Source organism: Centrocercus urophasianus, unplaced genomic scaffold (assembly GCF_019232065.1).
Source record: "Centrocercus urophasianus isolate 14NV4802_14NV808 unplaced genomic scaffold, USGS_Curo_1.0 seq_16, whole genome shotgun sequence".
Lineage (NCBI taxonomy): Eukaryota > Metazoa > Chordata > Aves > Galliformes > Phasianidae > Centrocercus > Centrocercus urophasianus.
The window spans coordinates 43,413,077-43,536,676 of NW_024884711.1; the positions used below are offsets into that span (position 1 = coordinate 43,413,077).

The window sequence follows — 123,600 nt, forward strand, 5'->3', positions numbered from 1 at the left end:
GGGCTGCAAAGCAGTCAGCACTAGTAGCAGTGGCTACTTCCAAAGAGGTTGAACAGCAGCTATGCAAGATGCCAAGGGGAGATTCTCGGACAGAGAGTCAAAAAAGGAAGGTTGGAAGACCAGAAAGAAGTTGAAAAAGCACCAGTGTGGGACAGGGGCTGGAGAGATTAAGGAAAAGGAAAGTGGCAGCTTTTATGCAGGAAGCAAGAAATTGATCTGTCATCTCCACTGCAATACAAATGGGCTCTGGGGTGATAAATTCAACAGATTAAGTCTCTACAATCTCTGAGGTCCTAGGAAGTGTTGAGAATGCAGGAAACAAAGGAACAACAAATGTGAGAAAGAAGGGTTTGATGACTGTGAGGAGCATATCCTGATTCAGGCACTTCTGATTATAGTTGTTTTGGGAAAAAGGGGTAGACAAGCACACACACAGCTGTTTTGCAAGGCTGCCATAGCCACCCCTCATAAATCCTTCTCTTTTTCCATCAAATTTCAACCAGAGTTGGTGAATCTGCATCGTGTGTAAGAAAAAAAATAAATAATCCAAAGGTGAAGAAGTCATAAAATTAGAGAGCAGCCTCATACAGCCTTCCATCTCCTGAGATAACCAAAAGAAAACTCCTCTTTCAGTGCAGAACTGACACAAGCTGTCCAGGAAAACAAAATGTCCAAGCACTGTTTATACCATTTTTGCCACAGTAAAAGCAAACAATTCCCTGAATGGTCAGTGATGTAAAGAGTACAAGCAAGCATAGTTTGGGTTTTATTACTAGAGAAAGCACTCATCCTAAAGTCCAGATATCCTCACTTCCTTTTGATGTCAGTGGTGTGGGAAGAGTGCTGAGCAGCCTCAGAATGAGGTCTTACTCCATTACATACATTAGCAGTAGCCCAAATCCCTGACATAGAGGAAATACTCCATGGCTCTTTCAATCATGCTGAAATTAACAGAAGTTTTTAAAAAAAAAAACCTCATATACATTTATTTTCTAAAAAATCTTGTGCACTTCGTAGAATCATAGATTGGTTTGGGTTGGAAGGAACCTTTAAGATCATGCAGTTCCAACACCCTGCTGTAGACAGGGCCATCTCCCTCTAGACCAGGTTGCTCACAGCCCCATCCAGACTGTCCTTAATAACTGCAGAACCAGCTGCATAATGAACTGCAGAAATCAAAACTTCGTATCTGGAATGAACAGCACAGCTGCTAAGCCTGAGGAAGTAATAGCTGAAGAAAGAGCATGGCAAGCTGCAGCAGTTACTTACCTCTTCATTCCTTTCAGCTAGACAAACCTGGCTTTCTTGCATTCTCCACCGTGCTGGCAGCTGGCACAGATTTTGAATCTCAAAGGTTCCTACCACACTCTCACCTGGCTTAATCAAACCTAAGCGGAGTGAGGGAACACCAATATGAAGAAGAGGACCCTAGAACACCAGAAAACAGATGGCAAAATGGACTTTTCTGCCAAAACTCCTTAATTAAAAAGCATACACTAGGCTAAGATTAATGTTCTACTTCACAGAGAAAAGCAGAAAGCAAATGCTTTCTGTGTAATAGAGAAACATCTTACTGTTGTGGGAATATCAGCATTTACACAATTGTTACTAGACAGCAAAAAATGCTTTGTATTTGTAACTGCCCTAGATCTGTCAGGCATTCAAGAAGCAAAAAGCTTTAGAGAGCCAACAGCCTGGCCCTGCAACACCAGGCTGGCTCTTACCTTAAAAGCAGCCTCAATGTGCAGCACAACTGGCTCTGCAGAATGTTCAATTTGACACTGCAGGTTATGGCTGACACACCCAGGTCTGATTCCAGTAATCATCAGTTCAAATTCACAGCATTTATTCATATCTAGAAAAGAAAAAAATATAGAATCAAAGTCTCGCTTTCTTGAACAGAAATAAGCTGCTGTAAGGCTGGAACTGAAGCTCTTGGAACCAAATGAAGCCTCCTGCTGGGTCCAGCAGGCTGGGGATCAGCCCTATCTGACACCTTGCAATATAAAGTTCTACAGCTTTTCTCATTCACTTGTACCAATTTAAATATTTCTTTCATTAACTGATACTCGTAAGTCACAGAAACTTTACCTATGACACCAGTAAGAGGTTCAACTTCCATAATGGCACAGACTGTGATATTCTCCCATGTATACCTGATCAATGACTTGCTGTTATTCCACATCTGAAACAATTAAAATTAAAGTTAATTAACCATACCAGAAGCTTGCACAGCAACAAGTCCATATGCTGAGAGCAGTGATGCACTGCAAACTAGGTATTGCAAGTCACACATCACATACGTATATTGCAAACTTTAATGATGTCCTGATCCCCAATAAATCATAGAATCATAGAATTGCAGGATCATAGAATGGCCTGGGTTGCAAAGGACCACGATGCTCATCCAGTTCCAACCCCCTGCTGTGTGCAGGTCACCAGCCAGCAGACCAGGCTGCCCAGAGCCACATCCAGCCTGGCCTTGAATGCCTGCAGGGATGGGGCATCCACAGCCTCCTTGGGCAGCCTGTTCCAGTGCCACCCTCTATGTGAAAAACTTCCTCCTAATATCCAACCTAAACCTCCCCTCTCTCAATTTAAAACCATTCCCCCTCATCCTATCACTATCCACCCTCATAAACAGCCGTTCCCCCTCCTGTTTATATGCTCTCTTCAAGTATTGGAAGGCCACAATGAGGTCTCCCTGCAGCCTGCTCTTCTCTAAATGCTAGTGCCTACTAAAATAGTTTGAATCTAGCTCTAGCATACTGTATCTTCTCCTGAATCTTGACACAAACTGAACAAACACAAAGTGGAAAGGCATAGAACCCCTAACCTCTGACTGGAACACTACCAATCCAGTGCTGTGCTCTATTTTCACCACATCCTGTCACCTTCCCTCTGTCATGTAAAACCAAGTCAAGAAGTAGGATTCGGCTGACTGGATTTCAGATGTCTTCAAAGTGGCTGGGAGCTCCCTGTCTGATCTCATCTTCTAGGGCTCTCTTTGTAGCCAATATTGCCAATTAGACAGTGCTAGCAGCAATATCTCCACATTATTTTAGCCTGGGAGATGTTAGGAGACACCCCTTGGATGGCCAAGCACTATAAGGAAAGTTACAGCAGGTAGCTTGGAGGTGCAGATCTATGCCCAAAGCACCATATTTAACCAGATGAATTCAGTGGCTACCTTTGCACTGGGATTTGGTATTTTCGGAAATCTGAACCCAGGTTTCCTTTCCTTCCCCAGAACATCACTGCATTTGAACCTCTCTAAGAAAACATTAACTAGGATCATTAACTAGGAAGTTTCTTCTTGCCTGGCTATTGCTAATAGACCTATTTTTCCCAGCTATAACTAGAATCAAAATGATCCTAGCCTATAGTGAAATGAATGCTGAGTGAGTGGATTGCAGCAGAATCTTATCCCATAATATTCAAGCAGAAATCAACAGAATCTGCAGCCACAGAAATAGGTCTAAGAAACTTCAGCAGAAGAGATTTCTGTAGCTTTCCTGCTGTAATCCTTTAAACAAACAGTGTCTCTGTTACAAAGTAATTTAATCATCCATGGGTTAATTCCTCCCAGCTGGAGAAATCTTGCACTGCAGCGCTGGCAGATGGATCAGCACTGCTTTGTGACCCAGAAAAGCATTTACAAGCGTAATACTCTGCAATATCAAACCTCAGAGATGAAAACAGAGCAAAGCCTTCTGCTTGAGCACAGGGCTGAGGAGGCCTGCGAGGGCATTTCAGCATGGCCTCCTTTAGAAATATTTAAGAGAAATTAAAATCACACAGATCATCTGATGCCTTCTAACAGCACCTCTGACAGCCAGAGTCACAAAGCAACTGATATAAATGAAGTAAAGAGCAAACAAACCTTAAATGTCCTTCTGACATTTACACCAAGAAAGCTTTCTCCGGGGATGATAATGGCGTACGGTTCCAGAAGAAGCTGAAATGGCTCCGTGGATCCTTTCACTTCTATATCCAGTGCTATTACATCCTCTGCTAGGTATTCTGGGATGTTTTGGAGCATTCTCTCCTTTACAAAACTTCAGAAGGAAATGTGGCAGAATTATTAACTGTTCAACTTGGCTCCATCTTTTAATTGCCAGATCAGAAGTGCAAATTAGCAAAAGCTTCTCCACTACACACTGCTGGAGTGCAGTAAACCCAGGTTGGAGCAATAAACAACAGGAAGACTTCCAGTAGTCTTTTAACATACTCTGTCCCAGAACATTCATGGATTAAATATGTAAGTCATAGACTGCTGTGACAAACAGCAATAACAAAAGGTGATGGAAAGCTCAGCACAAAGCATAGGAAACAAACAGACAAATGACAGTATCTTTCCAAGAGAGGGGCAGCCTCAGCTAGGGCTAAGGCACGTGTTCAGACACGAGGACAGGCTGAGATAAGCTATTTGTGCCACTGTTGGCTGTGCATACAAAATCCTTTATAACTGCCAGTCCACCGTAAGTAGAAAAATGGAGAACCCCAGTGATGTAATGCAATAGCATAGCTAAAATGTGGCTGGAAAGCACTGACTCTCAGCTTACCCAGGTGATTCTGGGATGTCCCTCAGAACCAGCTGTATCACACTGTGGTAAATCTTCAGCTGTACAGATAAGGAGGGGATGTTACTCTCAAGTCATCGGCTACGTTGAGAATTCAAAAAACTGAGATGAAAACTGAGTTTATATTTAAATAATGAACAATCATCGCTGAGATCCTAAACTCTGATAAACCATATTCAAAATCTAGAAGTACTAAAAGAAAACACGTTTGACTGCAAAACATTAAGCCAAGATTCTGATCTCATAGTGTATGGTTCCAAGAAAAACATTCATTTTTGACATGCTAGTTATTATCTCCCTGGTATATTGCATACTACACACAAACATCTGCAAATGAAGATTAGTATTGCTGTGCTAACAGAATTTGCTTTAGCCACTTTAGGACATTTAACTTACTTGGCCGTCAATTTAATTTTGAACTAAAAAAACTGTTTTTGCCATGATGGGATAAAGAAGAAACCTCCTGTATTCAAACAGAAACACAACCACAGAGGCAGGCCTTAAATCTGAAGGGTTTTGCAGGGGATTTGTTTGTTTACCAAGAAATGTTTATCTAAGTGTAGATGTAAACATCAAATATTTGTGTTAATAAACTAAAATCTTGAAAATATCATTAATATATTTTCATATTGACTCACTCAAGTGTTTTCTTACAAGCTAATTTCTCTTCCACACTTACTTGAGGCATTCCTATGTCTGTCCATCATCACAACATGGGATATTTGTACTCATGGGTTTAGTTTGGCTTGTGTTTCTTTAAATGCAGTGAGCTCATACTCCTCATTTACGAGGATGAGAGAACAGACGTGAAGACAGACATCCATCAGTTCAGCTGCACTCGAACATCACTGCACCCTCTACCACAGCTGCATATCATCACTCCTCTGACAAAGGCTACTGCTAGAACTTCACCACAGAGCTGTTCTCTGGACCCTTCTCAGCCCAAATTCCTGTGGCTGGAATGAGTTGAGATCACCAGTTTGCTACCCAAGTCAGTTTGGGCTGCAGTAGGTTGAGGGCAGAACCCCAAAGCAGACCCAAAGTATCAGGTCAGGGGATGGTAGTGCTACCAATGGCAGCTTTACCAGCCAGCACAGCTGCAGCTAAGAGGATGTGTCCACAGTCTCATCTAAAGTTAATGCTGCCCAATCAGTACCAAAAATCACATGAGATCAGAAGCTGCCTCATACTTCGCAGTCAAAATATGTTTTCTTTTAGTTCTGAATACTGTTTATTAGAGCACAGTACCAGCTAATTGCATTTAATTCACAAAGCTGCACAGCAAGGGTTTTATGACTTGCATAAAAACACACAGCTGTAGATAGGAAGGAATCACAAACCATACCTCCTGTGGAGTGTAAGTGAGGGTAAAGTCATGATCAGCGTGGGGAAGCAGAACTCCCTGCTCAGGACTCAGGGAGAAAGCCAACTCCGTCTCTCGGTTGTACTCAAGTGTCACGGAGTGTGCAGTTTCTCCTGGCAATACTGGGTGCAGATTGGGCTTTATTATCTGCCAGTAAAAAGGAAGTTCTACGTGGCTACAAAGAGATGGACAAACAAGAGAATAAAGCTATCATTAAAGAAAAAATTAGATGCTGAGAGAATTGTGGCAGAAAACTTTTAGTTACTTTTTCGTTTGTTTGTTTTCATGTAGATAATTCCTCTCTTTAGAATTGCAGGGGATTACAGTTACCAGTCCTTGTGAGCTACCAAGATGACAAGACAGCACTGGAAGAGTACCTAAATTCCACAGGAGAACATGCTAATATATTGAAGGAAGTTATGCACGTATATTTATGCAAGAGATTTTTATGCTTTCTTATTTCAAGCTGAAGGAAGGAAGGTTTAGATTAGATGTCAGGGGGAAGTTCTTCACAGAGAGAGTGCCTGGAGAGGCTGTGGATGCCTCATCCCTGGAGGTGTTCAACGTCAGGTTGGATGGGGCCCTGGGCAGCCTGGTATTAAATGTGGAGGTTGGTGGCCCTGCGTGTGGCAGGGGGTGGACATTCATGACCTTGAGGTCCCTTCCAACCCTGGCCATTCTGTGATTCTGTGATTCATGCAATTCATCATGTAATGCAACTTTTAAGGAACACTAAAACTCTTTTTTCAAGAATTTGAAATCAACAGGACCATTCCTTCTGATATCAGTATGTTTGCATTGGATCACTGCTAATGATCTACATAACACTCTGAATTTAATCCAAACACAAGGTCTGGTTTTTAACATGTCAACAAAATGGGGCTCCAGCAAAGATTACAGCAGTAATCCAGAAAGTGTTGCTTAACTGGGTTGTTTCAGCAGAAGTATATCTCATGGGATGAGTTCATAGTTTTAAAACCTTGTTCATTTTGACCTCAAGAACTTAGCCTTAGAAAGTGGAGAAAGGACAGCGGAGTTTCAAAATGAAAATAATGACAAAAAACTGAACAACTCTTTGTATCACTTTCTATAGCATCATTAAGTTTTCTCTTTACTGAGTTCAGTCTAAGACTGCCCAGCTTTGTTTAACACAAATCTAACACCATGGCAAATGCTGTCATGCTGTCATGATCCTTAAGCAGAGAAAATTCTTTAGGAGAAGGAAGTTGACAGAGTCACATCCTTCTTTAGATACAGCATCTAGTTCACCAAGTCATACCTATGCCCAAACAACACTGTTCTGGCATTATGCACGTTTGGCTTCCAGGCCAGGTAAAATCCCAGAAATGTACGGCAGCAAGTAGTGATTTACATGAGTGTATCTAGAAATAGCACTGAACTTCTCACTGCTCTGTTGGCTAGCAGCTTCTTGTTATCAGAATCATGCAAATTAGAGGATTATTATTGTTAGAGTGATCAGTATTCTACCATGCTCAGTACAATGTAATTACAGAGGGACATATTCTTTGACTTCAAATAGAGCTTATATTTAAATCTATTAGGGGACAACAGTTGGGATCATGAACATTTTAACCTGAGCTAATCACACTGGGTTCCTTTTTTAAACAGGAGATCTGGTGCAGTCCAGGATGCACCGTCTCATTCTATGGGAGGTGCCTACATTCAGTCCAGATTTGCATCCTGTTCCCCTGCTCTATGGAAGGACAGGTGTACAGCTGCTTAGCTAGACAGGCATGTATCACAGAATGGCCAGGGTGGGAAGGGACTTCAAGGATCATGAAGCTCCAACCCCCTGCCACAGGCAGGGCCACCAACCTCCCCATTGAATACCAGACCAGGCTGCCCAGGGTTCCATCCAACCTGGCTTTGAACACCTCTAGGGACAGAGTGCTTCATTCCACTGTACAAATACACATTGTAGACACGCAAAGTTAGATGAGGTAAAACCTAGACAACCTTCTTAAATACTTCTGCAATCATCCTTGTCTTAGAACCATATCCTTGAACTTCAATTACTATACAACAAAGCAAAAAGCTTCCACATGAAGTTCAACGACCACATGAAGACTTCTGCAGTCTGAGAGAGTATGGCATCACAAATGAGATCCCTACCAGTACGTTCCAACTGCAGAACGTTATGCTATTAGTAGTGGTTACATACGTAGAGTTTCTTATAACCAAGTTCTTCTGTGTGGTGGTGTGTGGGTTCTGGGGGTCAAATCGTATGAGGTGCTGAGCTGTTACATCAGTGACTTCACCAGGTTCAGGGCTGCTTTCTCCGCCTGTAACATGCAGAAGCTCCAGAGCTATCAGCTGTCCAACCCCTTGAAGAAATAAATAGGTATTATTGTTTACCATCCAGGTACTAACTTTGCTATGTTACTCATGAACACCAAATGTCAGCAGTGGCCATTACTGATTATATCCTGACTGTGTATGGTGTTTCCTCAACTTTCAGAGCTCAGTACAGTGTTTTCCTGGTGTTGTTTTGATTATTGCCATCTACCAGTTGAGATCCTCACTTTATGATCTTAACAGATTGGGATTTCACAGCTACAGCTCATTTACATCAGCATTGTTTCATTGAAGACAGCAGAGCATTTGTAATGGTTGATCATGTGGCTCCCAGTATAATCAGAATAAGCAGCAAAAGCATTATTAAAGTTTACTGAATGAAATACCTGTGGTGATTGTATGGATCTGAAGTTAAGCCTAACGTCACAGTACTCACAAGTACATCAGAGGACAAGCACTCACCATTTGCTATAATTTAAACTGGTTTCATTTGTCAACCAAAGACTGCCCATCTCTCCTTAACCCAAGATATGCCCCAAATTTGCTTCACATCCAAATGTCCATTGATCACCACTCACATTATGAGGATCTGCAGTGTTAGAAGGACATTAGGAACAAACCTGTGACTGTAATATCATTGACCTGGCAGTTGTCACAAACAATGGTGTATGTTCGTTGTGAGACTTCTGGCAAAGAAGGGAAAAACATTACCTGAAAGAGAAAAGGGCAATAGTGATGTCCATACCTGGCTTTTCTCCGGGAAGTCATAAACTTAAATTTATAAGTGCTCAGTAACAGACAGTCCTCGTGATTAATGACTTCATAATCCTACATTTACAATAATAATAAATAATCCTGCGTTTACAAGAAACAGACAGAGCCAAGTTCCCTTAACACAGGCCCAAAAGAAATAGTTGCCTTCTGGGCAACTACACCTACATATGTGTATCTGGTCGGTCACCACAGGCTGCCTTTGTAGTCCCTGTAGTTGGAGGCAGTTTATTACATTAGTCATACAAACTGCACCCTCACAATCAGTTCTTCCTCCTTGAGCAAAGCCAATGCTGCCTGTAAAGCTCCAGCAGTGTGAGCAGGGCCAGCTGCTGTGTGCTCTTCCTGAGATTCACTTAAGAAAAAAGATTCAGGTCCCAAACTACACAACCTTTGGCTCTGGTACCGCGTGCCATGTCTTCTTCTGTTATCCATTACTGCCGAAAAGTCTGTCGTGTTAAATCCACCTCCTCTTCCACATGTGTGGCCCTCCTGAAGCAATGCAGCTGGGAAGTGAGAAGAGGAAATAGCTCATCTCCTTTACCCACACCTGCATGACACGATGCTTTTAGCAGCAGCCAGGACTGGAGAAAGGCAGGGCTGGAGGCTGGTTGTGCTCCCTGTACCATTCATCCTCTCCCCACAGTGATGCAATGATGAAACGTGGCTGTTGGTGAAAGCAGATGTGGCAGCCTGCACAAGTGCTGCAGGATCTTTTTCAGTAAACAGCAGAGCAGAAATGAAAGATTTGTACCTGCTGCTATGCTGAAATAATTTGTTTTCCAATATATCTTTCCAAGAAAACTCTCAAAAGGAAAAGTTTCTTCAACTTAATGTTCCAGCTGGAGTAAAATAAGGACTCCTGTGTTCTTTGATACCTGTTTTCTCTAACAGGATTCTTTGGATGGGGAAAATCTGGCTGATCTCTGCGTAGGTAAGACTTAGAAGCTATCATGAAAGACCCTTCCATAGGGCTCACAGCTGCAATTCTTCCAGAAGAATTCCACAAAAGGTCTTAAACATTTTTTGTTCATACAAACTCAAATTTGCAGGGTCCAGACCTCATAAAATTATGCTGTTTTCCTAACATATTATAAAGTACAAATACTTTCCATAGCAGTATATACTAACCTTCACTATTGTACTCTGACCTGGAGCTAGCTCAAAAACAGCAGGATAGATCGCAAATGGATCCTGTATCACAGAACCAAGAGTGGCAACAGCCTAAGAGTTTCAGGGGGAAAAAAAAACAAATAAGAAAAAAAGATAAAATTAAATCAGCTTATTGTTTTCACAATAAAGGGTTACCTAAAATAGGAGGTATACATCACTGTTCTATCCCTTCCCATTTCACACATCTCTAAAGTATGTGACTTAAGTATAGGACTTAGCTAGAATAAACACTCCATGTTTTCTAATTACCTTGATGAAAGCAAAAGGAAGAAAGGTGCTGTCTCCAGAGACAAATGTTCACGTCAGGAGCTCTAACACACTTCATCACAGAAGAAACCTATAGCTTTGGAGAGTGGAGCTTGATGATCTTTAAGATCCCTTCCACCCTAAGCCATTCTATGGAACAGTTATGCCTGAGCACAGGAGCTGTATCTGTTTCTATGTGCATATGACGGTGAGCTGGATGTGCAGTATTTCAGGAGGGATAACCTGGCACATCAGGTATTCCAACAGCATTTACTTCCAACGCATGAAAGGCCAATTCACCGGTCACATTTTATCTTTGTCCACACCATTAGACGCTGCTTTGTGATGGCAAGCTAAACAAAAAGCAGCACTGGAGAGGACTGCTAGGGCCTGGAGGTGCAGCCAGGTCAGTAAGTGATATTTTTGATGGGCAGGGAAACAGCTCAAGCAATGCTAGAACTGATTGCATTTCTGTTCCCTTTATGAGTAACAAACTGACTACTCCTCCCAGACGTGAGTCAGAGCGCAAGCAGGAGGACAGACAGGGAGACCAGGCTGGAGAATAAATGTGAATCCCTGAAGGAATGCAACAGTACAGATGTATCCAACAAGGCCTCAAGTCTTTGGTGCTAGTATACCATCATTATCTCAAAAGCCTTCACAGCAGGGCACCGATGCCATACCATGTCCATGGACAACGGCTTCAAGTTGCACCACGGGAGGTTTAGGTTGGATATCAGGAAAAAACTTCTTTACAGAAAGGGTTGTTGAGGAATAGGCTCCCCAGGGAGGTGGTTGAGTCACCATCCGTGGATGTGTTGAAAAACTGTTTGGATATGGTGCTCAGGGACATGATTTAGCAGAGGGTTGTTAGAGTTACAGTAGTATGCTTAGGTTGTGGTTAGACTTGATGATCTTTAAGGTCTTTTCCAACCTGAGCAATTCTATGATTCTTTGATTTTCCTTCTCATCACTCACCCTGAAATTAGGAGGTGGCCAGGCCTCTTGTGGCATTATGCAGAACTTCCCAGTGCTAAATCCCTCATTTCTGCATGCAAACACTATTGCTTTTATTCCTCCAACAAGGCAGAAACCACAGTCTATAATACGAGGCACTGCAATGAGGAACACAGAAAATCATTTATACAGATAGTGAAAGGTAGCAGATGGCAAAGCCAGTTAGTTCTTAAACAACTTTTTAAAGACAATGCTGCCACATATGAGCATGTCATCCTAAAAAGTCTTACGCTCTTTCCATTTGAAAGTTAAATGGTATGAGTTGTGTATTTCTGCATTCATCTTACATTTGAATGGTGCTTCGTACTAAAAAACTCCATTGCATGATGGCAGTAAGGTGATCTTTCAAGAAGATCAGTGTAACAGGATGGCTGTATTTAAACAAAAGCAGTGTTGTGGAACAGTTGCCTTGGTTGTTGCAGCTGAGGTTAAATATTTGGGAGATGAATTCAACAGGTCTGCCATATCAATATATGGTGAATGCAACACAGAGTGAATATTAATGAATAACAGTAAATATTTATAACTAAAAAGTAATTCCTTAATGTTTACAGTTAGAAGTTTAGGATTGGCACGATATGATCATAGAAGAGTTCCTTTCTCTAGTACAGTGAAAGAAATGAGCTCCACGTGGCACGTACAAATAATTGATGAAAAAAATGACAGGATTGCATTTTAATAGCGAAGAAATCTATTCGGAGTGAAAATGAGATGGATGGCAAAACGTAGAAAAAGCATTGCCACATTTATCCACATTTGTTTTGCAACATAAAATGGAAACAGTCAAATAAAAAAAAAATCCATTTAAAATAAGAGAAACTTAAAAATTGGACATTACTGACGTGTTAGCACTGGAGGTGGTCTTTTAGCTTGAACTGGGATCAGAAGAGGTTCCGCTACTTGAGTCTCCACTAATATATGATCTTCATAGTCTGCTAGACTGTCAGGAACAAATTGGACTGTATACTGGCAGGTCATCCCAGGAGCAATCATTCCTCCCTTTCCTGGAAATTTTCCTTGGAAAAAAAAAAATGCAAAGAAGTAAAAAATCACAACCTCCCAAAGTTGGCGTAGGTTTTCCTGATCACGAGTCTCTCTGGAAAGGTGCCTGTAACCTCTCCCCATGTATTGCCTAGGTCAAGCTGATGAAAACCACAAAGGGCCTGCCAGTGCATTCTGTGCATATGTCAATCTTCCACTGAACTCAGAAGAATTTTTTTTGGTCTGAAATATGCTTCTCATAAGTACAGAAATAAAATGGGGAGAAGCACAGACATGTTATTACCCAGTTTCCCTCTGCCACAAAACAAAATTTACAGGTGTGCATTTAACTTTCAAACATTCCTACAATGCTTTGACCACAATAGCACAATCCCCTTAGATAGTCTAATCTCATGCCTCTCACGTAGGAAGGAGATTTTAATTGCTCTTCCTCAACCGAATCTTTCTTGCTGCAATTTATGCTGTTTCTTGACCTTTCTTCACACTAATTTCAATGGACTCTAAATCTGTTCCTAGATGAGTTTTGGCTAAGCTTCAGTCTAGATATTCCATCAGATGCATCTGATTTCAAAGATTTTAATGTTAATCTTCTCAAATAATTCATTAGGACTTTTGAATCTGCTTTTGAGTTGCATGTGAATGGTCCCAGAAATGCAAAACAACATTAAGTTTCTAAAGAGCTGAGCAGACCACTGTACTATCCAGAGCAGTACAAAGCACAGAGTCTCTGAAAACCCTTTGTTGAAGCAGATACATTAGATCTTCTAAGTAAGTGTTATGATCTTAAGGGCAGTAAAAAGAACACTCACCTGGCCCAATGGCAAACACTGAAGTAGAGGGAGGAATGACTCTTACATGGTGACATGTTGAAGTGATGTTCTGTAGCTCTACAGTCACCTTCATTTAAAAAGAAAATACAATACTACATTGTGTTTATTGTCACTCATTATAAGGGTTGCAAATCCCTATTGCTTTGCAAGTAGTACCTCATTTATCATCAGGACAGGCCTTAAAATCAGGAATACTGCAAAAGCTGAAACGGATCATTTTTCTCAATTTATTCAATGAAGTCTCTATCAAATACTACCAAAACCAAGTAGAGATTGGAAAAGATTCTCTTTAGTTAGTTTTAGTTGCATGTGTGAAAGGATATCTTGAAAAAGATAAAGGCTCATTAAATCAGTATAAAGAAGAAGCTCAGATTTCTGTTGAACTGAGGGATGCCAAAAGATTGGGTGAAATACGTAGATCGTGGTGGGACAAAATGCTTCCCAGTGACCAAACAAATTCTCTACAAAGAAGTTCTTACCTCATAAACCTGGCCAACTTTATAATCAGAGAACAACACAGTGGGTGGATTGGCAAGAAACACAGGAACAAATGAGGTATCACTGAAAAAGGAAAAAAAGAAAGAAAGAAAGAAAATGACATTATTTTACTGCTAGTTCTTTGAACATTGACAAAATGAACATTTTCAAAGTGTATACTTTAGGAAAAAAAATGTAAGAGGCCAGATATTTTAGCTTAAAAAACACATGTGTAAATCCAAAGTAATTCTACATGGAACTCCGTGAGTTCCTGCTCAGAAGCAATAAAATGTAGACACTGCTTACCCTGTGTTACATTCTGCTTCTCTGCTGCTTATGATCTGTTCCACCTGTCCTTGAGACATGACAAGAGATTTGCCTCCATGAAGAGCATTTGGTGGGAAAAAGCGGGGATTCTTCAGAAAATTCTGTCTTTTCTCAAGCTTGGCAAGGTAAGCACGCTCTTCTTCTTTCTCTGCTTTGCACTGACTGCCTTTCCAGTCTGCCTTCTGCCAGGCACTAGATTTCTTCAAAAAACAAAGAGATCGTGATGCAATATTTAACTCTGAAACTCTGAGGATAATGGAAAAGATAACTGTACATGGCTTATGAAAGCATCAAAACTTGAAAGAAAAATATATTTCTCTTTTCATAGAGTTATGGAATGGCCTGGGTTGAAAAGGACCACAATGCTCATCCAGTTCCAAACCCCTGCTATGTGCAGGGTCACCAACCAGCAGACCAGGCTGCCCAGAGCCACATCCAGCCTGGCCTTGGATGCCTGCAGGGATGGGGCATCCACAGCGTCCTTGGGCAACCTGTGCCAGTGCCTCACCACCCTCTGTGTGAAAAACTTCCTCCTAATATCTAACCAAACCTCCCCTGTTTCAGTTTAAAACCATTTCCCCTTGTCCTATCACTATCCACCCTCATAAACAGCCCTCCTGTTTATATGCTCCCTTTGAGTATTGGAAGGCCACAATGAGGTCTCCCCAGAGCCTTCTCTTCTCCAAGCTAAATAAGCTCAGTTCCCTCAACCTTTCTTCGTAGGAGAGGTGCTCCAGACCAGTTCTTAGCAGACCAAAGAGAAAAAATTCTGGAGCCAAATCAGTAATGCAAGACATTCACTTTTTGTCCCAGGATTAGCAATAGTCCCTACAATTCTGACAGACTAAAAGCAATAAATCCATTAAATGTACCTTACTGGTCTTTTTGGTCTGGTGGTAAGAGTCTGGAGTTGAAGGTAGAGTTAATGTGGATAAAGAAACACTTGGTAGATGACCAGTTATTTTCTGGAGGTGCGCAGACATCCGTTCACATGAATGTGAGGAAATGCGCTGCTTAAAACTGAATGTCTCCTTGACATAGCCAGGTTCTGGTTTTCCTGTAATTCACAGGAAAATGTAGTTTTGAAAGAGAAGAACATGAATGATAAGCATTTATTCTAAGCCCAGGCATAGGAGTTTATTTTGGTCTTGTCAATGGTAAAATGATACCCTGCGAATCCTCTCAAATTTCATTTGTTTTTATTGCTTATTTTGCACAAATGAAATGAAGTAATTTAATAACAAAACTTTTATAAGCATCAGATAAACAAGCTATGTAGAAAGAAAGCTATATTACTGTCAGAAAGCTGTTTTAATCTTACAAGTGGGACTTAAAGGAGCGTCCTCTTGGGCTTACAGTAAGTTCTATATGATGATTGAATGATAGTCAGAAGATTGACATAAACAAGATGGATCGTTTCAATCCATGCTCTTATTCTTCAACAGTGAAATTGAGGATACCTGTTTAGATTACTGACTTTGTTTTGAATTACAGTAGGTAAACAACCCAAATCTCGGAATTTCTGATTCAACAGCTTAGTCTGAAAGGTCTATGAAGAAATCTTGACAGTGTTCCAAAGATTTCCATAATAGTCTTATGTATGGGAACTGCTGAGTCACGGCCTGAACCTCTGATTGATCACCTGAGGCGAGCCATGAGCCAGCCAGAGGAGCACAGCTGAAGGCAATTCACCTGTGCTGCTGGAAGGGGTGGAGCCTGGTTGCACCCCTCCTATACCTATTTAAGAGCTGGCTACCAGTGGGGAAGGATCTTGTCTGGAGATCCCTCCTTCTGGTGTTTTGTGGTGAGCCCAGCCGAATGGTAAGCCTTCCATTTTATTCTCTTTTGTTATCATTGTCCACTTTGCCTAACTCTCTTGATTATATTGTGATTGTAACATCTTGATTTCCATTGATTATAAAGTCTTAATTTGAAAATTAAACTGAAATACTGACTAATCAGAAAATTTTAATCTCAACCTACAGAACACAGTTTTATCTTGTTGAAAATGTTTTTTGCCTTGATATAACCACTTCTCTACTTCGTATTCAACATGTAGTTACATCAATATGCAAATGAAATTGAATAGAGGCAGAGAAGTTACAATTAATACGGAACTGCAAACAAATGTGTGACCACCATTAAATTTAAACTCATGAACCCATTAATTCCAGAGGACAATAATTTTAATTTACCAATTCTGTTTTGACACTGTCCCTTTAATACCTTAGGTATTAAAAGTACTTAGGCTGTTTTACACTCTTTTAAAGCAGAAGGAATTTTTATCTTGGAATATATTGCTCTATAAAAATATACTCAGATCTGTGTCCTCCAATGCTTCAGTTCTTGCAGGTTGTGCTAAAAAGTCCCAGTTATTCTCTTCTGTAAAAGTTACCTTTGGGTGCTCTAGTAACAGGTAATCTATCAGTGATGTAATCATCAGGACAGGTTAAATGGTTTTTTCTGAGAAGTTCATTATCCACAATCCACCTAAAAGAAGATGCCACTGCAACAGCAAAAGATGAAAACAAAGATAAGCACTGAAGCTTAGCCCCTGAAAGTCAACCCAAAATTCTGCTCTCTTTTTAACTCACTATCAGGCAATATCTTTGGATAGATAAACAATCTATTATTTTAATCCCAGGATGTGGACATGTGTCTCCACAATTTTAAATTCAGTTCAAACTCAGCTGTTCAGCCAACAGGGAAACATACAATTTTTGTTACTTGTTGATATATAGCAAGGTGTGTATGTTTGTTGTGAGTTAAGTGGGTAAGCCATTGACAGCAAGTTTAATACCCTGAAAACAACCTGGTCATTTAATTTCTAACAGTGTTAAGCAGATGTTACCTTCCTCGAATATCTGCACAAAATCAAAGTTGTTCTGTCAATGTAAAGCTAAACTAGAAGCACATGAGCCTCGTGACAGCCCCATCATTGATTTCAGACCAATGTTGTGTTCATCTCCTGGTACTACGGGCACATATAATGGGGAGAGACAGCATTTCCAGAGTCCTCACCTGGTGGTAATCCCATTTTGTGGAAGTCTTTCCCAGCATCTCCCTTAAGCACATTTAGGGCCCTTTCTTCTTCAGCTTTTGCTTGAGCCTGTGCCTGAATGATGTTCTCTTCTACTATATCAGCTTCTGTCAGTCGGCGGTTATACTCTGCTACAAGCTGTCATAGGCAAGGGTCAGCACGGAGAAATAACTGTAATTTAACCCGTCACAAATAAATATTCAATATCTCCTTACAGAGAAATGTTTTCTATTTGTCTGAGTGGTAGACAGAGCTTGGTAAAATATCATTAATTCACAAGAACAAATTGTCATGCTAAAATACCTTCACTACTTTCATTTAGCTCGAGCTGCTTTAAGCAGCAGTATCCAACTGCCCGTGTATCAACAAGAATATGTGAAAGATGAGGAGAAATGTGTATCATTTACCTCAGTTGGTGTCAGAGCACTTGTAGCCTATTTATGGGTTTTCTATTGAGCTTTTATGTCAGAAGATTTAACCATTTGACTGATTTACTTATTTTTAATAGAGCAGGATCCGTTCAGCTAAAATTGCATGCTTCTTCCTGTCCTGCTTACTGTGAGTTCCCTCCACTGTCAATGAATCCAATGGATCAGACAGACTGTGCCCCATAAAGGCCCTATTTTTTTTATTTTCTGACAATATAAGTGAGCCTTGGGTGACAGGTTCAGTTCTCACACAGAAGTGGGAGACATGTACTGTCAGCTGAAATAAATCTTGGTCAGGCACACAGCATCAGAAATCAGTATTCACATCTATTACTGAAAACATGCTGTGAGTGCTCATGTATTCATTTATTGATGCATTCAGACTTGCCCTCTCTTATTTTATAGAGGACCTTAAAATTAATAACAGAGTCTCAGAATCATTAAGGTTAAGGAAAAGCCATCTACGATCACCAAGTCCAACCATCACCCCAGCCCCACCATGCCCACTGACCACATCCCTCAGTGCCACATCTCCATGTTCCTTGGATACCTCCAGGGACTGTGACCCACCACCTCCCTGGGCAGCCTGTGCCAAAGTGTTACCAGTCCTTCTGAGAAATTCTTCCTCGTATCCAACCTGAACCTTCCCTGGCACAGCTTAAGGACATCCTGGCCACCTGAGCACACTGCTGGCTCATGTCCAGCTGGCTGTTAGCTAACACCCTCAGGTCCTTTGCCTCCATGCAGCCTTCCAGCCACACTGCTGCAAGCCTGTAGCCATGCATGGGCTTGTTCTGTAGTGCAGGACCTGGCACTTGGTCTTGTTGGACCTCATCCAACTGCCCTCAGCCCATCAATCCATCCTGAATTTGCGTGTCATCATTGTACTGTATTGCCCCTATTTTAATATAGGTGAGACTGAAGCCTGCACAAAGTAACAAAAAGTAACCCGAACAGAGCTCCAAACTCTGCCTTGATGTTGCCTTGTACCTTCTGCAGCTCCTCTGTAAAGGCCTCGTGATAAGCATCATCTCCTCCTCGGGACTTGAGCCAGTTTGCCTCTATGTCCGCCCCTATAACATCTCCAGTGTACAGGTCCTTGAAGGTGCTGCTCAGCAAGTGGGAGATGTCCTGAGGAGAGAACGTGAGGAGATGAATGTTTAAAGCCCATATGTGTATGGAAGAAGAGCTCCGTGTGCCTGCCAGACGTTACCTGTGAGCGGGTGGAGGGGCTGCGCTGCTCCATGGCGGCCTCCGCTGCCCAGAGACCACTGCTGCCCGTTGCTGAGCGACCGCACGGGCGGCGAGAGCTGGCCCAGAATGAGATACAAGGGGTGAACCTCCCAGCTGTTCCTCACTGCTCACCCAACGCCCTTCTCACCACTGCAGCAGCTCCGTTGTTATCAACTGTCACTTTAAGCAGAGCGGTTGATCTAGCATCATAGCCTCCAGGAGACGCTCATACAGCCTTTCTGCCCTCTGGGTTGTTTCTGCCTCCTTCATTATCAACCTGAAATATCATCACTCTTCCCCTCAGCCCGTGCTAACGTCATGGCTGTGTACGCTGGTTGCTAACAACAGCTGCTTGAGTGGGTGATATTTCCTTAGAAACCGGCCTTGCAGCGGCGCTTTGTGTTTGCCCTGCCTCCTCTCTCTGTTGTTGTTTTTCCTTCCCCTGCGTCGTGCTGGAAGTGAAAGAGGCCAATATTGCTTCTTCCTTGGTGCCCTCCTCCAAGGGCTTCTTCCTTGCTGTCAGAGCAGCTGGGAGTTGGATGCGCTGGATTGCTGGGCTGGGGGCAGTGTGAGGTTCAGCACAGATAAATGCCAGCTCCTGCATTTTGGTCACAACAACCCCGTGCATCGCTGCAGGCTTGGGGCAGAGAGGCAGAAAGCTGCGTGGAGGTGGAAGACCTGTGGGTGTTAGCTGAGCCAGCAGTGTGCCCAGGTGGCTGAGAAAGTCAGCGGCATCCTGGTTGTGTCAGCAGGAGCTGTGAGGGGTCTGGAGCACAAGTGTGATGGGAGCGGCTGAGGGAGCCGGGGTTGTTCAGTGTGGAGAAGAGGCTCAGGGAGACCTCAGTGCTGTTTACAACTGAGAGGAGACTGTGCTGGGGTGGGGGTCGGCCTCTGCCTCCAGGTAACAGTGATAGGACGAGAACTGATGGCCTGAAGTTGCACCAGGGGAGGTTCAGGTTGGATATTAGGAACATTTTCTTGTCTGAAAGACCAGTAATGCATTGGCACAGGCTGCCCAAGGAGGTGGTGGTCACCGTTTCCAGAGGTATTCAAGAATCATGCAGATGTGGCACTGAGGGACATGGTCAGTGGGCACGATGGGGTGGGTTGACAGTTGGACTTGGTGGTCTCAGTGGTCTTCTTCAACCTTAATGATTCTAGGACTCTGATTCCTGCAAAGGGAATTTGCAGAGTTTTAATGGTGGCACTGTGATGGGCAGTGTGCTGGTGTGCTATTGCCCTCTGATGGCCTTAACCTGCAAGTGGCCATCACGAAAACAATTTGCTAGCATTTGTTCATCCAAGAACAGATCTGCATGAGGCCTCGGGTGCAAGCCCCAGAATGGTGTTTGCAGGCATGTCACACGTGGCTTTGTGCCTGCACCTTATCACAAACCTTAGTTCCTCAGTGCAACAAAAGCTGTGTTTCACCATTCAAATACAACACCAGATTTGACTCTGAGGAATGCTGTGTTTTCAGTTCCCTGTGAAAACTGAAACTTTCCCAAGGGAAAGCTCAGCAAGTCTGCAATGTCCTGTTCCAAAGGTTACAGCAAGTCAGAGCAATTGCTGTCATCTGACAATGATAGGGCCATGTTCATGTGTTTTCAAATGGGAAAGCTTCACTGTTTATTTCTGGCTCGTAGGTATAACCTTGACTTCCTAAGTAGGTTGGAACATCCCTATTTTGACTTGTTTCCATATCAGAATTCCAACTTTTCTCATCACGTGCTGTTACAATTAATTGCAACATCTGTTTGCTAGCTGTTAATAAAATCCAGCATTTTTTAAAGAACTAATTCCCAGCTTTTCAGAAAGCCACAGAGCAGTGGCAGATGTTTTTGGTTAAAATAGTATATAGATGGACATGAAATCTGACTACGGCAAAAGCTTTCTGTACTTTCACCTTCACTGCCTTTCAGTAAAACTGCCAAGCAAATCATCTCAGTTTTGAAGCTGGATGCCTTTTTTTCCAATTGCAATCCAGAAACCCATCATTGAATCTGGAAATGGAGATGAGGTCCTTCTGTCAAATGCTTGGGAGATCCTCAAGATCTGTTAAGGACTGTACAGTCATTTCCCATATGACACTGGTTTACTTTTGGTTAGATCTCTGTTTTTATGCTGCCACCTCTTATTCATATAAAATTTAAAATTACATGCCACTGTTCCTTTGTAATGCTATTTAATTCACTTATATATTCACTTTCCCGTATCATAGAATCACAGAGTCATAGAATGGCTTTGGTTAGAAGGGACCTCAAGAATCATCAAGGTCCAAACCCCCTGCCACAGGCTGGGCTGCCAACCTCCATATCTGATACTAGACCATATGAATACTATAAAAATTAAGAACAATTTGCATATGCATCACCCACTTCACGACCATTACTTCAAAAGTCTGAAGAGGGTCTTGTGCGTGTAAGAAATGGTAAAACCCCAAAGAGAAACTTTGCATTTACACGTGTAATCTGTCCAAATAGAGACCTTTCTCTAACTGCAATGCATGACTTCTGCCCGACATTTCAATTGGAGGAACTGAAGTACTGCTGAAGTCTGGATTTTCCCACTCTTTCCATATCTTGCCACGTTCATATTGCCTTCCTATATTTGTTTTTTTTCAGACTCTCCTGGTGGGATATAAAGGTCCATCCCACCAGAACCTTTAGATGATCAGCTGTTGTCCATGCTATCTTCTGGTAGTAATGTGTTGTCAAAGGCTCCTTCCTGATGTGACCTAACAGAATCACCTCACAGACATGTGGTGATTTGGTCAGGTGTCCAGGTCCCAAATGACACTATGGACAAGACAAGCAACGCTGGTTCTTTCTGCTTGTAAGCTTTGCAAGACTGAGAGTAAGAAAGCATATCTGTCTATATAATAGCTGAATGTGACTTGAATGCAATCAAGCAGCTCAAGTACTTAATAAGTGATGATGTGTACATACCCATATTGCAGAGTGGAACTCTATCTCACACTTTTTTTAACAAGTTCCAACAGTTTTATTTGCCTTGCTTATACTTTATCAATATAACAGATGTTATGACCCAAGCCTGTATTTCAGCCAGTATATTTTTTGTCTGTTTTAAAGCAGTGAGCAGCAGTGCTTGACCAACTATAATCTTAACTCGTTGCTGACAGGTATTCATTAAATATCTAAATATTACTGGACTAATAACAGTGGAATTATATCTTCTGCACAGGAAGGACTGCCCTGTTTTGCATATTTATCACCCAGGTAGCAAAAAACTATTTCCAATTATTGCTACTTTGTCATTAAGGCCTCATTTTGGGGTTTGGGTCTTCACAAAAAAATTCCAACCACCTCTTTGATGAATGATTTCCTTTGACATTGCTGCCCTCCAGCGGTTTTGTTAAGGCTTCCACATATCCAGGAAAGCTTTTAAAAACGTTGTACTAAATCTTTGTCCTGATCAGAGCAAGGAGCAGGCAAAAATACTTCTGTCATCTCAGTCTGACATCTTCTCATACCTGTATATTGGGTAAGATGTATCTGTTCTCCACACTGGCAAAACTATGCTTTATCCCATAATTACTGCGGAACCAGATGCAATCAAAGAGGCATCACTGGAATGCAGGTCTCCATTGGATGCTACAGTGCACATCTGGAACTGAAACTAGAACCAACAGCCTGACTTGAACAGTCAAGTTGGAGACGTGGAAGGTGGGAAGCTAACCTCCCAGGTGAAAAATGCTGAACAGCTCACTTTCTTCCATTGCACTTCTTGTTCTGCCAAAGTTCTGGTTTTGCTTTTGGCTTTTCCTTTTGTGTTTTTTTTTCTTCTGATGTTCCAGTTAGTTTAAAGTTTCATTTCTTACTGATCTTGCCTTGCTTACCATTACTGAGGTCATCTCCAATTCTCTGCCAGGCAGTTAAAATTAACCTGTGACTGGCAGTTCCACCTGGATATGCTATCCACCATTTTCTCCCAGAACATCTTGTGTGCTGTTATTTTGTGGCTGTCTCCCGATGTGAGTCAGCCCTTTCACTCGTTTCCTGTTTACACCTTCCTTGACTTTAAGCCTCACTCTGTTTCCCACACTTCTCTCCTGTATCTACACATCTGTCCTTCACTAAAACATGTTGGTGAAGTACTGCTGTACTTCTGCTGCAATGCTTAAGCTGTAATTTCACTCAAGCCACATGGGATCCTACAAACAGACACACCCAACATGAAGGAGAAGCATGTGGAAAATGCATCCACAAAGGAGTCATTCCTTTCTGACAGTGTCTGGGCAGCCACGTCACCGTGTAATTAAGCTGGAGTGTGCAGGGCTGCTATGGCATTGGACCCAGAACAAGGGGCTCGTACTCCATGATCACCAACACATTCTCATGCTTCTGGGATCTGAGTGGATTATCGACTACAGGATTACTCCCTTTTGTCACAAGTTTTTACATTTAACCTCAAACACTTTACCCAGTTTCACAGTGCCAGTTTTGGTAAGTAAATCCATTTCTTGGCACAGCATCTACAAGTTGACGGACCAGAGTTTCTCCCTCTAGATCTTAAAGACTTTGCAGTAACAACAAGATGTAACTGATGCTTCATTGTGTTCTTCCACCCTTCAGGGGCATCACTCTGTCTGTATCCCACATTACACTGCAGATTCTGGGATTGCATTGGTTGTCAGAAAACCACGGCTTAGTCCTGTCTCTTGGTGTCCTAGGATCTTGGTACTTCACCCTGGTCGAGATGGAATGAGGTCTGAATCTTTTGGGGCAGAAGATGAAAAAGACCCACCTCCAGTATGTTAAGGTACAGTGAGGAACTGCTGCCTGATTTAGAAAGAGAAGAAGCCCAAACAGCCCTATTTTAAGAATTTTTCATCTGAATTTGTCCTCAGCTCTTGGTTCTGTAATAGTAGTGTAAGTGAACTTGTGTTTGAAGCAGATGCTAATCCAGACAGGCCCATTCAAACACGTATAGTGTAAACTGATGAATGCAGTTTTCCCTCTTAGTAGACACACTGGGGGCTAGAAACAGCTTATGGAGATGTCAGGCCAAGTGAGAAGGAAATTTCTAAGGTGAAACTTTTAAAATATCATCTTATTATGAGTTATTTTCATCTCCCAGAAGACTATTAATTTAGACCAAACCCCAAACAGTCTCTCCCGGCTGTGGTGTTTCAGGGTGGTGAATGAAGTGGGCTTAAATATATTTCTATCCATTTATCCTTTGGAACTCAGACATACACAAATGGCCCAGAAGGCCAGCTGAGTTTGGGCTGTGTGGCTGAGCAGGAACATCTCGCCGGAGTCCCAAAAGATCTTGTCAAGAAGACATTCACTTTGAGACAGTATGAGTACAGAAGCACTAAAGCTATCTCCAAGGGCTGGATGGGGTGCAAGTGAACTGAAGATGGGCAACACAATGGCTACTGCTTCAATGAGCTGGAGTGCAAGCAGAGGACATAGGCTAAGCTCTTCAAAGGAAGTCTGGCCACTGTCCTCTGGAGAAACAGCCTGAGGGCTCATGGCTGCTGCAGGCCAGCCCTGGCAGCAGAAATACAAGGGAAGTGGCTTGGATTTCTGGCCTCATTTTCTGTTCTTGCTTCCCAAGTTAGCTTCAGACTGTGCCTTGACTCCTGCAGACTGGGAGGAATCTCACTGGAAATAGAGTCTGTTAGAGTACAGTCAGGGGAACGCATGATCAAAGCCAGAAAATCTGTCTCAGTGGGACAGGAAAGTGTGAGAGGTGGTGGTGTCCCAAAGGCACGAAGAGCCCGTCATCAGAAGAATGTACAGCTGTGTTATCACCTTACTTTCTCAGCATATTATCTCATTTTTCCTTGTAGGGGAAGATAGGACCTGCCCAGCCAAACCAGCAGGCTTGCATATGCTTTTCCATATGTGAGCCCTGCAGTGGATCAAAGAAAATGAGGAGGCAGCTGGCTCCAGCAGCCAGAAGAACTGTTACCTGCCTACAAATTCAGTACCTTCTTTTCTGCCCAGGCTAGCAGGACTGGTTTAAGTGCCTCCCATGTAAGATGCCCAATGATACATGATCCATCTGCCAGGGACTGGCAGACATTGACACAGGATCCACTGGAACTGACAAACTGCTGGAGCAGAAGCAAAATGGAAATCCCACTGGACCTGAAATGACACTGAGTCTTCAGTTTTTAGGCAGCCAAATAGTGCTTTTAAAATTGTATGTTTCAAGAAGCACTGATTTTCCCCCCAGAAACACCGTTAGAATACCCAGCAAACTGTTACCAACCAAAATATGGGCTGGCTCTATGTCTTCGTGTGGAATTAAAGTGCTAATTTTGATCTGAAAGCACTCGATTTCCTAACGCTTGTATTTTGGAGACTTCACCTAAAAGCAAAGCCCAGAGTGAGCTTCAGGTTTTTCTTCTCCGGATTTAATGGGGACCATGAACTCTTAGCTTGGATCTCACTAGTGTGAGTATTGATAGCAATCTGATAGCTCCATGTTCTGACTTCCGTGTATTGTTGCCACAGGCATGTCTGCGTGCATTTGCACAAACCAGGTCTCCTGCAGTTGGAGGGAACACGTGTCTGCAAAAGGCTTTTCTGCTTTAGGTGCCCTACAGCAGGAGCAGGAAGGAAATGAATCAATCAGGCTCTTTGCTTTGGCTGCACCAGGTTTGCAGAACTGACGAGGAGGCACAAAAAACCCAATAAAATACTTCCTCAGAGGGCAGCTTTTCTTCGTGTGCCCTCTTGGTGTTTGCTACTCAAAAATCCAAATAACACCACCAGCCAGAGGAACGTGGCTGCATTTGATTCTGTCAGGGATGTAAATACATGATTTTGGAAACAGCAGTTGCACCTTTATGTATAAACTTGAGGTGGCACATAAAGCAAAGGTTCGTTATTCCTGTTGCAATAAAGACACAGCATGTGATCTTAGGCTTACAACACTGTGTCCCTGATGGGTATTTACCCCACCTGTTTTGAGATACTCCAGCATCTTAATTTGCTCCTCTTCATCCTTTTCAAAGGCTCTTCTCTCTCTTCCCTAACAGTTTATTGAACTGTGCTCCTCGCTTTCATCTTACTGAAACGAGAGATTAAAAGTAGCTAAATGAGAAGTTGTGAATGCTCTTTCTGAATTAACTCAGTAAGGTTTTACAAGTTCATCCTTTTGTTTGTTTGGGAGGTAAGTTAATATGAAAATTAATCTAGCAATAAATTGTCACTTAGGCTGATCTTCTCCCCCCATCCTCTCCCCCCAGAGATTCCAGAATGTGTCTTTCTCTTCATCTCATGTCTGGCTTTTGGAAAAAACAAAGCTGACTATAAATTAACAGCAGCAATAACAGGCTATTCATTAGGACCCCAAGAGACACCGGAATTCCTTTTATACCTTCTGTATAAACATCTGCTCTAGAGATATTAGCGATTCATATTCAAGAACGTTTTCAAACTCTGTATGAATGCTTCAGACGGAGGTGGGGGGAAATCTGATGTCACTGAGCCTGTATGAACTGCAGCTTTAACTCTTTGGGATGAGGATCAAAGTGCCTTACTCGTAACATCACCAGTTATCTGTGTTGCACACTTTGGAATCACAAGGTCCTCGTGTGAGATTTAAACCTGTGGGGAAATCTTTTACACAATGAGATTTTCTGAACTGTAGGTGTAACTCAGACTTTCCATATTTTCCATGCAGTTGAAATTCATATGACCTGGCTACACTGACAAGATCAGTAATTAGTTAATGATGCGAACAATTGCATCTAGTTATTGTGATTATCTCAGATACAGAGGATTAAGCTGATGGCTGAACTGCATTAAAAGGGATCATTATGACAGTAATCATCAACCCTCCTCTGTACCTTACTTGTATACCCTGATGCTATTGGTTGAGAAGAGGCAACAGTGCAAGGAAGAAAAGTCTTGCGTCAAGCATTCCTGGCAGCGGGTGACCTGGCCTAATGACTGTGGTATTTAAATGTAGAAATGTACTTTGTGACCTGGATGTTAGTGGCTCTGAAGCCCTGTTGTAATCTGGGATGTGTATGAAGGAGCCATTAATGGATGAAAGTGGCAGGACCCTGGGAACAGCACCCCCCTGTTCTTTTTCTAGCAGTGATCGTCATGCCAAGTAACATTTTCATACCAGTACAACCAGTACGTTACCAGGTTCTCCAGTTATGTTATTGTTCCTCACTCATGCAACGTTAGCTTCATGTGAATGGTCAGACTCACTAAATGATTCAGACAGGTACACTGTAACTCAAGCATTGTGTGGTCTGTGCTGTTTACTGATGCACTGAACTGAGAAGCTGATGAAATGTATACATGACCTTTTCTTTGAGCATCTCATTCATTGCTCATAAATGAGGTTTTAAAAAAGAAATCTCACTAAAAAAGGGTTAGGACTAAATGTGCTTCTCTGTACAGCTCTGCAATAAAGATGTTTTCATTGTAACTACAACTTCATTACATCCACAACTGCCTGAAAGGTGGCAAGGTGGAGATTGGCCTCTTCTTCCAGGTAACAGCAATAGGACAGGAGGTGATGGCCTTAAGTTGGGCCAAGGGAGGTTCAGGTTAGATACTAGGAACAATTTCTTCTCAGGAAGAGTGTTGATGCAGTGGCACAGGCTGTCTAGGGAATGGTAGGGTCACCATCTCCAAAGGTGTCCAAGAACCATAAAGATGTGGCACTCAGGGACACGGTCAGTGGGCATGGTGGGAGTGGGTTGGGGTTGGACTTGGGGATCTTAGTGGTCTTTCCAATCTTTATGATTCTGTGATTATAGAATAAAAATATTTGAAGTCTGAGAATTCAAGATTAGGGGGCTCACTTAAACCTAAATGTGTTAAAGCAAAGAAATGCACAGTAGTGACCCTCCAACATTCACAAATCTATTCTGGAGTAACCAGAGAGAAACCCAAGTTGTAATCCCCAAATTTCATATACATTTTTATTTAGTCCTCCATTTTCATATCATTTTCCAGTCTGAAATCAGTGTAAGACATTGTAACTCTCGGTAACTCTTAAAAGTCTTTAACTGTGACCAACAGATTAACAGACAAATAATTTCATTATTTCATTCATTGCTTTATTTGGTGGTTAGAGCTGGTTCTGATAACTTGTACAAAATGGGCAAAGGGTGTTGGAAACCTACCAAACACTTAAGATGTACAGTTTGATAGACATATTTCTGGCTTAGAAAGTAAAACTTCTGCTCAAGCAGAAGTACCTCATTAATTTTAATGGGACTTGTATGGAATTATGCCAGAGTAGATTCAACTTGACACATCCCAGCATCTGTAGCTTCATTTTCTTGTGGCCATTTACTATTCTGCTGCAATAAATGGTTCAAATGCATCAACCTCCTTCAGTCTGAAGCTGTTTTGGCACAGCTGCTTGTGGTGATAAACAAGGAACCTGGCTGCCCTACCCATTCTCTGAACTTCATGATACTGCATTGTGTTAATTACCTTTCAGTCTCACTTATAAATTGCAGTGGTTTACTTTGTCCAGTAAGTCCTTCACAAACCCAATAATCTCACTGTTCTTTCAGTGTCATAAATCCCATTTCTGATTTTTTTCCAGTCCATCTCCTACAGGAAGCTGATTTCCAAAGGGGCTGAGCTCTGCCAGCTCCTGTGGAGATGTGTGGCTGTTCTTCCCCACACTGCAGTGTGCTTCTCACGAGGTGAAAGACCAGCAGTTGCCAGTGATCTGGCAGTGTTGAGAAAAGGCCTAAGAGTAAATGTTTGGTGGAGCTGATGGAGCAGCAGGACCAGTCTTCTGAATCCCAGAATCCTGCACAGGCAGGGAATGCGACATATTATCAGCATGAAACACCAAAAGAAAAACAGTGTTGATAACAAAAGAAGAATGATACCATGACAAAATGTGAGTCATCAGAGTGACCGGGGTTGGCCACCCTAATTGACACATAGACTATGTAATAAGAGCCCTGAGCAGCTCTTGCAATATAAAAGGCATTTGAAAATTTTACATTTTTCTGTTCATCTGTTATTGTCTTGACATGTGACATGATGGTTGGATGTAGAGAGGTTGGTATGACACGCCATATAAGCTTCAGTGATGGCCTCAACCAGTAAGCAGATCGGGAAGAGATGGCAACAAACAGTTCAATGAACACCAGACTGTAATGGAAGTGTCTGAGAAATCCAGGTCCCACTTTGGCGTTTACATGACCTCTGTCTAATATGACATTTTCTTTTCTGCTGGTGTCAGTAATTCTGCTGACAGAAAAACCCCACCTTGCACCCGAAGCTCACTGCTGGACATACGACCCCAAGTGGCTCTTACAGTCCTGACTTCTTGTGGTGGCAGAAATCTGGAATCCTTCTTGCAAAGCAAACAAAGCTTTTATCTTTGGGAGAGGCAGTTGGGAACATTTCTGAGATGTGAAGGGTGTGTGTGAGATCTGCAAGGCAGAGGGAGCCAGGAGGTATCTTCTCTGTAGGAAATACTTGGTGACTGGGTGGTGAGCATTCCTCTGAGATTATGAACTACTCTTTCCACTGTGTACAGCAAACACTTGAGTCATGCCTTCAGAGCAGAGTCAGGTGAAGTTCTGCCTTGTTTTGGGTTTGCTGTAGTTTACGGTTCACTGTTGAATCAAACCTCGTGAACATTTTTGGCTTTGAACTCTGCAGATGCTCTTTGCTGCCTGGACTGGGCTGTGTGCACAAAGAAGAGTAAAAAGGGTGTAGGTGTGTGCGAGGAAAGGAGCTCTCTTTGGCCGTGCAGAGCCCCACTTCAGTTGGCCATTTTAGCACAGCTGTGTGTGAACGCATTGGAGGTGGGTTGGACATGGAGGCCCATTCCTCCAGCTCACATTCCTGCTGACATTGAACTCTTCCACACTCACAACAAGAGATCAATTGGTTACATAAAGGTGTGCCCTGGGTTTAGGACTTGGCCCTCATTAAAAATTTTATGGCCTCAACTTCGCTCTCCTTAAAAACTGGCGGTTCTACTTTGGGAAAGGCCTTGAAAAGCCCTGACTGCCTCTTGGTGAGTTCAGCAAATGATGGACAAGGAGAGCAGGGTGCTCACAGGAGGTTTTCCTATTCATTTGAGATGGAATTGCTTTTGTCTGTTGCTCTTCACTTTGGCGTTGAGTCTTTCTGGCTGGAAGAGGAATTGGTGTGAAGAAACGCCTGCCTTAAACATCCTCAGCTGAGAGCTGAGCGTGGCACAGTTTAGCTGTCTTTTCTGGACCTTCAGCCTGTCTGGGCTGTGGTAGAATCAAATTAGAGGTGCTGTGGAGGAAAATGGGCTTCATAAAGCCTTTGTGCCTCCTGCAATCAGGAGCTGTGGGATACCAGCATTGTCACTGGTGCAAGTCTTTGAAGTTCAGGGGTTAGAAGAAGCTCTTCTTGATAGTCTGGGGAGATGGTGCTTGTACTGAGATGGGTCCTCTACAGTCCTCCTCCTAGGAACCTCATCTCCAAAATCCCACTGAGGATCTTGCAGCAGCTCTGGTCTCTTCCTGCTCAGAGATTCCCTCTCAAGAAACACATTCTCTCTGCACCCCTCTCTGATGGATCTAAGAAATGGGCTTTGTACTCCTTTCAGTCCTGACAGCCCTCGCCTGTGGCCAAGGGGAGGAAGTTGCAGAAGCTGTGCTCTCCCTCTTGGCTGACAGTCTCAAGAGAGTGTTTCTGTTGGCAGGAAGAAATGGAGTAGGGAAAAAAAATAGCTGGTTTCTTATTTCCTGAGTCATTGCTGTGTCTAGGTTTCTTTCTGCACTGATGATAAAATTGTGCAATGTAGGCTTTGGGTCCTTTCTTATCCTCTCCCTCTCCCATGAGATTTCTAGATACTCCCTTTAATGCATTATTCTGCATATGGTTCCCATCCACAGCTCAAACCCATGTGAATAAGGAGAACATACTCTGTGCACTCAGGCTGAGGAGCTCCTCCTCTCCTTGATTTACTTACCCTTATCCTATCATTTTAATTTCTATTGGTATTCCACTTTTTTTTAAAATCTTTTAGGGAAGGGAATATGGCAGCCACAGGCAGCCAGGATCCCAGCTCTGAGGAGAGCCAGAAAGAAGGAGGACAGGAGAAGCCTGCAATGATGGGGATTCTTCACATTCCTCTCCAGCCTGGTAGGACGATTTAGGGATTAAAATCCATGACAACAACGACAGAGAAATAACGCAGCTTTCCAAGACTTGGAGAGCCATTAAATATAATAACTGCAGCATGCAGAAAGCTGGGAGACACCAAGCTGGGCTCAGCAGTGAAATCACTGCTCATGGGTGGTGCCCTTTGGGGTCCAGAGAGAATAAATCCAGCCCTCATAATCTATCATGTATTTGAGGAACTCGGAAAAACAGGCTTTTCTGTTAGGTTTTGTCTTCACTGCTGAAAAAGGTGCGTTCCTCCTGTGAAACAATCCGTGCGTGTTAACTCACCTGTTGTGAAACCCTGGAGGAAGCAGTTTTATGAAGAGATATAGAAATAGGGCAGAAGGAAAGTATGCAACCACAATAAATAAATACATTACGGTCTCATTGTTACTTTCACTGTAAAGGTTAATTTTTAAAGCAGACTGAGAAGACAAACTTGTTAGGTCCATGCCTAACAAGGGCACTGAAGCACCGCTTTACAGATGCCATGATGGATCTGATCAGAACAAATTGTGTTTATTCAACTCTGGCCCTTAGCAGCAGGATTGTGAGTGGAGACAACATACACAGAGAGGTGACGTTTAATTTTAGTTATACTGAACTCTGCCCTTCAAATCCTGGTTTGGTCTCAAAGTTCAAGAGCCATGGAACTGGTCGGTAGACACAGCTTAGGAGGTGTATTCAGAATAGGAAAGAAACATTCAGAAATTCAGACAGCTTTTAAAAAATAAACCAAAAGATATGACCATGCAGCTGTCGCCTATCTTATCTTTGCATTTTGTTACAAAGCAAATTGTTTTCTTAGGGCTTCCAGATGAACACTGACATTTTGCATTTTATCACCAATATTAAACTTGCCTCTCAGCCGTAATGTAGGTTTAACTGGGAAAAGGTCAATCCCCCTTAACACCCTGAGCCTCCTGGATCAGCCAAAACCCAAAACAGGAAGGCAAACAGTGAATGCTGTGATCTGAACAGGACATCAGGGACTTGAGTCTGATGGGAGTCTTATATTGCTCTTTTATTCTTAGAATATATTAGCAGGATTTCTGCAGCTTACACGACTCCAATAGCTCCTCATGCCACCTTGGTTTCATTGCTATTCTACATATATATTGGTTTCAGCAGTGCAAAGGAAAAGGAAATGAAGTGCACATGGCATGCATGCAGAAATGCACCAAAAGGAATGCTGCCTTGTGAAAGAAGGATCTGATGAGACCTGTGCTCTATGATCTCAGCCTCACTGTGTTTGCCGCAGGGTTTCACTGGCTCTGATGATGACTGCTGTACTTTCTGACGAATGCCAGGAATGCAAGGCTGTCTGCAAACACTTGAGCACAAGTAAAATATCTGCCAAGGAGTTAGGAGGGTGATGCCTTCGCTTAGGGTGGCAGAAAGGTGCTACAGTTCTGCACTGTTGTGAAGCAATGCTATCCAGGCTGTGGCGTGGGATACAAAGAAGGAAAAGGCTTTGGTGTAATTCTGTTTCCTGTCACCACCTTAAAATTGCCCTTTTCTACCTCTCCTCCCTTCTGACAGATATCATGCCACTGCTTTACTGGAGTTTCCAGTCTGTCTGACTCATCTACAGGCCTCCCCTACAGTCCCTTCTGTACCTCTCCTCCCCATCAGCTGAAAGGGTGATGGGTTTTGGTGGTGTCCTGTGGAAATCCCCCTACTTGTATGGCTTTTAAGGAAGGATTTATTTTTAAAGATTCCAAAGGGAATCTTTAGGAGGCCTCCAGCTGCCTTCCAGCCCAAAGATTGACCCTGCTCTAGCCAACATTTCCTTGTCCACGTGTTTGCAAAAGGGGGGTATTCCTTCCTGGGTCCTTCTGAAAGTGTCTAAAGGGATGGTGGCGGCTGTAGGGTCGAGGGGAGAACTTTTGAAGGGCACAAAGCAAAATGTCAGCTCTGTATGTTCTCCACTTATCTGCTCTTGCAATTTGTGCCAGCACAGAGGAGTTCTGCTCTATTAGAGCAGCCCGTGTGTTGTAAAACTGGACTCCTGATGCAGCAGCCTGACTCCTGGCAAGGAGAGACAACTAGTCCCAAAGGATTTATCACCATGTGCATCCCAGATCTGTCTCACTCAAAGAGGGGCTTTTTCCTTCTGTCAGTGGAGCTGCCAGGCTCACAGCTGCTGAGAAACAAGGGGTTAGAAGCTTCTGACAGCTGCATCAATTGCATAGAGATCACCTAAACAACCAGAAACAAAAATAAACAGTAACAAAACAACGATTGAAAACCTCCCTTTACCATTCAAGTAGAAGCTTTACTTTCCCTGCTGTGGATTCCATTTCTTTCTCCTTCCTGCTTTTCCCTGCATTATCCTTTCACCCTTTTATTACATCTAAACGAAGAGAGGGGGAAAGGGCAGAGGAAAACAGCTGTGTAAAAGCCTGAAGGCAGCGAGGAGATTTTTCTGCTTCTGCTCCCTGGTATCAAATGAGAAGGCTGCAAATTTTCTTCTGCTTTAAGCTCCCGCTCTGCGAGTGTTTGTGGTTACAGCTCTGTGCTGGTGATTTCTGACCTGCTGTTTGGCTGCTGTGTTTGTCGTGTCGTGAAACAAGTCCCCAGCAGTGCACACAAACCCTTTCAACCCCAGGCACTGCTTCCAGCTCTGGGCTCTTCCCTTGGACTTACAGACTGCGGGGTCTTTTTGGGCGCTCGGAGTCTTCTGGAAGGCATAAAGGAAAGGAGCAGAGCGTGTTGGAGACAGCAGCAGAACAGAGGCACCGCTTAGAGCTGCAGGAGCAGGAGGCTGGGCAGCGATGACGACCAGATTTAATGGGGAGGAGCCAGGGCGAGCACGGCGCTGGGGCTCAGCGTTTGGCTTCAGTCAATGCACTGGGTGCGTGGATGCGGCAGAGAAATAAATGAGGAGTCATAGCGAAGACATCTTCGCAACCAAGGGAAAGGGAACTGACGTTGGGGATCGCTGGAGTGGGGAGCAGAGGGAGCCTGCTGGGTCTGGCTTCCACCCGCAGCAAGCTAACATCTGGGCACAGCTGCTTCCCGGAGCCCTTTCTGCCGCTGCACGTCGCCTTCTTTGGCGGCCATGGAGTCGAATGGCAGCTTCCTCGGTTGCAACAGTAAGTCAGTAGACGTGTCCTTGCATTTCAGCCCTCCAAGAGCTTTCTTGTCTCCTCCTCTCTCCTCCTTCCTCGTTTTGCTTCTGCAACTCTGTCGTTTGCAAGTCACGCAGTGTTTAGTTGTGTTACAGGAGACAACAGATTTTTCTCTGTTAATACAGCTAGCTGTGCTGATAGGATAAGTCTTGGCTGGTAAGTGTGTGTGAGTCCAAAAAAGTTGTTCCAAATCTCCTCCTCCTTTTTTTGTGAAATAGAAAGTGGGATGGATGCTCTCTGGATCAAGTCTCTAGGCTCTGGGGTAGGCAGCAGAGCTGGGATAAATCTCCTTGCTCTGAGCCTGCCCCCAAGGCTCTCTAAATGCTCAGTGAAATATGTTTCTACAAAAAGAAGAAATCCTCTCTGCACTGACAGCAAGTGAGGTTTGAAAAGTCTCAGTGCCAAAACTAGGAAGCTTGTCTGACAGATAGAGTAATGAAACATCTCTTATTCCCTGGGCTGAATTTAGTACATTGATTTGTTACATCTTTCTTGTGCTTCACTCATTCCAATGAGCAGCGACAGCTCAGGACTGTGCTAGCTGCAGCTTGAAATGGGAAAAATCTACAGTACTTATTTTTAGTTCATGAGATGGATGCTTTCTTTCTGCTGACTGCAGCTATAAATGAAAATAGATTAATAGAGCAATCAGTGATTGACCACCATAAGGTAAAATAAGAGAAAACTCCTCAGAGAAACCTTCTCTCTGATTATCCCAGAGATCAGACAGGAAGGTGAAACAGAGGTTAATGTTGAACTTTTTGTAAGTATCTCATTCATTATAGAACAGCTGGGGAAAGAAAGTTAAGGAACACATCTGGAACTATTAAAAGCTTTCTTATTCTGGTGTGTGGGTCATTTTTCAGTGAATATGACTTGCTTTCTGGGGTTAGGGACCAAGAAGAATTCAGTGTCTGTTCATCTGTTTTCTTGTCCTGGGCAGAAAAGTACACAAGTGGTGAATAAGCCAAGCTTTCAGAAATGTATTTACTGAAATTCCTTGACACGTATGTGCACAAGTGCCAAAGTCACTCTGCATGCCAGACTGCTTAAACAAGAAAAGTTGCTCACAGGTTGGTGTGCTAGCAGGATCAGATCTGTGCTGTTCAGTGGTGCTAGAAATGTTTCAGATGCTGTGAGTTATGCATATGTTTATCTATGGCCCTCTGCTGAAACTCCACTTCTTTCTGTCCAGCAGAGATACAGTGATGACTGTTTGCTGTATCAGAATTAACCATGGACACATGGCTCTGTCTCAGTACAATATCTGGCAGTCAGAGCTGAGATTTTTTTCCATAGTGAAAGTGGACATTACTGTCAATGAGGGCTCTGAAAAGTTTGTGGAGTGCTGTTTGTGCTGTGTTTGGATGGAGATCTGAGTCCTGGAGCAGGAACTGAGCATGCTCCCCTTGTTTGTACTCCCAGCATAAAGCCACTGTGATTTTGTGGATTGTGCCTCTTATTTTGCCTCTTATTATGGGTTTAATTCAACTGTATGGGCTACTTGTTGCTTCTTTTCTAAAGGCTCATCTACATTTGTTACGCAGTGAGTCTCTGCTGGGCTCCATAGGCTATTAATAACTTTTGTTTTGCCTCATGAACCTGGCATGTTTCTGAACTGGGAGTCCTTGTGCTCACACAGAATCGTAGAATAGCTAATTTGTGCTATGTCTTATTCTTATACACTGACCTCTTCATACAAGACACTGTGCACATTGTGCCCAGAATGCCAGAGCCCCGTCGCAGGGATGCCTTCTGCCACAACCCAGGGTGGGAGTCAGCAGGGCAGGGTTTGTAAAATCCTACAAAACAGGCCATTTCCTTGTTTCTTCTGTCAGCTGGACTAACTGCTGGATGTAAATTGCCAAATGAATCATCTCCACCTGCCCTTCTTTAGCTGGGAGTGCTGAGCGGCCTCCTCCAGGGCTTCAGCCTCTGTGGGTGGAGGTGGTGCAGCCAGGGATCAGCTGGGATCTGCTCTGAAGCAGGTGGTGGCTTTGATCTGCTTTCCTACAAACAAAATGTGCCCAGCACACCTGGTTTGGTGTGAGTTACACCAGGTGCATTATTTGGGAGCTTGTTAAGCTGTAACTTTGCTAGCAGTGCAGGAGAGTTCATCATGCTGGTGCTACTCAGTGCATTGAACGTGCAACTTTTCTTTTTCCTGAATGAGTAAAAGTTGTCTTAAGAAGTTATCATTATTCTCACACGAAAGCTACTAAATTTCCAGTCTGAGTAATGTTTTTTGTTTTTTTTTGTTTTTTTGTTTTTTTTTTAGTAAAACTACTCCTTTGGGGATAGCCCTCTTCTCCCAGGTAGCAGTGATAGGATGAGAGGCCTTAAATTGTACCAGGAGATGTTCAAGTTGGATATTAGGAACAATTTTTTCTCAGAAAGAGAAGGGCACTGGCACAGGCTGCCCAGGGAGGTGGGACAGCGTGCCTGGAGGTGTTGCAGAACCGTGGAGATGTGGCACTGAGGGACATGGTCAGTGGGCATGGTGGGGGTGGACTGGGGTTGGATTTGGGGATCGTGGAGGTCTTTTCCAACCTTAATTATTCTGTGATAGCCCACAGTCAGTTCTGAGACCATTGTGTGCAGCCCCAACATCAGATCCAAAAGAGGATGAGTAGAGATTTTAAAGAGGAAGTGAAAAGAGGAGGAAGAAGGAAATGTGGTTATTTGGAACAATGCTGCAGGTAGTAGAGATGAAAGGAAGGGAAAAGCAAGAGAGAGGTGTGGGGAAGCGCTTGTGCAAGGTCAGGAAACTGGGCCAACTGGATAGGCAGCTCTGGGAGCCAAAGGTGTTGATGGTTTGGGAGCAAAATATAGTTTCCCTCACAAGGGAGATCAAAATATATAAACACGTATTTAAAGGGAAAGCTACAGATCAGTACTTGATGAACTGAGCATCCAGGGTGAGATTTAGCTTGCTAAATGCAGGTACCTGCAGGAAAATTCAGGCTTATAGGGTGTAGGCAGATGAGTCTCCTGTCCGCCAGCTCAGTGCGCCGTAAATACTTCAATGCAGTCAGACAGACCTCCAGGCCATGCACCCCCCAAGTCCTTACCATGGGTTGAGGGTCTCAGTTCTTAATTAAGCCTACCAGAATGGAAGGCTGCAGACCTTGGGTCAAGCATGAAGGTTTCTCTTTTTCCTTATGCAGGTAGAGAAAATGTTGGCACAGTCTCATCTAAACTGAGATAATTCCAGACCTTAGGGAGTCAATTTGGACAGTATGTCTGGAGAAATCTGCGCACCTTGGGCTGCCCCTCACTTGGGTGCCTTCTTAAGCCTCCTGCTGACAAAAACACAGAAAGTTTTGTTGCCTATTTCTGACTAAAGTTACAGAGTCCTGAAATTCCAGACAAACCACGTAGGGGGAAAAAAAAAGTTGTTTTTTTCCCCTTAGTTTTGCATAACTCGGTGCTGCAATGCAATTATTGCACAAATTTTGCCCTGCTGTGGAATGATCTGAGTGACCTGTATTTTGACTGGGGCGGGTATTTCAGCTTCTGAAGAAACTGTTGAGAAAAGCTGTTAAGTGTCCTTTAAAAATGAAGCTGGGATGCACCTACAATTGACTTTGGTTTTTATGAAGAGAACATCTTCATCAGAAACATGGCTTAGGAATTATGCAAGTAAGCTGTTGCTGCTGGTCCTATCGATCAAATTGTCATTCTTCTCTTAAATTACTTTCCTCCCAATGTCTTCACACCAGCTACTGGAAAAGCTGTAATTTACTTCAAGCCAGTGATGGTTTTAGTGCCTCTCTACAGCCAAATCTGCTTGTGTGTCATTGTGGAAGGACCAAACCAAACTCTGATCATAGGACCAAGCCTTTCATCACTGGACAAGAGGTAATGACTTTAAACTTCCCCAGGAGAGGTTCAGGTTGATGATCAGAGGGCTGGAGCACCTCTCTTATGATGAAAGGTTGAGGGAGTTGGGATTGTTTAGCTTGGAGAAGGGAAGGCAGGGAAGACATTGCAACCTTCCAGTATTTGAAAGGAGCTTACAAGCAGAAGGGAGACCAAATTATTACTTAGATAGTGAGAGGACAAGGGGGAATGGAGTTAAACTGAAAGAGGGAAGGTTTAGGTTAGATGTTAGGAAGAAATTCTTCACTTGGAGGATGGTGAGGTACTGGAATAGGTTGCTCAGAGAAGCTGTGGATGCCCCAATCTCTGGAGGTGTTCAAGGCCAGGCTTGATGGGCAATCTGATCTAGTGGCTGGCAACCTTGCCCCATGGGAGAGGGGTTGGAACTAGATGATCTTTGAGATCCCTCCCAATGCAAGCCATTCTATGATTTTATGATATTGAGAAAAACTTCTGAGAAAGAGTGGTGAGGCACAGAACAGGCTGCCTGGGGAGGTGGTGGGGTCACCATCCCTGGAGGTGTTCAAGAGCCGTGGAGATGTGGCACGGATTGTCATAGTAGTGGGCATGGTGGGTGGGTTGGCAGTTGGTCTAGATGATCTTAGAAGTCTTTTCCAACCTTAATGATTCTATGATTCTATGAAATTTTTAGTCTGGTTTTGAGTTCCTGAATGCAAAGAACTTTAGTAAGGAGTTTTATTTGGATTACATTGAAAGTACAAGAAGAAAGCAGCAGCTTTTGATGGGTCACAGACAGTACTGCGCATGGATCCAGGCTGTCTTTGAATGACCCAGACTGGCAGGAAGCTATGAAGAAGAGGTGGCTTGGCTGTGAGGACTGAGTGGAGGAGAGCTGGAAAAGGGGAAGTCGTCCTCTCAAAGGATACAGGGAGAAATGAGTCTGAGAAATATTGGGCAGGGTGTCAGCAGTGATCCCAGTGCACCAGAAACCTGCATGTCGTATGGATTCTTGATGCCAGTGGAAGAAGATTTTAGGCAGCAATATGAAGGACAGATGCAGTATGATGCTTAGGAACAATTCCTATATGAAGCTTTAGGATCACCTGGCTTCTGCATAGCAGGACCTCTCAAGGACCCTTGGAAGAGAAGCAAAGTGGGAAAGAAAAGCCAGTGTAAGGAAGAGAAAGTGGTTCAGTGATGCTGCTGCCAGCTTCCTGAAGAAGCCTATTCTCAGTGTGACCACAAGGTGGAACTTGGTACATACCACATGCACAGAAGATGTAGCCACTGTCACCGAGCAGCAGTTTGGCCATGCACCGATGCTTCTGGTCCCAGTAATCACTTCCTGACCCCCACTTCTCCTGAGGGAGTGAAAAGGGGACAGTTGGTGTAGAGGAGCAATTGGCTGGTGCAATCCTCAGCCTTTATCCACCAGGAACTTCAGCTTCTGAGGGCTCCATCAAGCTAACAAACAATGGCAGGTTGACGTGTAACTGCAGACCAACAAAAACATGACTTTTCCACACTCTCATTGATTCTGAGTCCACTTGGGATGGTCTCCCTCTTGGTGAGGGCTAGGAATGTGCAAGGAGAGGCAATGCAGTTCATTAGTAAACAGTGATACTTTGATTGCACTATTATTCTCTGAAATGTAATTCTGATGAATTGCATTCATTCTGTGGGTAAGCCTGGGAGGAAAGCTGAAATGACAGTTAGCATCATGTAAAATAGACCTCATTTCTTCTTGGTAACATATACAGAGCAAGACCCAACCTTTGACCTCATTAGTGGGAAAATTTGCTCATGAAATGAGATGTGAATGTGTGGCATTACTAGTCATAGCAGCATAACTTACATCATGTGCATGATGTAATGGGGAAGCGTGAGGTCATCACCAGCATGGATATGTTCATTCCAGTCCCAAATTATCACAAGTCTGGGCACATCAGCAACTGACTTCTGTCATGTCATTTGTGTCAGTGTGGTATAAAGAGACATCAGTGTTAGGGCTGTGCCACTTCTGATGTTGCCCAAGGATAGCAGTGATTGGTGATGAGCTCCATCCCCCAAACCACCTGTTTTTTCCTTGGTGAAGTGGAAATGGAGCTTCCTTAACAACTTTGTGTAGGGATGTGATGAAGATTAATTCATTTTGGAAAACTGCCTGAAGAGCAGCCTCAGAATTAACAGTTCTCACATGTAGCCTGTTTCCTACCAGACTGTCCAGCCTTTCTATCACAAGTGTCTTTTTCCTGAATATTGAAGCATTTTGCTGTCTTTGGGACCGTGTTTTGACATCCTCATTCACGTCAATTTCCATTTGCTCTGTGAGCAATACAGCTGGAATCGATAGGATGATTAGCAAAGCCTCAATCCTGGGTACAGGGACATGAATAACTTCACTCATGTGACAAATGCCATTGATTTCAGTGGGATTGGTCATACGGGTAAAATTGCAGGCTGAGTGTTCACAAGCTTCGTACTCAGTCAGGTGTTACCTGCAATGAATAAGGGTCAGAGAATTTATCCTGAAACCATTCTCAGGATCATTTCCTTCGGTGCTAGAATGTGACACAGCTCTGTGCAACATCCATAAGCAGTGCTCTTTATCCTACAGTGCCACTCATCCTTTGCAGCTTGCCTGTGAGATATGGCAATGTCTTTAGATGATCTCAGGACCACAGTACATCCAGGTCTGTTGTTTCCCAGTGGCACTTCTGGCCCAATGTTGTCAATTTTATTTTAAAGTCCTTGCACCAGCAGAACTCAGACATGCTGTTCTGTGGAAGGTGCTAAACTCAGCGAGTGCTGATCCTCTGCTTGCCCATGTGCACACTGCAGGGATGAATGTAATAAAATGTTCACAGTCTGGGAGGCTCTGAGTGATGCTGTTGCTGGCGTCATTTATTAAGAATTAATGAGAAGATGAAGTGGAGGGGCTCAGTGGGCTCCCAGATTGGCCCCTATGGGACACCGGCTGGTGCCGGACTGGAGAGCAGTCAGAAGCAAACAGTTTTGCCAAGGCAAGTACAGGAGATGACTCCATAATTAGATCAGTCTTCCCCAGTACAATGTGAAATATGGGAAGTGCTCAGGGACTGCTAGCTAATAAATATCTTCTAGCCATTACATCATGGTGCTCACCTCCCCGCCGAGGGCAAAGCCCCCAGCTCCCAGGGGAGAGCTGCTGATTGCAGCTTCAACATCCAGCCCCTGTGTGTGGAGAAGGCTCACAGGAGGCTGATGGTGTTTCCTCAGACACCTGCCAGCCTAGCTAATGTGTTCAGCATTGTCCCATCCATGAAACACCTTTATTCTCCTTTGCCTTCTCTGGCTGGTAGTTGCAATGTGTAAATAGGCTGTTACTGGTACTATTCCTCAAGGCCATGCAGTATCTCTGCCTTGTTCCCAATGAGTTTTACAGAACTCAGCAACTGAGTCTGTTGATGCCATTGTGTTGGTCACATCATCCATGCTGGTCTGAGTATTCATAGGGCTTGCCTCAAAATGCATGGAAAGGAGGGTGACTGGGGTGCCAGACACCTGAAATGAGAATCTGCTTCTAAAACCTAATACAAACTGCATTGAGGAACTTGGATCTCCAGCAGAGACAATGATGTGGTTTGCTGTTAAGTTTCTTGGGCAGATGCTGGTTCTGCAATAGGGAACAACCACTGCAGCTTGGCTCTGTTTCCCTGCGTTATCATCAGGGCAGCAGCACTGCAAAGGCAATGACAAAAAAAAAAAAAAAACCTGACAAGGTCTGTAAATGCATTCAGGATGGGAGAGCTTAGTAAGTACAGCTCTGCATTTCACTGCAGAAGGAGTCATGGTTAGGGAGGAGGTGGATTTTAGCCCCAGCCGTTGCTGGGCAATGGACAATGGTCATGAGAGCCAGTAAAGGAAGTTAAACTGGTCATAAGGAAAAAATTATTCACTATGAGAAGATCCAAGCTCTTGTGCAGGGGTTTAGTTTGGCTGTGGAGCTTCCATCCTAAGAGAAACCCAAAACTCACCTGGACAAGGTGTGAGCAGCCTGATCAGTATTTGGTGGTGACTCTGCTTTGAGTGGGTGGTTGAACTGGAGACCTGAAAGAGGTCCATTCCAGCCTGAATTATTCTCTGAATCTGTGTAATCAGTGACTTGTTAAAGCACTGCTGGGGGCTCATCCCTGTACCTGTAAATAGGAATTACAAGAATAAAACCACAGCTATGCTGAAAAGCAGGGTAAGTGACTCACTCAAGTCATGCAGGTAAACGGTGGCAGAGAGGAAATTCTCCAGAGCCTTAGGAAAATTCTCTTCTAAGTGGAAAAGGAAGAGCATTACAGCAGTCTCCAAGCAGCTTTTGGGCTACGTCTGCCTTGGCTAAAAGGTGTTTGCAGCTTCCTCTTCCCTATATGTCAGTGGGAACTGCACAGAGAGCTCTGCACAGAGAGAAAGGGTGGAGCCAGGCACTGGTGGGCATGCTGAGCCGAGGGGACTTTTGCACTGATTTGGAGCCCCAAGCAATATCTGGGACCCCTACAAACGATGCACAAAATCCCAGTGGTGGACGAATGCAGGAAAACTTGCTCCTTCTACTCAAGCAGCTGCCGGCAGACGCATGGGTGCAATTTTGCATCCAACACACGCGGCCGATGAGCAAGCGGGAGGAGACTTCCCACAGTCCCTCCTCCCAGCCGGACTCTGCCCTTCTCTGCCTCCCGCTGCCTCCTCTCCCTTCTTGGAGCCCTGTTTGACGACGCGCACGCCTGGGGCTCCTGGATGAGCAGGGATCCCTTCGGGGCCAACGGGGCCCCTCGTCCTTCCCAGCGCTCGGATCCTCTTTCCGAGCCGTACGCTGGACCATGCAGTGCATCCGGAGGCAGCCCAAGCGCAGCGTGTCCCAGGAGAACATCCTGCGGGAGCAGAGCCGTAGAGTGGCCGCGTTGAATGGCATCAGGCTGGGTAAGGGACACGTTGGCCAGACCCTCAGCACTTCCACATGCTGGCAGCCTCTTCGTTTCTGCCTCTTTTCCCTGCGCAGAAGCAGCGCTCCACCCTAAAGGCAATTCCAAGGTTATTTTTATACTCTTGAGGGTTTTTTTTTTTTCCCCTTTCTTTTGCCTGTAACCGCCTTCCAGATGTACAAACCGCTTTGTATGAGGCATCAAAGAAAGCGGGATCTCTCTGGCAAAGGGTGGGTTTGAACCTTTCTTGCTGGGCTTTGAGTTGTCGCTGGTGTGAGGATGGTGGTAGCCCCTTTCCTGCCTGATTTTAGGGCTTCTGGGTGGTGTGGAGCCACTCAGAGGTTTGCATTCACCAGATGAAAAGAGACAGGAAATCCAGGGAGTTTCATAACTCCTGTGGCTATGAACTCATGGCTGGTTCCTGCTTTCTGGAGGGGCAGCCCATGTTGATACAAGTTCTTGATTTACGTGGCTGCAGAGAGCAGGTGGAAATGGAAAACAGCCATTTTCCCACTGGAATTGTTGGAATCTAATCAAGCAGATGGGAGAGAGAAGCAGGAGGAGGAAACTTGCTTTATTGCAGTCGTAATTAATGTTATCGGATCAGCAGGTTTGAGAGTGAGCAACGCAGCACTACAGATTGTTGCTGTCACCTGTAAACAGCATCCTAACCATCTCCTTAGTGATGCTGGAGTCAGGCTGCTGCTGTGACAGCTGCTGTGTTGTTGTATTCTCCACTTGCTGTATACCTTAGATGCATTATGCCAACCTTAATGTTTTTGATCTCTTGGTGTCTACAGCTTCACAGTGCAGGACATAAGCTTCATGCTTGCTGCAGTGCTGAGCATGCCTAAGGCTTTCCTACCTTTGTCAGATGCAATTTTCCCTCTAAACTGTACCCTACACTGAGTATATTCTGTTTAGAAAATATGTGATTGATGTTGTTTGAGGACTGGGGCCTGACCCTTGAAACACATACTGCAATTTTCTGTGACAAGTGTGTATTTGGTATTTTGCAGGTTCTGAGCAAGATACAGCCCTGCCACATATTTCAGGCATGATTTGGACATTGATTTCAGTGTGGCAATTGTTTTTCTCCTGCCCTACATTGTTATATAATTGCAAACCAATATCCCTGTCCCGCTGCACAGTGTTTTTGGAAGCTTTAAATGACATGTGTATATGACAACTCTGGTTCCTTTCATACAGCAGTTTCCATTGCTGCGAGACAGAGTTCAGCAGAGCAAACCTCATCAGCTCCCTGGGGATATTTGGCAGAAATCCCCAGGGATTGTTTGGGCATAAAACCTGTTATGAAGGAAAGCTCTGCTGGGAAAATATGGGTTTTTTTTTAAATCTTTTCTGGAAAGCAATTCAAATGAACAACAGAGAGTAATGTCCCATTGACACTTCAGGGTGCATTTGTGGTCCTGTATCAGGAGATCAGAGGATGCTGTACTCCTCCTCTGACCTAGCAAAACATTGTTATCTGCCTTGTGGATAGAAATGAAGAAGCTCAGTGTCTTGACCAAGGCCATTTAAAGAATCTGTGACAGTGCTTAGGACCAGGTATAGGAGACGAGGCCCTCCCCTGGCCCACTTTCCAGGACAGTTTGGCTGTCTGAGATACTGTTTGACAAATACAGAGCCATCCTGAAGCAATGTGTTCTCACCCAGTTGACTTGGGTTGCTTGGCCCTCCTTCCCCTGGGCACACCACTGGGTGGTTCAATCCAACCTTTGGGTCAGCGTTGGCAGAGGTCAACCCAGGGTGACTGCTTTATATCTGAAGGGCCCTGGAAGACTTCCAGCCCCCGACATTAAAGGAACTGTTGTGCTCTTAGGCATTCATCTTACCCTCTTGTCCTTCCCTGGCCAACCCCAAGAACTTCCTTACTTTGAGGGTGACAGAGCTCTGGAACCACCTTCCCAGAAAGGTGATAGTCTCCTTCTCTGGAGATATTCAAGACCCACCTGGACACCTTCCCGTGTGTTGTACTGCAGGGAACTGCTTTAGCAAGGAGTTGGACAGGGGGTTTTCTAGAGGTACCTTCCAACCCCTACGACTTTGTGATTCTGTCACAGAGCCACCTTTTCTCCATCCCCTCCCTGGCTTCTCTTACTTCCTTCTCACTTGCACTCCATCTTGTACCTTACCTGTGTGAATCTAGCCTGAAGGAGACAAACCTGCCCTTGTTTTCTGCTAGTGGCCATGCAGATTTCCTTGTATGAGACCGATGAAGCTGTTTGCCAAGGTAGTATGACATGTGATACATACTGCATGCAGTTTCTGCGTAACAAAACATGTCACAGTTAAAATGGATTTCTCGTAACATGCTTATGCACTTAAGCACCCAAAGGAATTGGTGGTTTTCCTGCTTTCCTGTTCATGCTTACCCTAGGATGGCATGTCCTCCTCATGGTCCCACAAGGATGCCTTGCATGGTTGGGGTCTGAGGGAGGACAGAGTGAGTCTGGGAGCCAGAACAGAAATTTTGTAGGTGAATACATAGGAGGAACTTTGTTCCCTCTCCAGGAACCGTGAGGGCTACCATGACAATGTTAGCAAAGCCTATCCTAGAATCATTTGAGGTGGGACCTTTAAAGGACATCTAGTTCAACTCTCATGCGAGGAACGGAATCAGGTACAGCTCCATCAGATGCTCAAAGCCTGGTCCAGCCTGACCTTAAATGTCTCCAGGGATAGGAAATCCAACATCTCTCTGAGCAATCTGTTCGAATCTGTGACATCTCCTCCATCTCAGAGAGGAAGCCTGAACATTGCTGCTCAGGATACCAAGGCTTTGTGAGGCCTTTGTGGTGTCCTTCTTCTTGGCAGTCCGGCCTCTTGTAGACCCATGGGTATGTCTAAACCTCAGGAAACCCAAGAGGGGATTAATTAAGCAGGCACTTAATTACTGAGACAGCTAATTGAATGTAGAGGAGGCAAAGAGGCCACAGCAACCTTTCAAGGATCTCCAACTTCCACAATAGTGCTTTCAATTCTGGATGGCTCGGCTGGGCTCAGCCCCAGACCTGCTCCTTGGTGTTGGCAAACCCAATTGAAGTGGCCTGAGCTGCTCAAAGCTGTGCTGAGCACTGGACACCCTTATATTTATCGCTGTCAGAGTTGTCAGGCTCTTTCCCAGCCTGAAATACGCTCTTTAGGCCAAGCTGTTCTAACTAAAAACACACAACACTGCTTTTTGCTACAACCATTATGATCCACCTTGGTGCTCTGCAGCCCCAGGCACTTAGCTTTCGTGTATGAATTATCAGGAACTTGGGGTTAGGCAACTTGGGTCTCCTTCTAGGCTTGGTAGTTCAAGTAATGCTTGGTAGTTTATTTGTTTGCCTTGTTCAAATAGCAGCTATTCAGGGTAGTAATGTCTTCCAGAGAGGGGCAAAGACAGTGATATGGAAAAATGCCACACTGCAATGTAAACGTTATTGCATAAATCAGTTTACTTGGATTTCTATCCTGAGAGCATTGGGAAATTTCCTGTGATGGGAGTGTTGGGTGGCTGCAAGTGGCCAAATAGTTATTAATGAGAGTCTCATCTGCATTGTCATGATAAGGTTGGCAAAAGTCACGCTGAGTTGGGATGTGCTTGCTCAGTACTACAGAGTAAAAGCCTTTGATGCAATGACAGAGGTTTAATAGGCAAGGTGCCTATTACAGAAAGCCCAGGGTGTGTTCCTCATGCTTCATTCTCTTGCCCACCTCTGTCACTTCACCCACTCTTGATCTCTAATTAATGGCTTGTTTGAGGCACAGAATCTGCAAGGTATGTCGGTATGTGGAAGTCAGCTATTGCTGAGACCTTCAAAACCAGGCAGAATGGAAAATGTGTGTTTTCAAAGTCTCAGTAGATGACTGCTTCTCCTCTAGATATCAAATTGCCTTCCTGAATCTAGTCTAAGATCTAGCCATAGCCCAGAGTTAATCTCCAAAGTTACTGGGACCAGAAGGGGACTGCCTTTCAGAGAGGGAAGGGAGACATTGTGTGTATCCTGTTTCTGTGAAGGAAATTTGTTCAGAATAAAGCTGAAATCTCTTCAAAGGTCACAACAGTACTCCAGTTACAAGTTACACAACTTTCCTTCCTCTGCTTTTACTGCTGTATTGTTCTTTTTATTGCTTTTGCATGCTAATTGTATCTGCTGGGAAGAAGATATTTTATGCTTGTGAACCGCCTGAGAACAGGTTGCCCAAAGAGGCTGTGGATGCCCCATCCCTGCAGGCATTCAAGGCCAGGCTAGATGTGGCTCTGGGCAGCCTGGTCTGCTGGTTGGCAACCTGCACACAGAGGGGGTTGAAACTGGATGATCACTGTGGTCCTTTTCAACCCAGGCCATTCTATGATTCTATGATTCTGTGATTCTAGTTATACTTAAGTCTTCGGACTCAATCTGAGAAGTCTACAAGGCTACAGTCTCTTTTATGAACGTAGAATGTGACATGGCAGATTTCTGGGTCCCTCTACCCTGCTGTTCTCCCTAGAGCTGGCTGCACTGCAGGTGGTTTGTTTTTGTCTCTCACTATTGTTCCGTGGCAGTGAAAAGCCTATTTACATTATTATTGTATGTACAGAGGGTGGACCAGGCTCTGAGCACCCTGATCAAGCTGTAGGCGTCCCTGTTCATTGCACAGGAGTTGGACTAGCTGGCCTTTAAAGGTCCCTTCCCACTCAAATAATTCTGTCTCTATGACTGTTTCTTTTGCTTACTATTGTGGCATTACCACTACTGTTTCTCCCTAGGCTTGAAAGATGACAAGGACCTGAAGTTCCTCTTGAAAGGCAGCCAGCTGCTAAAAGTGAAGTCAAGCTCTTGGAGGAAGGAGCGGTTTTATAAGCTCCAGGAGGACTGCAAAACCATATGGCAGGAATCAAAGAAGATGCTGAGGTCTCCAGACTCACAGATCTGTAAGTAAAGTTCGTACCATCACAGGCATAGGGCACTGACTGCCTGGGGCCAACCAGGACCATTATGAACTAGAACCAGGGGTTCTTGGGGTAAACCAGAGCCAGGACCATTGCACAGTGAGCATAATGACATGGAACCGTGAGACCAGATCCTTCACACATCCTGTATCATACACTGAGTTACGCTCTGAACACACTAGACTCATACAGACTAGACTCATACACTGAGTCTGCTCTGAACACAGCTAGGAAGAATCAGGAATGTCAGGAATGGTCACATTTCCCAAGCTCATGAGCTACTGCTCAAAATTGTCATGGGCAGAACAACAGGAACCACAGGGGCTGTGCGACATGGCATGGTGTGACAATGGAAGTGCAGGGAAGGGCACACCAACAGCAGTTGGCACCCAGCTGTCCCACTGCTGTGTGGGATTATCACAATGGGACAGTTGGCTATACTGGGTTCAACAGCCCTGCCTGGCTTATTTCTTCCCCAAAGTACAAGTTCAGGTTACTCAGGTGTCTCTGTGGTTGTACTTGATTCTCTAATGCCCTAGTGCTCAGTGTGAGATATAGCTTGAGCATGCATGGCATGGTATGGTGCACTTTGGCAGTCAGTCTGGACAGCTCTTATCTTTGCACAGCCTTTGTGAATGCATTGTGCAGTGCAGGTCAGTAATTACGTCTCACGAGGAAACCACAGAGATGTGGAGATTCAAGAGCTGTCAAGAGATATCTTTGGGAAGGAAAACCTTTTCCCATCCTTATCTTGGGAAATCAAAATCTGCCCCCATTGCAGAAAGCCCGGATGTGACAGTCAGTAATTTATGGGCACAGGAAAGCCTATCTATACCAACATCACCCATCTTGGAGCCATAACTGGGACCAGGAGCTCCTGGTCATGATGTCAAAGTAGAATCCAGCAGGCTATCTATTTGTTTTGTTTTCCACCTCATTTGGTTTTTCTGACATATTGCTCTGTCCCTGATAATCACGGTCTGGTAAAGCCAAGAGGTAAATGAATAACATGTAACACATTTTATAGCATCTTGAAATGTGAAATACTCTCTGCACTATTTAAACAGTTGTTTTTGTAACAGTCACAACTAACTACGTGAAAAAAGAGTCTTCCAGATTGCACCCACAACCCACAGATGATAACGAGGAGTAAAGAAAGTAAAATATGTTTGGTTTACTACCAAACTCTTCTTAAGTGACCCTGGGCAGTTCATTCCCCACACATTTCCTTTTCATCTATCCGGCAATAAAAGGCTTTGGATTAGAAACCTAATCCTTACTGTGTGTCCTGAGCTCAGCTGAACTGCTTAGGTACCAATACATTAACCCATAATGACAACAATTAATGCAAAGGCCCTAGGGAACATTTGCTTGTAAGGAATGCCTGTGCTATTGAGCTCTGTCTCATATAAAAGCAAAGACCTTTCTCAGATTATGTCTTGCTACAAAACAAACAAGGGTGTGAATGGAGAAGAATGGAAACTTTGGAACTTTAATTTTTGTGCTCTGAGCCAGCAGTTTCCAAATTATAGAGTCTGAGAGCACCTTCAGCAGCTGTCCCAGTCCCATCCGATTCCCTAAAGTGAGTGGGTGGGATCCTTGTGCCATGGCTCCAGGGGCATTGAGGCTTGCTTGGAGAGGCTCTGGTTGATCCTATTCTTTCCATTGCTGATTATATATTGTGTTCCTCTTAGCTGTGTGTTGGGCACAGGCTGGGAGTGTGTCAATGTGGATGTGGATTTACACCAATCAAGATACACTTTGCTAACTGGGCACAGCTAGCATTGCCACACTTGGGGCAATCCCACATGCTTCTGAAGGGGCATGCACTTCCTGCTGGCAGTTGTGATGCAAGCTTATGGGAACACCGGAGGGCCACCTTGGAGTGCTTTCAAAAGCACTGTGGATATGCCTGAACCTGGCAGTGATCAGGAGAGATGAGCACTGGACTGATGCTCAGCCCCAGCCACAACCTCAAGACCATCTGTTTTCCCATTTCTTTCTCTGTTTGTCCTCTGAGACCTTCCATCCCCAAGTTATCAGTGTGACTGCTGTGTTTGAACTCGTTTCTTGGTCTTCTGATTTCACCTGATTTGTGTTTAGTTACAGAGGGGATTATCCCAGCTTCAAGCTGTGACCTCTGGCAGGTTCTATTGCTACAGCTGCCTTCACTTTTGGCTTGAGATTTGCAGGTGGTCAAAAGACAGAAGAAGAGTGCAGGATTGTTGATTTGATACTCAAAAGGCAGGGACTGCAAGGCGAGTCTCTCCAGAAGGTTACCCTTCCTTGTTAACAGACAGCAACCTTGCACTCCAGTGCAAAGCCTTTGTAAAACTGATGATAAGCTGCCTTTTTAGGAAGGAAAAAGAATGAGCAAAGTGGAAAATGGGAGATTTGAGCACCAGGTCTAATCTTATCTGCGGCAGAGCTCACAGCAGGAAGATGGAGGCACCTCAGAAGAGCAAAGTCTGGATAGGGTAAGGGTTATACTTTTGTGTTTGGTCAGTTTCCTGTTATTCCTGTTCCTATAATCAAGCAGAAAGGCTGTTTGTAAACCATTGTGTGGTGGTGCCTGTAGGAGATAAAACCAGGGATCTCTAGAGTTAGATTAAAAAAATCTCAGCTGAATGAATTTAAGAAAAACAGCAACATATCAGGGCAGGCACAGGCACAGATGTTGCCTGGATGAGATACGTGGTGTACAACCATTACCTTCCTCTGTTGTCTTTTATTTTAAACAACTGGAAATTCAGATTGGATGCTGTCTTGGTATCTCTGTTACCCACAGGGCCTTCCGGGGAATAGGCTGCCACTCCAGCATGGTTGCTACATAGATAGAACTGAATCCATTTATTCCGTATTATCTATAATTGGCTAATTTTCAGTATGTTCTATTTAGGCACAGGAGAGCCTCTAACAACAGAGTTCAAGTGGCAAAATTAGCAGTTTGGGGGCAATAGAAACGGCTTGCGCCTGGTGGCTTGTAGATGGCTGGTGCAATCAGTGCCAGATCCCTCCTGAACATCATTGCAGTGGGAGGGAAGGAAGCCATTGGGGGTAGAGGGGTTTGCATTCAAAGAGCAGCAACCCATCAGTAACGCTGTCTTGCTTAGCTTGGTCACATCATCAGGTCTCACCTCCATATGAGAAAGAACAAAATGCCATATGCTGCTTTCAGTGGAATCGATTGTTGGAACTCTTTTCCTAAACCAGCTGAAATCCCTACTGTGAGCTCCCTTGAGCCAGACTCGACTCCCTTTAAAAACTCTCTGAACTTGAGGATTTGTAGGGATGGTTGAAAACTTTCCAGTGAAACATCCTGATGAGCGCTTGGCGGAAAAACCAGAGAACTGAAAGGCACAGCAAAAAGGCTGAATGAGTGGGTATGATTCAGGGACGTTATAACAGGGCTCAGAAGGGGAAGGGGCTTTGCTGCCTCCTGCAACCGCTTTCTGTTTGTTGGAGGCTCAGAGAGGTGATGCTTCCCATGACAGCCATGAGCGACCGTCGCACGCTGCACAGGGGATGACTCACTGGGGGTGCTCTGTGAGTCACGAGCCGTGCAATCAAGAAACAAGTTTATGAGTTTTGGCTCAGATATTCCCATTTCTAGCCAGAATGCTATTTAGTGTTGTTGTTTTTTTGTGTTTTTTTTTTTTTGTGGTTGTTTTTTTTTTATTATTATTTCCCTCTGTTTTGGTTAAAGAAAAAATCAGGTTGGGAGCAAATTGCCTGGAGGTGTTTAAGGCCAGGTTGGATGGGGCAGTCTGATCTAGTGGCTGGCTGCCCTGCTTGTGGCAGGGGGTTGGAATCCAATGATCCTTCAGGTGCTTTCGAACCCAAGCCATTCTGTGATTCTATGACTCAATTTACAGAGGTGAGCTAAATTCAGTTGCACAGCTGTTTAAATGAAGATTGTAATATTGCATGAAGGCGTAAAATTGATATTTGGATCTGACAATTCACAGTATTAAAAATGCACTGAATTTGTTCCAGTCCTTCCCAGTTCCAGTTTTTATATGGCTTAAACACAGTACAATTTAAAAATATGTTTATAGCCTCCTACCAGTGTTTGTCAGAAAGCCTTTCCCTTCATTTTTGAGTTCCTGTGACATTTAGTAGCACCCTTAACGCACCACTTGACGAGCGTTCCATGCTGTTCTTGTGGATGGATGAACGATTCCCTCCATTTAATTAATTTCCTCACCTTGCCTTTAGGAGAACAGAAAGGATGTGATATTTCTGAGCTTACTCATGTCAAGAAGTGAAAAGTTTAAACTGTTCCCGTGGATCTGATAAGTGCCAAAAGCCAACAGAAACTCTCAGCAACCTGCATGCACGCAGCAGGCAGCTGGCTGCACCAGCAGCTTCCTCCTGGGGTTGGTTGGGTGCATTCTCTAGGTCTGATCATTGCTTCGTGCTCAGACACATATTTGTCCCTGGAAAAATATTTGCTGATGTGAATCTGTTATGCAAGGCAGCCATCAGCTGTGGAAACAAAACCGTCTGTCTGTGGGTCTCATTAGTTTTTATCAAAATCATTCAACCCATAAAACAAGTCGCTTTGATTGCAGAACTGCCTGTTGGTTTTTGTTTTTTTTTCCTAATTTAATTTAATTTTAAATCAGGCCACCACATGAGTTTCTGGGGCAGTTTTCAACATAGGCTGTCTTCTAGCAACTACTGACCTTATTCTCCACAGCATATGTTAAATGCAAAGGTGGAAGCGTTGAAAGCCTCCGATCCAAATTTAGTGGCACTGTAATGGCATGAGGAGTAGGAACTGGTTGCAAAAATAGTTTGCAGGGACCTGCTTGTGACGTCTGGAAGGAATGTAAATACAGATCACTCTATTTACATCAGCACCCCTAGCTGTGTTGGTTATACAGAAAGGCTGGGTTAAGACCTTTTATTAAAACATATTTCCAAACAACTTGTAACATCAGTTGTGCACTGTGTATTGTCAGTTGGTGACACAAACCAGCAATAAGAGCAGATCTCAAGTTAAACAATGTGCTCAGCAAGTCAGGGAGAGGGGAGAATGGATGAGGAGTCAGCAGTTGAGAGCTTGGGTAATTCAGGCATGGGGAGAAGAGTGGGCAATGTGGTCAGGGCTAAGAAGGCACAGAACAACAGGACCTGTGCTGAATCCTTATGTGAAAGCATCTATCAGTGGTAAGGGTACTGGATAACTTTGGTATTCCCAATCCAGGGAGCTAATTATAAAGGTCCTGATTCTACCACTAGCATCAGTCGCCAATGGTGAAGCTAAAAGCAACTACAGTGCTTTTTCTGGGGCAAAACTGGAGAGAGAAGCAGCATATCGTGCCAGTTTACCCCATGTGCTCACTGCAGCCACCCAGCAGTGCAGTCCTGGGGTCAGGACCTTTGTACGTTTTTGCAAGGTGCTGACCAGACGTGGCTGAGCTCTGGCTGGGCTTGGGCTGGAGGTCTGGTCTCTCTGCAGACAAGCAGTGTTGTGTGCAAATATGCAGAGAACTATGAACAGCTCAGTACATTTCTCATCTGACGGTAAACAGTAGTGACTTAGTGAGACAATTAAAGTGGGATACAGTAATTCAGTGTGACTGAATGCCACATTGCAGAGATCACTTGTTAATGAAAGGGAAGTAGGATACGGAAAGTGAAGGATATAAAGGGCCCCCAGAGTGACAAATATTGTCCCCCTCCTCTAACAAGTAACTCAAGGCCAGCTGTTTTGGCAGTTCCTCCAAGTGTCCATACACTGACCCTCATCTCTTTGTCAGCAAAAGTACAAGGAAAGAGAAGCAACTTGCTGTCCTTTTGCTTTGCATGCTTAGCTTGCAGGAGATGCGGCTTCAGTTCCTTACCCTTCTTTTCTGTAAAACTTTCGTCTTCTGTTCTTCCTTTTTCTGTATTGTTTGGGATTAACAACGTGTCTGTGCTCCCAGCACAGTCTTTCAGAGCAATGACTGGAGAAGAGATGGACATTGCCTCTGGAGCAGAAACCAGTGTTCAGGGTTCATCTCTCAGACTAATGCTGCAATCATACAGTGCCTTGTCATGCTTGTATGGCTCTTCAGCGTTTATATTTTTGGCTACCAAGTGGCCTGCTGTGCATACGTGTGGCCTTACGCATTCCCAAGACCTAGCATCTCTGGGTGCTGTTTGTAGGATGATGGCCCACAAATGGCCTAGCCTGCTGCATGGGTGCACGGGGCTGCAATCCTTGCTCTGAAATGGATTTGAGAGCACCTTATAGAAGATGGTGGGGCCAGCCCAGATCCTGGTGGGAGGGAGGAGAGGAGCCTTGCTTGCTCTGTAGGGGAGAAAATGGCTTTAGGGTCTGGGAGAGCATTTGGGTCAGGTGGAGACAGAGGTGAGGCTCCATGCTACTCATCTGTGTTGGACCTCACATCTCTGTGAGACAGAGAGGAGTGATTTCACCAGCTCCAGGGAATGTTGGTGTATGTTTGTGTGAAGAGGGAGCTGTGGCCATCAGCTGTTGTTTATCACATTGGCACCCGCAGCAGCCAGGAAGGCTGACCAGGATGTAACCTGTTGGACTCCGTGCTGGGAGGTCAGGAAGGACACCAGTTCCTTGTGTTGAGTCACAGGTTTTGGGCTTCACACAAACCACCTTTTCAGCAGACATAAACGCTCAGGAGAAGCAGATGCAAACTTTCCAAATTCTCTTCTTTTGGTGGTTACCTCCCCACTGTGGAGTGTTGGAAAGGATGGGGAGGTCACAGAAAGATGCATTTGATGGGTGTTTGCTGCAACTGCTCCTCTCCTGAAAAACACTTCTCTGTCCCTCAGTTATTTCTAATTTCTCCTTGGTTTGGGACTGCTTAAAATAGTGTGCTCACGGCCCAGGAGCAGCTGATAATGCATTCATGCAGGCTAAGATTTTCCAAAAAAGAGATAACATTTGCAGATGGCTTGGGGCTGACTCCTTTGGTTTTGGCTTTTATGTTGATAGACGAAAGCAGTACACAAGCCCAAACTGTGGAAAGCTTTAAAAAGTGTCCTCCCTGTTTGTTTGTTTGTTTTTAACAGTTCCTGCATTGGTAGCTTCTCTTGGCTCTTGTGTGAAGGCAGTAGGTACTGATCTTGTTCTTCAGGCTTCCTTGTACCTTTTCTGCATGAAAGAGCTTCATGCTCTGTATCATCCTCTCCCCAGTAATATACCCCATGGAGATTAAGGCAGCCCTTCCAGCTACAGGTTTTCAGTTTCTTTTCCCTCCCACACAGCTCTCTCTCTCTTTTTTTTTTTTTTTTTTTTTTTTTTTTTTTTTTCCAGTAGATTCACTTTGCCAGATAAAGGTTTCCAAAGAATACATTCTAAATTTCCAATATTTAACATCAGATTTTCTAGTCTTGGAAACACTAGATCATTGCCAGCCCAAAGTTTAGGGATTGATTGCACTAGCAGACTAGCTAGCCAGTCTGAAAGGACAATAACTTTTATGAGCCAAGCAGTGGTGAGCAGTTGGCAGGTGATGAGGAACAACAGGATGATTCCTCCACTTGCACTGCCTTAACCAAGAGAAACCAGAAGTGGAGGAGGATCACCTACTTATGGATTGTCTGCATGGCACACATCTGCATTTGAGATGCTCAGTCTGAGCTTCTTTTTTGGTCTAGGATCCACTGTAGCCACGAATTAAAGCTTTGATTCATCTCACCCTAAAAAGTTTGTTTCTTGATGGGACAAAACATTCGTGTTCCAAAAGTTTTTGTTTTTTTTCTTAGGGGAAAGGAGCCAAAGCTTTAGATATATTTTGACTGAATCCCATTGAACATGATAGCATCCCTTACAATAAAGGTGTAAGATGTACTGTGCTACCTGAGGTACACTTCCTGTCATTTTCCTGATGATTCCTGTCATTTGCCTGTTAATGAGCAAATTCACCAGCAAGGTTCTCCACTAGCAACCCAGCTGCAAGAGAATTGAAGCACTCTTCTCTGAAGATTATTTTAGCACTCAAAACCATAAGCTTTCACTCAACAGTAACTTGGCTAGATAATGTAATTCCACAGCAGCCCATCCCATCCCCTCCCATCTCATCCGAACACAGCCCAACTTAACTCTTTCCTCCTCTGCCCTCTGTCTGATCCACTGTTGGCCTTTACCAAGTGATAATAATAGACCACACAAAGATAATTGCTTATCATCAGGAAGGAACATTGCCAGTTCTAGGAGGGGTCTCAAGGCATGTTCTGGCATGGAAACCAAGTCAGCGAAGTGTTACGGAAGACGTTGGACCACCCCAACACATGGTTGGAATTTAAAGCAAATGTCAAGTGTTGGTTTTGGACTGTCACGAATTTTTGAATTGTTTGTAAGTCTATGGTATTTTTCTTACCTCGTCAGCTGAATATTGCTGTTTCTCCTTGAGGAGAAAAGGAGAATTTCAAATTCTAATGAGCATCTGATCAATTTTGTGTGGTCCCAGGGCAGACATGCTGTAACTGCACAGGGTGGACACTGAGCTGTTTATTTCTGCGGTGTTGACTTTGAGTGAACTGAGCACTGTGCCAGTGAAATGGCACCAATTTAAATGAAGGCTCAGGTAAAAGGGATTTGGGGTGTAAGCTTTTTTTTTTTTTTCAGCTGAGTAGTGACAATATTTTACATTCTCATACTGCTTTTCAACAAAGCTCAAAGACAAGCGCAAACAAGGTCAATCTCATACCTACATGACAAAGGAAATAGGTTTTACCCACAGTTAACGATTTGAGGTAGGAATAATTTTAAACCAACTTCTTTCAAATTCATTGAGAAGAGCAGTATAGGGTTGTCTCAGTTACTTCCTTTTGCTTCACACTGTGTCTTGAAGGTTTTGGGGGTGCACATGGTGAACCTGGTGTGACTTCAGGGCTCATCTGCATTATGTTATGGTCAGAGATGGGAATGGGGAGGAATGGGTTTGAAAGCCCATATTTTGCTTTCTTACAGCAAATAGGATCAAATTGACCTTTGGCAGAGGTGTGGATGTAGCACGGTTGACAGCAAACTGCCCTAAGTCTTTGATCTTTTTCTACCCAGTTTATACTAGTGTGGCTGAGAAGAGTATATAGGATTTTATGAGTTACCTTTTTATTTTTTGCAAATTGAAGAATGACCGTTTCAGTCCATGCCCTGCTTTTACTGAAGTCACTCCTCATTTTCCTGTGGACCTTTAGAATTCTTTGTTTCCAGTTCTGGAAGGAGAACAGCTGAAGGTTATTTGATAGATGGGGTGTGATCATGTTGGTCATGGTCCTAAGGTCTTTAGAGGCAAAGATAAGTCAGGGATGCTTCAAGGACTGGACCCAAAGTCTTGACAGTGACTGGTACCTCATCAACGTGATATTAGAGTATGGCACCCCTGCAAATTCTGCTTCTTTGTTAAATACATGTGAAAAGAACAAAGAGTTTTGATTTGTTTTTATGTTTCTCGCACATTTTGCTGCTTTTGATCTGAGGTTTCTTTAGCATTGAATTTGTGGAAGCTGGAAAAAAATCAAGAGAATCCTCCAGCTGTGGGAGGGAGAGGTTGCAGAAAAAGGAAAAAGAGTTATTTCTTAAAATCCATCACTAGGCAGAGATAAGGGTGAGCGAACCCCTGCCGACAGCAAGCTCTGTTTTCTTTCCACAGTCTCTATTGAAGATATTCGGGATGTGAGGTCAGGCCATAAAACAGAAGGTATGGAAAAATACGCCAAGGATGTACCAGAGTATCGCTGCTTTTCCATCATTTTCAAAGACCAGCGGAAAAACCTGGACCTCATTGCAAGTTCAGAGGATGATGCCAACCACTGGGTCTGCGGCCTTGGGAAAATCATAGCCCACAGCAACTCCATGAACCAGAAACAGAAACTCCAACAGTATCCTTTGCCTTGTAAAGCGATTAATTGCACACAAAGATGCACTTGTCTTTCTCTGTGGGTGGAGTCAGTCGTATAACCCAATTTTTTTTACTACTGGCCCTGGACACTGAGTTTTCTCTCATCATTTTACTGATTTTGTACCTAGGCAAACTCCTTGGTGTTGTTTTGTTGTTGTTTTTTTTTCCTGTTCACAGTGATAGATGCAAGAGTGGATTCAGGCTTCACAGAGCTCCTTAAGCAATGAATTGCTCCCTTCAGGGTGCTCCAGATAAAACAACCATTATTTTTTGTGTTCTTCAGGGGTCTGTTTCACTTGCACTGCAGTTAACTCCAGGACAGGCACTTTTTGGCAAGGCATGAAAGGCTCATACTGTTTATCATGTTTTGCAGTAATATAAGGCGAGGGAACTGATTCTTCTCTTCTGTCTGCCAAGTTTACTCCAGGGTAGCTCCACTGACTTGAGCGAAATTACCCCTTGTTTGCCTCAGCATGGGAGGAAGTTTTGCCTTGAAAGAGACTGCAGTTGCTTTAGGGACAGTTCAAGACAAGGAAGGGAAGGGGAAAGAAAGAAAGGGGAATGAAAAGAAAGGGAAGGGGGAAGAAAGGGAGGAAAAGAAAAGGAAAGGGAAAGAAAGGGAAGGGGTCAGTTGTATGAGGAGAATGAGTTAGTTAGAATGAGATCCTGTCTTTGCTCAATTCACAGGGAATTTTCCCCAGGGCTGAATTTCACTCAGTAAATTAATTGCATCCATATGAAAACAGTCTATCTGTAGGTGTAGTTTTTGCTCGGTTTTCTGCAGTTCCTGTGTGTCTGAGGCCCTGACTGTAACATATGAACCTGCTGGCTGATTTCACCCCGATTTGACAGAGCAGTGGTGGTTGTGAAATATTAAGCTGCCTTAAGCTACACAAAAACAGGCATCCAGCTATCAGAGAGGAAAACAGATAGCACTTGGCAGTGAGGGAAGGCTGTGTGAGCTTCATGCCTGGTTTGACATCAAAGAATCCGTGCAGACGAGGGGCGATGTGAAGTTGTCAGCAGGGGAAAATCACAACGCTGGAGACTGAGCAGGCACCAGGGGGCCTTTCCCTCAGCCAAGGCTTCCTTTGTGTGGGTTCCCTGCTAGGTAATAATGTAGTGATGATGAGGGAAATGGCACAGAAATGCTGAGCTTTCATCAGGCTTTACTCTTCTGCGGATTCTCTGAAGTATGAAGTTGTGGCACTGAGGGACATGGTTTGTAGGTATGCTAAGGATGGGTTGTTGGTTAGGCTTGATGACCTTTGTGGTCTTTTCCAACCTCAGTGATTCTGAGTTTAATAAGCGCCTGCACCACCAGAGTGCAGCTCGTTTGAAGGAGTCAGATTCCACTAATTCTGATATGAGCATGATGGTGTTCATGGTGGCAGGGTCACTTCCCTGGCAAGTTGAAATCTTGAAGCTTCGCTGTTGTTGGAAATGTTAGACTCTGTTGGTTTTCCTTCTGAATGTGAAAGATGCTTCCACTCCATGGTATATGGGGAAAATCTGGGCCACAGAAACCTGTCCCTGTTGCTGAAAAACTTCCCTGTAAGAAGAAATCAGATTGCTAAGGTGTGAGGGGGAAATAACAATAGCATTTGCAAGGGAAGAAAGCTGTAAATTTCCAGTGTGGAAAAGTACCTCTCTGACTCTGGAAAGCAGAATTGGAGCTAAATGGGGTTGGTAGGCAAGCCGTATTTCTGGAAGAGTAATTACTGTGTGGTCCTGGCTTCCAATCTGGGATTGTCTCAGGTCGTTTAACGTAACCTGGAATTACAGAACAGCATGATTTCTCATTTGAAATTTGATTATGTTTAATTAAAGCCTGAGATTTTAAATTTAGCCCATCTTCACTGGGTTTGCTTGGCAGCGTGGGTTTATTCATATCTTCCTTAAACCTCAGAAGTGTTCTCTGCATCTGTGAGCACAGAAGGGGAAGAGGCAGTGGAGAAGTGCTGCATCCCCTGCCTGTCCCCCATCCATCACTGCAGAACTGCTGTGCAGTGGATCTTTTCCACCCTTAGAAACCTTGCAAAGCGGATAAGGAATGAGTGAGATTTTGAAAACGAGTATTGAAAGCAAAGACTGTGATTGTTGCAGGTGGGGTTTGTTTGGCTTCCTTTAGAATGGAGGTGCCTGAATTTGTGTGTTATGTGTCCTTTCCAGTCCTATACACCTATAAGGTAAAACTTCTGCGTGCTTGAAGAGTATTTCTGATGTTCTTGTACATACAGTAGTGTTTTAGTAAGCCTCAGATTCAGCCCTCAACTAGTTGGCATAGGTTTTTTAGCAAATACTGCAGGTATGTGTGCACGGATGACTTTAGGCCAGAAAACACAGGGGGCTTTTCATTTGAGTGGTGTGGCACAGTCTGCTTCATTTCTGGGATTTGTATATGAGCTTTTCTTCTGGTTAGGAATAGCTTACCAGAAGTTCTGCAGCATTTCTTTTCAAGCACATTCTTGGGCTATCTGCCAGATCGTTTCAGTCATTCTTCTTTGGTTTCTCATAGAAAGCTGGTAGTCCTGAAGCTGGCAGATCCTTTAAAAACAAGAAGCAGCCTCTTTCTGGAGGCATACCAGAATGAGAACTCTTCTTCCTTGTCCCCCCATGCCCAAATAGACAATGGGAGGTGAAAGGAAGACCCACAACCAGGGCTGCAAAATTGTGTTTGTATCAGATAAGAAGAATTTCCTAGAGTTGTGCATCCCTTCTGTCTGTTATTTTAGGAAGTTTGTGAAGGGGAGCTGGAGTGCACGGGTTGGGTGGGAATGGCTGGGAATGGTGCTGTTGGCACCATGTTGTCATATGCTAAGCAGATGCTCTTTGAGCACAGCTGGTGGGGTGGATGGTGTTGTGCTCCCAGCAGAACATCCCAGGAAGAGCTCACATAGGAGCTTCATGATTCAAACTTGCTTTTCTGGGGAACTCTCCAAGCCAGAACCTGGTTCAGGGCCCTGGAATATCCTTGGGAGTCAGAGGAAATGTTACCTCTATTTTCATTTCCATGTGTACGAAAGAGGAATATTACCAGGCTAAGAGAGATGCAGTGTGAGGTCATTTAGCATATGCCAAGATTTTTAAAGACATAAAGCTCAACTTTCCAAGAGACCGACAGAACTACCAAATACTTTACACATATTTCCAAGTGTTTGGAAATATTTGAATGCAATGGTAGCTGTTAGTGAGTACCCTCTTTCAGAGCTATATCTACAGCCCCTATAGGCTGTCACTCATCACCTCATTTTGGAGATGATTTTGAAAGACCCGGATCAAATATTATGGCACTGTGTGCCCCAGCTGGTGTTTGCTACTTCTGAAGTTGATTTTGCTAAAATCCTTATTTATATCTTTTCTGGAATGAGTTTGGAGCAGTGCTTCCTATGAAAGCCATGGAAGGTTGGATTTATGGTGAACTAATTGTTATTTCAGTAATTTTTATGTAGAAAAATAGGATATTCTTCTGGATGGCCTTTGTTATTTGATTGTTAGAGCAAGTTAGAGAGATACAGTTGGCTTGATGGAAAAAGTTATTTTTTAATTTGTTTTTTTGTTTGTTAAAAACTCCAGGTTATCTCAACTACCTGACATTTTTCCAGGGGACTTAAAAAACCATGGCAGACCCAGTTCAAATTAACTGGTGTAACACTAAAAAAGCTGATTTTTTATGGTAACTGCTCCAGATTTGTAGATATACTGGAGTGTATATAAATGGAGCTCTTAGAAGCTATTGTCACAGCCACAGTACAATACAGACATAGACACTGTGTGTTTTACAAGGGAAAGCCAAGACTGTAAAGATTGGATTGGTTTCATTCACAACAAATTTCTTAAGACATCGAGGTAGAAATACCTGAAAAAATACAGAGGACTATTCATGTTTATTTCATAGAATCCCTGTGAAGTGTTCAGAGTGATACACTATCAAATTCTTAATGATCAGTTGCCCATACTTGGAGATCTTTTCATTCTCCTTTCTCCCATCTGGAGGATGCACTCTCTGCCACAAAAGAGAAATCGGGCTGTTTTGTGATGTGGTTGTGTCCAGAAACTCATGCAGGTTAAATAGAACTGATCTGGCCTTGGCCAGATGGTTGCAAGCTTTTCCCGGGTCATGATTGCTTGTTCTACAGAGCGCTTTGCTTCTGCCAAAGAATCGCTTTGCCCTTTCAGAGCAGAAGGTGAGATGATGCAAGCTGTTCATGGGAGCATGCTGATTTACAGCAGCAGGGAGAAGTGGTTCAGAATCTTTACAAGAGGTTTGTCTGCTGTGTAGAGGTGTGGTATTTAGACCTCGCTGACCTGGAGAGGTTTCCTTACATTATCCTGCAGTTGGATTCACACCTGCCTGCGGAAAGCTGATAAGAACAAAGACAACAAGATGAGCTTTAAAGAACTCAAGAACTTCCTGAAAGAAGTGAACATTGAAGTTGATGACTATCATGCCAAGGCAATTTTCCAGGTAACAAGAGCAAGCAGATTAGTAGTGGCTGTTGGCTGAGGTCAAGGTCTCCCACTGCTATCAGCATTGGGTGGAGACCTAAGCTAAAGTGAAGATACTCCTAGTATCTTTTCTTGTACCAAGAAAGTACTCTCAGCTTGCAGTGCTCAGCAGTTCCCACCAACAACTGGGTTAGGATAGCACAGTGCTTTTGATGAAGCTCTGTTAAGGTGTTCTTTCTTTACTATTGACACACAGTTTTACCTGGCCTCAGAAAAGGCAGAACACGGACATGGATAATGTGAGAAAAAGGAAAAGCCAAAGTGCAAGTGCACTGTAAGTCTCAGGAATTTGGGGAGTTAGGCATGCTGTAGCCATGTGTCAATGCCTAAGCCACCCAAATCAGTGTGGTGAAATTACGAACTCTGTACCATCTCAGAGCAGGTGGGTTTCCAGTGAGCTGTGTAAACAATGATAAAGTGTGAATTGGGGATGAAAAACAAAATGATGAAAGATATGTAACGTTACACCTTCACTTGGGCCAGCGTGGTTGCTCTGATAGGCCAAAGCACGTTCAATCCACTTGAATGTGCCCTTCTCATTTCTCTAGATCCAGCTATCTGGCTCAGCCTATCAGAAGATAGGGATGAAAATTTCTCTGCTGTTCTTAGTGTCTCTAAACAAGCCTTCCTCCTGAGATGAGAAAAAAACGCCTGGGTAAATTCCAAACTTCTGTCTCTTATCTGAAGCAGGATTTGAATTAATGGTGGGCAGTTTCAGAAATGTTTTTTCCTGATTAGTGGCAAACATGTGGGTGGTTGCAGGTACAGGCTGTATTCCTCCTGCTCCTTCCTGTAAGCAGATAAGGCCGGAGGTTGGCAAGGTCTCACTAGGACCTTTCCCCAAAGGAGGAACAAGTTTCCTAATCCTTGGTTTATGGAGCTGTCTGTCTCTTTGGTAACTCTGCAGGATCCCAGGTTGGATGGGGCCCTGGGCAGCCTGATCTAGTGGCTGGCAACTTTGCCCATGACAGGGAGTTGGAGCTTGCTGATCTTTAAGGTCTCTTCCAACCTAAGCCATCCTATGATATGGAGGAAGGTTCTCAGCAGATCTTGAAGAATTTCACCTTGCAAAATGGGCAAGATATAAAGCCCAGTGTGGCTGGCATATTCTGTGGTTTGTTCTCTACTTGGGAAGACCATGGAAGAATAGCAAAAAATCTGGAATTCCTCTGGTTGAGTTAGATATCTCCCACTGCAGGCACTTACGCTGGAAGTAGTCACCAGCACTTAACATTCCCTTTGCAATTGGCGTTCATCAAACCAATGTTGTAGACCAGGGTGTGATTCATCTCACTCTAAATGTGACACCTCATACACATCTTCTAACATGAAAGGTCTGAATCAGATGTGGCAGCAGTTAGAAGGGTGCAGGAGGATTGGAAACTTACCAAAGTTCAATTCTCTTTTTGCTTGAGGACTCCAAGCAGTAACTAAGCCTTCATTCATCCTATCTAAATGTAGGCAGCTAGTCAGAAGTACACTTATTAGACCTGTAATTGGTCTAAGCTTCCTGTATAGCCAGGGGAAAGAGAAGATGTTAATTAACCCTCTGAATTAACCTCCAAAAGGTTAATTCATATCTCTCGTGTGGTGAATTGCCTTTAAGAAGAGTCTGTCTCACTCTATTTGACCACTGAGTCCTTAAGCAATTGTGTTTTCATTTTACATTTCCCTTAAACTTAGATGGAACACGAGACGTTACAGCATATTAAAATGGTGATCTTTTCTGTCTTAGTGAGTTTTGCTCCATTTAGTCATGGGAAGGAAGGGCAACCAAGAGATTTAAGGGAGAGCTACAGGGCATGTTCTTACATTATTCTTGCTTTTTGCCACATAACTGTGTCGACATCTAGATTTTAGACACATCTAAGTGAGACATATGCTATGCAGCCAGAAACTCTGCAAAGCTCCTGTAATTGCTCACTTCATTCCAGTGCGTCTGAAAGCTTCTGTCTCTCTGTGGCAAACTGAAGTTCATTCAGGAATCATTGTTCATGATCCATACAAATAAGCTCAATCACAGCTTTTTGAATTGAAAATCTAATTTTGGAGCTCTTGTAGCCCAAGCAGAAGGAGCTCAGTTTTACACTGTGTATCTGATCCATCCTAGAATACAACTGTGATGCTCTTGTACTTTGTTCATTACAGCCTTTACTGGCAACAAATGAACAAACTTACTGAGATACATTAGCTATAATGACTTCCTAGGAGTCACATCATTATTTTCCACATGGTGTGTTAAAGAACATCTATCATTTACAGCATCCCTGCAGTCTCCATCAGTTTCCTTCCTTCTACTCCTTTTTTCAGCTGCTAAATATCACGCTCAGCTTAGCTTGAGATCTGCCAAAGCCACAGCACATGGAAGGCAGCAAGGAAAAGATGGTTCCAGAACAGCTCAAACTCATTTTCAAAGTGTCTGTAATATTGAACATTTCATAGATTGTTCTATCCCTGAGATGAGCCCATAGCTGTTAGCCAACAGATTCTGAAATCAGAACGAGTTGAACTTTTTGCCTCTTGATTCACTTTGTGAAACGCAACATGTCACGATCATTTTGCCTGGCTTTATATGCGTGCCTTAAACTGCCAGTGAAAGACTCTGGAGGAGGTACTGTGTGAGGACAAACAGTCTGTTATTATCATCTTGCTCGGACAACTGCCAAAGCCGCTATGGCCATCGCTGGGTTCATTGGAAGGGTTAGGCTGAGATTAGCATGGCGATTAGTTAAAATGAGATGCGCATTTTGCTCATAAAACCTGGGTCAATAGCTCTATCTCTGTGAGAGATCAAAGATCTATAGCAATTAAATTCCTCTGGTTTGACCAGTTGCTGTATTTCAGCTACATCCTAGTATCTGGTAGCAAGTTGTTCATTTCAAGGGTGAAATGAAATGCACAGCAACCTCTTCTGTGTGGTCTGGAGCACATGCTGCATGTCCAGTTGAGATCTGAAGGAGAGAAAATTTTAGGCCAAAAACCAAATAAGGCAACCACATCCTGCGAGCACTTCATATGCTGTTGGAGATTTGTCATCCATGGCAAAAGTTTGATTTTTCAGATGTGAGTGAAATGTAAGATGCGAGTGGGCTGTCTTACCAGTGCTGGGGGTCTGTTTGCTTGCTGTAGACACTGGGAGAAAGGGAATCATCATAATTACAAGGCATTAACTGGATGTGGTTTGACTGCTGCAATTTGCTGACAAGAACACTTTGAAGTAATATAACATTCCCTGCCATGATTCCCCTGAGATTAGCTCCTGCTTTCCATTCCAGCTTGTTTTGCTCAGCTATATTTACTGCAGAGGTTTACAAACCAGAGATAACAAAAATAATAGTTGCTCGCCTCTCTACGAGGATTTCTGCTAGGAACAGTCAACAAAATTCCTATCAGAATTTGCCACAGGAAAAAGAAAATTCTGATGAAAAATTGGACTTGGGAATATTTATTGCTGGAAAAGGTATTGTCCTGTGTGGAGATGCTAGCTTGCACATCTTGAACTGCTGGTCAGCCACGTTCTTGGCTATGGTGCCCTGTTAGAGCTGTGACTGAGTAGAGAAGTTAAAACCATTGGGAAGCATGGAGGCATGAGGAGTTTGTATTGCAGCTCCTTGAGAAGCTGATACCCAATTTGCAGTTTTGTGGGGGTTTTGCAACTTGGTTTTTTGGAGAAGAATGGGAAATTTCCACAGATAGAAGATCAATTATTTTTTTTCCATACCTAAACAAGCACATGTTTAGAGGGATTTTCTTTAAAGTCATTTTTGGTACCATCATCGCAAGCAGTCCTGCTAACTGGCCTCAATTGTCTCTTGAGGTTTGGACCCACTAGGATCAAGGGAAAGGTCTTTCCACTTTACCTACCAGACTTTACATCAGATGCATTAGTTGTTTTTGTATAGCGCTGCACCTCTTGAGATCAAGAGGGTTTGTTTCTCTTGACCCTTGATTTTTGCTTGGATTGTAAGGAGCCTTCCTTTTAATGCATGGTTTGCATAGCATGTAGTGCAGTGGAGCTCAGGGCCATTCCTGGTGCTCTTCAACATACTGATAATATGAATAAATAATGATAATAATTGTAACCATTATGTGACTAGTGGCCTTATTAATGAGAACCATTCACCATGCTTCTCATTCACTGGCCAGTAACTGTTTCCAATTATTTTGTGTTCTGCGTTGTGTAGCCCTGGTGCAGATTACGGCTGGCATATGCCAGAAGGAAAGAAGGTTTTCACTCCTTCTCCCCTCTACGTTTACAGCACTGTGACAAGTCCAAAACAGAGGCTCTGGAGGATGATGAGATAGAGGAATTTTACAAGATACTAACAGAGAGAAAGGAAATAGACAAAATCTTCCAGAAGTACTCAGATGCAGAAGGGCTCATGTCCTGCCAGAACCTGGTGAGGTTCCTCTATGAGACACAGCAAGAAGAAGATGCTGTTGTTGCTGCCCCTCCCTTGATTCAGAGATACGAGCCCAGTGAACGAGGTAAGTTGGGAACCCTGCCTGGTTTGGGTTAAAATCTTACTATCTTGATGAACTCTGAATTGCTTTGCTATTGCTTGCTTCTACAGCCCTGCTGTGTTGTTTTGTCTTTGAAACCATTTCTAAACCAGCAGTCTTCTAGGGGAACACCAGCATCTTGAGAAAAGAAGGGGAAATGAGAACCTGGGAAATATTTACGTTCATATTTGGCTTAGGTACTATGAGCAGCCAGAATAGGGGTTGTCCTAGAGTTGGTTAGAGAGCAGTGGCATTCCTGTAGGAAAAGCTCTGATGGCTTATTCAGGTATCAGTCATCACCTACCTTGCAATGTGGCAATGTTTCTGTTCTTTAAAACGGAGAAAGAGATAAATGTTTTTGTACGTGAGCACGTGAAAACCCACAGGGTGATGAGATCTCTGAGTAGGTAGGTAAGGAGGTGAGAACTGTTCAGGAAAGCAATCAAGTAACTGTCGTTCTGCTCAGAAATTTAGGAATCACTGACTTGGGCATTTTGGAGGACGTGTTCAAGAAATCAGTGCAAGGTCATAGGCTCTCTGCACTGTCCTGGTAGAGCTTCAGGAGAGGGATAATGCTTTGCAGATGTTAGATTTGAGGGCTGGATTGAAATCTAGCTCAGTCCCTCAACGTAGGGAGACGTCAGTTATCGTCTGACAATTTCTGTGTTGGTATCAAAGAGACTTGAAGTGCTCAAATGGAGATTTTTGTACCGTAGATCTCTAGAAGCAGGTGAGGTAAGTGTTGCGTTCAGCACTTTTTAGGTCTTATCAAGGACAGTAAATGCCAAAAAGTTCTGCTTGTGAAGAGGTTTTTAAAATACTTTCAGACAGATGAAGCTATCGCTGTCATCTGAACAGCATAACTAGCTAGTTATGCTAGCTGAGTGCCTAGGGAGCATGTTTTACTTTGAGACCATCAGGGATCAGCAGGCACCATGGTGAAGATGACACCACAGCTTGGCTGTGTCAAATTTTAAGCATGGGGTTTTTATCTATTCGTCTGGCAGCCAAGAAGCGTAACGCCATGACCAAAGATGGTTTCCTGATGTACTTGCTGTCTGACGATGGGAATATATTCAACGCCTCCCACCGTAAAGTTTACCAGGACATGAATCAACCTCTCAGTCACTACTTTGTATCATCCTCACACAATACCTACCTTATGGATGACCAGCTTACAGGCCCTAGCAGCACAGAAGCCTACATCAGGTAATGTGTGTGTGTGTGTGTTTATGTGGGAATGTGTTTAAGAACCTGTGAGATGTTGGTTTGTTTTCTTTATAGAAGACATGAGGTGCTGAAGTCATCTTACAAGACATCTATATTGCTAGATAGAAGAGAGCCAAGAGGCAACCTCTCATCCTCAGACTTGGAAACAGCTACTAAAATAAAATAGTGACTATCTCAATTCCCAAGCTTAAGGGAGCAGAGAATGAAATCTGGTACAGGTTACTGAAAGTAGCTATTTGAATTCCCCTTACAGTATTTTAAAATTATGGAATTACCTTTTGTCTTAAAAAAGAAAAATACTAAAAAAAAAATCCGTGATTCTTACTGCAGTGATTTAAAGGACTTGTGTTACCTGAAATGTATTGGGAGTTGCATAAAAGAGGCAAGATCACCTCCAAGGAAGTTAAGTCTTTCATAAAAAAAACTTTGGTTTGAAAGTAAATGAAAATAGTTGTATGGATATGTGGAAGGAGTTTCAAATGGGAATTCAGTCTGTAGACTCAATTTGGGAAACTGGCCCCCTGCAGTCTCCGCAGATGTAATTAATGACAGCTTGGAGGATTCATCCCTCAGATCTTACCAGATCTTATCAGATCTAGGTGAAGAACACACATCATCCAGGCTTCAAGATCTGGCTTCTGTAGCTGACTTTCTTTCTTCCAGTACATTTCTTCTCTTCACCATCTTTGGGAAAAGACTTGGGACACAAATATGAATGTCCTTTCTCACCTAACACTGTGTCTCCTTCTTCAGATAGCCCTTAGCTTGGGCTTTCAATGACCTCTTTTCTCAGATCCCACCTTGCCTTCATTGTTCAGCCTTCAGCTCTGTTGCCCCTGAGCTCTCCTGATTCCATCCTTTCTCCATCTGCTTTCCTGTTTTACCAAGCTCTCCTTTCTACCTTGATACTGAACTACCCATCAACCTTCCCAGGCAATACCTGTGACTGATTCACTTTCTGCCTTGAACCCTGAACTTCCTATCTGTCTTCCCAGGCAATACCTGTGCCTGATCCTGAGGAGCAGGTTTAAAACCCAACCAGGTCCCTTCTTTGTTTCCAGAGCCCTCACCAAAGGTTGCCGCTGTGTGGAGTTGGACTGCTGGGATGGCCCTAACTCGGAACCTATCATTTATCATGGCTACACTCTCACCTCCAAGATCCTCTTCTGTGATGTCATTAAGGCTATCAAGAACTATGCTTTCAAAGTAAGGATTGGGAATCCTGACACTCGCTAAGATTTCTCCTGCTATACTGATAGCAGATCTCTGCTCTCCCAGCAGAGAGCTTAAAATGGAATACTTCACCTTAACTTTTCCATGGGTAGAAGATATATGCTTCTGTCTAGACATCCAGTTTCTGCTTTCTGAACAGATCCATTCCTGGAAGTTTCTGGTCAGGCAGGGCACAGCCTTGGGATAAGTTTAAGTCTGTGCTAGCACAGCTAGATATTGGACCCCCCTGCAATTAAAATAATGCACAATTTTTTGAACATATGTGGTAGGAAATGCAAAAAAACCCTTGATTTACTTGGCTTTGATGCCTCAAGGTCTGTCCTTACATTGGAGGAACGGTATCTGTGTGTATTGGAGGGACTGATGCAAAGAACTTCCACTCTGCTTTAAAAGGAACAAGCAGGTCAGGATTCTTATGTGGCAGTGCTAAGCTAGCAGCCTTTAAAATCCTTGGGTGTACTTTCTGCTATTTTCCTTCAGTGCACTTGACTTGAGAACCAATACCAAGTTTTCTTTGGGGCTATAAAGCAGTGACAGTGGCAATGCCTTCAGTACACAAAATATCTAGGGGGCCACAAAGAACCAGATCAGGCCTATGTGTGAATGCAGGAAGGATTCAGATCAGTTAAGGATCTGAGCAAGCCTCCTTTCCCAGTCTTCTCCTGACTTAGGAAGGTTCCCTGATGGTGGTGCAAGTGGAGAATGGAGGCACGGGGAGCTTCACAAACTGCCCACTGAAGGAATACTGATCCAGCCTGCTGCCCTGTACATGGGATCATCATTTCTGCAAGGCATCAGCATAGATCTGAGCAGCTAGTGCTCAGAATTTGTCCATTTTTAGTGAATTTGTCCTTTTTTTTTTTTTTTACTCCCTGCTGCTGATGCACTCATTTCCAGAGAAAACAACAATGGAGTTGATATCAACTGCTTTAGGATGGTAAAATTTCAGAGTTCAGTTATGACGGATGTTACTGTCTTGTCCTAGACTTCACCATACCCTGTCATCATCTCCTTGGAGAACCACTGCAGCCTCGATCAGCAGAAGATCATGGCTCGGCACATGACAACCATTCTGCAGGACATGCTCCTGGTCGCCCCGATTGATGGAAGCAAATCCCAGTTCCCCTCCCCAGAGGTGAGCAAGAGCACTCCTAGCACTTTCTGCCCTCTGAAGGTGGGACAAGAGAGCTCTGTTCTTGCTGGATGCTAACTGGGGAACCAGTGGGAATTACACGTGCCGACACATAGAGCTTACCTAGGGGCAATGGTAGAATAAGAAACAGGAATAGTTGTTAGAAATACCCTGTGCACATCAAACTTCAAAATGAACTGCTTGTTTGTTGTATAAAGACTCAGAGGAGATATTCCTGAGGAACTAAGGACGTTTCTGGTCTATTTACTGAGGCATGGCGGCATCCTTCATCCCACAAGGAAGGAATGCAAGGGAGCTGAGTCCTGAGGATCTGTCTTGTGTCTGTTCCCACACCCCGAAACTGAATATGGCCAATCCTCTGAAACATAGAGAGGTTGCTGTGGAAACCCAGGCTGTTGATGAGAAAGTCATGAGGGCTGAAAAGACAATGTAATTATTTGTCCCTTGAAACCCGAGGGGAAAAGCAGCACAAGTGACCTAAAACTGGGTCAAGTGTGAGATATCCTTCCACTGAGAACGGCCTGGGCTGGCATGGCGGTTTGGAAAGGCTTATGGAAGAGTCCTTGGAAGACAGGGGAAGGTGGGAGGTTGCCTGGAGGCCAGGTTCCACTGTGATTCCTAAGAATTATGGCAGCCGTGAGGCAGTGAGCTGAGCTCCCTGCAGGGAGAAGGAGATACACAGCCCTCATAGTGTACCACTGCAAGAATATCTGGTAATTAGGAGGGAAAAAAAAAAAGGGAAATGGAATCTTCGTATGAAAAAAAACCAACAATTTGTTTCCAAAAAAAGAAGCCAAAACGTTCATCTGTTTCCACCCTTTGTGTCTGTGTTTTCTTTCTTTCTTCCCTCCTGAGCACTTTTCAGAACCAGACCGTTGTGTGAGTAGCTGCTGTTCCCTTTATATCGCATTTCGTTGCTAAAGAAATCATTGCCAAGAGTTGGAGAAGGGCTAGCCAGGGCTGGAAGGAGTTTGTGGGTAGGATAAAGCTGACAGCAGGGGAGGAAAGGGGGGGAAATGAGCCACCCCAAATATCTTGGGCTTGGTTGAACTCAATGATCTTGAAGGTCTTTTCCAACCTGAGCAATTCTATGATTCTATCTATCTTCTCTGCGTTTTCTCCCTCTCTCTTTTCCTCATTTCCTTTTCTGACTTTCCCCTTTCTTGGGAATGTTGTGCCTCACTTGATAGAATGCCTGGCGCAGAAGGAAGCTGATCCGGGTTGGTCCCTCGGCACTAGTGCAATAAATTGGGATGAATCATAATTTTTAATGCTGCTGCTTCAGCGAGACCTTTGCACTGGCACGGACAAGTGGCCTCCATTTCAGAAGTGACTCTTCCCCGGTGAGGTTACACCCAGCATGGAGGCAGGTCTCTGCAGGCTCTTAACTGAGTTGGAAAATCAGCGTTTTCGGTGTTATGTGCTGGCTTGTTATTTATCCTCAGTGTAGGATGGGGAAAGCTGCTGACAGCTTTTCAAAAACACCGCCTTGTGACCAGGGGGTGATATAAAGAAAAGTGAAACACCAAGGAAGGAAATGTGTGATTTGTGCGTAAGGGGATGACCCCAGCTTCCCAGAGATGTTTTTTTCCCATTCCTGTGCTTGTCTGACCTCCTGCTCTGCTTGCCCAGGTGGACACGTGGCCCTCGCTGGAACAGAAAAGCCCAGATCTACCTTTACTGAATGGATTTGGGATGATCTGCTCCAGTGGAGGGACTGATCCATTTAGCTTAAAGGGAGACAAAATACCAATGTAGTAACACATACCCTTTCTCTTCTATTACTTTTCCTCTGTTTTCCTGCCATGTGAACTAGAACAGTGTGTTTGTGGAAAACACATTGAAGCCGTAGCACTAAGAACAAAAAAACAGCAGAAACCCCTTAGATTTTTCCACTTCCTTGTGAAGCTGGCATGGAGAAGCCAGAGAAAGTGTAATATATTTTTTCTTAGAAAAAAATACAGGATTCACCACTGGGAGGAGATCTGAAAGGCTGTAAATAAAAGCAGGCAGAGCAGAATAAGTTAGCAGGGCAACGTCAGTAATTAAAGGAAGATAACACAGTTTGTAGTCACACTACCAATGCACAGTACAATCGTGGGCAAGCATCTCATTCATCAGGTTCCATTTAGGAATGGAGTCTTGGGCTACGAAAAGTGCCCAAATACTTCTGTCAAGCTTCTCTCTTTAGGTCCTGATCATGAATTAAAGGCGTATAGGATAGAAAGCCAAAAGCCACAAAAAAGTTCCAGGAAAGCTTCAGGTCAGTGCCAGGGCTGTAGGGAAGAGGTGCTCCAATCTTTGCTGCTGATTGCTTACTGCAGGCCTTTCTGCTTAATTCCTGATCTGCACAGGGTTCTGCTGGTGTTCTTTCCCCCTGTCCGTGCATATCAACTAGAAATGATGCAAAAACCCATCCTTATGATGAGACTAAACCAGATGCTGAATGTTAATTCAGCATACCAGGCATATTCCAGACTCCTCCAGCTTTTTGGTGTTGGACACCCTTCACCATGGGAATGGTTTTGGGCTGAATATATTAGCCTTACTGGGTGACCCTTTGGACCATGAGCACCCCAGTGCAGTGACTGGGGCTCTGCAATCTCACAAACAACATCTGTCCCATGGATTGCACCCACTGCTGGGCCCAGTGCCCCATTCAACATCACCTTGAGCCATGCAGTTCAGCAGACACATCCAGGATAGCAGCAGCAAGGCAAGGTCAGCACAACTGACCTGAGATTTCTCCCTGGGTAATGTGTTTCTTTTTTTTTTTTGAGACTGTCTTCATCCTTTGATGCTGCTTGTTGTAAAAACCTGCAGTATCTCAGCTCAGCTGCCTGACAGACATCTGCAAATGGAGCAGTGCTTTGAGTTGGTGCATCAGGTCTGCACATCTCCTCCTGAAAGTGAACATGTTAATCCTCACAGCTTCTCTGACATCTGATAGGTATCTTCATCCTGAGAGCACAATGCAGTGTGGCAGTTAGCCTTTGTGTATCCGTGTACTTGAGCACATCACTTTGGCCTGCTTATGAACTAGTTAATATGATCAGGGCAGTTGGAGGTGTAGTCCACCTCCTCCCAGACAGTTGTCTGATCACACCCTAGGGGTGTTAGTTTTCTCTGTTGACTCTAAAGGAGGTGTCGAAGGCACAGAAAGTTTGTTGAGGTGGCTCCTGTTAATATGCCAACACCACTGAGTTAAACATTGGAAATCAAACCTAGTAATGGCTGTCAGGTCAGTAAGAGTCAAGAAGCTTTCAGGTAAAATAAATGCATGTGTGCAAACCTTTTGAACTACTCTTCTTGTTACGGCTTTGCTCCTGATAAAATGAACGGTGCTTTCATTTAAGACAGGTGCCCTGTCCCAGATCACAGACACCAAAGGGACCAAAGCCATGTATCAGAATCATTGCAAATACAGAGATGAGCTTGCTTTGATGTGCAGCAGAAAAGGTGAGAAAGCAGTGGAGCTGCACTTCTGGAAATCTAAGACAATATGGTTTACAAGGGTGCATAAGGAAGTAAAAGAGTTGCATCAGTTTCACTGTGCTATGTATTCTCAGTGCACTCCAGCATGCTTGTAGCTTTTCCTTCTTTCTTAGTTGTGTTCCTCTTTGGCCTTGCCACAGGCGACTGGAATAGCTTTATGGTCTACTTGTTAAGTATTTATTGAGCATTTCAGCTAATACTTCTTCCTAAGACAAGGAATCTACTCAACAGAGCTGAACTGATGAGCTTAATGTCCTTCCCCTCAGGCTAGAAATACTTAATATCACATGAAGGGGAACAAATTCAGATGGAGCACATGCATGTATGTATGTGTCTGCGTAAGCTTATTTAAAACCTTGGTAAAGTAGATAAACACCCAAATTTTGGACTTTGCTTCTTAATATCCAGCACACTCCTCCCAGCTGCCTTTGTCCAGCTTTTGAGTGACAGAGTAAGTTCCTTGGAGTAAACAGATCATTTGTGGTAGCTGAAGAAAAATGTTCTTGGCTACTGCCTCATGTGCCAGCGTCAAATTTCAGCTCAAATCAAGTTTCATCCACAGCTTAGCCAGTCAGTGAGGAGCTGGGCTGGTCTCCACAGAGACACTATCAATTTGCTTGCACCCACAAGAGGGGAATAGTGTTACTTTAAAAAAGATTTTTGGTTTTGCACGGTCCTGTCATTTGAGAGCAGAGGGGTTTGTTGCTTTTGGTGGAAGAGGCAGATATAGGATGTTGCTGAAAGAAGAGAGGACACATTATACAGAGTTATATTGGCTAAATCTGAGGTTGTGTTTTTCTGGTATAAGCAGCACCCTCCAGAGCCAGCAGTACCAAACACATCCATGTGGCAACAGATCTCCCACTGGCTTCACTGAAAGGAGCAAGCCCAGGGGACAAACTGCTAATCACCTTTGCCTGCTTTTCCTTGTGCAGCAACTGAAAGGGAAGATCCTTGTGAAAGGCAAGAAGCTGAGCAGACAGGAAGACCCCACTGGGACAAATGGGAACAACAACCTGGAGGCTGAGGATGTCTCTGATGAAGATGAAGCAGCTGAAATGGAAGATGAATCTGTGAAGACAGAGGTGCAGCAGAAAGGGAAGGTAAGTAAAAGAAGTGGCTGAATCCCTAAAAGGGTTAGACCTGCAGAGGCAGGAGAGCTATGAGATAAAGTAGATCTTCACCTACTGCTGAAGGCTTGGAAATCCTGCATCAGGAAGTCTAATCTTGTTAGCAATCCCATGTCTCATGCTGGCAGACCACTTTCTAGATGGGCTTTGTGACGTGACTGGGAAAAAAAAATAGCAATTGAAATATATTTCTAATATGCTCTCAGCTAAGCACAAGAATGGAGATCTTGCAAGGCCATCTGACTATGCTGGTTTTCTTCCCTCTCTAAAAAGAAGCTGAAGGACCCAGCAGCTGGGAGAGCCGTTCAGCATAGTGTCAGGTGTTGGAATGGGCTGCCCAGGGGGTGGTGAAGTCACCATCCCTGGAGGTGTTCAGTGTTGTACAGAGAGACATGGTTTAGTGGGAAATACTGGTGACGGGTGAACGGTTGGACCGGATGATCTTAGAGGTCTTTTCCAACCTTGGTGATTCCATGATGTTGTGGTTTAGGGATGCAGTGGATGAGTACATGTTCAGTCTACTTCCATCTGACTTCCAGATATCTGTTTCTCACGAGTCCATCATCACCTTGTTAGTTACTGGGGGCTGATGGTTTTCTGGTAACATTTTGGGACATGCCTACACCCTCGCTGGCCATTTTTTGATGACCTTGTGCAGCAGAAAGAACTATGGGAAGAGGTGTCAGTTTACCAATGGGGTGACTGTTTTGGGAGGAAGAAGGTTTACCACCACATCAGTATTTTGCTCCCTATTGTGAGGGCATTCATTTTTTTTTCAGACTGCAGGTCAATGTGAAGGCCATATTCCTTATGGATCAGGTTCATAGATGACATAAATTAATTCAGTCCCACCGATGACAAAATTCATTGATACTGCCTCGGAATCTAGTCTGATATATGCTTTCCTTTGCTGTTTGTTTACTGTTTGAGGGTTTTATTTCTTTTTCTAATCCATAGTCAACAGCATGTATAATTTTGAAGACTGCAATTTTGTTTTCTTGCATTTGGTGGGAGCTGATGATACTTGTGATCAAGGCTGTGGAGTAGTTGGCACCAAAGCATTGTGAGAACTTCCTAGTTCAAGATAAAAAAAGCCAAAGGTCTGAGGCACAAGGAAGGCTCATTCAGGAAGTCAGTGATATCTGTGGACACGCCAGTGGCTGGTGAAATGTGCCCATAATGTTGCCTATGTAGGTAACAGCAGGGTTGTTATTCTGCATGATGGTCTGAGAGGAGGGATTAGCCCTCTCTGTGCAGGGTAAGGGACACAGCAAGGGCAGTCTGCCTCTTTACCACCCTGTATCTGCATGGGGTTGCCATTGGGTGCTGATGGTGGGTATCCTTTCCATCTGTGGTTGATGATACAGAGCAGACCCAGGGTTTGTAGAGAAAACACAATTCATCCTTCTTTTTTTAGAGTGACACCCTCAAGCTGGCCAAAGAGCTATCAGACACAGTTGTCTACTGCAAGAGTGTTCATTTCAATGGCTTTGAAGACCCCAGCCACCCTCGAGCTTTCCATGAGATGTCATCGTTCACAGAGAGCAAAGCTCTGAAACTAGCTCAGGAGTCTGGTATGTATGTTCTGCCTTGGCAAAAAGCCATCCTATGTCCCAGTCCTCCATAAAGTGACAGCTAGTGGTGATTAAACATGAAGCACCCCAAAGCCATAGGTCACAGGCTGTTAACAGGAAGGGTATTTTCTGCAGGCAGTTTGCACTCAGCCAGACTAGACAGAGAAGCACTATATACAGCAGTATCAAGAAAAAGTAGTCCCCATCACTGGAAAGAATTTTCTTCTTATTATTATTATTATTGTTATTATTATTGTTATTATTTTCTGTAGGAAACAGTTTTATTCTTCATAACATCAGGCACCTGAGCCGAATATACCCTGCAGGCTGGAGGACAGATTCTTCCAACTACAATCCTGTTGACTTGTGGAACGTCGGCTGCCAGATTGGTGGGTGCAACAGGGAGCTTGGAGAGGGTTAAGCTGGCCATGTTAGTCATGATTTGGCCACAGTGGGGCTTTGGCTGAGGTAGATGTTCAATTCCAGGCCAATTACAGGCAGAGAGGCTCAGTGACCACTGGAAGAGATGAGTTCTTGCAACTGCTAGGAGAACTTTTCCTGCACTTTAAGTAGGCAGAGAAACAACCTGAGAAGGATTTGTGGCTTTACTTTAATTAATGGGTTTATCTAGAGGATTGTTGTTCAATCAGATGACAAAAAAATCAATGCAGGACGTCTTTTGACCAATTTTTCAACTCTCCTGCAGTAGGCAGGAGGATGACTGAGATGGCCATAATGGCTTCTCCTGCTTCTAACGTCTCTGAATGGAAGAAATCCTCAGGGCAAGCAGACTGTGAGGGGGCAGAGCTTATCAGTGCTCTATGAAGCATGGAAAAGTCAATGTTTATGTCCATGAAGTGCAATTTCATGTGCATGGAGTTGGTAGAAAAAGACTCCTATTGATTTATCTGAAAGTGACTGAGCTTATTTATGTTGCAGTTGCCCTAAATTTCCAGACAGGAGGCACAGAAATGGATGTCTACCAGGGCCGGTTCCAGGACAATGGGTTTTCTGGGTATGTCTTAAAGCCGGAATTCCTCCGGGATGAGCAAACCAAATTCAATCCAAAATCCATCACAGAAGGAACATGGGGGACAAAGAAGAAGCTTCTACTTAAAGTAAGAATAGAAGTCAGAAAATCTTCTCAGTAGTATGCATTTTGGGGGTTGTAGGTTGTACCTTCTCCTTTTTCTGGTCCCGCATGGACAATGTTATCCTAACTACTCATTTTCCACTGTGTGTATTTTTCTCAGTCCTGCATGGACTCTCATTTTCCAAGCATATGTGTAATGTTTGGCATCAAGAGAGGTAACTGACAGCATTTACTACAGATGAACGTACAGTCATGTTAGACACATCAACATTCACCATTGTTGTTTCCATGTATCACCCAATCATGCTGGGGAGAGATAGAGAAGTTGCCTTTTTGACTGACAACATTTCATTAGATGCTTTAGATCATTAAAGCTTCCTCTGAAGAGTGTCACAAAGCTGGCTCTGAAAGACCAGCACCAGCAACAGGTCCTGTAGTCCTGGAGAAAGAGAGGGAACCAGTCTCTCTTTCCTGCATCCTGATCTTTTGCTCTTTTTCCTCCACAGATCATCTCTGGTCAGCAGCTGCCCAAAGTAAACAAGAGCAAAAACTCGATCGTTGATCCCAGGGTAACAATTGAGATCCATGGAGTCCAGCAGGATAACAACAAGAAGCAGACCAAAGTCGTTGAAAATAATGGTAAGGGGTTTTCTTCCATGCTGTGATGCCCTGGGGCTGTAACCCTTTGGTTTCATACAGCAGCATCTTCCTCATCAAGATCTGCTGCCCTGTGGCCTGCCCAGATACACACAGTTTTAATCACACAAAGCAAATACACTAGGTGATGATGGCCTGCTTCAGTACAGGGACCCTAGCTGTACAGCAGATTGATGTCCATATGGGGCATTTGTTTCAGGGGTTATTCCATCTCTTTTATTTACGAGTTGTTTGGAGACAGAAATTGCCTTCAAAACAACATCATCCAGCTGAGTTGTTTTGAGATTGGCTGCCAGATCTGCAGAGCTAGAGATTTGAAAGTGCTCTTTACCTCCACGCTGTTGGATCTGACCTGGGACACACAGGATCCCTTCAAGATCTTTCCAGAAAGGACTGTGTGTGACTGATTTTATTCTGAAAGAGCTACAAACTCACAAGAGTGTGGTGGCAAGAGACTGTAGAATTGTCCATTCTAAATCCTGCTCAGAGAAAGACCAACCTGTAAGTTAACTCAGTTTGCTCAACGTGTTACCCAGATGAGTTCAGAGTATCTCAAAGGATGGCGTTTGCTCACACTCTCTGGGCAAGTGATCCAGTCTTTGACTTAGGATAAAATAAGATCTATACTTAATCAGAAATTCACTTGTTGCCATTTGTGCCTGTTAATATCATGCTTTTGCTGTGCATGCGTAAAAAGAGTCTGGGTCCATCTTCTCTGTAAGGGGAAAGTGGGAGATAGTGATAATAACTCTTAGCCTTCTCCAGGCTGAACAGCTTGAGCTATCTCAGCTTCTTCTCGTACTTAATGTAGTCTGTGCAAAAGCAGAACATTTCCTGTAGCTCAGAGCCTTCCCACAAGGCATGGACACTGCATCTGCTTATTCTTTTGGTCAGAGGATCCCCAGTGCTAAATTAATGCATTTCACAGCAAAGTAGCAGATGAGGGAAGAAGGCTGTAAGTCTGCTGATCCAAAGAGCCAGGATCCTTCTTCACAGTCACACTGATATTTCACATCCTGTGAACCACATTTCTTAGTGGTCAAACATGGCCATGGCTTTCCTCCATGCCGTGAAAGTCAGAATACTGTGGCCTTCAGCAACAGTAGAGGGCAAGTTCAGTTTTCTCTTCTGTGAGAATAACCAAGGTAAGAGGAATCTGAGAAATCACAAACATGTACACAGACATGGCTTTTGTGCATGGAATAAGAGCCAAGAACTAGAAAAGCAGTGGATATTTTCCTCTCTGCTAACATTGTTTCCCTTTTCCTCCTTTCCTGTTTGACTAAGTCTGGCCCAGTTCCGAAAGCTCATGGTCATTTCCTTTGCCTACAACCATTTCTATGTCTCAAGTGAAGGCTGTGTAAGGAACATTTTAGAGAGACCAGGCCTATTCCTGAGGGTTGCTCAACTCACTTGGCCCCACTGTCAGCCTGTGACTGGCAGGAGGGATACTGGAAGGATTCTGGAGGGAGAGTTACCCAGTGAAAAGTAAGATAGCAATGTTGGAAAGGGCCAGCGGCAGAGGTGGGTTCACTTTTCCAAATGGGCTGAAGTCTTGACTGTGACCATGCTTCAGCAGCTCACATGATTTGATGGTGCTGGGGCTGAAGCAATGGGCTGTGGATGCAGGTTAAGCCCCAGTTGTGCAGGCATGGAGCTCCAAAGGGGGTGAGAACTGCAGCCTCAGCAGTTCTTGGCTCTGAGATGGGTTCTATGGCTCTGAGATGGGCTGAAAATCGCCTACAGATACCAGCACAATTAAATCTCCTGTCCTAAGGCTAATGACTTCCCTTTCAGTTTTGTGATTTCTTTTCCCATGGGACCAGTCATTCTTTTTTTTTCCGAGGATCAGTGGGAAGAGGAGCACATATATTTTAGCTGAGCAGTCTATTGAATTTAATCCCATGAAAGTCCAAATAAAATGCGGCAATCCAGCACAGGTATTTTGCTATGGCACTATTCACAGACCCACCTGGAACCTTCAGGGCCAGCTGAAGGATCTCTGCCTCCTGTTGCATCACCCACGAACCCTCCATGACCAGCAGGTTTCAGTTGATGTTTTGTTGTCCTTGAGCTTCTGCTGTGCACAGGCTGTGCTGATGGCAGTGGAGTTTCAAACAGAATGTCCTTTTCTCCTGTTTGCTTCTGGGGGGTGCTTTGTTGAAACTACAGGGAGTACCACAATGACCAGAGGGAAAGCACTGCATTTTCTTTTTGTCTCTCATCTGACATGATGATCATGGCTTTGTTTTCTTCGTGAGTCTGGGTCAGAAGCTCCTTACTGATGACAGAGGTGGCACTAGTCTGGCTGTCTCAGAAATTGCCATTATGCAAGGTGGAATAAACCATTTTGTCCCTAGTCTTAATGATGCTTTTTATAATCAGGCACTCCTCACTGCAGACAGGGAAACTGAGGCACTGAATTATGATGGACGGGTGCACCTTGAGCACTCAGTGAGGCATAAAACCTCAGAAAGCTGTCGTAACACAAAGGCATAGTTATCCTCTCTGCTCCCTCTTGGTGGTCCATTGGATGGTCCATTGTGGAGCCAGGAGTTGGAGTCAGTAATCCTTATGGGTTCCTTCCAGCTTAGGGTGTTCTATTATTCTGTGATTAGTCTGGGGCAGTAAAATGTTTCTGCTGGTCTAATGGCAAACTAAGATGCATGTATCAGCCAGTGAGAGCCTTTGGAGCAAAGCTGAGTTCAGCCCCCTTCTGTCTTCTGCAGATGCAGTTCTGAGGTCGACAGCGATCAGCCTAAGCTGAAGAATTTATTAATACCAGGTGTATTCATAAATACTGGGAGCAACATTCTCAGCACTTCCTGCTTGTAAACATCTCTTACCTCCCTCTTTGTTTGTGAGCAGCTCTAACCTCCTTCCTTGTCTATGTTGTTCAGGCTTCAACCCAAATTGGGACGAAGAGTTTACATTTGACATAGAGATCCCTGCGCTTGCCCTGGTCCGATTTGTGGTAGAAGACTTTGACATGTCAACCAAGAACGATTTCATTGGGCAGTATACTGTTCCCTTCACCAGTCTGAAGCAAGGTAAGGCCCTGCTCATCATTATGTACACCCAACGACTGCTTTGGGATCTTTAGCCTCCTACATAGGAGGTCCAGAGCCCACCACACCTTGGGTTAGAACTTGTCCTTGCTTTGTGTTCTGAGCAAGATGACAGATGACTTATTAAGCAGCTGCTCAGGGCAAGGGAGCCCGTTGTCACTGGTGGCCTTGGATGTGTTATGTTACCAGTGCCCAAAGCCATGCCTCTCTGACCTACCTATTCTGTGGGGCACAGGCAACAAAGAGCTGTCAGGGACAGGGAATTGTCACTGCAGGGTCTTGGTAAATGCTAGGAAATGTCTTTCTGACAGGACTAACGGCCACTCTCCATCTGTGTCCCTTTTTTCAGGTTACCGTCATATTCACCTTCTGACCAAGAACGGAGACCCCTACTCCTCCTCCACCCTCTTTGTGTATGTCAACATCCAGGACTGTGATTAGCAGCTCAGCTCTTTCAGGGTGCGTTGAACCATCTTACAGACCTATAAGGAACTCAGCACATGTCATCTGCCACTGTCAGGGTCCCATCAAACCCACAGTGCCTTCTCCAGAGCAGCACACGGTGCCCATGGGGTCCTGATGTAAAATAGCTATCGACTCCCTCCCTCCTGCGAGTTGGAAACATCCTAATGCTGCTGTTGAGATTAATCCTTTTGTACATGTCCAACCAATCCAGCTGTGTTTTTGAGTTCACTTTATATAGTGTGGTTTTTAATTCTGCTTTTAGAAAGAGGATAGAGACTCCTTTTTAGCTAATCCTGGTTTGGGTTAAGTCACACATCTGGACAAAATACCTAATATCTATGCAAGAAAACCCCACTTTGACACTGAAATCAGGAGCCAGACACCAGGTGACTTCTTGCAACTTCAGCTGTCAGCCATCCTTTACCATATGAAGTCTTAAAGGAGGACATGATTCTCCTCTTATCTGTTACAGATTAAAACAAGAAAGCTGCACTACAAAGGGCCGTGTTATATAACTTGACTTTCTTTTTGTATTATAATAAAAAATACATGAATACTGCTCTGCCTGTGTGCCTGGCTTCCAGCCAGGTCGCTTTGCATTCAGAGCCTGGCTCTTATTCTGTGAAGGAGAACAAAACTGCCAAACAGCAGATTTCCCTCTATCCCAAAATGAAGCCCACTCACAGGGACCTCAGAGATGAGAGTGGAAATAAATACACTGAACTGACAGTAGGGCTATTTTGTTTTGTTTTGTTTTTATAGGAAAATCTCTTTTTTAACCCAGAGGAAGCAGTGGTAGAAAGAGTTTTAAATGTTAGCTTGATCCCATTGCACTGCAGAAGTAACCCAGCACAAGCAGACAAAAGCATTTTGAACAACAACCCAGTATTTATGGCAAAAGGTGTTTTTTTGTTTCTTTGTTTTTTTTCTAGCACAACAGTGGAGTTAAGTGAATGTTGTTGAAATAAAATAATATATATTTTGAAGCTCCAATGATGTTACAAACACTGTGTTAGACTATTAAAAAAGTATCTGGAAAAGTCCAATTACTTGTCACTGTTTGCCTCTTTGGTTTACCCGAATGCAACATGCACGAACTTAGAGACAAACCCACTAAATTTCTTTTGTCAGTCTTCTTGGGGGTTTGTATGGCTGGAGTTGGAGTGGGTGGGCTGCTACCAAAATGGTTCATTGCCTTTTAAGCAAATTCCAATCCACATCTTTTTTGAGTCTAAAATAGTGTGGATTTAGAGATCTTTTAGCCCACTGCAAAACAGGGCTTCCTTCAGTCCAACCTGGAGTTTGTTATGCTGTAATTGTTGGACAAACTGATTTTTCCTCCTCACTATAATAATCTTGTGATGTTGTAAACCATTGCCAGATTAAATGTGAATTATATCCACACCCAAAAGGCTGAAATGGATTTAATTGCCAGTGACTGAAAGAGTTTGTGAGCAGCATAGGCCTCTAAGGCAGATCTGGGAGTCCTAGAGTGATACAGGATCTGAGGGCAAGGGCTGGGAGGAGCAGCTGAGGTCCTTGGGGGTCCCTTCCAACTTGGGATATTCTGTGTTTCCGGTAAACATTATGGTAGCAGGAACCAAAGCAGAATGGAACAAATTGGCCTCATCTCCTTCATCTGGCTGGATTCCTGCTGCTCTCCATTCAATTATGTGATGCTCATTAGGATCGTAGGCAAGGCGATAGGTGGAATTGCTGCATTTTATCACAGAATCATAGTGTAAAGATCATAGAGCTCCAACTTCTCTGCTGTGGGCTGGTTGCCCCCTACCAGTTCAGGCTTCCCAGGGTCCCATCCAGCCTGGACTTGAGCATCTCCAGGGATGGGGCACCCGCAGCTCTCTGGGCACATTATGAAGCGGCACATGCAATTAATTAATATGGGAGCTGGCAGCAGCACACCACAGCAGGGTGCTATAAATATTGTACATAAATTGCTGCTTCCAGCTGTGCTGATAGTGGTTGGAGCAGAGAAAAGGTGCAGCGGTTGTATCAATCGTGAGCACAGTGGGAGCAATCACACAGGTGATGTGGGCCATTTGTGTCTCTGCTTGGCTCCTACCTGCACGTAAGGGGTGTTGGGCTGGACCCTTGAGCAGAAATGGGCCAAGTTGCTGGCTGGATCATGGAAGTAATGATGGTAATTGCAGCTGATGTAAGGTAACTGCCAATTCTCAAACACAAAGATCTGTCCAGAATATCCCACCAACTGGAGGTCCCTGCCTCCAGCCTGACCCAACAGTGATTCTTCAGCATTGCAGTGCGGTCCTGGGTGCTGCATGAGAGCTCTCTGCTCCTTGACCACCAGCTGTCAGCAGCTCCTCATCTCCCATATGGTGTAGGGCCTTCAGGACCAGAGCCCACATGATGGGGAGGCATGATTAGCACATGACTGGTGAGGCACTGGCACACTGCCTAGAGAAGTCATGGATGCCACATCTTTGGAGATACCTAAGGGGCTCTGAGCACCTGATGGAGCTGTGGGTGTCATCTCTCTTCATTGCAGGGGAATTGGAGCAGGTGACCTTTAAGGGCTTCGATGATTGTGATGTTTGTTCTTTTCTCCTAAAAACTGTTTTAAATTCCATGGAAGAAATAGCAATGGCTCTGCAGTGCTTTTCTCTACCACCATCCAATTCCACACACTGATCAAGGACACCTCCAATGGTGCTGTTGGCTGTTTATTTGGAATCATCAGTCAGGCTGGAAATGGAGTAAAGCTTTAAAATCACATCTTCTGTTTTTTTTAAAACATAGGTTTTTCCTCCTTTCTTATACAGTTGCATCCCTTCATCCCTCTTACTCACATTTCCTTCTCCACTCTGATTGAGCTCAATGTGGAACCAGCATCCTCAGCCCACGGACATCACAGGGATGGAGCTCTCCACTGGGACACGCTCTGGTCATCATCCTCCAAACCCTCCTGGCTTCATCAAGGCTCTGCTCTGCAGGCAGGTGCACTCATGCTTACCCACACCCAGTCATGCTCAGCAGGGCCAGGTGAGATTGGAGATGCAAAGTCTTGTTGGGCAGTCAAAATCAAAAGCTGCATCTAGCCCCAAATCTCATCATCTTTTTGAAATAGAACAGCTAATAAATACACTCTACATATGTATGAGCATCTTCCCCTCCTCCCCCCCAACCCTGGTTCTTAGCTGTTTTACCTGCATTAGGCTGTGCATGTTAAGCTGCAATTGATTCTCATTGGAACCTTGGTGAGAAGGTTCTTAGCTGGCCAGTTGCACTCCATGGGATACACCAGCACACATCTGGCTACTCCATTCCCTTCCCCTGACTCCAAGGCACTCCATCCATGCCCCCAGGGCTTTTCCCTTCTCACCCCATCCAGAATTCACATAACAGCTGCAAGTTGCCACTGTCTTACCTAAATCTTAACTTTTACAAATGGAGGAGGATTGCAATCTTGCAGATGTGGCAAACTGCAAAAGGATGAGGAAAGAAGAGGCTACAATGCAGTTTTGACCACTTGTCTTCACAGCTATCAGAAATAAAGTGTCCAAAAGAAGCAAAAACTTAATGCAAAGCCATTCCTGCAAAATATTTTGCCATTCCCTGAATATAGGGTGCTGGAATAACTGCATTGGAGCTTGGCCTGATTGAGATGTTGGGTTGTGTTTGTTGAGCCAATGTCTGTGCTTCTTCCCTGAATCTCCTAAGAGAGAAGGGTTGGTCCCAAAGTCGTTGGATGCTGGGTGGCCCCTGCGGTCTCAGAAGAGTCCACACTGCTTCTTCTCATTCTGCTGTTTCCATTTGGGCATCTGGTAGAACTCGTGCTTGGACTTCCCAAAGATCTCATGGAAATCAGCATCAGACAGATAGTACTGCAGCAGGAAGAGAGAGCAAGAGGAGGTCAGTTTTAGCTTAGGCAAAGGGCTGGGGCACCTCCATTCAGCCACATCCCTTCCTCACCCTGTCAGAGCTGAGCCTTGATCCCAGGCGAACAGCTCCTGCCCTGCTCTCTGTCTTCACGGTGGGAAATGGAATGTCCCATCCCGGCAACTGTTCCTACTTCCCAGAATACCAGAGGAATAATAGCCCAAGAAAATGCCTTGGTTTTGAGAGGTTAGCATGCTCTGGTCCAAATTTGGTCCCTGCTAATCATACTCAAGCCAAGGCAATTAACACTGCTTCCGAGAAATTCTGTTGGCTTGCTTTGAGTGGTTTCTCAAGCCAGCAATTAACAGTGAAAGCATCTCCCCTTGACTTACTTCCCCCCAAATATTCCACTTGAAATGTTCACTCTCATTTCTGGAAAGACAAAACATTTTGTAGATAGTAAACAAAGAAAGACCCTCTGGGACATGGAAGTTAAATCTTCTCTGGCATTTTGGGTAAAAGAAAAGACCTGTAGAGCTCAGCTGACATGCAATCCTTTCTACAAGGGCATTGCTGCAGTGCAGAGCTGCTGGCCTAGTAGATCAGCCCTCTGGCTCCAAGTGTAGACCAGGAGATCAGCTGGGGCCTGATAAGAAACTGGTCAAACATGGGTTGTTGAGAATAGGAAACAGCCCTGTGTTCCTCCCATCAGCGTGCTTGCACTCAGCTACAGATGTTGGCAAAATTAACTTTTTGTCCACAAGGAAAAAAGAGAAAGGAATATTTTAACTACAGTAAAACTACCAGTTTCCTCTGATTTCTTCATGAGACCTCGGTGTCCAGCTGGCCTCTCCTTGAGCCTGAGGTAGGACTAAATAAAGTGACATGCTGCCACACGTAGCCTACAACTAAGTTCCTGAGTAAGCTAGAAGGCCATAAAACCAGCAGTGCTGTCACCTCTTTTTTAGTGGGATCCACTCCTTCTGGAAGTTCATCCACATTCTTGTTCATCAGCACCTCTCGGGAGTAAACTCCCTGGTCATTGGGCACTGTGAAAGGGCTGCCATTGGCACTGCTGTTGGCGTAGTTGCTGCTGTCTTCGTGGTTGAAGTGAGATTTGTACTCCGGGGAAGCACTTGATGTGCTTGAACTAGCCAGATTGGTCATGCTGAGGGTTCTTTTGCTCAGGCTGATGTTGTTCAGGTCCTGCAAAATAGAGGAGAAATGTCAAGAGAAACAGCTCTAGTGGAGCAAACTAGGGGCTACCTGTGCATCTTTGTTTGGAACCTTTGGGATGCTGTGCTCTCTTTCTGGCACCTCCTGTTGGGTTGTGTTCTTCTTGACCAGGGGCCCCACATCAGGGGTCTTGGGTGATACAGCTCTGAAAACTGCTCATACAACTCTTAATTGCATACATTGTATTTACGGGTTATTAATGACATTTCCCTCTGCTTTCCACTGAGGAAAACACCTCTGATCCTGACAGCTTGAGGTCCTCACACCTACTCTGATAGCAACGGCCTCTCCTTCATGCAAACAGGTAGGGGGACGTGGTGATGTTTAAGCTCAGGTATTTCCCAGCTATCTGGTCCAGTAGTCACTCACCACTGTGATCTCAGATAGAGCTGACACATCTCCTAAGCTGTTCTTCATCTCCTCATATGATTTGCCATCCTGAAAGTAAAGAGAGCTTTGAGAAGGTTGGGCAGCATTAGGTAGCACGTGTTCCTGGGCTCTGAGATCAGCAGATGCATTTGGGGTCTCCTTTAATCCCCAGTCCTGGAATGGAGAGACTCTGAGCTGTCACTTGAAAACAAAGAAACAGATTAATAACAGGTGATATTAAACAAACCCCAATTTTCAGTGCTGTGTGTGACCAGGTTTCTCTTATATCCCAAAAAAGGAAGACGCTTTATATATTGGCAAGTGGATGACTGTGCTTTCAGAAGCAGCCAGGAGATGTCAGTTCTTAACAGCACCATCCAGCAGAGATCCCCAACTAGAGTGAACAACACAAACATATGCAGTGCAGAACAAACAGATTTAGACCCCAAATGGAGCAATGAACACACACCCACATGTTTCTGGGATGTTCGCAGTTTGGATTGCTTGTCTGTAGCTGCTAAAGCTGCCTATAGAGGATACTTAAAGAGGCATGTATTCTGTAAGTTGCCTCCTTGTCTTTCAGTAGTTCCCCAGAAGAAAGAAACTGATCTGACCTCAGTTCTAAGCAATCAACATTGTTTTAAGGGTCGGCGCTATAGGAATCATCTGTCCAAACCCAGCTGTTAAGGCAGACTTTCTGCCACCCCACTGACTGCAAAGAAGGTTGATGCAAATTCAGCTGTGGAGGAAAAACGTCTTTGTATGAGATTCCCTTGGCACCTCCACCCCATTGCCCTGCTCCAGCGTGGCACTTATCCACAGCCCTTTGGGTAACCAGAAGATGAGACTGCTTGTGAAGCAGCTGAACACCGATGTTCATGCAAAATACCGTACAGAGAAGGGACAACCATCGGCAGCCCACCACGGAAGGGTTTCAGAGAACACCAGCTCACAACAACTTCTCCTTTCCCAAACTGTGCACACCAGTGCCATCGGGTGGCAGGAATTTGGGTGCAGAGCCCGGCAGGATTGCTTCTGCCTTGAATCATAAAATCACAGAATCATTCAGGTTGGAAAAGACCTTTAAGGTCATCGAGTCCAACCACCAACCCATCACCACCATGCCCACTAAAACCATGTGATATTTTAGATCTATTAAGCACCGAAGCTCCTCCAGGTTTCCATTTCTGGTCTTCATTTCCATTTCTAAATCAGTTTTTGAGAGGAAGGGTTGTATACAGGGAGCAAAGGTCTCTCATGGGCAGTTTATGAACCAGGAGACAAGACCCACCTGCTCACATCTTACATTTCAGTTTGCCCTTATAGATGGGACAGATATTTTTCTTCTGTATTTTGAAAAATAAACACTTTTCTTCAATTGCTTTCATGATGTGGAAAATTTTGTTTTCACTCTGAACTTAATTTACTATTAGCAGCCCCAAAATTATTTTTGGCTGAAATCACAAACGTAGTTTGTAACCTAATCTCTTTAAAATAAAAATGCAGGTATTGTGAATTTAAGCACGCTTACTTCTATTTGCAAAACCCCATTTCACCAAACAGGTATTTTCTGCTGACGTGTGAAGCTCAGGACAGAGAAACTATACATGTCCCATCCCTGGAGGTGCTCAAGGCCAGCCTGGATGGGGCCCTGGGCAGCCTGACCTGCTGGGTAACAACCAGCCCACAGTAGGGCCTGGAACTGGGTGGGCTTTAAGATACCTTCCAACTTAAGACATCTATGATTCTATGTCATAAGAGAGGTTTTGCTCCACACACCATACAGGATATGGCTCACTGACAGTGATACCCTTTAAGCACTGCTGAGCACACATGCACACCCCAGGGCTTTTCCAGCAACTTACACTCCATTTGTAGGGGTCCCAAGCGTTGAACCACCCTGTGAAGTTGAGGGGCTCACAGCCCTGCTTCACCAGTATGATTGGAGTTGCCAAGTCTCTCCCTGCTGGATGGGTCTTGAGATACTCCTTAGCTGAGGCAACTGCCTCATTTCTCTCATATGTGTTGGAGGCTTTGCCAACCCAGAGGAAAATCTGCAATGGGAGAACGTGTTGAAGATCAGTGAGCAGGCAGGACCTGTGCAGACACAGCTGTTTGTTCTCTCATGACAAGTGAAGTGGAGAGAAGGCTGCAACTCTTGTTTGCCAGTAACCGCCTGGGATTTTCCTCTCAGATTTACTCCCAACCAAGAAAAATTTTGCTTTTGAGATAGATACAAAGCATAAATATTTCAGGAAGCAGTTCTCAAATGTTTCCAGGTAGTTAAACCTAGTACTTGCATGGTCAAAAACTTAAATGCCCTCAGAGCCCCTTAACAGTCCTCACCACTGGTACTAGGATATGAGGAAGTGTTCTGGGTGCCACCCTCTTGTGTGAGCCCACAAAGATGGATGCAGGCACAGCTCATCTTGCCTAGGGGTAGGACATGGACCTGGTGTCCTCCTGAAGCACCTGCCCATCCTATTCCTACGGTGGGATGGCAAAGGCAGACTTCATCCAGGTCAACTCTTGCACAGGTGAGGGTGGATTAAGAATGTCTGCAAGGGGAATCCCAGCTGCTGCCTCCTATCTGGAGCATGAGCAGTCTGTCATGCAGATAATGCCCCATTAGACTTCCAGATCTTAGCATGGGGAGCTCTTAGTTACTACTGAGAAAGGGGAGCCAGGCACACTGCCCTCAGTGTCATGTTCAATGATGGATTCTGATGAACTAAGCCATAACCTGTTTGAAAATATGTCTGGAAGGTAGAAAAGGTGGAGTCTGAGCTGACCTCTTCCCAAGTGTCTAGTAACATGACATCGTCTTCATCCAAGTCTTCCTGGCAGAAATCCACCACCTCTGTCATGATGAACCGACCCGTCTGGTTGGAGCACTCGAAGAGGCGAGGTTGGTAGTGTGTAGTCTGCTCTTGAAACCTTCCTCATGCATGGCAGGGAAAAGAGAAAAAAAAACAAAAAACAAGAGAAATGGAAATCCTTCCCTTGTGTTTTAGCATTAGGCCCTACCACTACTACTCTTGTCCATGCTGGATGAGGTGGGGACATGGAAACACAAATCAGAGAGCCTGAAACTCAGTCACATTGATTTGCATGAGATACTTGGACCACTTTAACAATTTTAACAGGCATTTCTTCCATCCAAAGAAGTCAAAAGCAAAACACTTCCCTCCTTGTGCACAGGAGGCTGCTGTCAGTCAAAAGTCACATCGATCACTTGGTTGCAGAGGAACACGTTTTGTGCTCAGAGGGTTGGAGAAGTTTGAGTTGTTCAAAAGCCAATTCAATTTCAAAAGGCCAGTAATGGATAGAAGTGGACTGCGTGGGTCATGTAGCCCTTACGACAAGATACGAGGCAGATTTACTGTGGGGAAATCCATCCAAACCAAGACCCAAAACCTAGACAGCAAACACCTTAATGTGGTTTCTGACTGTAATCACATCCTCACCAAAGGCAATAATAGGCCAGAATATTCCCAAAAGCTTGGTTTGTCACAACGTGCTTACCCATCTTCCTGTAAGGGTTTGATCCTTTACTTAATGTTGCCTGACCAACCCCAAAGGAACAATCAGCTTACTCTTACCTCTTTTCACTGGCATAAGGGGCTTTGCCTCCCAGGGCTTCCCAGAACTCTGCTGGCTCCTGTCCCTCCAAAATGGTGTGCTTGTCCCTTCTGGAGACAATGTCAGCCACCATCTTTGCCATCTCCCTCTCATCTCCACTGCAGCCCTGGAGTTCAGGACATAAAATTGAGGCTGAGTTAGTGGCAGACTAGAAAAACTTACCTGGGGCCAAGATACCTTGACCCTACACCACTGCTCCATCGAGTTTCAGACCTGTTATTGAGCATTTCACCTGAGCTGGTCACTCGGAATCTATGAGCAGCTCCATGGCCCCACAAGTCAGGGACTCAAGACCCACACCAGCTATTTCAGCTCCCCGTGACTGTGTCTCTTGAGCCCGCGGCAGTCTCACCTTCCCACACCACAGGTAGCAGACTTGGTTGGTTGCCAGCAGGAAGACATCATTGGAGTTGAGAGAGGAGGCCCTCGCTGGCACCTCCGTGGCCTTGGTGTTCATCTCATTTGTGCCTCTCACCTGGAAGAGGCGGACTGCTCGCTCAGGGGTGCATTTCTGGGCCCGGCTTGTGCCACCCTGCATGGAAACAGAGAAAAAGACAGTGTTGGAAGATGAGAATGCAAATCCAGGGTGCATCTGGTTGAAGGAAGAAGATTCGCAGCTCACAGCCCTCCCCACAGCAACAAACCATAGAATCATCGACTCATGGCTTGTATTGGAAGGGATCCTAAAGATCATCCATTTCCAACCCCTGCCATGGACTGGTTGCCATGCACCAGGCCAGGCTGCCCAGGGCCCCATCCAGCCAAGCCTTCAGCACCTCCACAGATGGGACATCCACAGTTTCTCCGGGCAGCCCATGCCGGGCTTCATCGCCCTATGAGTAAAGCATTTTTTCCTAATGTCTAAATTAAATTTCTCTTCTTTTTAGTTTAAAGCCATCCCTCCTTGTCCTATCACTATTAGAGCAGCTCTTGTAAAACTCAGCATTAATTCCTGTGCAGTTTCCATCTCACCAGAGACTTCTTCAGGGCTATAAAAATGGGAATCAGCCTCTCTTTGTCTATAGGGTGAAAAGGCTTTTGAAGATACACTGGTGGCTCTATAGGCATCTACAAAAGAAGAGCTGGAAATATTCCACCACTTCCATCTGTCAGCCCATGCAGACCTGAGGCTCTTTTCCTGAATATTAGTCTATTTGTTTTTGAACTATTTCTCTAGCCACTGCCATTCCACCACTGCTTTCACCTTCCATCGCCCACCCACACAAAGCCCACGTTACCTCATAAATGACCAGCTTGCCCTTGAAGATTGCCAGGAAGTGTGCTGGCTCCTTGCCCATTGTCACGCGGACCTGCACAGCCTCATCCCCGTGCTTTTTGTCTAGCTCGATGGCATTGAGGGCGCAGGCAGTGATTTCATCCACAGAGGCATGGCGACCCTTGGGGAGAAGAGATACCACTGGCAGTGAGATGCGATGAAGGGTACAAAGTCCTACGTATGCTGTCATAAGATGAGAGTTAAAACCATGTGACTTCTTCAGGAGCTTGAATCTTCAGAGGCTGAAGCCCCAGAGGACAATCTGCAAGACTGCAAAGTTTGATGCCAACATATAATCATAGAATCATTTGCCCAGAGAGGTTGTGATGCCCCGTCCCTGGAGGTGTTCAAGGCCAGGTTGGATGGGGCCCTGGGCAGCCTGGTCTGGTATTAAACGAGGAGGTTGGTGGCCCTGCATGTGGTGGGGGGGTTGGAGATTCATGATCCTTTAGGTCCCTTCCAACCCTGGCCACTCTGTGATTCTGTAATGTTTGAAGGACTGCTAAGATCATCCAGTTCAACCACACCACTAGACCATGTCCCCAAGTGCCACATCTACACTTTCCTTGAACACCTCTAGAGATGGTGACTCCTTCAACTCCCTGAGCTGTGTCAATGTCTCACCAGCACTGTAAGCTCCATAATCCTTTACCATTTCTGTCTGACATTTCCAGCTCTCAGCCTGATGCAAACTTGGGCTAAGAGCATACATGTTGCCTAGAAAACAGAGCTTGGGCTATTTCCAAGTGGACACATGAGGTTCTTCCAGATGATTGGCTTGGGGTTTTTATGCCCAACTGTTTCCTTTGGTTTTAGGCTTCTAGCAGACACAGCACAATCTCTTCTGTTCCAATCTGACTTACCTGCCACATGTAGAGGACATAGTGAGGCCGGCCAGATCTGAGGTAGGTGTACAGGACCAGGTAGCAATCACCTCCATAGAACTGCCCATATGTTTTGGGATCCACCGGCTGCATTTGCAGGTCCTCAATTCTCCACACCTAGTTTGAGAAATATGTAAATAAACAGCAGGGTACTCAATGTAAGGACACAGTGCCACGGGCACAGACATACCTGTGGGGGAGGAAAGGTGGGCACGTGTTCGCAGTTCATACAGCTGCTGTGTGTGTGAAAAGGCAGAAAGATCTGGAAACACTGATAATTGCCAAAGGAGTTCTCTCACCTCTATGTCCCCAGAGGCATCATCCACCATCCTCTGCTCGGCAGCCAGCTCTGGTCTTGCATGGAGCTGAGTGGTGTCAAACTTCACCTGCTCCACCTTGGCTGCATGCACCAGCAGAATAGAAGCAAGAACCCAGTAAGTGCACAGTGACACACAACCCCTCCACAGAAACACATGCACACAATCATTATAAATGTAAGAACAACCTGGTCTCTGGTTGCATAAAGCCAGACTTGCCACCAGTAAGCAAATGTCAATTGTGGGACATACAAGAGTGCATGCACTCTAATGCTGATCTGTTATTGGTTGGGAACTGGCCATACAGCACTTTCCAATGAGGTTGTGATGACTGGTGGGTAAAAATAGAATTATCTCCTGACTAAAAGTTCATAATTGTTTTCCAAATGTATATATACTTCCATCATTTTTGAGCGTTTCTTTCAGAAACAGAATGACCATGTTTCTCCAACTCATGGAGAAGACAGTATTTATGGATAACAGGGAGAGAAGGGAGAAGAGAGAACTTGCAAAGGAAGGAAATATTTGCAGCTATAAAGATATTAACGATGGAGACAAATCAGCATCTCTGCCACTTCTGTCTGTCATCAGCAAGATTTCTCTCTTTGGTGTTGTTTACTCTTTGGAGTTAATGCACTGAATTATGCACTTCAGCAGCACGATAAATGGGGGCACCATTTACACCAATAGAGAATGATTCCATTGACGTCAGGAAGATCTTGGGTGGATGCCAGCATAAATGAAAGCAGAATGTTGTTCAGCACATCCTTATCAGGTTCATCATTAGCTCTATCTGAAGAAGATTAAGCAGCTATGCAAGTGTGAATTTTTTACACACGTTTTTTTTCAGGTGAGATCTGCCAACCTTTACATTTGGAGTAAGTGGCAGCTCGGTTCTTACAAGAAGTACTCTGCTTCTACTGAAGGTGGTGGAAAGCATGGGACATGAGAAGAGTGCACACTGGACTTTCAAAATGCTGAGGACAGGGAGCAGCCAATGTGAATGGCGTTCCCTTGGCTCTATAGCTTATCATGGACAGCAGAGTCAAATACATGGCAAATTGTGTCTCTGAAAACCAACTCACCAGTTTTGCCAACAGTATAGACTTTGCCCAGCCCCTGTGTTTCATCCTTTTCCGTCCACCTCTGGAAGAGCTGTTTGAACATAGCTGACTCTGCACCATCATTGATCACTTCAACGTTGGTGGAAGGAGAATAGCCTTTGGCTTGGATAAAACCCTAGGGGGTTGAAAAAAGACATCAGTGAAGACACACCAAGCTTCTTGTATACATGAGAAGAAGGCTGAGGACTCCAAAAGCAAACCTCCACCTCCAGTCGAGCACAGCAGCATAACCATGTCAGGATTCACCCCAAGATGAAAACGTGCGCTCAGACTTATGAAGATACCTACAGACATTCTATTCATGTTTATACCTGTATTTAGAGAGCTGTCCCTAGGAGGACAGTCACCTGGATGACATCCTAAACTTAATCTCTGCATGGCATCTTATTTTTGAAAAAATCTCACACAGTAAGTCTAACAAACAGCCTTGCTATGATAGAGAACACCTCATTCAGCTCTATAGACAGCTTCTGGTGGTGGATCCAGGATTGGAGCCAATGAGCAGAGATGGAACTGGGCCCATGGGCTGAGTTAGCTTTTCTCCCAGCTCTTTGACCTTCTCTGGACAGGAATCTTGTTCTCCCTTTAGCATGATAGAGAGCTTGTATGCCAAGGAAGGAATGCAGGCAGAGTGCTCTGAAGGGATAAAACTACAAAAGTCTCTCTTTTTTTTTTTTCTCCATTTTTTTTTCCTCAAAACAAGTTATTTCCTCGAAATAGAGCAGCCATTGAGTTAAGAGAGTGCTTCAACAGAAGTGTCTGATACAGTGTGATAAGGATGAAAACGATCTGTGTTCTGTCTGCCCAAGTGTCAAAGTCATTGCTTAGTCTTTGAGAACTGCTCTGTGTTTAGCTCAGCAGACTCCAGGATGACCCAGAGGTACAGTGCTGACAGCCATGGTTTGGGAAGGAGCCTGAGTGTGGGCTTCAGAGCATTCGTCTTCTTCTGTAAATACTGTAGCCACACACTACCCCCAGGGAAAAGCAGAGCAGATGGTCTTCCCATCCTTCCCACCTGCCAAGCTGAAAGAAAGAGATATCTTTTGTTCTACATTTGTAGCCCAGGGCCAGAGTTTGCAGAGCTGATTGCCTACAAAAAGCAGCTGAGTTCAGCTTTTGAAAGGAGAAGCAGAGAATTGTGAGATGTTTTTAGTCGGAGTTTGTCTTAAGCTTTTCTTCTCTGAGACAATAGGTGCAAGTGGTATCTTCAGGTAAGATCTTATTGAAGGTGGGGCCACTGAGGTTCAGTATCTCCACGGAAGATCTCACTGAAGATGAAACCATTTATGGTCTTCACATAAGTCAACAAATGAATTTAAAAACAAAGCTCTCCAGTATTATTCACTCCCACGTGCCAACTGACATGAAATACTACCAAATGCCTTCTAAACTCAGGCTCCTATGAGGCCAACTTTGAAAGGAAGCACTGAGGCATGCTCTGCCAGAAAATGGCAGATTATCTGAAGAGATGCAGAGGTGTGCTATGCTGAAGTGCTCTATAACAGAAGCCACAGTTTTGCTGCAGGTCAGCTGGTCCAGGCTAGTAGCAGTTAACAGCAGAGCTCTTTCTACCAAGTGCCAGTTTCCAATTCACATGTAGAACCTGGGCCCAAACCCATCAGCGCTGTGCAAAACACTACTGCCTGTAATGGATTTGGGGTTGGCACTGGTAGCAGTTACTTATCCATTTCTGCTTTTTTCAGGGAGCCTGAGTCATCAAATTCCCCACTGACTTCCCCAGAAGTATTACACTCAGCTGGGAACACAACTCTGGTCTGTGCTGCCTTGGACAGTAAGAGATGCTATTTAGCAAGCACACACGAGACTTGTGACTATCTGCACTGTGATCCCTTCATTCTCCCCAACACCCACAGTATGGGATCACGGATGTTACAAAGATTATAAAAGCCTCTTTCCTGTAATCAGTTCCCTCTTAGTTTCAGTGACAGCTAGCTCTCAGTGAGATTTGATGAATAACAATTTTACATTATGTCATCACACCTCCCTCAGAAGTTTAAATGTTTCCTCTGTTATTACTCAGACCCACACTTAATCACAATTAGTGGTCAGATCTAGATTAGTGCCTAGTTAACCTCCCATGACATCACTGGCACTACATTTACCACTCACCACGGCTCGAGTGAAGGCTGCTTTCTTCTCCTCCTGGTTGGAGGCTTTTCCTCTCCAGACATAAATCTTAAAGCCACCTTGGTCTAAAATGTAGCAGTCCTGAGGTGAAACAGAAAAAAACGATGTTAAAAGATCTCCTCAAGCAAAAGTCCTCTGGTGCCTATCCAGTCTGGATCCTTCTTGAAGCCTTAGATGTAGATCTAGCTCACTGCCTTGCCTTGCAGGGTTCTGAACCTGGTATTGCAAGATACCACCAACCCTACCTGCGTTCTTGAGTATGTTGACTTTGTGAGCATACCTGGCTGAGGCAGCTGCCTTTAAACTGTAATGCAATAAAGTACGTATTTTTTCTAGGAACTGCTCAAAATTGGCCACTATAGCCTCATGAGAGATGTTTCCAATCCAACAGAACACCATTGGCTGGGAAGGTGGGTTTGCCATCTCTTGTAACTTTAACCCACTGCCCGCCTCTGGCCACTGAAGCTGTAGGTAGAGCCTAAGCTGTCTTGTTTGTGGAAGACATCGGCTAATCTTGAAGGATGATAATTTTCAGGAAACCAGGTATCTTAAAAAACAGGTGCTCAGTTGAAAATAAAAGCTCAGCACTCTTTGGTCACCATAAGGTCTAATGCCTTTCACCTCATGCTGGAGCAGGTCTTGTGTCAGGGGCCGAGTGGCTATCTCCTGCACCACGAGGTCGCTGTCCTTCTCGTAGACACTGAAAAACAGAGCCAGCAAGTGGTCAGGCCTCCCGGCACCCGCCATGACAAGGGGTGGGAGCCCAGACCCACACTCACTGATAGAGCCGGACGTTTGCTTTCTGCAGCTCATCTGCTTTCGTGTCCGGGATGGCATCTCGGAGCTCCCCATGCCTCTCACCAAGCACCATCTTCATGATCTTGAGGAGGTCTGGGAAGTCCTTCTCGTTGTCAATGATGCCGATTTGAGCGCGGCCGCCTCTTTCGCTGTCCCTGATGCTACGAGCCAGCGCGAGGCCCTGCACAAGGATCACCGGTGGGGTTTAATCCTAACCCACACAGCATATTCAGCAACATTACTTCAGACCTAGAGCAGTGACCGAGTAATAGTGGTCTAAGCCAGATTACCACTGCTAATGTCTTCCAAATTTTCCTATTTGTAAAGGGTGATGTGTCCACCAGACCTGCTTATTATCTGAGTGGAGAGGCTGTGACACAGCTGCTCAGAGAAGCCATGAGTGCTCCATTGCTGGAGGTACTCAAGGCCAGCCTGGATGGGGCTCTGCACAGCCTGATCTGGTGGGAGGTATCCCTGCCCGCAGCAGAGGATTAGAGCCCAATGACCTTTAAGATCCCTTCCAACCAAAGCCACTCTATGATTCTATGATTACCAGATGTCACAATGTGAAGAGCTGCCCCACCTGCCTTTCAATATGCATAATCATTGGCTATGAGCTTAGTCACCAACTCTGCTAATTTCCTGCTGGTAAATTTGGCTGATCACATCCCTATATTGCAGATCATCTATCAGTAAAATAAGGGTAATGATCCATTTGAAAACTGCCTTAAGAACCATGGATCTGACCTACCAAAACAAGGGTTACGTATTCCTGTTTGTCTTATACTGACCAACCTGGAATTCCCTGTGATTTTAAAAATAAATTTAAAATCACCTACCCCTAGGCAGTAGTTGCAGTTAAATCTACCAGCACTAACTTTATTCCCATGCCATGCAGACTGCAGGGCACATAGGGATGGCAGTGGGTCTCCCCAAAGGGAGCTGGATGCCCTTCTAAACAACCAGATATCACTGTATGGGGAAGTAGATTTGCCAGGATCTTCTCCATTCTCCTGGTTTTAGTCATATTCTCACTGACTAAAACAAATGTCAACCAACAGTGACCATGCAAACACAAGCACTATTTCTTTCTATGCAAACACTGAGTGCTGTGCGTGCCTTTGGTCCGTACTCACCCTGGATTTCTCAGCAATGCTGCAGTTGGGCCCATTCCACTGGATCAGCACTTTCCCAAGGTCCAGCAGGAACACATCACCCTTATTGAAACTATCCCAGGAAAGTGCTACCTGTCATAAGGAGATGGAAGCGCTCAGCAAACAGAGGAGACAAGAGCTTGCAGGAGACAAGCCATGGGCACGGAGAAGTTGTCCTGGGGATGCAACAACTGGTCTGCAACGACAGGCTCATTTTTCTAGCACTCATCCACTCACTCAGCCAAATGGTTTCTCTCAGGATGATACTAAACCCAAGCGAGATCTTGAAAATTACCCTTGGAAAGAAATGAGCTATTGAGCAGGCAGACCAGATAGAAAATGGGTGTAGGAGGGGAAGCAGGGAGGAATAGTCCATAGGGAGCGAGGTATCCCCTGAGTACCTCTGTGGCTGACACATGCTTCTTCCCTTTGACATGAAGAAGACGCTTGATGTTGTACATATTGGTCTCCACATGCTTAAATCCTGAGGCCACCCCTCCCTTCTTGTAGCTGTTAGGAATCAGAGAACAAGGAGTTAGAGGTGGTTAGAAAACAGCAACCCCTCCATCATTTCGGAATATCTCAAGCTTTTGTTGACAAGTAAAAATCTAGAGCTAATATAATCTCAAAGTCTTAAGAATGAAACACGAAATGGCCTCACTCTACTGTTCCTGTACTGTACTGTTCCTGGTCCCTGGCCAGACAACGAGTCCTCACAGTGCCCACCATGAGGTGGGTGTTATGTTTTGCGTCTTGGGAGAAGGTGTGTTGAGAAGCAGGCAGGTCAGGGATGGCAATGGAAACATACCACAGTCAAATTGAAAATCCCATCAAGCACAGAAGTGGCATCTCAGAATTGAAATATTCCATAAACAGTCAAATGAAAATGAACCATATTTTGCAGAGAATATATATACATATATATTTTGGCTGAAATCTGTTTTTATGCAAAACAGTTATTCTAGATAGAAAGCTGCTTCCCTATGGGAACATCCTTCTGTCCTTGAACACTCACTTTGCAAAAGCTGCTGTTAGCATTGTAATTGCCTCACTGCGTGATGCCACCCCTTCTTGTCTTGCAGCTTTGCAAGGAGGACACAATTACATCAGTACAGGTTAAAATTTCCCCCAAAGAAGTCCCAGAATGTTTTAACAGGTATTTTTCGACAAGTTTAACTCCTTTCCACATATCCAAATGCATTTTAGAAATCCAACAGCATGTTTGTGCTTCATGGCTTACAGTAACGATTGAAACAATGTCATTACCATTTGTAGAAAATACAGATGATTGCTGAGATTTTTATAGATATTGCAGTGTGAAAAATCAATATATTTTATCATACATGGATAAGACTGGCACACATGGTCAGGTCAGTGGGTGATTCACAGTACTTTAGACTTGTTTGGCACAGTTCTTCCTATCCAGAAGAGATGCTCTACCTGCCAAGGTGTGGAAACAGCCTGCTTCAATTTCTTATTCTGCCTCAGACTTCCTGTACGACCTCAGTATGTGGTTTAGGCCACAATGAAGACTAACTCACTCTTATTTCAGAGGCAGATATGTTCCCAAATAAAATTCTATGCCTACGTGCTTTGGAAGGTCTGAATTTCAGTTTTTTCACAGCCCTTTATTCATCTTTAAAATGAGGGTAAAAGCACTCGTCTGTCTCACAAAAGCCCAGAGGAAGCTCACGAGAGGCTGTAGAGATGCAAAATGCAGAGAAATCAAAAGCAAGACTGGGTCAAATCTGAGGACGGGTTTCCACCTGGGCTTTTTTCAGCGGTCTGAAAGAAAGGCACTTAGGACTATTTCTTGCCAGCACAGAACAGCTATTACAGTCACCTTCCAAAGACCCCAGAGGAAATCAGGACCACAGGACTGGACTCAACGCCACAAGACTGGATTCAATACCATCTTTCCAATGGCTTAGTTCAGAGAATGAAGCTTTGCTTTCACAGTAGGAAAATTGCCCCTAGTGTGATCAACGCTTCATGGAGCCGATTAGCTCATAAACAGGGATTAAGATTTGGTTGCTGGCAACAGCAGCGGACAGGGCACCTAAATACAACTAAATGAACTCTAAATAAATGTTAGTAACAAACACCTTTGAAAAGAACTATCTCAGTCTTTTGTCTCATATGTATAACCCTAACTGGCTCTTGAGGGACATGGTTTAGTGGGCACGTTGGTGTTGCATTGATGGTTGGACTGGACGATCTCAGTGGTCTTTTCCAACCTTAATGATTCTGTGATTCTCAGCAAGGTGGATATTGATTTAAATTGTCCTGAATGGGCATATTAATCTAAATTGTATGGAGAAGAGAAAGGAAAACCCTACAGTGAACAAAAGGGCAGTTAAAACCATTGAAAACACCTGGGGAAGCAATTAGTAGATCAGAATGACAGGGGCCCAGCCTCAATCCCTACAACTTCTGTTTGTCAGAATGGAAAGTTTTCACTGCAGCAAAGGGTCTGACTGTACTCACATAATGCCACTGCGGAAATAGCTTTGGAAGGTCTCAGACTCGTGTCCCTGCACCTCCCGGTGCTGCACAGGGCTTCCCCTGAGCGCAGCGTCCAGCTGAGTGACGTACATGGCTGCAGCACCTTGCTCATCCTGAGATGAATCCTTCCCAATCCAGTAATGCAAATCCACAGCAGTGCCACGAGGGGTTCTTTTGCTCTGGAAGAGGTGGGAAAGATGAGACAGGGTGAAGACACAGCCCATAATGCTGCTGTCTAGAAAGAAGTGGCCAAAACAAGTGACCATGGAGCCCATTCCCAAGGCCCATCCTCCCTCTCCATAGGATGGAGCCCAATGATGCTCCACCGAAGCATGTTTCCATCATATATGCTTTTATGACTTATTAAGGAAAATGAGGCACCTGTGGAAGTCCAAAACCTCGCGTGTTTGACCTGTCCTACTTTTGCAGAGTTTGATATGAAAACTTAAAGGACATTCTTCTCATAGATCACTTTAAATTTGCCTGGAGATTGGATTCTTTCTCTCCCTTTCTCTTTCTCATACAACAGTACATAGTAACACCAACTGCCTGGGAGTTCCTGCTGACTTGCAAAAGAGACAGAACTCCAAATGAAGCTGAGCCCGTGTGCGCTTGCTGTGATTCATCTTATTACAGAAAAACCCAATAGCCCAGAAAGAAGAGGCAAGTGATCTGAGAACAGGTGTGCTTATCGTTATGTGAGCCGTGCCAGCTATTTTTCAGCACCTACTGTGTTAAACCCTATCATCCATGCCTGAAAAAGATAATAAAAGCTCATTTTATAAACTCGATTTGACACTAAGTTCTGTTTATTTGCTTTGTGCAGTGATACTACAGCGAAAAACACAGTAGAGCTTGAATAAAACACCGTTCCTCTAGGCGCAGCTGACTAATTTGTGGCAAAATCATTCAATTTAATGCACTGTTAAAAAAGATGATCAAAGTCCTATTGTCCTGCGGACAAGCCTTGTTTGAAAAGCATGCATTTAAGGTGCAGAATGCAAAGATGAGTATTTTTACCCACTTATCTGCAGGGAGGAAGGAGTGCAGTGGACTGACTAAGGGCTTTGTTACCTGGGCAAGCTCTTGCAGCACAAGCTGAGCCTGTGAGCATCAAAACCTACAGTGACTACAGCCTGCTCTCTGCAAGGACACTCACATTCTGCTCTAAGCACATCTTTAGGTGGCTGCTGCCAATCTGATTCTTCAAAAACACTCAAAAGGTACCATAATGGGGCGTGCATGGCCTAGCCTGAGTTCAAGTGGTTGCAATTAAGTCTGGACCAAATTTGGGTGGGACAGCAGAGGTCTCCTAAGGGAGACAGGGAGAAGGGCTGCAGATCTCCACTGTTGCTGTGACATGAAGCAGGTGGCTCTCACAACCCATACCATCTTGTGTAAATAACACTTCCTAGTTGGCCACCTCTCCCATCCCAAAAACACTCCCATAAGCCGTGCAAATCCAGACCTTGAAGTAACTCGCTGGGGATATACCAGCCATTTTTCCACATCTGGACATAAAGCAATGGGTGAGAAGATAAATCATTTTAATTAATACTGCTAATGGTTTCTCAGGACTTCTGATTTACTGGACACACAGAGCTGTTACAGCAGCCACACTACATTCAGGTGTGTGATGGGATGGCAGTGCATACGCACAACCACTCCAGTATCAAGTTGGAACACAAGAAACGACGCTGATCCTCCCAAAGAGACCAATGTTTGTTCACCTTACTTACGTGCAGAATTACATAGCAGTCCCCTTCAAAAAAAGTCCCATAGGCTTTTTCAGGTACAGGAACCATCTTCATGTTCTGTGAGAAAACGCACACTTGGGTCATTGCAAGAACTTTTACAAAGCAGACGTAACTCAACTGACAGCAAGGGTTTGGATAAGGAAGAATCAGGGCTGTGCTTGTGGAATAGGAAAAGTCACTTCTGGAGGAAATTCCGAATGTACCACGATGTGAAAAGGTGAAAATGAAAATGCTGCTTGCCTAGACCAACAAAAATTTGTGTATAATGTTCCCCAAGCAATCCTGTAGGCCTAGGGAAAAAGTCCCAGAGGTCATGCTGAAATGCTCTAGAGCTTGCATGTGTAGGGGAATTGTCATGGCATTGAGCACATCTTACCCTAGATTTAGTTCTGGGTTGTGGTTTTTAATTGGCATCTGTAAAATTCAAGGATAATTTTCAATTTTGACAGGATGACCACCTTGTTCAGGATTGATAGCAAGTAGCTGTGCTGGGAAAAAATGGACATTGATGTCTCTCATCCCCTCTAGACTCTAATTGCACACTGTATTCAGCACAATTAACCAGCCATGCCTGCCCATTGCAGGTGGTGGGACGTGAATCCACCAGTACACACACCTCCTGGACAAGAACTGACTCTGTGGTTCCCTGAAATTCAAAACATGCATTTTTCTGGTGGCCTGACTTGGTTTCCTGCATACCAACCTGACCCTTGTGAACCAAAATGTTGCTAATTTCAGATCCTTTAGAAAACAACTTAATACAATATTTTGGAGAGAAATGTTATGGCAAAGACACTGTGGAAAACAGCTGGGATCTTCAGAGGGCCACCACCACTTGGAGATTCTTTCCACTTCTCCCCAGGCTGTCTTTGCCAGTGAAATGCAACAGAATAAGGACAAAATTGAGCATAGCTTGGCTACAAATCCCAAGCAAAGATGATCCCGAGTAGAAGGTGACCTTGCAGGTTGCAGTAACCTTGTAGAAACCCATCAGTCAATATTATCCTTGTTTTCCAGAGAAACACAAAGGCACCAAACAATAACACGCCAAATGTAGGGATAAGTAGAGTTGCCTGTTTCCCACTGCTGCATCTTACCAATATGACTCTTTTTTCCCCCAGATCAGTTCCAGAATATCTTTCTTGAAATATGCATACACACAGATGACATACAGCATAATTGCCCCCTTATCATACCTCTATGCTCCATATCTGCAGACCCAGCCTTCTCTCAATAGTGGGAAGATTTGTGTCACCATCTGCCATCCTGAACTCTGAGCTGGAAGGAAAAGCAAGAAGGAAAAAAAGACAAAATAAGTACAGAATTGGATAGAACTATAGGTGTGCAAGTCAGCTGGGTTTCTCTTATAGTTAATGGAGATAATCACACCTTGAAATACCTCTCTGCTGACTATAAAAATCACATTCCAGTTCAGGTGTAGTTATCTACACTCGGGTGGGGTGAACTCCCATTTCCAGTACATCCATGCTCATGAAGGTCCAAGCAAAGTATGGGATCACTGCCCAGCAAAGCCTCGATAGGACACCGCTGGTCTGATATGGGATTGTTTTTCCCCTGTTTGCACAGATGGGAAGGATTCACCAGGGTGTTGGACCCAACATCAGTACTGCAGCACAAGGGATTGCAGAGACACCAGGGACCTCCGGGAACTTAATGCCCTCCTGGAGCAGCTAAGGTCAGCTCAGGTGCCCTGGGTCACCAGTGGCCTAAGGAATGAAGCCCTTCCACTTCAGGAGGAGATTCAGGTCTAAGTTAAGCTACCTGCAAATAATCCCAAGGTAGGACACCAGGTTTCCATCTCCATTAGGGTCAAGGGAGCCAGTACAGTCAGCAGAGCACAGGGAGTGATTCAGCTGATGACTCAATCACCTACGTTATGCAAAGCCAAGCAGCTCTCTAGGCTCTGCTTACTGCACGGGGAAGAGGTGGGATTCAGCTGCCTGCACAAAGGTACCTGGGGACCTTTAAGATGGTTTGGGTATCTCCAAGTGCCACTTTGATGGGTGAAGGTCTCCCATCCATAGAATAAAAGAATCATTTGATTCGGAAGGGATCCTTAAAGGCCATCTGGTCCAACTCTCCTGCAATAAACAGAGATGCCTACAGTTCCATTAGGTGCTCTGAGCCCCCTCCAGCCTCACCTTGAGTGTCTCCAGGCACAGGGTACCCACCATAGGACGGGGCGTCCACCAAATCCACTGTCTGTTCTATTTGCCAGCAGTGAGAAACACCAGGAACTCTCCTTAACTCCCTGTATCTTCTTGCTTAGATGATAGAAGTTTTGCTAGTAAAAAAACTCTGAATCCAGCCAACCTACCTTCTGAAGCAGATCAAACCCCAGGCCAGTGTGTGTGAGCTCACCAGGTTGTATCCTAGCAGAGCTGGCTGGCATAACAGGTGCCTCCCAATCAATTCAGCTCAGCTGCAGCAACTACAGGACAGACTGTGATTGTGTAAGGGCACAGCCCATATCAGCTGTTCCTGTATGAGTCAGTTCTGCTCACAGACCAAAGCCCAGCCTTGAGAGCAAGCATGGCTCACTGATTCTGTGTTTTGCATTCATTTGCCTTACAAGTGCGCTTTCGTTATTTGCATTTGCTTATGACAGACTGAACTGTTGTAGTGGGTTAAAAACAACTTGATTGAGTGCGCTTACTTCCCCAACTCTGGATGAAATGGCTCTCATGGTTGTAGGGCTTGGCTTACCCTGTGCACCTCTGCTCCTGTAAGCAGAAAACTGCTTGCAAGAAGGAACAGACATTTTTGTATGAGCTTGGTACCCAAGCTGAGCCACAATGATGAAAAATGAAAGATGAAAAATAAAAGAAGCCACAGCACAAAGCCATGAAGGAAGCTTCTTTCAAGGGAGAAAAGAGAAAAGACAGATGATCTCATGCCAAAAGGCATCTTTATTACTTGTGTCACGGAAGCATGGAGAGATATGCTGCACTTGTCGCCATTAAATCATTGGTTGTGATGATCCTTCTCCTGAAGATTTTGCTAGAGAACAGAAGTTGCTCTTCTATGTAGGAATGTTGGTACATTAATATATTCTACAGCCCAGAACTGCCAGATCCTTTTTCTTTGCATAGGCACTGAAGCACCCACAGCCCTGAGCATCAGATTCATCATTCTCACTCCTTTGCCTTGGATGGATCTGAAGGATCACGGAAGACTGAGTCCACATGGCCTCACCTATTGACCACGAGGGCATTAAGCAATCCTTCAGTTTCCTCCGAATTCTCCCAGGCAAGAAGAAAAAAGATGCTTTTTATCTCATGTCCCAGAATGGTAATCCCACACAGATTGAAAATCAGGTCCAGGAATATATTTCATCCTCTAAGGAGGAGATGGACATTCTTCTGGATGGGATCCTCACTCACTTACTGTGGAGTCTGTGGCTGGCATGAAATAATGCCAGAACCATAGAACTGTTTGAGTTGGAGGGGACGCTTAAAGGCCATCTAGTCCAGCTCCCCTGCAGTGAACAGGGATACCCACCCCTCAATCACTCCAGAGCCTGAATGTCTCCAAAGCAGCACTGCCCCAGTTCAGATCTTTAACCAAAATACTGTCCTTTCCCTTCAATATGGCATCTGAAAAGTCCCCATCAAAGAGTGAAGCCTGCATCCCTCAGCTACTGTTTCATTTATTTAGGTATCTTCCCCTCGGGTCGAATACCAAAACGACTTGCAAACGAAGTCAGTGCAGAGGTTTGTATGTGAGAGAGCATTTGGGGGTGAAGTCTTTGCAAAACCGATGCTGCTCCCTGCGGAAGGCAGCAGGCGTCATTGCCTCCGAACAGCGCAGGAAGCGGGCAGCTGTCCAGCTGTGAGCACAGCTGGAGCCCCGCTCCTCCCAGCATCCCAGCCTCCCGTCCAGCGATGTTAACCCAAAGGATCCTCAAATTCCTCTGTGCTCAGACAATCGCGACGGACAAAACCGTCCAGCAGCGCTTCACCAATTCCCACCCAAATGTCTTCGACTCAAAATGGGGAGCTTCAGCCTCCTCTGCTCCTGGGGCTCTGACACCGCCTCTGCTCCCATCTTTTTGGGGGTAGCTGTTCCCCTCCTCAAGCCATTAACTGGGGCAGTGTGAAGCACAGTTAAGGTCGGCCATTTCTTTGGACATTTCAGCTTCTTTCAGCTGGTGGCCAAGTTGGAAATAATAGGAATATGACTTCAATAATCAGACAGCTCATTTCATTAAAAATTTAATGTGACTTTTAATCAGATGATCCCATAATTCAACTCCAGCCCAGACACAAAATCCAGTATTTATGGAGTGGAAACTTCTCATTTGTGCTGAAACCAGGAAGGGTAGAAACTTTTCTAATTTAAAAAGAAATAAAGAAACTTCAAGAGGCTCAGGCTCACTGTGGGGTTTGAACAGTGATGTCCAGCTCAGTTCTTATCTCACCCAAACTGGTTCTACCCAGACCTAGGTGAAATGCAAATATGCAAAGAGCATGAGTCAGCTGCCTCTGGGGCAGGAATTTACCAAAAATAGCTGGTTATGGTGGCAATTCACTTCCTTCTATGCAGACACAGCTTTACCTATTCCCTTACTTCTACACAGACAGTTTTATCTATGAAGGAAGAAAAGAGGCATTAAAGCAGCTGTAGGATTCTGCATGCACGTCAGTAGCACACAGCTGTTCAATTTTCTAAGGCAATTTTCTTTTTTTGTGCAGAGGCGGGGTTTGAAAAGTAGCCCTGTGTGTAGCACAGCTGAGTGATTTTACTCATGTTGTCCCATCCCTGACGACCCATCTCCAGATGGGGATACCCAAGGTCAGGCTGGACAGAACTCTGAGCACCTGATGGAGCTGCAGGTGTCCCTGTTCATTGCAGGGGAGTTGGACCAGATGGCCTTTATCAGACCTCTTCCAAATCAAATCATTCTATGAACTTCCACCTCTAGGGCCACCTACCCTACCATCTGCACCATTTCCAAGACTCTTAAAGCCTTGGAAAGAGGAGCCAAGTATGTACCATGGGCACACATTGGCAGGCAGGACCAGGGAGAGATGGCCACTGTGTGGCAAAGGCTCTGCTGGGTCATCGCTGCTTGGTTAAGATGTTATAAACTGCAAAGAGCAAAAGCTTCTTCAGGCTGAGTGCAAAGGACCAAGGCCAGGCTGGATGACTCCCTGGGCTGCCTGACCTGGTGGGTGACAGCCCTGCCATGGCAGGGGGTTGGAACTAAATGTTCTTCAATGTTCCTTTCAATTTAAGCCATCCTATGATTCCATGAATTTAACTTTATCTAAGGAATGAAGCTGGAAGGTGAAGGCAGATGGACTTTAACACTCACTGCCAAAATCAGAACAATGCTCCTTGCTTGCTAAATCTGACCCTTCTCCAACCAGCATTGGTGTGAGGAAGAGCTTTGCCTTCAAGAAAGATCAGATGACTGATTAAGTGTCAAGGTCATTCTCAAGAATGGTTAATAAATAACAATTGGGGTGGAAATGCCAGCAGTCACAGCTTCACTTCAGTCAACCTGGTATGTGTTGAGGAAGCAGAGGCAGCAGGACGTTTTTGTTGGCAGATGGGCTGTTTGGGTGGGGAGGGAGGACAAGCACTCAGGAGGGGACAGGAGATCATTTCAAACTCTCAGGGAACATTCAGAATTAAGTCTGATTTGGCTTGTCTGGGTTTTGGCGGTGCTGGAGTTATGGCAATAAAAAAACCCCAGTGAAATGACTAATGTTCTGTACAGCTTCGGGAAAATAGGAAGCAGCTGTGGCTTCAGCCTTTCCAGGCTGAAAGCCCTAATTATTGAGAATACTTGGACTGGCACTGGATGAGGTAAACCAGGGCTGTTGAACTGCTTACATTATAGCTGAGCATCTGGGCCCAAGGAGTGTCCCTGGAGGTGCTCAAGAAGCATGGAGGTGTGTGACTTAGGGACATGGTTAGTGGGCAGCACCAGTGGTAGGTGAGTTGGGTGGTTGGGCGAGGTGATCTTAGGGGTCTTTTTGAACCTTAACGATTCTTTGATTTTTTTGTTTGCACAAAGGACAGCAGTTAACTCTTGTTTTGCTCCAGGAAATGAAATTCTACATTGAGTACTGTGCGTGGCTCCTCAAGTGCTGCTTGGCACCACTGCTTTAAAGACTGGCTGTACCTAGAGAGGGACTGGCCAGAAGCACCAGCACTCAGGCTGCATGAGCTGTCTCGTTTTCGTGGTGCAAGAGGAGAAAAAGTTCCTTGCATCTCAGCCAACGTGGTGATGATGCAGGGAATGGGATCTGTGCTTTGGGGGTGGCAATAGAGGCAAAAGCACAACTCAGCTGACCTCCTCCTCTGTGTACTGTTGAAGTCCAGTCTCAGGAGCTCGGTGTGCCAAGGAAATGGCTCTGCACAGACACTGCTGCTGACCACAGAGAGCACTCCAGCCCTCCTGGAAAGAGCTGTTGCCTGGCAGCTAAAATTATGTGAAATAAGCCTTGAAATAAGATGCTATTTCTGATTGTGGTGGGCAATTAACTATTGGAACAGCTTATTAGGAAAGCTGGCAGGCTCTCCTTTATGACTTTGAAACAAGATGGCTGAATGGCCAGGGTGTGTTCTTTGGGCTTGGATGCTCATGGTCTGCAACCATCAGGCTCCAGTCAGGTGCCCCTGTTAGTCTGACCATAATGCAATGATATGGTCCAGTCCTCATGCTTCAGGGATTCATGGCCTCCCCTATGGGTCAAAAAAGATCCCTTATCCTTCCTACCAAATCATCTGCGTGGATTATGGAAGGGGCTGAAGGGCTCTTTCACTCTTTTGATCCATCAATCAAAATCAGAGATGGTGCAGGGGACATGGGGTGAGCTATGATTACAAGAAACTCATTGCTCACCTTCTCAGGGACGCTGACTCTGGAGCTGAGCAGGAACCTATCTTGAGCTCAATAGGAATGTTTGCACCTTTCTTCACTAATGGCTAGGGATCATCAGACCCAACTCATCCAAGTGGGTTCATTCTATGTCAGCTGCATCATCCAAGTCAACTCATCCTGTGATCACTACCTGCCATCATAGGAGACTGTTCTTATGTGCTCATGGGGCAAAGGCTGGGATGACAAGGACTGAGGTGCTAAAGATGCTAAAAACTTTAGGGCCTGGAATGAAGAGAACAACTGAGGTGATTTTACGTTCTCAGTAGTCTCTTGAACTGGAAATGCTGTAGACCATGGGAAGGGGTTGTCACTTGAACCATGGAAACTCATCCCACCTTCAGCCACTGTCTGAGAGCATCACTCAGATGTAAACCTTCAACACCTCTCCCTATAATGCATGTCCTCACCCTCTGCCCATTCCAGTCATCTCTGACTTACTTTGTAGCTTACACACAGCCAGAAAACAAGCGATGCTGTGAGCCTTTACCTTTCAGTCCCCTGGAAGCTACACACAGGTGGGCTTTGTACTAATTCTCCAGACACACTATTGCTCCTTCTTAAAAGGAAGGAGCACAAGAAGTAATGCATTACTGGGAAATAGTTCCTAGTTGCCACAGCCCTCCACCTGAACCTCATCTATCTCTTCAAATTCCTTGGAGAACATCTCATTCAGGAAGGCTGGCAGACCACGGTTTATCTCCTCTGACTTTGCAGACTCTGCAGCTGCTTCTTTTCCACCTGCCATCAATTCCAGCCCATCACCTTGCTCCATCCAGAAAGCCCTGCTCATCTCTCCACACCTCCCTTTATGACCTCCTTTCTTCCCCCTGTTCATTGGCTGCTGGTAGCTTTCCAGCAGTCTGATCTTCAAGCAGATGGCCTCGGGAAACTGATTTGTAGGAGCAGATTTTCCCAAACTGCTGCTTTCAGAATCCTCCCTCTAAAATTTTAATGCCTGTTTTCTCTGGGAAGAGTAGAGATGCATTGTCCCTGAAAATTTCTCATTGCCGTAATGACTTACTAACAATTAAATAGAGAGAAGTTATGGATGTCTCATCCCTGGAGGTGCCCAAGACCAGGCTGGATGGGGCCCTGGGCAACCTGACCTGGTGGGTGGCAACCAGCCCACAGCAGGGGTTGGAGCTGGGTGGGCTTTGAGGTCCTTTCCAACCCAATCATCCTATGATTCTATGAAACCCAACCACATCTGAGGATGTGGCTGAGAAAAAAAAGAGCTTCACAAGAAGCTTTTAGAAGCCCGCTGCATGCAGGTGCCTTGTGGCAGTGTTGTCCCAGGTGTGGTGCCAGGTGCATTATTTTCAATTACTAAAATGCAGCTTGATTCACGCTTGCTCCAGGGGTATCCACTCCACCTCTGGCTCCACACTGTGAGGTTACTGAGTCAGTCACAGTGCAGAGCCATCCCTGGGGAAAGCAGGCACGAAGCCTGCCAATTCATTACAAACAAATCTTTCTTTCAGTTCCTTCTTGCTCTGGTGAAAGGCAGAGATTTCTGGCTCAGGACCAGCCCTGCATCCAAAGGCAGGGCTTCATGACACAGCAAGGGCAGGAGATGTATGCAGGAGGAAAACAAAGCTGAGGCCATTTTCATTCCTCTTCCTGGTTTCCTGAGAAGTGGTTCAGGTTAGAAGCATTCTCAGAAACTTCTAATTACTCACTGCCTCCAGGAAGAGAGTTATGATCCTCCTCAACACCAGCGCTTTAACAGAGCATTATTAAACCTCATGACTGCCGGTAAGTAAAATAGAGCTGTCAGGGAGGAGGAGGTGTACAAGGGATTCTGGGGCCCCAGGGAGCACTTGAGCTTCAGAAACATGCAGGGACTGGCAGGCAGGTGGATGGTTGAAAAGAGACCCTAAAAATAAGGCATTTTTCCTGCTGAGACAGAAGAGGCCATAGCTTAATGAAGGCCAGAAAAGGGGATTAGAGGAGGGGATTCATTCAGCCTCACTGTGCCAATACCTCATCACTATTTTGGAGAAGAAATTTTTCCTAAAATCCAACCTGAACCTCCCCTGGTGCAACTTAAATCCATTACCTCTCATCTAAGAAGCCTGAGGAGGATTCTCTGGGTGGTTCTCCTCATCCCAACACTGGGTCATCAGCAGAAATGGCAAATCTCTGCCTATAGGGAAACTCCAGGTGCAGAGCCCAGCTTCCCACGCTGTCCTTCACCTCTTGCAGCATACAGGAGCCCAACTCCATTCTCCAAGTGCAACAACTTGCTCCAGTAGACGCTGCTCCAGCTATGTTGTCATGAACCATCGGTGAGGCTGTGGCACTGCTGCCCAGAGAGCTGTGGGGGCCCCATCCCTGGAGGTGCTCAAGGCCAGGCTGGATGGGGCCCTGGGCAGCCTGAGCTGGTGCTTGATCTGGCAGTTGGCAGCACTGTTCACAGCAGAGCAGTTGAAACTGGACAATCTGTGGGTTCTCTTCGAACTCAAGCCATTCAAAGATTCAGTGACTGATTTAATGATTCTACAAACTAAGCCAAACACACAAAAAACCCCTGCAGTTAAACACAAACACCAGCACCCACCTTACCCTGCCCTTTTTAAAACTCAGGTCTTAGAGTTACAATCTTTTTTGCTGTAAGAGCATGAATGCCTATTTCTGCACACAAGATAGAGAGCAGGTTTTCCTGGTACAGTGTTTAAGTAGTGCAATTGAATAAGCCCACACTATCAGGAGTTTTGTTTGATGGTGAGGGAGCGAGGGGCTGGTCTGGACCTGTTCCCAGAGCATTGGCTTCCCAGTGGAAAGCAGCAAGATCAATGTTAACTATTGAATGGAAGGGATCATAGAATCGTAAAGTGATAAACTGGTTTTGGTGGAAGGGAACTTAAAGATCATCCAGTTCCAACCCCCTGCTGTGGGCAGGTTGCCCCCCAGCATTCAGGGCTCCATCCAGCCCAGTCTTGAACACGTCCAGGGCTGGGGCATCCCAGTCTCACTCCAGTGTAAACCCATAAGCATCACATCAAACTCAGGAATAGGAAACCCAGGACCTCCCATTTAAAAAGGTTTATATTTTGGGTTGCAAATGAAACGGGATGATCTGGGTGTAAGTGTGACAGTCCGTAGGTGACCGTGCAGTTTCAAGCAGATGACACACCTCTACTGAAAGACACCTAACTTGTGTCCAAACAGGGAGGTGCCAACCAACCCCACCCAACCTTCCTTGATTAGACTGGGTGCTTCTGTGCACTTGGCACACATCTGGCATGAGAAGGGAGATTCAGCCCACACAGGACCTTGGCACAGAAATGCAAGAAGACATTGCAATCCCATCCTGCCTGAAATGAAGGGCAGCTTTGAGAGAGCAGCACATCAACTGCGTAGAGCCGAATGAATAAAACATCCCTGCAAATGCTGCAAAGAGTTTTAAAAGAGTCATTCATCCGGGGCCTGCTTTTGCAACCGGAGCTGCCAATGGGAGTTTTGTGTGTGCACTGAGGAGGAAATCAGGCATCTGAAGGGTGAAATTTGCTCAAAGCCAGGCAGCAACTCTTCAGGCAGTAATTCAGTAATTCAGGCTCCAGCAGCCTCCCGAAGGGAAGGTGGATATCTGTGTAACTGCATCACCCAAAAAAGAACGTGACTTCCGGTGCTGCCCATCCCAGCTGTTTTAGCAAGAGCAGTTTTAAACCAAGGGCTATCCAGAAACCTATTCTTTCACTGCAGGGCATGGCCACAGGGTGTTTTTAGGTGGGAGAGGTCAGCTGCTCTGAATAGCCCATTCCACAGGAAATGGAGTCAATCGTGGACTCAACCGTGCAATTTCATGTCCCCTGTGCCTCAGGTCTTTGACGTGGATGTGAAGGAATGACAAGTTCTAGCCTCAGATAAGCATCAATAGGCTCAGATAAAGGCAGATAACAAGGCAGGACTCCAGTTTCAAGCAAAGGCCCTTAGAAATCAAGGCAAGATGCACAGTACCTGTGCTGAAAATCAACATTGCATTTGGGAGGACTTCGCAGAGTGGAGGCTGCCAAAGTCACAGAGACAACGTTTACCCTTTCTGATTTCCTTTTGCACTCAAAACAGTCAATGGAAATGAGCAATCACCCAGGATAAATTACAACTAGGCCCACTTTCAGAGTTGTTTTATGTGGAAAGAGAGAACATAGAAGAGGGATTTAAGGGAGCAGGTATCCTCCTGTGACTGTACAAAGTGTGTTCATCTGAGGGGTCAGCAGAAGCTCAAGAATATACTGGAATAAAGAAAGAGTCAGCGCAGAGATATTTTGGGTGCAGGATGTCCACATGAAAGCCCTTCCTTGCTTAGGTGGGCATGTGGTATTCAGTAGAGCAGCTTTTAGAGCAGACAGAGGCAGCCCAGCCCATGGACTTGTGCCAGCCACTAAGTCCTGGGAAGCTGCAAAGAGCCTGTTCCTTGTGACAAATGGAGCCCTCAGTGAAGGTTAATGGCGTCACATTCCTCCTCCAGGTGCTGGGTAGGTGGCACAAAGGCCCTGCAATGGACTTTTAGAGCTTTTAGAGGGATGAGGATGAGCAACCACAGCATGGGCAGTGCCAGAAGACCAGGCTGTGGGGCAGACACAGCCTGGAGTCACTGGGCTCACGGTGCATCTCCTTCATGTATTACACGTCCCACACCTCCCTGGAGCTCCACAGCAGAAAAGGTGACAACCTCCAAGCTTAAAGTCCAGAAAGACATGTGCAGCTCCATGGGGAAGACCAAGTGACACCACAGAGTCACAGAATCATAGAACCAGAATGACTTGGGTTGGAAGGGACCTTCACCATCCTTGCCCATTCAAGAGCAGGGATCTATTTCTCAAGAATCCCAAGAGCCCCAAGATACAGGGGATGCAAGGAGACCAGGGTGATGCTGTTTGAGGGCAAAGCATGGAATCTTTGTTCCCAGCTGGGACACCCTGACAACTGCTGCCACAATGTCCTGCCTAGGAAATCACATCACGAGACAAGGAGGGTGGGGGAGAAGGGCAGCCTGGTGCAGCCAGGAGGGCAGAAGACATAACCTCAGTTTTCCTGGTCTGATGCCCATCCTTGTGCTTCCTTCCAGCACACCAAAGTACAGTAAAACCCCACCAAAATGAAGACTGATGCCCTCCAATTGCCTGATTTCCACTTTGCAGGCTCTAATTTACCCACTTAGCTGCGGTGTGTAAAGAGCACCTGGATGATTCACCTGCTAAGTGCTACTCTTGTGGGGCCAGTTTGCTTCTGCTGTTGTAAGATTTGTTACACCTGCGCTAGGACAGCCTTGAACAAATGCAAACCTCCCACAGATGCTAATTCATATTGCTTCTCCTTTCTGTTAAATATTTATGCTCCTGATAGGCACGCCTAAGAAAAACACTGGCAAGTAAGCCTGCAGCTCCACTCCATTACAACTCGATTTTATCGCAGTTTGATCTGCATCTCAAATGAACAAGAGGAGAAAACAATCTGTGCTCGCAGAGCAAACAGCATTCGGCCATTAGCAGCTTTATCAATTAGACTCCAGCAGGACCCATGGGTCAGAATTTCCAGCACAGCTTTTGTCAATGCTTGAACCCACAACGTCCACACGGGCAGCCAAGCTTCGGGCAGATCCCCATGGCAGCAAGGATATGAAACAAACCGGGTCGAAGCAAAATGCCGTTAATTGCTCGGTGTGTGAAATCAAAGCTGTTCTGTGCAGAGAGCCCAGTGCAAAGCCTGTGTCCTTATGGCCGTGCTCCTCTGTGAGTGGAGGGAGCTGCTTGCCCCGTCCCAAAGGCAGCAATGGGGATGCAGGTCTGGAGGGCTCATCGCTTTTATTTTATGAAATTCTTTCTTTTTTTTTTCTGTTTCTTACTCCTCCACCAAGCAAAAGTGGTTATGAAACAGCTCTGGCCTTTAGAATAAAGCCAGGAGGGGTGCAGAAAATCTGCTTACCTTGTTGGAAAGCGCCCGGCGTCCTCGCAGCTCTCCCTCCTTGGCGATCCCAGCACTTTCTCTTCTCTTTGGCGAGCTCTTTTCAAGGCACTTTTGTTTGCTGTTCTGCTACCTTGTCAGCTAGGGAACAGCAGTGCTCGGTAATTCAATCCTCCACTTAACTGCAGACACTCCTACTGCTGCTCACACCCATTTCCAGGCTCACCGAGGGACAAAGAGAGAGCCAGTACGAGAGAGTTTCAACCAACTGTTTGCATCAACTATCCACCAGCACTGCAATCACCGAGCGCTAATGATTAAGTGCTGCTTTAATTAGAAACCTGCTTTGTCCAGATTTAAAGGGCAGAAGTGTTGGGTGCTTTTTTTTTTTTTTCCCCCTTGTTGTTGCACAAAGCCAGGCGTGGTGCTGCACCGTGCCACATCAGCACTTGGGCCCCAGAGCCTCAGCTCCAATCCTTGACTCCTCTGACTCTAATTTCAGCAGCCAAAACATCCTGAGAGGGGGATGCTGTGGGCACACACCCTGCTGGGTCTCCCTTGGTGCATGTGTGGCTCTGGCAATGGGGAGCTGGGGGTGAGGATGGCCACCAAGGTTACTGGCTGTGATGGAGCACTGGAGCGTGCAACCAGGCTGCCTCCCAGGAGACAGATAATGATAAACTAGAAAATCACATCAGAGCTGGCAGTGTTTGCTGTAGCCACTGCCCATAGCAGAAAGCTCTCTCCTTTGCTGGGAAAGGTGGTTCAGAAGAGATGTGAGATAACTCAGATAGTTGGGCTTCATGTCTACCTCCCTGGTACCTGACATTGGGTTTTTTCCACCCTTGTAATGCTCTTGGAAACATATAGGTGGATATATAATAATATATGTTGTGATATGGCAGCTCATCGTTAAGAAAAAAGCACTTGCAAAGGGCAGCTCTGACACGAAGCTGGGAAAGTTGCCTTGGCTGCCACTGGCTATGGGTGACCTGAAGACAAGCCATGTCCTTTCTGTCTCAAACACTCTTGGTTGGTGATGGGAACATCCCTCACTGGAGAGGAGCTAAGGCACTTCTTACCCTGCTGTCACTGTCTGCCTCTGCCTTTGGATACCAGGGCCCATTGGGTGCCCATGATGATCTTCTGCTTGCTTTTGGGGAGCTTGCTCAGACCTGGACTTTCAGAGGAAATCAGAGGCCAGGCTGCCAGTGATGTCCATGGAAAATGAGCCTCTGAAGATCAGTCCCTCCCATCTCCTGTGCTCACCTATGAAATGAGGACACCAACCCTGCTCCCCTTTTTGCAAGAGAAAAAAAAGGTCAGCAGGCACTGGGATGTGGGAATGAAGATCGTATGTACAGCAGAGAGGTGCCAGAAAGGACCATGCCCAGCGTGGGGCCCCGTTGAGTTTCGAATATCTCCATGGATGGATGTTCCACAGCCTCTCTAGGATTAGGAGCCACCCAAGTCCTTCCCTTCCTACACATCAAGTTTCTCTAGCCATGTTTTCCTATGTGGATCCAGGAGTTGGACATAGTGCTTCTTATGGGTCCCTTCCAACTCAGGATATTCTACAATTCTATGATTGATTTCTTAGAATAATCCACATAAACTGCAAAAGAATATGGGTCAGCTCATCAGCTAAACCAGATACAAGAATGAGACTAAACAAACACAGTTTGCAAGTTTGAGTCTGAGGGACCTGTAACAAGATGAGTGCCCAAAAGACTCGTGACATTAGGTACAGATCAGCATACCTCTAATCACAATAGCTACAGATCAGGGTGCAGGTTGAACCTGCTCATTCAGCTCGTGTTGGAAGGAAATACTTTAGATATCTCATGGTTCGATGGCTGCGGATGCAAAATTATCAGTGAGCAATTCATCTGCAGCCTCTACCTTACATTCTCATTCTTTTCATCTCTGAAAATTCATGCTGAGTGTCTTCCTCTTCCAACCCATCTCCACTGCTGCAGCTACATGAATGTGAGCCCTGGGAAGCACGTCCTTCCTATCAACACTCCTTTGGTTGTAAGGCCCGCTTTGGCTCATGCACACATGGCGTTTGAGCTGCCTGTCCCAGCTCCTTTCAACCTCCACAGTGACAAAGTGGTAAATAATCCTGGCGAGCTTTTTAAGGAACTCAAATCTGTAGAAATGTATGTACAGCAGCTTAGGACAGCGAGTGCTGAGAGGAAGGGCAATGTTTGTCACAAAACATGGGCTCAATTAGCACTGAGCTGTAGGCACTTTTTCTTCCTGCTAATTTCGGTCATGCCATGGGGTTACAGAGCAGAAAACATTATTTCCAAGCAGTTTAACTTGGTGCTGGTGGAGAACAGAATAGCTTGGCTTCTGTAACTGCACATAATTTGAGATGTTCTCGTTCCAGCCAATTTTCCCATATGTATGACCCCATGTATTCATATTCTCATCCTGAGCCTCGATATTCCCAGAGCTCAGAGACCTTGCGGTTTCAGGATATTTTCCATATGCACAAATGGCAGATGATGCTGTGTTCTGCATCCCAGTGCAAGCCTAAGACACTGGAGACATTGTCACAGGGAGCTGGTGGGGGAAATCAGAACTGCTGGGAGGAAGAGTACAAGATCAATGTTTGGCAGCACCGTGGCCCCCACCTGACTCACCCTTGGCCACCCCACGTGCCTGTGGACAAGGTTATCATTGTGCACAGAGAAACAGGCTCTGCCAAGGGTGTATTTACCAAATGACACGTTGCAAAGGTATTTCCACCCCAATGCATGGCTATGGAGCTCCGGGAGGAAGAGGAAAGGCCAAACCCTGCAGGTGAGATAACACAGCAGGGGCCTCTTGCAAAGGGAGGAGGCAAAAAAAAAAACCCATTTACCTGCTCAAGAATGCAGGGACTCATTGCTGCTTCTATGGGGTTTTGGTTAGTGGGCATGGTGGGGATGTGTTGGGCTGGATGACTTTTGTGGTCTTTTCCAATGTTAATGATTCTGTCAGCATCCTGCAGTGCATCATATGGATTTCTGAGAATCTTGCAGATCTTCCATGACCCCAGACCAAAGCATGTGGCATTTTGCTACACATTCCTCACTCAGGCACTTGTCTGCCCTGCAAAATCATTGTGTCCTGATGAAAAACCACACAGTGCCTCTTATAGGACTCCCTGTAGATCAGATACCAATCACTTGGGGAGTCTTATGACTTGCAGCAGCACCAGAGGCACCCAGAAGCACAGTCAGCTCCACATCCAGCCCATGAGCAGGGCAGGGAGGCACTGAGCCTCAGGGTTGCTGAGGGAAAGTGAACATAACTTTGGTCTTTGGCCCCATGGGTTTTGAACAGTGGAGGTCAGAGCTTGGCATGGAAAATGCTTTGTAGGACAGTGCTCTGCATGAAGCAGCTGACAGGGCAGCACGGCTGCAGCTGATGGGTGTTGGTTAATGGGCAACCACAGCAAGTGGAAGGGAGTTGAAACAGAGGAAGCTGCAGGGACACCTGGGTGAGCAGTGCTTCTACACAAGGCTGTCCTGCACCATCCAAAACAAAGTGATTTTCAGCTGTAACCAGTCCCTGCATCCTCAAGCTTTCAACACACAGAGAAGCCTTTCCATCCCATCTCTCAGCATTGTGCACAGAGCCATGTATATACCACTTCCTGCAGAAGCAGTGGCAGGATGTGCTAAGCCCTCTCCTCCCAATTCAGAGGAAAGGAGTGGCCTTGGCAAGCCATGAACTCAAGGAATAGCTTGGTGAGAGCTTTGGACAGCCTGCTTGACCTCCTGGATCCAGCAGCCTGCAGCAGGTTGAGACAGGAGCAGCAGCTCTGGCACAGACCTTACTGTGTTGGGGCAGAAGCAACCTGTACTGGTTGCTCCGATTCATTGTTTAGCAATCTTAGTACAAACTTCATTTTAAGCCAGCTATGATGGGATGTAAACTGGGAATGTGAGGCTTATGGGGAAAAGAAACCCCCTTGCAAGAGAAAAGAAGAGAGTTCAGAGGTGGTCCCATCTCACAGCACAACCACAAGGTCTGTCAGGGCTGCTGGTCAGCCCTGAACTCTTCTTCCATGCCCTAAAATATCTACAAGCCATCCCTAAAGGTGGGATGCACAGCTCAGAGACTTTGCTAGTAGGGAGAAATGCCTCAGTAGTGGCATCTGCACTGACTGTAACAACAAGGTAAAGCGACATGGATGAAGATGGCCATGCTGTGCTGGACCTCCCTTGGGCTGCAGTGTGAGCTCCAGCTGCAGCCCACTGCAGGGAACTGCTGTAGCAAGGGGTTGGTGATCTCCAGAGGTTCTTTCCAATATGTATTTCTGTGATTGTGTGATTCCCAGAGCTATATTTGGGGGAAAGTGGAGGAAAACCCTCGACGAGGTCAACCTGTATTGCATTGGGGCCAGCTGCAGTGTGGGGAGTGCTGGCCATGCCTGTGTGCACTGCGGGCGTGGGCTCCCCTCTGCATTTGCTCATTCACACCGTGGCCAAGAATTAACAGGTGCACTGAAAAAACAGGATAGCTGAGGTGGGACTGCAGCATGGGCAAACAGCAGCCCTGGATACCTTCCAGAGAGAGCAGGAATGCGGCAGTGGGGCTGCGGTTCTGTCAGGCTGTGTTCAGACTGCTGTTGTATCTGGGGAGGCTTTCAGAAGGACATGAGTCCCCCAGACCTCATATCACCATCAGACCCCACTCCTAACGCTGTTGCAAAGTTCAGGCAGCTGATGTTCTTTGGGTTGCTGGCTGGCTGCCTGCTGGGATGAATGAGGTCTGTGCTAGAAAAGCTTCAATTTTCTATTACTTCAGAAAATTACCCTGGTTTTCCAGAATGCCAAAAGGCTCCAGGGAAGTACTCGGTGTCATTGGGAACTCAGCAGGACTTGGCCTTTTGGAGATGGAGAAGCTAACAGGCTGAGCTTCAAGGCAGTGTGATGTACTTCACATGGTGGAACACTGGGGGATGACGTGTGGGAGAATCAAACTATTGAATTCTTTTTCCTGAGCATTTTCCTCACTTTTACATGGATTACAGCCAGCCAAGCTGAGGTTCTGGGCTGTCAGCTGCTGATAACTGTTATTAAATTACCAACTTCCTCTAGAAATCTCGAATCCCAATTCAGCCCTTTACAAAGCAAATGTAGATGATTTACAGGCACCTAAACACATCATCCCAGGATAAGCCATTGTGGGTGCCTTACGCAGAGATGTGTACCTATCTCATGTCACGAGGTCTCAGGGGTTACCAGATGGGAGATGGTTGAGGTCTCCCAGTCAGTATCACTGTGGGAGCTGAATAAGAACAGGAATAAGCCCAGATTGCCCAAGCCTGGTGGTGGACATGAAGACCAACCTCCTACTCCATGTTCTGTTACCACCTTGTCTTCAGCCCTCAGCCACGGTACGAAGCTGATGTTTTCCCCATGTAGAGAGCCATGTCTGCCTCAGAAAGGAAGGCAGTGAGGAGAGGGAGGACAAAAATCAGAGAGAATCAGTAAAAACAAACACCCCAGTCTTGCAAACTGCTGTATTTGCAGGGAGTTTCACAAAACCTCAAGGGCTCTCTCTCAGCCCTAATGAAAACCTTATGAAACCCTACAAATTCCAGCACGATTTGGTCAGGCTTGACAAGAAAAGCCTTTGTAATTTCTGGAATCAGCTGAATCCAGCAGAAGAAGCTGCACATGCAGGGAGTGCTCAGCCCAGCACGAGTTAATGGGGGTATGATCCTGGCAAAGGTTAGCTCATGGCAGCCTTTGCTTGGTGAAGGAATAACTTGCTGCTGTCGTGGTGGTGACACCCCCTGAGGTCTGCGCTCCTGGGGACTGTCCTTGCGTGGGAAGCACACCGTGAACAAGATAAAGCATTGATGTCTTGTCCTCATGCAGGAGCTGAAGCAAAAGGAGCTCATTTGCACCTTTTTCATAGAATCACTGTGGTTGGAAAAGACCTCTAAGATCATCTGTGCCAACCATCCACCTGCCGCCTATATCATCCACTAAACCATGTCCCTCAGTGCCACATCTCCACTGTTGTGGAGCACCTCCAGGGATGGTGACCCCACCACCTCCCTGGGCAGCCTGTGCCAATGCCTGTCACTCTTTCAGAGAAGTTTTTCCTCATATCCACCCTATTGGCCATGATTAAATGGAAGGCTTGTGCAAGAAACGGAAAGTCAACACAAGTCCCCAGCAGCTCATCACACCGTGGAGATGCAACCTGAGTTTCTCTCCTATGGGCTGTAGCTGGTCATTAGCAGCTGGTGAAACCAACTGTGGTCTTCATGGAAGTTTGAGTCACTGGATGCTGAAAGGCGTTGCTGCAGAACACACAGGCTGTAGTGGTGCAGGCTGCTGGAGCTCCCACCCACAATCTTTATCTGTTTTTTTTAGCACTCAAAGAGATCAGAGGTTTTCACAACTGTGGGAAACCTGATTGCTCACATCAGTGACCATACCTGAGTGCCCACAAAATAACCCCACCCACCCACACGAGCTTAATCTTTAATGCCTGTCACCTCAGTGACCTGGCTGCACGTGTGACTGCACGAAGTGACTCTGCTGGGGGTGGAGGTGGGGATGAGCTCCTGAAGCCCCATCCTTCTGCCAGTCTTATTCATTGGATCTGTGGTGCCCGGATGTGGGAAGTGCCAGGTCGGATGGGACTTGTGCCATGAGAAGGGCAGCCTGGAGAGGACCTGGGCTTTACATTTGGGTCTGTTCCCAAATCTCCTTGCAACACAGCAGATTTTTCTCAGGGTCGTAGGCAGTTTGGTAGCTGAGCTGCTTCCCAGCTCCTGTTGTTCAAATTCACTGAGTGGGGCCAGTGAATTTCAAACCAAAGGAGGTGAAGGAGTCAAGCTGCAGATCCCCAGGACCTGCAGGCAGAGCCAAACCGTGTCCACAAGCTCAGGGTACAGCAGGTAGCTGTGGGACAAGCTATTGTTTGTAGGAATGCAGCCCTGCCTGTGCCAACCAGGAAGGAGGAAGGAAAATGAATTGCCCCAAAGGCTGAGAAATTGTCACTCTGTTAAATGTCACCCCTCCCCGCTATTCATGGCCCCATGTCATGGGTCAGGTGGGCTGCAGCAGGACCCACAGAGTCAATGGAGGAGGAATTCACACAGCTGTGTTTTGGGTGATGTCATGGAACGTTCAGTCACTTTCTCAGTACAGATCTTCAGAAAGTCAAAGCCAGAGATGAAACCCAGTCTTATGTGTCCCCCATCTACCCATTGCAGCATACATCACTGGTGTGTTTTGTTTGGGCCTAAAAAGCTGGCAATGAGGTTTGGGTGCCAACAAATGTTGGCCTCATTGGCCAACAAGCATTGGCCTCGAGCATCCCCCAGCTGCCACCAGCTCTGCACGAGGCCAGCAAGGACCTGGTGGTGCACCCCAAAAAACTCTCATTTCAGGAAAAACCTCACTCTGAGGCTGATACACCCGATTCCTGCTGGAGTGCTTTGGCTGTTAGCAAAACATCAACACTGCCTGTCCTTAACGGGTCACAGCACCCAGTTAGGAGCTCACCCGAGCGTTGTCCTGAGCAGTTTTAGTTACCATGTTTGCACACCAAACAAGAAACCTGCCTTACTTCCCTATGCGATAGGTCTCTTTCTGCTTCAAGGGAGAGGTCATGCTTGAGGTATCCGTGTGCCAATGAGCAATTCCATTCGGTTCTAACCAAACTTGCTTGGGGGATGGACGATAAAGAGATGCTGGGGAACTGGCAGTGCGTGTGACTGCATCAGCGTGCTCTCAAGCTTTGACTTCCTGGCCATTATTGCACAGTTCTGCCCTGCCTGCAATCTGAAGCATTCACAAAGAGGAGGGAGGATGAGGACATGGAAGCACACTGTAATAAAGGGACCACACTTTGTACATGGAAAATGCAGAAAGAGCAACAGCCACTGGTGCAGC

The 123,600-nt window shown here is 45.0% G+C and overlaps 3 protein-coding genes across 8 annotated transcripts in view; 1 reads left to right on the forward strand and 2 right to left on the reverse strand.

The window, feature by feature from the left end:
- DLEC1 (DLEC1 cilia and flagella associated protein) overlaps positions 1-19,082 on the reverse strand; it is a 39,201-nt gene extending 20,119 nt beyond the window's left edge. For all 3 annotated transcript variants that reach the window (XR_006168453.1, XM_042816863.1, XM_042816864.1), the window contains exons 1-19: positions 18,787-19,082; positions 18,564-18,704; positions 17,127-17,283; positions 16,501-16,611; positions 14,978-15,162; positions 14,085-14,305; positions 13,781-13,862; positions 13,281-13,368; positions 12,312-12,485; positions 11,431-11,567; positions 10,165-10,257; positions 8,883-8,973; positions 8,129-8,291; positions 5,929-6,121; positions 4,566-4,624; positions 3,884-4,058; positions 2,092-2,185; positions 1,725-1,855; positions 1,270-1,428 (exon numbers count right to left, since the gene is read on the reverse strand). Coding sequence is in view for 2 of the 3 variants with exons in the window: in XM_042816863.1 (XP_042672797.1) it covers positions 1,270-1,428; positions 1,725-1,855; positions 2,092-2,185; positions 3,884-4,058; positions 4,566-4,624; positions 5,929-6,121; positions 8,129-8,291; positions 8,883-8,973; positions 10,165-10,257; positions 11,431-11,567; positions 12,312-12,485; positions 13,281-13,368; positions 13,781-13,862; positions 14,085-14,305; positions 14,978-15,162; positions 16,501-16,611; positions 17,127-17,283; positions 18,564-18,704; positions 18,787-18,819 (2,487 nt within the window). In the remaining variant the exon portion in view is untranslated. The remainder of the gene's footprint in view (positions 1-1,269; positions 1,429-1,724; positions 1,856-2,091; positions 2,186-3,883; positions 4,059-4,565; positions 4,625-5,928; positions 6,122-8,128; positions 8,292-8,882; positions 8,974-10,164; positions 10,258-11,430; positions 11,568-12,311; positions 12,486-13,280; positions 13,369-13,780; positions 13,863-14,084; positions 14,306-14,977; positions 15,163-16,500; positions 16,612-17,126; positions 17,284-18,563; positions 18,705-18,786) is intronic.
- A 14,440-nt stretch (positions 19,083-33,522) lies between these two features.
- Positions 33,523-83,194, forward strand: PLCD1 (phospholipase C delta 1). Of its 2 annotated transcripts, none has more exons than XM_042816746.1 (15): positions 33,523-34,029; positions 47,623-47,787; positions 57,432-57,660; positions 62,019-62,148; positions 66,449-66,677; positions 67,700-67,901; positions 68,984-69,128; positions 70,141-70,290; positions 74,739-74,906; positions 76,351-76,507; positions 76,780-76,896; positions 77,447-77,625; positions 78,107-78,239; positions 81,158-81,307; positions 81,675-83,194. In XM_042816746.1, exons 1-15 carry the CDS (start codon positions 33,996-33,998, stop codon positions 81,764-81,766), a joined length of 2,280 nt encoding a protein of 759 aa, XP_042672680.1. In that variant the 5' UTR covers positions 33,523-33,995; the 3' UTR covers positions 81,767-83,194. The 2 variants fall into 2 exon arrangements, with proteins under 2 accessions (XP_042672680.1, XP_042672679.1); XM_042816745.1 differs by lacking the exon at positions 33,523-34,029 and adding an exon at positions 42,629-42,858.
- VILL (villin like) lies at positions 82,679-115,852 on the reverse strand. 3 transcript variants are annotated; one of them, XM_042816743.1, is made up of 20 exons: positions 115,703-115,852; positions 104,055-104,136; positions 102,841-102,915; positions 101,084-101,280; positions 98,998-99,106; positions 98,579-98,689; positions 97,424-97,623; positions 97,266-97,344; positions 96,627-96,725; positions 94,458-94,611; positions 93,355-93,455; positions 93,035-93,172; positions 92,134-92,292; positions 91,248-91,427; positions 90,856-91,001; positions 90,046-90,190; positions 89,119-89,307; positions 87,254-87,322; positions 86,606-86,854; positions 82,679-85,653 (listed from the first exon to the last, which is right to left on the reverse strand). In XM_042816743.1, the coding sequence occupies exons 2-20, from the start codon at positions 104,121-104,123 to the stop codon at positions 85,540-85,542; spliced, it is 2,583 nt and encodes an 860-aa protein (XP_042672677.1). In that variant the 5' UTR covers positions 104,124-104,136; positions 115,703-115,852; the 3' UTR covers positions 82,679-85,539. The 3 variants fall into 3 exon arrangements, with proteins under 3 accessions (XP_042672677.1, XP_042672678.1, XP_042672676.1); XM_042816744.1 differs by lacking the exon at positions 115,703-115,852 and adding an exon at positions 105,021-105,237; XM_042816742.1 differs by lacking the exon at positions 115,703-115,852 and adding an exon at positions 104,834-104,944.
- Positions 115,853-123,600: the final 7,748 nt, after the last annotated feature.

What these genes read in the sequence shown, in the direction of transcription:
- PLCD1 (XM_042816745.1), top strand. Translation starts at nt 42,759, where the DNA reads ATGCAGTGCATCCGGAGGCAGCCCAAGCGCAGCGTGTCCCAGGAGAAC. An exon ending in GAACGTCGGCTGCCAGATTG is followed by an intron (nt 76,897 to 77,446) that starts GTGGGTGCAACA and finishes TTTATGTTGCAG; the next exon opens with TTGCCCTAAATTTCCAGACA. An exon ending in AGAAGAAGCTTCTACTTAAA is followed by an intron (nt 77,626 to 78,106) that starts GTAAGAATAGAA and finishes TTTCCTCCACAG; the next exon opens with ATCATCTCTGGTCAGCAGCT.
- VILL (XM_042816742.1), bottom strand. Translation starts at nt 104,901, where the DNA reads ATGGATGGGAGACCTTCACCCATCAAAGTGGCACTTGGAGATACCCAA. An exon ending in ATGCCTCTGGGGACATAGAG is followed by an intron (nt 93,173 to 93,354) that starts GTGAGAGAACTC and finishes TTCTCAAACTAG; the next exon opens with GTGTGGAGAATTGAGGACCT. An exon ending in TACTAGACACTTGGGAAGAG is followed by an intron (nt 89,308 to 90,045) that starts GTCAGCTCAGAC and finishes CTCCCATTGCAG; the next exon opens with ATTTTCCTCTGGGTTGGCAA.